Source organism: Peromyscus maniculatus, chromosome 8 (assembly GCF_049852395.1).
Source record: "Peromyscus maniculatus bairdii isolate BWxNUB_F1_BW_parent chromosome 8, HU_Pman_BW_mat_3.1, whole genome shotgun sequence".
Taxonomy (NCBI): domain Eukaryota; kingdom Metazoa; phylum Chordata; class Mammalia; order Rodentia; family Cricetidae; genus Peromyscus; species Peromyscus maniculatus.
In genome coordinates this window covers 77,278,200-77,422,378 of record NC_134859.1, presented here as the reverse complement: position 1 = coordinate 77,422,378, position 144,179 = coordinate 77,278,200, and the positions used below count along the sequence as shown (strand labels likewise).

The following is a 144,179-nucleotide window of genomic DNA, read 5'->3' as shown; positions in this document are numbered from 1 at the left end:
ACATCTTACATCATGCCAATTAAATCTGTGTCCCACCCCAAATTATTCTGTATGGCATTTGCAACTATCTGAAATTGTATTACTGTTTGTGGATGTGGATGTATGAAGATGTGTGTGTGTGTGTGTAGGTGTGTGTTTGAATGTGCATGCATGTGCATTCATATACTTATGGAATAGATATCATTCCTCAAATAGCATATACTGTTTTTTCTTTGTTTGTTTGCTTTTTGATATGGCCTCTCTCCAAGTAGGCTAGGCTGGCTGACCAGTTTAGCCCAGAGATTGCTCTGTCTCTGTCTCTGTAGCACTGGGACTATATAAGTGTGTGTGTGCACGCATGCATGCACACACACACCATGTCCAACAGGGGACTGTGAGTGTGCACACACACACACCATGTTCAGCAGGGGACTGTAAATGTGCATACATACACAATGTCCAACAGGGGACTCTAAGTGTACATACACACCATGTCCAACAGGGGACTCTAAGTGTGCACACACACACACACACCATGTCCAGCAAGGGTTCAGGGACCAAACTGAGGTCCTTATGCTTGCAAGGGGAGCACTTTACCGACTGAGCTCCCTCCACAACCCTGACATGTTATTTTGACCTGTCTTCCCGTTTGTAAGATTGTTCTCACTGATGGAAGCTCTGGGAGATGTAGGACTTCATGTGTTTGCCACTGTACTTCAGCAGCCTGAGCACTGCCAGTCGACAAGCAGAATCTCAAGGAACACTATTTTCTCAAAATGTGCTGATAATTTTTTTTTTAAGGAGTCTATGATTTCTATGCATTGGTTTTCCTGGACTTTGGATTCTCAGAGATTAACCCAAGAATTCCTAGGAGGACAAACCTAAGTGACAATTCTGAGCCAAGTTTAGTGGAAAAGTCCAGTGCTTAGGTAGCCAGACAGCTGGAATCTGTAGGCAGTGTGACTGCATGGCCGTAAGAAATATTTGGAAATGAACAGAAATTTGCAAATCAAAGTCTGGACACGTATATGGAGATGGATTTAGCTTATTGCCACATATTGCAATTCATTATCCTTGTTGCTGGAGTCAGGAAAAAACCCTCAGAGCCCTTGGGATTACCTTACAGAGGAGAAAACACCAAGGTGAGATATCATCCACTAAGAAATAAGTCTTGTCAAATTCACCTCACGTTTTAGGGGTTAGGGTTATTAAATGAGGCTTGTGAAATTCACCTCATGCTGGGTCAAGGTTATTAACTGATGGAGCCCAGGACTGATCTATACTAAAGGGTTTTCTTACAAACAAGAAAGAAAAAGGTGTTTAAACTGACATAGGATTGAAGAACCATTATGGAAGATACAGCAGGGGTCTTTGGTGATGGACCTCAGCAGATTATATGAATGCCTGGAATACACACTGATCAAATTTGGGCCATAGAGATAGGAACAAGAACACATGGGTGACAGAATCATGTGCCCAATAAATGTCATTTGAGCTGTGACAATGGTCTGAATATAGCAAGACTGAATTTAATGCAGATAAATATCAAGGCACGTACTTGGGGTTCACAGATCAATCACATATGTGATCCAGCTGAATTCTTCTAAATTAACCAAACCATTTCCATGCCACATAAGCAATGATACAGAAAATTCAGTCCCCCGGCACTTTTCTTAGCCAAATCTTGAGCCTTAGTGGCCAGTGCCACCAGATAACTTGTGCTTTGCACAGTTCTGTGTCTCAGTGTCTGCCAAAAGAGTGTCTGCTGCCCCTGGCTATGAGAGGTACCCCTCCACCAATGTGACTCTCTCGATGCTATTTTGACCTCTCTGGCTTTATGCACCCTCATGCCTGAGCCTAGTCTCCGGGAGCCACAGCCATGCACGCTCTGACTATAGATAACTCAAGGACATAAGACTTGATAAATTGGTCAATCTTTTCAAATAAGAAAATGCAGGTTCTCACTTTACTAGAAGTAAGCATAAACTGGATCTAAGCATAAAAACACACACCAGGGCAGCCTGCACTGTGTACAGATCCAAACCATCTTGTGATGGTTTAGAACTGAAATGCTTTCCAGAGGCCCTTATGCTAAAGGCTTTGTTGTCGGTGGGGCACCGTTTGGGATGGTGGAACTTTCAGGAGGCAGGCCTTCATTATTCTCCTGCCTCCACAAGCAGCTGTTGATGCTGTTGACTTTCTCCACCTATTCTGTGAGGACCAGACCTCATCTCCAGCTAGGACTTGCTTCTGTGCAAGTAACCCACAAGTGTACCCCAAAAAACGAAGATAAGAAGACCTTATAGTCTACCCTATGAGTGAGTATTCCTTCTGATTACCAGGGGAATGGAAGAAAGCAATCTTCTTACTTCTTTAATATAACACACACACACACACACACACACACACACACACACACACACACACATTTACAAAAGCATGCTTGATACTTAAAATTTGGAGAAGACAGGTAAGTTCAAATGGACATGTATATTCATCCCACATACACATATATATTTACAGAATAAATGTTGACTCCTACTTGTTATCACTGCCATCCTCCTGCAAAGGCCCTTATGCTAAAGGCCAGTTTGCTAAAGCATGGCAATGTTTGAAAATATTGGGACCTTTCACAGATAGGGCCCAGTGGGAGGAAATTAGGTGTCCTTGGAGGGGGAGTTGGGATTTCCAGTCCCACCCCACAATCACCTAGGCTCCTGCCACACATGTGCTTCCTGACCACTATGAGACAGGCAAGTTCCTCTGCCATGTACTTCCGGCCATAATTTTCTGTCTGTAGGCCCAAAGGCAACAGAGTCATATAACCAGGGACTGAAATCCACAAAACCACAAAGCAACATATAACTTTCCTTTTTTGAGACCAAATGTCATTCTATAGCCCAGGCTGGCCCCAAACTCAGGATGATTCTCCCGCCTGCTGAGCTTTGGATTCCAGGCATGCACACCCACAGCCAGCCCTTTTATTTAATGTTGTTTATCTCAAGTGCTCTGTCACAGTGATGGAAAATGCAATACTTTGTTGCTACGTTTTGTGCTTTATAATACATTAAGATGTTGCATCCATGAAAGTATAGTTCTACTTCTAGACCATTGAAGAATGCACAGTAGAACTTTTTAAAAATAATTTGAACTGTTATAAAGAACCTGTAAAAAAAAAAAATCACACAGCAAAATTAGCCAGATCCAATGTCTACACATCTCAGTGAATGCTGATGCACTTAGAACTGTATTTTGCCAAGGTGAGTGGTCTGGAGAATAAGGTCTCACTACCTCCAAGTTTTCTCTAATTATGAGGTGATTTTCTAAGTACTGATTGTATCAGAATCCAGCCACCATATCAGTCGAGGACAGCTCAAAATCCTCCTTCCCACTACTGCACCTCTTCACCGTCTCTCCAGAGGGGTGTGGGGGGGTGCTTGGAGTTGACAATGCTTCATCTTCTCACCACTTTTTGAGTGATGTCATGTGACTAACTTGGAGAAGGGCCAAAAGGATAATAAATAGCATCTTTAGTCAGGCCTGGAAGGACGGTAGTTCCATAGGATGTCCGGCTGTTTTCCAAGCAAATCCAGAGAAGAAAGAAGTCCCAGTGAATGCCATCTACGTAGCATCCACCCAGGCATACAGTGATCCCTTCCCTTATCATTATCCTGAGCTTATCATTATCCTGAGCTTCTTCTGCTGGGAGGGAGAGGAAGAGGTGAGGAAGCCTTCCACTGTCTCTCTCTGTGAGTGATTTCTTTTCCTCAGACAGCAAACCCAAGTCCTTGGGAGCCACTGTCTTAGTTACTGTTCTATTGCTGTGAAGAGACACCATGACCAAGGCCACCTATAGAACAAAACGTTTCATTGGGAGCTTGCTTACGGCTTCAGCTGGTTTGTCCATTATCATCATGGCAGGGAGCGTGGCAGCAGCAGGCATGCTGCTGGAGAAAGAGCTGAGAGCTGCATCAGATTCACAGGCACCAGTCAGAGAGAGTGAGACTGGAGCTGACAAGAGCCTTTTAACCTCAAAGCCCGCACCCATGGATTTACCTCCTCTATCCAGGCCACACCCCCTAATCCTTCCCAAACAGTTCAGTTCCCTGGTGACTAAGCATTCAAATGCCAGAGTGTAGGGGTCATTTTCATTCAAATCTCACAGCTATCTGGAAGCTATGGTGCTATGGCCCGTTTTGTTTTCAAAGTACAGGAATGCCATAAAGACTCCACCTCACCTTCCAGAAGGAATGGGATTTAGTGTATATTTGAAAGCTATACCTAAGTATTCTCACCTCACCCCCACCCCTACCTTTCAGAGCTAATGAGGATCTCCCTGTCCCATCTCCCACTGATCCCCCTTGTCAGGTTTTGTCTGGCCTCAGGTGGCCACTCAGAGCCTCCTGTGGAGGAAGCACCAGGGTATGCCTCTTCACAAGAGTCTGTGGCATGGTCCCTGCCCTCTTAATTCTCATTGCTCTCTCCATATCACAGTTATAAGCATGCACCTCACACTGCTCGAGGTTTCTTTAGGTCACAGCGTCTGGTTCCTCTGTTTCTCCCTCCTAGAATTTGGAAATGAGTCCTTATCAGAAAAGCTACATGAGTTCGTGGTGCCAAAGAAGAAACCGCTTGTTTCTATTCCTTCTAGGATACTTCCCAAGCTTCCTATTTTACCACCTTCCAGTTCTTGCTTGGGCTTCCCGGTGCTCTGGAGTGAGGCAAGATTCTTACGAGCACACACCCTTGCTCTTCATGCCGCCCAGCACCATCTTGACCTGCAGGCAAGGAGTGGTTCTAAGCAGAATCCATAAACAATGGCTCCTCCCAGCTCTTCCTTTCCCTGCTCAGTGAACCCATGACATGACCCTGATCCCTCGGCTTCAAGGGGAAGCCAGAGCTCCTCTAACAGGTACCGCTGCAATGAGGTGGCTGGGCATAGCAAGCAATTAAGTGGCCACAGGTACAAAACCCAGGCTGTCTTAACTTTTTGAGTGTGATATCCTCAGAAACAACTTCTCACCTGGAATTCTTCCCTACAAAGACAGAGATTCTGTTTTGCTCATCTTTGAATTCTCACTTTTCAGCACTGTGTCTAGATCAAAGTTACGGGGCATTTACCCACCAACCCCACAGCTCCCCAGAGTTTTCTTGAGTTCGAGCAGCAGGAAATATTAGATAGAAGGACTTAGATTAGATTATGGAGATAAACAAATAGAAAATAAAGGACAGCCTCGAGAGGGCCTGGAACCTATTCCAATGGGCCCTGACTGTCTCTGCCCCAGGGTATTTATAGAGACACCAAGGGGTGGAGCAAAAGACCTCCCCCTAGCACAGCCAAGTGCAGACCATCTCAGACACCTGCACCTCAGGCCTGTGGCCCTAATCATCCTCTATGCAGACCTGCTGGGTAAAGCCACACGGAACCTGAAAACAGGCTCCCACACAAAATTAGCATTTCTCCTGTGTAGTTGATGGCGCTCAGGAGGGATGAGCTGCTCCCCATGCCTCCTCTAACAAAAGGCTTAAATTCCATCTGACTTCACACCTAAACTAGTGGTCCATGTGTCTGCATCACTGTTCAGTCAGACAGCAGGAGTACAGTAACTCTTCCTTCTCTGCATCTCAGACAGCTGATGTGGTGATGTGGTCCATCGTGAGCACTCAGTGAATGTGAGCGAATGAGTGATTGAAGATGTACAGATTCTTGATGCTGCTGTCTTGGCCTTGAAGCTTGTGTCTTTCTGATGACTTCACTGGCACTCTCCTACTTTGCCCCCCATGGCAGCTGGACTTTGTTGAGACACTGGGAAGAGCCACTCAAGCCACCCAAGTGTCTGTTCTTCACTGACCCTGCTCTGTCCCTTCTTTTGGATAGAAGGAGTCCTTTGGCTTTTCTTTTCTCTTTTCTTTTCCTTTATCACAGATTCAAGCTATCACCATTTCCTCTTCCTTCCAACTCTTTAAAAATAACACATCATGAGTCAGGAGCATCAGCTCAGTGGTTAAGAGCCATGCTGCTCTTGCAGAGGACCAGGGTTTGGCTCCCCATACCCAACTGCGTGGCTCACAATCATCTGTCACTCCAGTTCCAGGGGATTTAACTCCCTTTTCTGACCTCCATAGGCACCAGACACACCTGTGGTGCATACACATGCAGGCAAAACACACTCATGTACTTAAATAAAATTCAAAAACTAAAATAACATGTAATGTAACATAGACTAGCATAATATACTGTAACATCATAACATAATAATACAACAGTAACATAACCTGTCCAGTCCTGAGCTCTCCCTGTTCCTCTTAGGGCTGCTTACCTGGCGGTAAGGATCTCAGGTTGGCATTTCAGCAGCCCTTAAAGTTGTGTAAAGGGTTTCTGTGGGGATTCAGGATGGGGATCCTGTTCCGGTCCCACTCTAAGACAACATATACAACAGAAAAGTGGCTGGGGTCAGGAAGGGGACTAAGTCAGAAGGGGAGAAGAGAGCCCAGGGACCGCGATGGGGCTGTGTGAGCAAAGAACAGTGATACACAGGTTTGCAAAGGTCGGAATGAAACCCATTAAGTAAAGGCACTAATATGACCAACAAGCAAGGCAGCAGAGCTGCAGGAGGTGCAGACAATGCAACACAGAGTTAACTATAAACAATGAGGCGTGGGCTTCCTGCTTTGGATTAGCTATGCATTTTTTTTTTCACTAGCAATGTGGGAGGAGACCCCTAAGGAGTGGGGCAAAACCCTGATGAGGTTTAACAGGACCAAAGCTGAGTTCCTGGCTTCACTCCCATGATCTGCTCCTCCCCATCTCAGAAACCTCACTCTTACTGCTCCTGTGACAAACTGACAGCCACCCTTGGCCCCTTTCTGCTCCTCACAGCCCATCTGCAATCTATTGAGAGATCCCACTGGTCCTACCTTTAAAACAGATTCAGAAACTGGTCATCCCTCCCTATTACTGCCAGTTACCACTCTATACCAGTTTCTCTGCCCCAGCTCTAGTGACATTCGAACCGGATAATTCTATGTAAAGAGGAGGTAGGGGTACACTCTGAGGTGGCATCTCTCATATCTATCTGCCCACTAGGAACACATACCAATCTCCCTTTCCCCTAAGGTGTGAAAAAAAGCAAGCCATCCCTAGACATTGCCAGATGTTTCACAAGGGGGGAGACTTGTGTAGTTGATAACCATGCTCTAGACTAAGCATTGTTGGCTTTCCCGTGCATGGCTGCAACAGTCAATTGTGTGACCTCCCTTTAACAGCCCTGACCTCCCCTCTACAGTCGACTGTCAACCCAGCCACGAGCAGAGCTTATCCAATCTGGACACCGCATCACGCTGCTCTTCTGTTCAGCACCCCGCCAACACCCCTCTTCATGAAAACCTTATCCTTCAGCCGATTAAAGAACTGACCTGATGGGCACCAGCCCCGCCCACCACAATCACCTTCTTCACTGTCTCTCCTCTTTGTTCTGTGGGCAGCAGCCACCATGACCCTCTTGTTGCTTCTTGAATGCCCAGCACAGTCCTGCTTCAGGACCTTATCCTTGCTGCTGCTGGGGTTCTGTTGAGGATGGACGAACATAATGTATGCAGAATAGCTAACATGGAGTTTGTCACACAGCACACTCAGAAAGGTGAGCTAATGTTGTTTCACGATTGTTATGTTCAATGCATGAAACATTTTCCCAAATCACCAACAGTTGCGCAAAATACTTGGTAAGTGATTTCTGGCATAGGCTGTGAAAACGGCCCTAGAAGAGAGGTTCTCAAATGAGTTCTAGGTAAGGTATAAAGACATCAAGAGAAAAACACAGAGCCCGCCCCCCCTCTCTCTCTCCCCCTCTTCCCGCCCCCCACACCTTTTCCATCTGTCGCTTTGAAGGAATTCTACACAGCACATCACCCTCCAGTATTGTTCCCTGAGGATCAAACCTGAGTCAATGTGGATGCAGGAGACATCATTGATGTTTCCCTTGAGAGTTTGTGGCTGCTCGGGATGAAGAAAGCCTGAGATAACATGCTGTGCATGAATTGTCAGAGTAACTAATATCACTGTGGACAGCACAGGACAGAAAACAAGGTCCTACAAATGTCTTAGTATCCTTGAATGTACACCTCCATTGTCTCCTTATATACCAAACCCAGTCTTTAGACAGTGAACATGGATATATATCTAAAATCAATTCATACCAATTCTTTTTTTTTTTTCCTGGAACTCACTCTGTAGCCCAGGCTGGCCTCAAACTCACAAAGATCTACCTGGCTTTGCCTCCCAAGTACTGGGATTAAAGGCGCGCGTGCCACCACTGCCCGGCAATACATACCAATTCTTAAACCTGGTTTATAAAATAAGTTAATTTTCTGCTAATAATAAAATCTACTTGGCTCCAAGTCTGCACTCCAATCTACCCTACAGCAACCTTTTCTGTTATTCGCTCTGTCTCCGAGGTCACAGGAAAAGTGCTTAGACAAGTGTCTAGCTCCATTCTGATAAGTTGTGTCCAGTGAATACAATATATTATTATTCCTACCGTCAATATCATTTCTAGTATTTCAGCTTGCCCATGGAAGTCGGACTTTGTTGAGCCACCTTGAGGCAACAGACACACAGTTAAAGATGCTCACCAGAATTCCAGGTCCTTCTTCCTCCTGGCATCACAAGAGCACTTACCCACTCTGGTTGAGTGAGGCCACATGATCAGTTCTAGCCCAAGAATTGAAGAGTCACCTCCAAGCTGGAGTGTTTCATGCAGTTGTGGTTCCTATGAGCTCGATTTTCATTCTGCCAAAGAAACCAGATAAAGGCTGTGCCTTCTATCTCAGTCCCCAATGAAGAACAAAGACGAGATGGAGCACCAACCTGTAATGAACAAGAGATAAATCTTTACTCTTTCAAACCACTAGGATTTGAGTTTCTTTGTTACTGTGACTTACCCTGATCCATCCTGATTGACACACATCAGTAACTTTGTATCTGAGAACAAGCTATGGCATGGCTGGTGTGTTATCAAAGCAGGGAGCCATCCCTTACAGGAAATGCAAAAAGAATTTTCCCAGTGGGCTGAGGAAACGGCTCAGTGGACAAGAGCTTTTGCTACACATGCCTAACCGTAGTACCTGAGTTTGGATCCCTATCATCCATATAAAAAGTCAAGTGTAAGAAGCTGGAACGATGGCTCATTGGTGAAGAGCATGGACTGCTCTTGCAGAGGACCTAGCTTCGATGTCCAGCACCCATATGGCAGCTAACAATCATCTACACTTCCAGTTCCAGGGAGGTCTGATGCCCTCTTCTTGCCCTGGCAGGCACTGGCACACAGACAGACAAACATGCAGGCAAAAATACCCAGACACAAAAAACAAAGATAAATCAATCTCAAAAGAAGTTTTCAGTTTTACATCTCTGTAAGCCCTACAAACCTCAGAGATGGTGGGATGGGGACAGGGGGATCTCTGGGGCTTGCTGCCTGCTGGCCTAGCTCCAGGTTCAGTGAGAGACCCTGCCGCAAGGGGATAAGGCTGAGAGCATGACAGGGCAGGACACCTGATGCCCTCCTCTGACCACTGTGTGGGAGTGCACACACACACACACACACACACACACACACACACACACACACACGGGGGGGGGGGGGGAGATGTGGGTATGAACTATTCCAGAATCAATGTATCTGAGGGTAAGGGTTTGGTTTGGCTTTTCTTTGTCTCACAGGAAGTGTAGAGAAAGGAAAACTGGACTCCTACTTAAGCATTGTGTAAAGCTCCTAACACTATGGCCATTCCTCAGCAATACATCTTAGAGATACCCTGTCCTACCCAGGAAGACATGCTTCATTCTCACTTTGATCCCTCATGTCCTGTTGACAGCCAGAGCTGTGCCATCACCTGGACACTCTAGTGCCCTCTCATGGCAATCTACCAGTCATCAGGTGTTTTCAAATACCATTGAATATCAAGAGGGAAAAAGAGAACCTCCCGTCGTAATACTTGCCGCCTTCTACCAATGTGGTCAACCCCACCCAGTACCTTTTAATCTCCAGGCCTTATGGAATTTGTAGCTTTGCAATGCCTGAAACGGAGCTCCCATTTCCCAAAACAGGGATCTTGCCTGTCCTTCTACCCCTTGGTGAAAGGGAGTTCAATCCTTAGGTGGTCATCTCTTAGGATTTGGGCAATTTTCTGCTTGCAAGCCTGCCCCCTAACAGCCTCTGAGGGTTTTTTTTTCTTTTTTCTTTTGTATCCAGGACTTAAATATCATTTCTTTCTTTACCCCAGCTGTTTAACACAAGGTCTCGTAAAATTGTGTGTGTGTGTGTGGGGGGGGGGTCCTCACCTCTGAAGACCTAACTCAGGTACCACATGTTGCTTGACTGTAGGATGTTGACTGTGGCAGAAACACCCATGCATTCTTCAAAGAAAAGCATCCTCTCGGAAAAGAATTTACAGTTCCTTATTGTTCTTATTTGTCTAGACACCTGTGACCCAGAGGGTACAGTATTAGCTTCCTTCTCTCTCTGCTGTGACACCTCACTTCATCAAGGCAAATTAAAGAGAGAATGGTTGGTTTATTTGGGCTCGAAGGGACACAGCCCATCATGAGAGGAAAAGACTAGTGCCAGGAGCATGAGGTGGCCCATCACAGTGTCCCCAGCCAGGAATCAAAGATGGATGATGATGCTCAAGTCTCCATTTCCCTTCCCCTCTTCTTCTCCCTCTTCTTCCCACTCTTTTCCTTCTTCCCTCCCTTTCTCCATTTCTATCCAGTCTGGAATCCCAGTCTCTAGGGCATTGCAGAACACACAGTGTGTGGGGGTGGAGGGTGGTCTCCTCTCCTCAGTTAAACTTCTGTGGAAACACCCTCACAGACACACCCATATGTGTGTCTCCTAGGTGATTCCAAATCCAGTCAGGAGGACAATAAAGATGAACTCTCATAACCACTTTCTCTGCAAGACTTGATCTTGGCTAGTGGCCAACAATGGGCAAACCCTGACCTAGCCTCACACAACTTTATGCATGTGTGCTTAATTATCAGATGAGTATACAGATTTCCAGATTGTCCACATAAATCCACACATCCACACATCCATTGACAACTCAGCCTAAAGCAAGGCTTGCACCACAGGATAAAACAATGGATAAGAAAGACTTCTGAGCCGGGCGGTGGTGGCGCACGCCTTTAATCCCAGCACTCAGGAGGCAGAGCCAGGCGGATCTCTGTGAGTTCGAGGCCAGCCTGGTCTACAGAGAGAGAGATCCAGGAAAGGCCCAAAGCTACACAGAGAAACCCTGTCTCGAAAAAACCAAAAAAAAAAAAAAAAAAAAAAAAAAAAAAAAAAAAAAAAAGAAAGAAAGAAAGACTTCTGAAAGACAGAGAAAACATATGAAGAAAAGCGTCTGTGTCTCCTGCCATCTGGTCGCTCCTAGGATGCCCTCAGTGCACTGTGGTCTTGGAGTTTCTAAGAGACATTTTCAGGTTACTATTACTGGTCTTTGTGGTCCACAAGACAACGACAGCAGCATGGCCTTTCTGTGTAACTCTTGTGACCTCAGGATGAATGCCAATCCAGTTTTGCACCTTAGCTGCATCGCTTCCCTCTCCTTGGTGCTGGTCCTGCTCTGCACACACCTTGGACTTGAGTTGATAGTTGTTAAATGCTTACATGTTGGAATGTACTTCAGTGAGGACCTGATGGCTGTGGGGGTGCTGGGTATGTGTGCAGCTATGGCTCAGCACACAGCAAACACTCTTGGGTCTTTCCTCTCCTTCCCAAACAGCTAGCTAAGTGGTAGTGAGGTCTGTTTCGTCATGTTTTGTGTAAGCTAGGACAGGGACCAGATCTGGGAAAGGACAAGCATGACAGATACTCTTGGGGGTAATTTGTGGGCACATAGGAAAGCGCCTGCCGGTTCTGTGGTGTAACTGCATGAGCAGTTGGGAAGACGGAAGCTAGTGTCTTTAAGTGCTTACGATGCAGCTACATCCACAGGAGAGTAGGACCTGGGTATCCTGGCTCCTCACCTTTCTTCTCATCACCTCTCACTCCTCTGACACAATCTCCCCATGTCATGAACTCTGGCCTCTTTAACAGTCTACAATGCTCACAGTGTCCAGCCATATACACAGCCATTTTCTCTCCTGTTTGTTTGACTGGATCCGAGCAATCGAGCAATCCTTCATGACCGTCTCCCACTGGCTCTCTTCTTCAACCTCTCTCTGCCTTTGCAACTGAACACCGACCACACGGCATTAGCCTCTACAGAGACTCTTAGCTGCTTCGTGTCCAAGACTGCTTTAATAGTTGTCAATCACCGTCTGCTTCATTATATTCCCTTTGGCTTCTGGGATTTAGTCATGGATGTCTTTTGGGCTTTTTTGTTTGTTTCTTTGTTTGTTTTGTTCCGATCTTTTGTTTTCCAAAAGCGCTGGTGCCTCTACATATAGTAGGCACTGACTGCTTACTGTACGGGTAGATAAAGAAACAGCGTCTCCACCGTGGTGTCTGCAGACTTCCTTTTATAGAATTCTGCCAAATCAGCAATGCTGATTTCTCCTTTCCCGGGTGCTGTTTTCAGTAGCAGAGAAGTTCTTCTGTTCTTATGCTAAACTGGAAAAGTGTGCAGCTCAGGGGAGAGTGCTGGGTGCAAATAAATGTGCAGGAAGATGGGGCTGTCACTCAGTCCACCCCACCTCGCCTGGAACAGCAGTGGTGCTGTGAGGGACACAGTGGCTGTCTGCCCGGCACTCCTACCTGGGGTCTGTTTTCTCTTGCTCCCCCAAAGTTCAGAGGCCAGTACCTTAACCCCAATGAGTCAGCACAGTCCCTAAGCCTGAGTTCTAGGAAGGGTTCAAATGTGTGTGCACCCCGGCCCTAGCGCAGGGCCAATGAGTATGAGGAAGATGTTCACTCGTTGTCTCTGGGAAGAAACGTGGTAGAAAATGAGGTGTCATGGCTGAAGCCACAGAAAGCTCCAGCAGGTGGAAAAAAAAAAAAAAAGCAAAAAAATACCCTTAAGTACTATGCATTGTTTAGCTGGTAACTCAAAATACCCGGGAAGGCGGTATTTTGTTAGACAGCTGTCTCATGAGAGCTCTGGCTTTGGTTATCTTCTGTTCCTTGCAGCCAATCCCAGACAGTATGGGAGTCTCTGTTAGCTACCCACAGAATAACTACAAAAATAATAACATCCTCACTAACAGCTCAGAGCAACCAGAAGAGTGAAAGCCAATGGCAGGTGTAAACCTGCTTTATTATGCAAATATTTACCTCTGGGAATCCCTGGGCAATACCCCTTTCCTCAACGGGCAGGACTTGACTTATGTGGTTCATCTGACGAGCTCAAAACTTTCCATGCAAATTATCAGAATACTTTAGACATTCAGAGGCAGGCCGAGTAGAGCTGGCAATGTAACAGAAAAGGAAATGATTTACATGCCCCAAATCAGGCACCCCACACAATATTAAATTGTTCTGGTTTTTTATTTATTTGTTTTTAACTCTAAAAACAAGTTAGTCCTATAAAGTACAAAATTAAAGTTACTCCAGCACTGGTAGAGTTAGTAAGCTAGTAAGCCTGTGTCCCCAGCCTCTCAAATCTTTGTCTACCTTTCTAGCTAGTGCCTTAGTGGAGGGGTGGGGGTGGGTGGGTATGCATGTAATCTTTCACTCAAATGCTAACATATTACACACTGTTTATAGGTGTATTTTTAAAGCCAAGTCACATAATAGAGCAAGGAGTCTGTAATCCTAGCTCTCAGAAGGTTGAGGCAGGAGGATTGCCGCTAATTTGAGGCCAGTCTGTCCTCCGTTACAGTGTTAACTAACTGCTGCCAGCCTACTCCTTAAAAAAGATTAAAAGCACATAATGTATCTTCAAGATTTCTCTGCCTGAATGTCTACAGAGCTATTTCACAGTCACTGCTCTTTTCAAGCGTGGTCCAGCCCTATCTTTCTGGTTTCCACAAACGGAGCCCATGATGCTGTCGGGCACTGAAGTTATTTCACCCTCTTGCCTTGGCCGAGGTGCTATGATCCTTCTTCTAGGGACCTCAATGCACAGGATCAACTCCGAATTACGGATTTCAAAGGGCAAATGAAACTCCTAAAAGTCCTTTCCGAACTTCAGGTCCACGGTGATCACAGCAGCGCCCGCGCACCGCTCCGCCTGCAGTTGCTACCCCAGGACAGTGCAGCCCTGGCCTGGATGCCCCGGGCACGTGCGATTCCACGTGAGCCGCCCGCCCGGAGCGCAGAAGCCCAGGACGCATGCGCCTCCCGCCACTGAAAGTAGGTCAGGCTCCTCCTCTCACGTGACCCGCTCCCCTTAGCTACCCTCGGCGCCTCCCCGCCAAGGCGCAGCCGGGTGCGCTCGGCAGCCAACGTGATGGGGCCGGGCGCGGGCGGGCGCGGGCAGGGGCGGGCCGGCCGCGCGAAGATTTGTGGGTTCTCCTTCTTTCAGAGCGCTTGGTCGGGAGTCGGGCGGGCAGAAGCCCGATGCTGCGCGAGGTGGATAGAAGCAGAGCTGCAATTGAATGGGGGAGGAAACTGGCCTAGGAGCCCAGACTGAGGCCACTGTTCTCCATCTTCAAGACATTCTGCAAGGAAAGAGGGAACCTGGGTCACCTTGAAGTAGAAATAATCTCAAGGATCCCTTGCAGCGTCAGTGTGTACCTGGGGCAACTCCAACATTCAGGCAAACAAACTTCGAAAGAAAATGCAAAGGAAGTTAATGGTTCCTGGAGTTTTGCAGGAATAACTCACAGTCCCCATTTCTAATGTCTCACCCACCAACCCCAGAAAACACTCATTTCAATGCACTGTTCCCCTTTTCTATACGAGGTCACAGGGAAGGGGGTGACAGGCAGAAGGGGTTGTGAACAGGGCTGGGGTGGAGGGCAGAGGGGTGATCGCAACTCCTAGATAGCTGAAGCCAAGCTTGTATGTATTAGGAATAATTGATTCCTGCACCCTCTCCATGATTTTGAACTTGTTGCATGATACCTCTGTCTCAATGAGTGCAATCCAGAGAGAAGATTGGCAAGCCAAATCAATGGGTTACCATGCAGCAGGTTATAAATCTCTTGACAAGAGGTGTACCCACGAGTTACATAAGCAGGGGAAGAGGGGCGTCCAAATGCAGGGGTGGGTACCCTGAGTTTTGAAGGCTAAGTGGGAGTGAGCTGGCAGAGACGCTAGGCAGAGGGGGTGGGAAAGTGTTCCAAACAAAAGGAACTACTAATAGTTACATAATATTTCCCTGGGGAGTTTTTACGAGAATTGTCTTAGCCATGCTGAGATGTATATTATTTATGTGTATGTGATTCTAAGCTGGTCCATGAGAGAATGTCCGTGGCCATGATGTTTCTCTCCTGGTTTTTGAATAACACCTATGGACTCAGATTGCTATGAAAAATGCAAATATCTTTTAACCCTTTCTTTTCGGTGCGGAGGATGGAGCCCGGGGTTTGCACATGCTAGGCAAGCAGTATATCACTAAGCAACCTCCTCAGCCCTAATTTTTAATTTTTGATAAACACTGTCAAATATTTTCTTAAGTAGTACCAAGATAGCAAACATTGAGTACTACTGTTAAATATTAAAAATCAGCATTGAGTTATTGTAAGATATTTAGCATTCAACTGGTAAATTGCCAGTTATTTCAAATCCACGAGAGCCAGTGAGATTAACACCTGATCTCTAAGAATGGCATAAATCCCAATGTATGCATTTCTGAGTTCTGTGAGCCGTCATAAGTCTAATTGGAGTGAAGTTTGGGAATTGGAAAATGTCCAGTCAGTTCATTTAATCCATACAGGGAATCACAACTGGGGGGGGGGTTGAAAAGGGGTGCCCGTGGAATGCAGCCCTTGCTGTTGAATCAAGGGTAACAGAGATGAGAGACACCCCCCACCCCCGCCCCTGCAGCCAGAGCAAGTGACATGTTAGTGTTCCGTTGCTGTGACAATCAGCTGAAAAGGAGACGTTTTTTCTTTTGGCTTGCCATCTCAGAAGTTTCAGTCCGTGGTCACTTGGCCCTGCTGGCGTGTGTTGAGAGAGTACCTCCTGGTTAGGGGTGCCTGAGGGGAATACTGCTTACCTCACACTGTTAGGGTTAGGACTTAAGTCTGGAAAGCAGAAGTAAGAAGGAGGTTTCCAAGAGTCCTTAAAGGACACACACCCAACGACAATGACATACCTGCTTTCCAGTACTTGCTACCAGTACCTCGGGCTGTCAACCAAGCCGTTAGCACAGGATACTCTGAGGACAATCCACAGTTGTTTTAACCCCTTCTTGAGGAAGTTACAGTACGCCCAAAGGCATCTGGGTAATTTGACCCAAGACATGACTGTTATGTACAGGAGGAAGGCAGGGGAAGCATCCGGTAATTTCCCACAGCAGGTGTCCCTCCCAGGTTCATTTGCATTGATATCTGTACAAAGAGATAATGTGACATTCAACTTTTGCAGCTGGGAATGGTGGTGCACACCTTTAATCTCAGCAGAGGAGGAAGAGGCAGGCAGATCTCTATGAGTTCAAGGACAGCCTGGTCTACATAGTGAGTTCCAAGACAGCCAGGGGTACATAGAGAGAGACCTTTGGGACAGAGATAACAATGGCGTTGAAAGAAGAGCATGCCTTGGATGGTGTGATTTTGCCTGCATCACACCACATCATCAAGAAAAACTGGAGCAGCTTCAGGCTGTGGTCCACACAACAGCTGTTTTCCTAATATCCATTCTGCTTCTTGTATATCCATCCATCATATACATTCAGAAGGGATGGGGAGATCTACCTCCCCTTCAGAGTCAGGGATTGGCCTGGACTAAATTAGTATATCAGTGTAGTGCTATTGCTCCTTGGTTTTTGCTAGTTTTTTTTTTCTTTTATTGCTTTTAATTTTTACTGTGACAACCCTTGATATAAAATTCACTATTACTGTTTTTTTTTATTTTACGGTGCATTATCATTGCTTAGTATTATAAGATAGCTCTCTAGAGATTATTTCTCTCACTTGACTAAAACTTCATGTTCATTCATTTGCAACGCCTCTTGCTCCTCTTTTAGCCCCAAGCCACCTCCATCCCTTGCCAGATTCTACGGTTTTAGATACGTCATGGATGTGCAGCCATGTAGTATTTGTCTTTCTGTGTGTAGCTTATTTGTCTACCTTGTCTCATATGGAAAAATTTCCTTCTGCTCGAGGTCACAGAGTTATTCCACTGGATGTTCATACCACATCTTTCTTATCCTTTCATCTGTCAGTGGATCATTGAGTGGTTTGCATAATTCCTGTCTCTCCTCACATACCATCACTCTTCATATGAGGACTGGGAATGAAGGCAGCCAGCTATGGTGATATTTTATTTGTATTAAAATGTTATTTGTATGTTAATAAATAAAGTTGCCCGGGGGTCAGAGCTATTAGCAAGCCATAGGAAAGCAGGGTGGTGGTGGCGAATGCTTGTAATCCCAGCACTTGGTAGGCAGAGCTAGGTAAGTCTCTGTGTGTTCAGGGATACAGCCAGCATTGGAGACACACGCCTTTAATCTCAATATCAACCATAGAAGACCTGGAGGTCTGTATAGATGGGCCGTGACGAGGAGGTCATGTGGTTGGTTTTACAACCAATGAGAAGGCAGAACAGAAAGTCTATAAGAAGACAGATACACAGGAAGTAGCACTCTTGCTGAGAGGAAGGACAGCAACGGCAGCAAAGGGTAAGCTCAGCTCTCAGCTACTGCTCTGACCTCTTGGGCTTTTAACTCTGCAATTGGCTCTGTGTTTCTTATTTAATAAGACTGTTCATCTACAGCTCCTGGACTTCCTTTGGTGCCATTCTTTCTCCCGGAGTGAGGGTGAAGAAGCATGGATGGTTTTTTTACGTCATCTTCCCACTTTAGGGGAAGGATAATCTAGCCACTGACCCAATAAACAGAGGGATGGAGAAGGCCATCCCTTGATCAGACTACACTTGCGGACATTTCTGTTGGTTGAGCCAAACACATGCTGTCTATTGTTCCCATCTGTAGGATTTGTTTTGTGTTACTTGCCCACAAAAATCACGTTGATGCCATGTACTGGTCTACATGTAACCGAGGCACTAAATAATGATACTGGCTTTGTTCTTTCTGAGCATAAACATGATAGAGTGAATGGAATCTCATCTCCATGCAGATGAATGCACTGTCCAGTGTACCCATTTCCTGGAGACTGGTAGCACAAAGTGCCAGGAAGTCACTGAAACTCAGCAGATTTACTAGGCCCCTCCTTCCTCAACCAGAGATGAGCAGTGAGGACTGCTGAGAGACACTTGCAGACCAGCCACGCTGTCTGGGAGAGCTACCTAACAGTAGTAGATATCACCAAGTTGACTGGCAAAGGCTCACACCAACGGAGTTACCTGGAAAGACGCTCTTCAACCTGTTGAGTTGACTGAAGGTTGTCCAGTGTGCTCCGGTTTCCAACTTTCATGAGCTGTCACCCATGCCGAGGTGGGCTTTGGTGGGGCAGCCATCTTTGAGTCATTTCTGTAAGTAACCCCTCACTCATACTCCTGTATGTAACCCCACTAAAACTGGCTGGCTCACCAAGATGGACTTTTATAGTATCCTTACGTTGGTCTGTCACTAGTTCCCTTTCTGGGGTGAATAGACATTTGTTCATGTCTCCCTGGGAATAGTGTCACACAATGTGGCAAAGCCTTGAACATCTGCATTTAATGACACAGTTTAGCCTATAAAATCCAGCAAGATATTAAGATATATATGTATATACATATATACATATATGTATATATATACATACATATATATGTGTATATGATGTGTTGTTTGGTATCAAACATATGCCTGTATCTTAACTATCCCTTCCAAGTTTTGTTTAGAGTTTGGAGACTGGGATTGGGCTTAGAAAGGTCTCCTCTGAGACTAGATCCAGAATGAAAAGCAAACAAATAAACAAAGAGCATGTGAAGTTTTGGCCAGCCTACCACCACTAAATGTTTCCCAAGAGAGCAATTCATGTTGATGTCAAATGGGCAGCAAATGGAAAAGGCACTCTGGATGTCTTAACTCCTTGTCTGTTGCTGTGATGCTACAGGACTTGTCTCAGGATGATTTCTTTTTCCCTTTCTCCCTTAACATTGCTTGGCCAGACTGCTGGTGCTGTATTGAGCAGTGGGACCTCAGCTCTAGACATGGTTAAACAACTGCCTGTGTGCACTTTCCAAATGCAGTAAGGCAGCATTCCCCAAAGGAATAAGAGCTTGGTTTGCTTTCTGAGATTAGCCATTGAATTGGGTGGGTTGTACTATGAGGACAAACTGTGGGACACAAATCACATTCCACTTCAGTCTCAGTTTCTCTCAAAGTGAAACAAAGCTGTTGGAATCCATGGTTTCTAGTTGACCTATTCATCAAATTAGTGAATGAAAAGAGGGTATTAATAAATGTCTCAGGTATTATTCCCCAAAAGCTTTCCCAGCATGCAAGTGTCCATGAAGCCTTGCCTATGTCCCATATTCATGATAGACTGTGAATGTTTGACCCTGAGAATGAGATGGTCCAGATCGCTCATCTTTGTGCATCTTATGATCTTTATTTCATTGTATAATTCTCTATTTTTCTGGAATGAGAGAAGGAAGACCAAATACTTGTAATAGAAGACAGACAGCCAAGGAAAGTAATTTATTATTGCTAACCAGTGTACTGTGGATACATCCCAGGAAAGCTCAGTCTCACAGTATCTTAACCAAAGATGGACATTGAAATCACTTGGGAGATTTGCTAGATACATTTCCTGTGACTCTACTCTTAAAAAATTTTGACTCAGTATGCTTAATATATTATGCACCCCAATAAACTTATCTGGGGGTCAGAGAACTCTACTTTTTAAAAGACAACTACTAATTTTTTTTGTTTTTTTTGTTTTTTGTTTTTCGAGACAGGGTTTCTCTATGTAGCTTGTGCCTTTCCTGGATCTCGCTCTGTAGACTAGGCTGGCCTCAAACTCACAGAGATCTGCCTGCCTCTGCCTCCCAAGTGCTGGGATTTAAATACTTTACATTGGATTGGATTTTTGTATATTGTATACAAATTATATATGTATATGTGTGTGTATATAGTTAGAAAATGCTGTTCATATATTTCTAATTTTGTTCAGGATATTGTACCTATACAGTTCACTTAACAATATAATGCAATTTGCTAATCTTTGAATGTTATTATTACCAACTGATATGAAGAAATGAAAGTTAGTAGTTAGACATTACAATTGAACTTGTAGTCATATTAGGTATGTTTCAAGGCCAAGCAGAGATATATTTTAGATAGACAGGTCATCTTCAAACCCTTTAGAGATCTACAGAATATGGCATTTAAAATGTTTTAGTAGCATAGATTTTTTTTTCTTTTTTTTATGACTATGAGACACGTCTGCTCCTGGCAGCACCAATCTACTTCAGAGAAGATATGGGCATTGAAGGAAATGCATATGGAGTTAACTTTCATTGTGGCAAAAGTTAGCCACTGGGCAACAAAGTGCCCTCGAATCAACTGCTGATAGTATGTTATCCAAAGTGGACAGATAGGACATAAAACAAAGGACTACTGATCCTTGCCAAGACAAGTGTGGTTGCAGCTTTGGCAATAGGCATCGTTTGAGGCCAGGACAATATAGCACCATCACTGAATTGGCCTTTGCAATTTGGAAAAGGTACAGTGCCCCTTTCTTCGAAGGCAGTTGAACGGCAGTGGGCCAATGGCTTCTGGTGTGTAGTGGAACAGTAGCTGAAACAGTTATTCTTGAAAGAGTAACTAGGCTGACAAAGTCTAACCTCTCAGTGGTAGACTGGCATTTAATAAAAGAGATGAAGCTACCCACAAGCTGAGAAGAATGGTCAACCGAATTCCAAAAAAAACAGCAATTTCCAGAATTTCAAATCCTAAATCATGATGGGACACTGGTGGAATTCAAGTTTATCTGATACATGGACTACTCGCACTGAATGTAAGGTTGAGCTGTAGGCCTTGCGTACATCCTACTTCCCAAATAAGTCTGTCAGGTATGCTAAGCCTGTAGGCTGAAGATGATGCTCTAACATTTCAGAGAAACCTTGGGTAACTGTCCGGGAAGCTGGCTATTTCTGTCAATTCACATTTTTTTGGAAGTCGCTTATTTCCACTTCCTGTTTTAGTAGGTAATATTATTTCCTTCTCGGGTCTCCGAGGGAGTTGAAGATTAGATAGTTGTACAGTTTTTCTTGTTAAGAAATTCAGAAAAGAAACTCACTAAGAGGTGTGAAGCATATAGATTTCAAAGACGTCATAAGATAATTTTCTGTTGATAATACAAAACAGGTTAAAAAGTGATTAGGTACATTTTGGACTCACCAAAATATGATAGACAATGTAATATTTTCTTTGAATTTGTGAAATGCAAGTGGACTAGACATTGTTAATGTATTTATTGCTTATATATCATATATAGTTATTGTACTTATTGTATGTAGTTTTCCTTATATTAGTTATAACTTTTTTATTTTTTTATTTTCATTAGACAAAAAAGGGGAAATGTGGTGATATTTTATTTGTGCTGAAATGCAGTGATATTTTATTTGTGCTTTAATAAAGTTTCCCTGGAGATCAGAGAAAAGAGCAAGCCATTTTAAATAAACAAAGAAGTCAGGCAGTGGTAGCACATGCCCTTAATCCTACCACTTATCTGGCAGGCTCTCTGTGTGTTTAAGGCCACACTAGGGAACAGAGCCAAGCATGGTGACACATGCCTTTAATCTCAGTATCAACCATAGAGACCTGGAGGTCTGTACAGAAAGGTATAGACAGAAAGTGACAGAGCTGTGTAGGAAGAGGAAATGAAGTAGCTTGGCTAAGATAGCCAATGAGAGGGCAGAATAGCAAGGCAATAAAGGCATGAGTAGACAGGAAGTACTTACATTTGGAAGCTGCAGAGTTGGTGAGGTAAGGTTGGCTGGTGGCTTTCCCTATTTCTCTGATCTTTCAACATTCACCCCAATACCTGGCTCCAGGTTTGTTTTTATTAACAAGACCTTTTATGATTCATGCTACATCTGGTATCCAACTTGTCCAGTATGAATTTTCAAAAAACCTATTTGCATGTGGCCTTGCAGTCCACACCTCAAGCCTGAGCTGCATTCGGCTGGTTGTGGTGGTGCATGCCAGTAGGAATTGCTGAAGGAGGCAGAGGCAGGAGGATCAACCTGGAAGGCTTGCTAAAGAGAAGCTGCAGCCGGGCTGAGGCACAAACAGTGGTGGTGGGACCATGGAGGCAGCAGCCGCTGCTCCTAGTTGCTGGCTGCTCATCACGTTGGTAACTGAGGTGATGCTGCTACTGAAACGAAGTGTTTACTGCTGCTTGTTCAGAGAACAATTGCTAGGACCATCGTGTTACAAGAAAGCATCAGCAAAGGACAGTTTGGAGAAGTTTGACAAGGCAAGTGGTGGGGAGGAGAAATTGCTGTGAAGATACTATCTTCTAGGGAAAAATGTTCATAGTTCCAAGAGACAGACATTTATCAGATTGTGATTGTTCCAAAATCAAAGAGGGGGCACATATACAAATTTTTTTTTTTTTTTTTTTTTTTTTTTTTTTTTTTGCAGGGAGACATGACCATGCCTAACAGCAACTTTGAAGTCTTCAAAAGGATGACAGGATCCCACAATGGTGATTCTACATGGACTATGATAAAGCCATTAAGCTGATTAATATCACTGAAAGATCTGCTTTGGACTACAAATTGCTCAGAACAATTTTGCGATGGCTAGTTGAGATGATCCAGCCTCACAGACTACTCAAACAAGGACTTGAGATAAACCCTGCACTTTTGCATTATGCAGAGACTGGACAACAAATGATATAGCTACCTTTCCTGGAATTTTACAATTAAACCCAAAATTTTCTTTTCAGGATCCCCTAAAGATGCCTTTGCCCCCAGACAGCAAGAAGTAATTTTAAGAAAATGATGCCCACATTCCCAAGAGGTGGAGTGAGTAGTTTTTGGTCATTTGAGTTATGGATATTGATATTGTTTATGATGGTTGGTTACAAGTTGTTAATTGTTAATGGTCAGGAAAAAAGGGCTAAACAAAGGAGATTAGATTTAGCATTCTTGTTTTAAAAAGAAAAAGAAAAAGAAAAAAGGATATAGATAAGAGGTAGAGTATTGAATCTATCTGAAAAAAAGATAGAAATAATAGAATGAAAGGGTAGATTATTGAATCTACTCTGAAAAGAAAAAAGGGAAGATATAGAAATAACAAGATGAAAGGTGGATTTTTTATAAAAAGGGAAGATATAAAAATGATAAGATAATAAGTAGACTTTTGAATCTACTCAGAAAAGAAAAAAGAGAAAATGAATATGATAAACTAAAAGGTAGATTATCTACTTTTTAAAAGGAACTACTTGTTTTACATAGGATAAGTAATGAAATTTTTTGTCTGAATTTGTCAAATGTTAATGGACTGCACATTGTTAATGTAATTCTTGACTATATATATTGTATATACTTATTGTATATACTTTTTCTTATTAGTTATAACTTTTTATTTTAAACAAAAAAGGGGAAATGTGGTTGATATATTATGCACCCTAATAAACTTATCTGGGGGTCAGAGAACAGAACAGCCACTATATTAACCATAGAAGTTAGGCAGTGGTAGCCCATGCCTTTAATCCTTGCTTTCTGGAGGCAGAGATCCATCCGAATCTCTGTGAGTTCAAGGCCACACTGGAAACAGCCAGGCATGGTGACACACACCTTTAATCCTAGCACTTGAGATCTCACGTCTTGGGAAAGACACATGCCTTTAATCCCAGGAAGTAATGGCAGGAAGCAGAAAAGTATATAAAGCATGAGGACCAGAAACTTCAGCTTTTTAAACTTTTAGGCTTTTGAGCAGCAGTTCAGCTGAGATCCATTCAGATGAGGACTCAGAGGCTTCCAGTTTGAGGAAGCAAGATCAGCTGAGAAGTTGGCAAGGTGAGGTTGGATGTGACTTGTTCTGTCTCTCTGATTTTTCAGTGTTCACCCCAATACCTGGCTCTGGGTTTGTTTTTTATTAATAAGACCTTTTAAGATTCGTGCTACAACTCAGTAAATCTGGGGGAAGGGCTGCATTTGTGGATAGTTCCACAGTGCTACCTACCACCAGTTCAGAGCTGCGCATGTGTGTCTAAACCATCATTTCCTCATTTACATTAGATCATGTCAATGTTCTTTCACTTAGTGATTCTAAAACATCATGTCTTACCCAGTACAGTTCACATTAATGGAAATACACAACTGTAATCAAGAGGGACAAACAGCTCGGGCCTGGGGCTGTCGCTCAGCAATAGAGCACTCACTTCGTGTATGTGAGGGCCTAGGTTCAAGCCCCGGTGCCACCAACAATAGATGGACAACACATCTATTGTCCAAAGACACATAGTAGGAGCTTTAGTTGGTTGTAAGACATAAAATGAAGCAATTCAGAAAACGTTATTCTGTCGTTGCAAATGCAGTCAACATCTCTGAAATTATGTGTAATATTCTGCTGCAGAACTTACACATTCTAAGCAACAGCCAAAGTTTGTCCTTCACAATAGATGGGGAGCAATATTTGAAATCAATGCTCTTTGTTAAGTCACTAAGGAACATTCTGGAATTACAGCACTGAAATAACAAGAGGCTTGATCCCATCAACCCTCCTGGAGAGTTTACTTAAGGAAATCGTATTTGTTTGCTGAACTGTAAATCAAACAGGTTCTGGCTTTCCATTCCTTCACACTCACATTTCTGTTGCTATATTAAGGAATCCAAAAACTAACACTTAAGGAGAGAAAAGGAGGAAACACCCTTTAAAACGCTGAGGAACAATTACTTGTTTTCTCCAAAGACCCAACTACTGGAGCAGCAGAGGAAGCAGCAGTTTTGGTGTCAAATGCAATAGAGTTGACCTCCAGTTCTCTGGACATATTTGTCCACACCCACCATTCCTCTTCTGTTTTGATGTCTGAGCTTCATTGAACTTACCTGCAGATTGGCCATCACCAGACTCCATAATAGGGCTGTTATGAGACTCATAGGAAGAACGTTGTAGATAAAATGCCCAACACATACTAGGCATTCTCAAATGATTCAAAGCATCATCATTATTTTCTTACAAAAAAATTAGGCAGGTGCAAAGAAGCCCTGTTTACTTTTGCTTCATAGCTTCATCTCAGTGAGATGAATTTAGAAGGAATCAGACTAAATCTGGAAAATTCTTAATTGACTTTTTGTAAATAGAGCACCAACTCTGATATGTAGGCTTCTCTGTAGACTGAGTACAAAATGTTAGTGTGTATATGACATTTGCACAGGAGTCAAACTAAAGACTTTAAAATGCCTTTAGATTACACAGTAGCTGTAAATTTGGTTTCATTTGCCATCTGCTGAAGACTCGGGTTTGGAGAGCATGGTGGTGCATGCCTATCATCCCAGCACGGGGAAGGCAGAGACCGGAGAAGCCTGAGGTTGAGGAGAGTTTAGGCTACATAGAATGACAACAAACTTGTGGAGATGAGTCACTGGTTTGATTTGGTTAAGTCCTCTTCCTTATGGGAGAAAGGCCTCCCAATAAGAAACACACTTAAATGATTGCAGGTTCTTGCAGAACCTAATAATAAATTTAAGGTGTGTGGCTCTGAGGGGTGCTTAGTTGTTGTAAGGGAAGGTGAAAAGAAAATTCAGACCTTTAAAGAATGAACATACTCGGGTCTTGAATTTGCTTGAGAGTGAGTTTATGTATCATTCTTAATGTGTCCAGACAAGAGGGAGCCAAAAGGAATAATTGAGATCATAACATCAGACAGTTGGAATAGAGGGGGGACATTTGAAGTGTTTCATGAGTGGGCCTTTGCACCAAATAACATAGTAAAATGTACAAAACATGGCTAATTGGTTGAAATCATGCAGCTACATAAAGTTTAAGTTGAAAATAAATCTTTTTAAAGTATTGATATATTTTAAAGAGCTACTACATCTTATATTTAAGGAAGAACTTTATAAATGATCAACTGTGGTCACAGAGTTTGGGGTACTTGACTCTTAAGATGGTTTTCCAAGCCGTCTTTTTTTTGGGGGGGAAAGGGGGTCTTCTATACCATTGGATCACCTTATAGTCAACATTTATCATGTCTCTAAAGTTGTTTTCATTCAAAAAGAATATCTAATAATTACTGAAGACCCACATGGCACCTGGATATGAGTGGGAGAGACAGTATGTACAGCGTCTCCCTTTCCACCTTGTAATCTTTCTCATGTTTAGAATATGGATCTATGGACTGGAGAAATGTATCAGAGGGGAGATACATGCTGTGTAAGCATGAAGACTGGAGTTCAGACCCCCAGCATCCATGTCAATGCTGGGTGGGCTTGGTAACCTGCCTGTAATCCCAGCGCCTGTAGTTCCCAGAGCAAGTTGCCTATCTAGACCAGCCAAGTCAATGAGTTCAAGTGTCAAATAAGAAACCCTGCCTCAACATATAAGGTGAAAGAAGAGTGATCAAGGAAGACATCAGTGTCAACTGCTGGCCTCCACATGCGCCTGCACACACATGCACCCACATGCAAACCCGTAAACACATACACTCATCCATGTGCAAGTACAAGCACTCATGATTGCACATTGCACACGCATATAGATTTTAAGAAGAACGTGGATCCAGGGGACATGGTGATGAGCCATATCCAACCAAGCTGAAGAAGGCCATCCACTTGGAAATGAGTAACAACAGAGCTTCATCAGTGAAACATCCACTCCAGTAAGAGTGATAACCCACAAAAGCTGCATCACTCGAGTGCCTGGCGCAGTTTTCAGGCAATTCTACCCAAGAGTTTTCCCTCCCCCATCAACTGCTCACTGTTTTTATATGCCCTTGGGGGCTTGAAGGGTTCATAATTATTGTAAGTTTCTTGTGAGTGTCACAAGCCTTCTGAACCTCTCTCCTCCTACCAGGGGGGAATGTTTCAACACAGTAGTCATAGTGCTCCAACAAATGATTGCATCCAGACTATCATGAGAGAAGGGATAAACCTCTGTCTTGTTCACATTACTATGAATTGGACACCTGCATGTATCAGTCAACCTCTCATCACTGTAACAAAACACCCTAAAGAAACTATTTCAAGCCGGGCAGTGGTGGCACACGCCTTTAATCCCAGCACTCGGGAGGCAGAGCCAGGCGGATCTCTGTGAGTTCGAGGCCAGCCTGGTCTACCAAGTGAGCTCCAGGAAAGGCGCAAAGCTACACAGAGAAACCCTGTCTCGAAAAACAAAAAAAAAACAAAAAAAGAAAAGAAACTATTTCAAATGCTCATGGTTTGGTTACATGTCAGAGGTTTCAGCCCATAGTCCTTGGCCTCATCAGTGTGCTGCTGAAGGAAGGCTTGATATCATGGTCAGGAATACATGGTGTGGCAAAGCTGCTCCCCTGACAACAAGGAAGGGGGAGGGCAGAGCTGGGGACAAGATACCTCTTTCATGGTGTGCCTCCAAATGTCACCTTCATTTGTCCATGTAATTATGACTCTGTTAGAGGATTCATCCACTCACGAGATGAGATTCAGTGTCTCTGTTTCTTTTCCCATTGCTATGATAATGTACTCTGAACAAAAAGAAGCTTAAAAGAGAAAGGGTTTATTTTAAACAGTTCAATATACAGTCCACCATGGCAGGAAAATTGAGATAGCAGGAGCTTGAAAGAGCTGGTCACATCAAATCCACACTCAGAAAGCAGCGAGACGAATCCTCTGCCCAGAGAATAGTCTTGCCCACAGTTCAGTTGGGTCTTCCCACTTCAATTCAGTAATCAAGGGGAAAAAAACCCCAAAGCATCCCCAGAGGCCTATCTCCCAGGTGAAGACACTGACAACACAGCCATCATGAGCCAAGTGTTTCCCCAAAGCCCGGCTTCTGAACATGGTTGCATTGAAGATGGAGCCTTTAGCACAGGAGTCCTGGGAAAACATGTTGTAGCCAAACCACAGCACAGTGAGAGCTGCCAACTTTATATTCTGTTATTGCTTTGCATTGTGTAACTTCCCTTCTAAGAATGACAGCATTTACGTTACATTTTATGAGCACCATTAGTTAAAATGTTCAGATTTTATTTTGGGTGTAATACATTTTAGTGCTCACTGGTAACACTGATATACATTTCAGCATCACACACTCCAACCACGTACAGAGACCCTAGGAATAAAGGAGTGAGGAACTTCCCGAATTCCTTTATGTGGTTGAATGATAATTTTACTGACTCTGGGCTCACATTTGTTTTCCCTTAAATCTCTAGAGACAGTCACTGGTCTTTTCAACTCATCTACTAGATCTTTAGAAGAACAGTGTCACAAATATATGTGACAATATTAGTCAATATTTAACCATCTTTAAAGAATATTATAAACCCTGCAGTGTGCAGAACCCTGATGATCCCATTTTCTTACTCTGTTATTTAATTTTTATTTTTATTCTGTTATCATCTTTAGAAACATTAACTATCTTTTTGTTTGTTTGTTTGTTTGCTTGCTTGCTTGTTCATTCATATAGCCCCAGCTGGCCTCAAACTCCCTGTGTAGCAGAGACTGGACTTGTACTCTTGATCCTCCTGCCTCCACCTTTAAAATGCTAGGATTACAGGCATGCACCACCATGTCTGGTAGCTCAACTCTCTCAACGCATCCATCCATCCAACAAATATTAAATAAAGTTGGCTTCTGCTCCCCGTATCCCCAGATGTCAAGCACTGCTCAACAGGCCAAGACTAGAATAACGAACAAGATTGGACGTTTCCACTCCATGGAGCATGCCTTTGAGTGAAAGAGGCAGAAAAGAATTAAGCAAACAGAAACTAAACAGGGTCACGTTAGACAGAGATCCATTCCAGGAAGAGAATCCAGGGCGATACAATGGTGTGACTCCCGCAGAGCAGTGGATTACAAGGATGTCCCACAGTTTCAGTGGAGCCACGAGAGACTGGAAGAAGCTATTCACCCAGATGGTCTCCTTGGTCACATTCTGGGGCCGGCCCCCCTCAAAGTCCCGCTGAGGAATTTTGAAAAGTGATTTCAAAATGCATCTTGAATCGGACCACTTCCCCTATGTTAGCTGTCCCACGGGCAACCAAGCTACCATTACCTCACTTCCTCTTGCTTTCACGATTGAGCCTACCCTCTGGAGTGCCCTTCCCACCCCGTATCAACAGGGACTTTGGAAAGACAGGTCAATTATGTCTCTACCTTGCACATAGCCTAGTCATGGCTTTCTATGACAGAGAGTTATTTTTCCATATTTCTTTTTACTTCAGGAATGGAATCATCCAGTTTGGGCTGGACACACTTCTCATCTATCTATCTTTAGAGCCAGTTTTGGCCAAGCCGCTAAAGTCTGGCCGATGAATGGGTCTTGAGCAGAAGTGATGTGGACGGTTTTGAGGTTTTGTTCGCAAGAAGAAAAGGACTGTCCCCTCTTTTCCCTCTGTTGGTGGCTGCAATGAGGACCCACATGAGAAGAAGGTACTGCTGTCTGCCATGCATTCCTGAGGATGATGAACTGAAGAGAAATATGGTACCCGGCACTGTGGAGATGTCAAGCCATTGATGATTACACAGAGAGAGAAAATATTTCTATGTTTTTCAAATCCCTGCCGTTAGGAATGTGAGTGGTGGTTATGTACGGCATTTCTGGGTTGGGTCCTTAAAAGACCACCTTGCCCTTCCCTGCCTCTGCATAATAATAACAGAGATGGCAGCCGTGTTGGACTCAGAAATGGAAGCAGCGCTTTGAGGATCTTAGAGACATCATAGCATCCTGGCTGCCTCTCTCTGGAAAGTTATGTGAGCAAGAAGCAAAGTTGGAAGGCATTGGAACTTGGGGACATCCAGAATCTCATGGCCACAGACTCTTAGAGCCTGTGTAACTGACATATTTCTTGTTGTACTTCAGTGAAACCTGAGGTCCTTAATTAGGAGAAGATTGTGTGTCTCTCACAGGAAGACAATACAGAGCCTGGAACAAGATTAAAAATAGATTAGTCTCCTTCTCCTCCTCCTCCTGTTCACCCAGCACATGATTCTAATGCCTGGGACTCTGAGATCAGTGTAGCTGAGTTTTAATGGGGCCCTAAATAATACCTACCATTGGAAAAAAACTGCTCAATAAAAGGATAGCCTCACTAGACACGTGTGTCAGGAGGTATCGGGTTATAATCTGGCTTTTAAAAGATTCTACTTCTCTGGGAAAGTGGGAGTTATTGACTATATGCATTACAACTGCCATAGAGACATTCTGCCCAACATGCAGCTAACTTTTCCTCTCTTCTCGAAGTGCCTACAGGAATGAGTACACTAGACACTCAGCAAGCAGCAGAAGCTTGATGTGTTAGCAAAGCACAGTGCCGGTGCTTTGTTTAGATAGTTAGAGCCTGTAAATGTCAAGCCCACTGCTAGCATGTCAGTTAAACTGTGCGACGATCAGCGTCTCGCTTGGGATATTCATGAGATCCTGAGGAGAGGTTTTACCTTCCCCGCTTCCCATGAACTGCTCAAGCTGCAGGTGAGAAAGGAAACCCATGCTTTCTGCTAGGTCCCAAAAATGAGGTAGGAGTGTTGCATGCATTATTTCTATTACTCTCTCACAAGACTCCCGGAAGGGCTGTTATGCTCCTGGTTTTATTGGTGGGAAAACTGACATTGGGAACCATTAACTATTTGATTAAGAATGGTGAACAAGATGATAGCAAGGCTAGCTTTACTTCCCTGCCTGGATCTAGCCAATGTCCATGCTCCGTCCTCCACCCCAGCTCCGGCTCTGTCCCCTCTCAGCAGAACTGGTGCCTCTGACGATGGGAGACAGAAGTAACAGCTGTGTATTGGAGTCTGGAGATGGGCGTTTCTGTTACCTCTGCTCATCACTTTGTGCCCTCTGGGCTTCAATTTTCTGAATACATGGGGTGCTAGAGTTGAGGCAGATGGTCTACATTCAGCCACTGTAGGGGAGAAGGGATGTGGACCCTGTGTCTGGTTCAGGAGTGACAGAAAGAGTCCCATGTTAAGCACTCCAGGCCAACTTCTCCTTCCTTCCCTTAGCATGCCCCACTTCCTTCCTTAAGTCCACACATACCTCCAGGCACACCTTTCCTGTGTCGTTCAAGAAAACCAAGAGTCAAGCGCTTCAATCACTAGATACGGATTGAGCAATTCCTAGATAGCAAGCGTTACGCCTGGGCCACACTGACGGACATAATTCATCTGTTTTCTACCCTCATGGAGCTTCAGGACACTTTGGTCCTGGGCACAGGTCAGACCAAAACCATTAAGAATTTTTTAAGTATGAAAAAATTAGCCAGGCAGTGGTGGCGTACGCCTTTAATCCCAGCACTCAGGAGGCAGAGGCAGGCGGATCTCTGTGAGTTCAAAGCCAGCCTGGTCTACAGAGTGAGTTCCAGGACAGGCACCAAAACAACACAAAGAAACCCTGTCTCAAAAAACCAAAAGAAAAAAAAAGAAAAAAGAAAAAACAGAAAAAGAAAAACAAAAAGAAAAAATGAGTAAATACAGATATAAGATGGAGAGAAAGGGAGGGAGAGAGAAAAGAGAGGAAGGGTAGGTGGTTCACTGGGTAAAATGAGGCAAGCTGATTTCTGTCCTCAGAATCTTCATTCAAAAGGAGATGGGATAGTGCCTGCATGTAGTCCCAGCACTGGGGGAAAAGGAGGTAGGCAGATCTCTAGAGCTTGCTGTCCAGCGAGCCTAACAAAACAGCAGGTCGGTGAGAGACCATCTCAAAGAATGAGGTGGACAGCTCCTGAGAAACAGCATCCAAGGTTGACTTCTGGCCTCTACATACCCACACATATATGTATATATCTTCATGCACATACATGAACACAACACCCCCACACACACACACACACACATACACGCACTCCCCCAAGTCACGAGTCTTATGAATCCTCTCCCAGGATCTACTCCATTCACTTGCATGCCCTAACTGCCAGCTTGATGCTTCTGAGAACTAATGCTCACGTTTTTAGTTTTGGAGCTGATAATTACATACAGTCCTGTTAAAAATGACTTCATATAGACTTGCAGTTAAATAAAGCATGCTAAATGCAGAGGTAAGAAATATACGGAAAATGAAAATTAATATATAGTAACAGAAAGTAGATAGATCTGTGTGGCCTGAGGCAGGAGGAGAGAGGGAGGGACCAGAAAGGGCCATTAAAATCTTTGGGGGAGGGGTTGGGCACTTTTGTATTTTGATTGTAATGATGGCTTCATGGGTGTATACAGATGTCAAAACTAATCAAGTTGCATGTATCGTGTTATATGCCAATTAAACTTCAGTAAAACTGTCAAGAAAGAAAAAAGTACCCAAACTTTGTTATTTGTATTTGTTAAACAGCAGAGTAAGTGTGTTTTAAACTCGGGGTAGATGAGAAAGGTGGTAATCAAAGGTGTGGTGGGGAATGAAAGCCAGCTTAATCCTGTCATCTCAGGTGACATGAGCTATTGAAGCATTGGCCTCAGAGTGAAAGGGAGTTGCTGGGAAGATCTTGCACCGTCTGGACGTGGGTAAAATCACTTCAAATGAGCTGCTTCAGGGTTAGTGTAGAAAGGTCCACTGTGGCTCATGCTGTTCAGGTTGTTTTCCTCGTGAAACGGTCGGGAAGAAAGGCCTCATACTTCTGGGAGACAGCCTCCTTTTCCCAACTCCACGTCAAGTGTGTGGCATTAGTAATTGAAATCAGCCATGGTAAGAGCTTTGACACTGTGGGAACCAGCCAATACCGAAAAATCATGGTTGACTCGCCCAAAGAGTCAGCTGTTGGGCAGACATGGATGTGACAAGAGTATGGTGACTTTTAAATTCCTACAGACTGTTTATTGTTCAGGGCTGGGGAGGTGGCTCAGCGGGTAAAGGGCTTGCCGCGAAGGCCTAAGGACCTGAGTTCAGATCCCCAGCTCCCAGGTAAAATCCTAAGCATGGCGCAAGAGAGCGATTGACATCCCCCAGCATCAATGTCTGGTCTCCACCCACAAGTGGTGCATGTGGGCACACATGCACACAACACACACACACACACACACACACACACACACACACACACACACACACACACACGCGCACGCACGATGGCAGGGCATGCTGTTTAAAGTACATACTCTTGGGCTTTCATTTCTCTGTCTCCATCCACATCACGTGAGGTTCATCCCTGGTGTTAACATGGCATGAAGTCACTAGGAGGCGAATGGTTCCCTGCAGGGAGGCAAGGGCGGGAGAGAGGAACAGCGTGAAGATGTAGTTTGGGCTGGAGTTTTGCTACCAAGAGCAGGTCTGAGTACAAAGCTAGCTGAGGGAAGGGAGCTTTGGGCTAGGATGCCTGACGTGAGGGTCATCTGGGGGTCATCCAAGGACCCGGACTTGCCTTCAAAGAGGAAGTGGAAGATTTACAGAAAGTAAATTGTGTCTTGTCCCAAGAGAGACACCAAGGAAAGGATTTGTAGCTGATAGCTGGAGGATTAGGGACACAGGAAATGAATACCGGACAACAGAGAAGGGACTCTGTGGACAAGGCAGATAGCAGAGCTAGACTGAGTTTCCACTCTTGCAGAAAGAGCCAGCGTAGTGCAGTTCCTAGGTCAAAACCTTTGGTTTGGATCAGCATGGAAAGGAGACTAAGGCAGTGGAAGGGAAAGGAGAAATCTTATCTCGTTGGTAAATATATACTGATAAGACATTGGGGTGATGGTGTGTGTGTGTGTGTGTGTGTGTGTGTGTGTGTGTGTGTGTGTGTGTGTGTGTGTGTGTGATAGAGTGGGAAGGGGAATCTTTCTTCACCTTTCAATACACAAAATCCTGAACGAATGAAGAGAACTTTGCCCCCATGCCTTTGTGTTTGCGTATTCAATTATAGATGTGGTATTTCTATTTCAAATCACAGGCCTGATGCCTTTGACTGGAAGACAATATCTCCCTCAAAAACTCTGCTGAAGATGGTGGCTGGGAAGGCAAGTCCCAACTGCTCGGGATCCAGAAGAACGAAAACAAGATTCCCCCTCACACGGAGCCAGTCCTTGCTGGCATGTTCAGTTTAGACTTTTGACTTCCAATACTGTAAGAGAACGCTTTCTGTGGTTTTCAGACATCGAATTTGTGGTGCTGTGCTAGGCAGCTCTAGGGGAAAAAGACATGTCTCCAAGAGGCAGGCACCAGGCTAGAGAGATGGCTCAGAGATGAAGACAATGTGTTCTTATAGAGTAGTGGTTCTCAATCTTCCCAATGCTGTGACCCTTTAGTACAGTTCATGTTGTGGTGGCTCCCAACCATAAAATTATTTTCATTGCTACTTCATAACTGTAATTTTGCTACTGTTATGTATAATAATGTAAATATCTGATATGCAGGCTATCTGATTTGCAACCCCCAAAGAGGTCAGTACCCACAGGTTGAGAATTGCTGCTGCAGGTTGGGTTCTCAGCACCCACTTGGCAGCTCACAACCAGTTCTAGGGAATCTGATGCCCTCTTCTGACCAAGCATGGGCATGGTGCACAGACATACAGGCACATGAAACACTCCTTCACACAAATCTTGAATAACTATATATTTTTAAAAAGCACATACACATCCTAATTCAAACAGAACAGACTCTTGCAGCAGACAGACCCACGGATCTGCACTCTGAATCATCCTTCTGAACTTTGAAACAATCTCATTTGACTGCTACTGGAAAAGAGCAACTGAGTATGGCATTGGTCTCTCTGGACTCAAATAGCTCAGTACTGAAAGACATTTCAGAACTAAACATGGAAATCTCATAGGCTGCTTGCCATTTTCTTAACAAAATGCCCAAGACAATTAGGCAGTGGTATGAGATACCCAGATTATTAGCTACTGGACCTCTGTAACTACGTAAGCGTGGACTAGCTGGCAACTGGAGGCACACCCGAGGCGACACATTCAACAGTAGGTCTCATTTGGATGGGAACCCATTGTGCTTGGGCGTGTTCCGAAAGGAATAAGGAAGGAGAGCTGAATGGTCAGGACTAAGCCCCAGCAGGTAAACAGAAACCCAAGCCAGGGAGGTAACGGAGACTATGGGAGGCACTGATAACAAACACGGCTAACCTTCAGGGCTGGGTAAGAACTGACAAGGGAAGGAGGAAGGAACAAGCTGCTCACTCTAGAGCGATAGTTTTCACTCCTTCAGAGGTGGGCGAGGAAGAACAGTTGAAACTGGAGAGCGAGAGAAAACAACCCTTCTACAAACAGATCCGCCCAAGCATATGGCCCAGGCAGATGACCCCGGACTTCGGCACTGCCCTCACCCCCTCCACCCCCGCCCTAGTAGAATCTGTATACACCTTCAAGCCATGAAGCCATGGCTTCCATGTGATTCCCAATAACAGTAACACCGCTCGGTAGATAGAGTGCTTGCCTTGCCAGCGCAAGGACCTGTGTTCAATACCAAGAATCCATATGAAAACCTGCATGTGGTGGCATGGGCTTCAAACCTCAGCACTGGTGGCAATGAGAGGGATATCTCTGGGGCTGCCTACTTAGTGAGGCTCAGGACAGTGAAAGACCCTGCCTCCAAACAAGCATGATGGATGGTGCCTGAGGACAGATGTCCAGTGTTGCCCTGTGGCCAGTACACACAGAGACACACACATACAGAGATGCATACACCACACACACACACACACACACACACACACACACACCCCAACTAAAAGCAAAGGAGAGAATTTTCCTGTCAGTGGAGGAAATCCAGATAAAACAAACTCTTGAACTCCTGGGTGTGGCGTGCCCCCGTGTGCGCCTCAGGTGAGTCTGTAGAGAGGGAATGAAGCATCAGGATGAGAGGTAACAAGGCAGAAGCTTTTGATACTCGCCCTGTGCTGCCCCAGCCAGTTTGACTTTGGCCTGTGATGCAGCTCAGAGTTATGTTTCATAAGGAATGTTAGCAGCTGATTCATGGGGTTGTTTTAAAGATGGATGACCACGTGGCATGCAAACCCTCTAGCCAAGTGCCTCGCCGAGGCAGAGTATAGTAAACAATGGTTGTGCCTCTTACAGCCATCCTGTAAACCTCACATTGCAGAAAACTGAAAAGCTTGTACTTGCAACTGTCCCATTCCCACATGTCTGTCCTGACTGGACCTCCTCCCCCATTCCCGGCCTCCTTAGTCCACTCCTATCTTCAAAGCCTTCCCCACAGCTGCCCTATGAAGACTTCTCTTCGTCTTCAGAGCTAATCGCCCTTTGTGACTCCCCCTCCCCACCCCACCATTGATGGTAGATTGCCAGAGTGCAGGGGCCTTGGAGCTAAATCTGTACCCTTTGCTCCAATCTTCAGGGCCCAGCCCAGCACCTGGTCCAGAAGAGCCCTGCACTGGTGGTGTGTGTGCATCCAGAAGACCATGATGCTGCCATCTCAGGAGAGCCGTCCTGTTGAGAGCCCATCAATCTTAATGTTCTCTGCCTGGCATTAACAGATGGGGAATAGTGTGCTTGGAGTCTAGTAAAGCAGAGGCTAAAAACTCAGGAATGCTGCCTCTCTGAGACCAGCAGATGCCCGAGAGGCATAACAAACAGGAGGAAAGTAACCTGAGAATTCATCCCATCGCATGTCAAAAGATCTAAATCACTTCAGGCCACACACAGTCTCTCCTCCCACGTCTCTCCCCCCAGTCCAGGTCCCTGTGATGAATGCCCACATCCACACAGCTGCTCCACTAGAGAAACCAGCAAGGCTCTGCACACCTGGTTGGCACTAGCTCTTATCATTAAGGTGATGCTAGTCACTTCCGGTGCTCCGATTCCATGTTTAGCAAAAAGGCCCCCCGCAAAGAGTAGCCCCACAGGGCAGAGAACATACTGTCCAGGTGACAGGGATTTTTTTTTAAGTACTGCTTGAAGTTCCACATAACTGGCATGCTCCTTAGAAAGAATTCTTGTCTAAAAAAAAGCCGTGCCAGGCTAAGCTGGCTGCACATGGGACACCCATGTGTCTGAGTTGTACTGGCTGGCTTGTCATGGCCTGTAAAAAGGGAACCGATTACTAACGTGATCCAACAGAGATACCACATATAAACATAAAATTGGCCAACCACTCATGACATGGCTCACACGAAAGCCCAGGAACTTTATAGGATGGTGGCAATGTTGATGAATCAAAACCTGCACTTGATTTTTAAGGCTCAACTAATAGAGGGGAGTTGGCCCTGAGCCTCTGCATGATTGTTGGCTGTGGTGGTTTGAAAGAAAATGGCCCCCAAAGGGGGTGGCACTATAAGGAGGTGTGGCTTTGTTGGAGTAGGTGTGGTCTTGTTGGAGGAAGTGTGTCACTGCAGAGGCGGGCTTTGAGGTCTCATATATGCTCAAGATGCCACCCATTGTCTGAGACCACTTCCTGTTGCCTACAAGCCAAGATGTAGGACAGTCAACTACTTCTCTAGTACCATGTCTGCCTGCACACTAACATGTCATACCATGATGATAATGGACTGTACCGGCTGGTTTTGTGTGTCAACTTGACACGCGGTAGAGTCATTGGAGAGGACGGAGCCTTAGTGGAGGAAATGCCACTGTGAAATCCAGCTGTAAGGCATTTTCTCAGTCAGTGATCAGTCTGGGAGGGCCCAACCCATGGTGAGCAGTACCATCCCTGGGTTCATGGTCCAGAGTTCTATAAAAAGAAGGCAGGCTGAGCAAGGTGGGGAAGGCTCTCCTCCATAGCCTCTGCATCAGCTCCTGCCTCCAGGTTCCAGCCCTGTTCTGACTCCTTCCAATGATGGACTATGATCTGGAAGTGTAAGCTAAATAAACTCTTTCCTCCCCTACTTGCTTTTTGGTCATGGTGTTTCACCGTAGTGGTAGAAACCATTACTAAGATGGTTGGCATGGCTTCAGGTCTCCTCTACCGGAAGCACTGTCTGCCTCAGTACTTGGTCTACGAAGCTTGTTTGGCAGTCTCCTCCTTGGCTTAAAAGTGAACTCTGGTCATCTGAAGTTTAGAAGTGATATTTTAGAATGCAGTTGATGAATGTTAACTTTGGTAAACTGTTCCCCTGACCTATCAATTGATAAAATTACACATTTGATTCTGAATCATGGTAAACCCCTGTGTCCTTACCTTCAGTCTCTTTCTTCAGCTATATTTACTCATTTTAAGCTGTTACCTAATCGACACAATTCTTTTCCATCACCCCTTACTATGAACCAAGATAAGGGCAACTCTACCCAGAATCTGCTGGATTTTATTATTATTATTATTATTATTATTATTATTATTATTATTAAATTTTAGGTTGCATTTTTTTGAGGTTAGGATAAATGTGACATGGCTACCTGGTGAGAGAGAAAGAAGGTGAAAAAAAGTTTTCATATTTAGATGCAAAATAGTCATTAGCAATGTAGACTTAAGGAAATGGGTACGCAGGTTAATCTGTGAGTATACCTCAAAGGAAAGAGAAAATGAAGTCTCCAATAGCCAGGCCTCGCCTTAGTCTATCCTTCAAAGTTTGCTAAGCACTTGCCTATGCATTGCAGCATTTCAGTCTCCTAGTAACTGCCAGCTGAGAAACACAGGCATCTGTTTATATTTCCCCCAAAGAGCATGGAGATCAGATGGATTATCCAAGGTTACAGGACAGGAGTTGAGCCTGTTGGAAATTCAATGGGTTTACTAAAGGGATGTGTATCATTTATTCTCTAGATAGAGAAAAAGAACACAGGTGCTAGAGTCCAGCAGAGCTGTTTTTGACTCAGAACTTGTGTGTGTGCTAGCTAATCACAGGAAAATACCAAGTCTCTCATTTCTGAACCTCATTGGTTTGTCTGTAAAATGGGGTGATAATGCCATATACCCTATACTGTGTGACAAGTCATAGATGAGATGACGAGTTACCAAGATTAATACTTTGTATCACAGTTAAAGAACACCGCTAAGCACATTATAAACATGCTGCTGCCATGGCCTCTTCCTCCTTTTCCTCCTCCATGCTGTTGTTGATGATATGCAGACTAGTGGCAGCAGGTACCCAGGAACCAATGTACATTTGGCCCCAAATTGTGCTCTCACTCTGTGTAATACTCTACACTGTTTTCCTTTCTCCTTGCTATATATTTTTTCTTTCTTTCTCTCCTAAACAATGTCTTTGGTCTTCTACCACACCTGCATGAGTCCTGCCATCTGTACCTGGTGTTATTCTTTTTACACCTCTCTTGATATTTGCCATCGATGTTTGCCAGAGCAGTACAGTGCTTAGGGAAAGAGTAGGGCAGTCTCGCCATGATTCTTTCACTAGTCATTCTTGAAGAAGAGCCTAGCATTCCCAGTAATGTCTTAATTTTGTTTTCCATTTTCCTGAGGCCAGAGAATCCATTCTTCAGTAGTTAGGCTAATTAATTATAATTGTCCTTTTCAATGTTTTGGGTGAGTTGGAGGCCTCTAGAAGAGTGGAAGGGACAACCCTTGGCTTGGCAATTCAGTGCTTTTCACTGTGAAATTAATTCCCCAGATAAACTGGCGACAGGACAAACAGGTTCACCTAGAGCTTTGGCTTGGCCATACAATGCACTTCATAATCGCTGGGCAGTCCTACCAATGCACAGGTTCCCAGGCCCTGGGAGGGCACAGGAACAGGGGAAGGCACTGTGTGAAGAGCTAGATTTCACAGCCACCAGGAGTCTGAAACACAGACACTATTCACATAGCAAAGACCCCCTCCACAGAGCTTCAGGGTCAGGGCCAAGATGGCTCACTCCCACCTGCCCTATCCACCCCATTCTCCTGCACAGCCCCAAGGTGTCCCTACTTAACCTTATTGTTAAGTCTCTTGGAATGACAACAGGTAGAAACCACTGGCCAAAACCAGAGCAGAGGGCCTTACAGCTATCATAGAATCGTTCTTTCTTCCTATGGTCTATCCTATCCTCCTCTCTGAACAGCACACTGATGGATCTAAAGAAAATCAGCAAAGTTCTTAGGATGCTAAGGATGCTCAGTCATTGTCCACTGGAATTCAGAGATGGAGCCAAGAAGGAAGGGCATCCCAGAAATGAACAGCATGAATTAAATGTAAGAAACCAGTTGGCATGTACTGTGGCTGTTCCTGGCATAGCCTACTTAGACTGAGCTCCCGACCCTGGCTCAGTTTGGTTTATCTTTGCATTTCATAGATAGCTGTACAAGTCATTGCTTAGAATGGATATGGAATGAATGGCTCATGGGCCATACATTCAACTAATGACTCACTGAGCTGATAGCCAAAGTATCTAGTGCTTACTAACTTCCCTGATGAACTATAATGCTTAAATCCAATGCCCTATGTACTCCCCTCCCTTGTTGACTCAGGCCTAGCCACACACCTGATTTTTGAATGATGGGCATCAGCAAGTAAAGCTTCTGGAACACAGCACATGGGGGCTTATCTACTTTGCTGAGAAAAGACATGGAAAAAAACATCCAAGGAGGCCATGTGGGAAGAGAGAGAGACCTTGATATTACGGGGGGGGGGGGGGGGGGGGGAGGCCAACCATGCAAGCATCGCCGCTGAGCTTTACCCACAATGTAAAGTGATGAGAAACAATACATTGTTAGGTGTATATGAACCACCAGCTTTGGAGGCTATTGTCCAACAATAGAAGATTGGGATGATTAATTTTTAATCATTGATTTTTTTAATGGAATTGTCAGGATGAAACGATAGCATGGTGTGGAAAGAACTTGAAAATGGACACGTGCTACCTGTAACTCAGCGCGTGGGTTCAGGTCAACCTTTACGATGATTTGCACGTCTGCATAGACTGAAGAATCGGCCTGAGGGTGAGAACCACCTTTTCCTGGCAAATGGAGAACATCACAGAAAACCACAGCTGGACACAATGCGGAGGTAAATGGATCGTGGGGAGCACGAGCCCGCAATCACGGTGCTTACATGTATATGGCAGGGAACATTTCAGAAGAGGAGGCCGAAAGACTGTAAGAGACAGAATGCCAGGAAGTCTGCTCTGAAGCAGTGTCTCCTGTAATTAAAATTCCGTAACACTAGCTTATACACTTGAAGTGAAGAGGCAGAGCTGGACAGAAGAGAGAGTCACTATGCTCTAAGGCAGTGGTTCTCAACCTTCCTAATGCTGTGACCCTTCAATGCAGTCCCTCATGTTGTGGTGCACCCATACATTTTTTTTTCATTGCTAGTTCATAACTGTAATTTTGCAACTGCTATGAACCATATTGTAAATACTTTTGAAGACAGAGAATGGCCAAAGGGGTCGTGACCCACAGTCTGAGAACTGCCTAAGGGGATGGAGTTCCAGGGTGCCTATATCTGGAGGTGACCAGGCCTAGTGAAAGCCAATTAGATGAACCAACGTCTCAGTAAACTGAGTGATCAGTCACCACGCCAGTTAAATGAGAACTATTTCAAAAGCCATGGTGTTAGGCTCTCTCTGGAGAGAAGGAAAAGGTTGCTCGGGCAGACAAATTCCTTGACTCAATAAGGGTTCCATATGCAGAAACACGGGGAAGTGAGGAAGGGCAGAGAACAGGTGCGCACCGAGGAATGCTGGCCGGCTGTCACACAGGGCATGGCCTTCTTTCTTCGGCTTGGAGTCTTCGCTTGCTTCTAGTCAGAATGCTTGCACCTCTCCTGGTCTATTGGCTCACAGGGGTGTAGGTTGGGGAGATACCTCTCTCTCTGAAAAGATCATGGGAAGGGAAGCCCGTGTGTGTGTGTGTGTGTGTGTGTGTGTGTGTGTGTGTGTGTGTGTGTGTGTGTGTGTAGTTTGCTTCTATGGCAGTCTTTACATGGCTCACTCTTGACAGATTTGTGTCTTACCCATCTTCTTCAGACCAGACCAGGCACAGTCATTAGCATGCAGTAGTGCTCAGTAGATGTACACAGCACTCACCACGGAGGCTTGTGTTTCTAGAATCCAGCATTCCAAGAGCATCTTGGTTAGCATGTTACTTTAACGTTCTGTCCAGGGTTTAGCCTGAGGGAATGAGGGCCACAAAACCAACCATCCTTTTACCAGGAAACTTCTGCTCAGGGAAAGAGCTACAGCCGGCCAAAGGCACTTGTTATGAGCTTCCTGTGCCCCTGGCCAACGGCCCTTCAGGGTTTCCTGAGTTTTAGGTTTCTTCTCTCCCCTTTCTTACCCTTTACTCTTGGCAGTGAGGCTTGGGGGTGGGCATTAATGTTTGCACCCAGGGACCCAGTCTATGGCCACAAAGGTCTTTATGTCTCATTGAACAGATTCTTGCAGACCCTTCCCCACAGGTCTGAGAACACAGCTCACTGTGGCAAGAGCACTAGCCAGACATAGATAAGGACCGAGTTCAATCATCACTACTGCAAAAACCACCACACAGGTTCCTTTATGGGGCAGGGGGACTTAGTATTGGCTAGAAAATGTGTAACAGAGGGGGCATAAAGGTGAAAGAGGGCCGTGAGGATACAGTTTGTGGGTCTCTCTGCTCTCCTGGCATGCGATGTTGAATGGCCACATTCCACTTCATCCACTCCACACCTCAGCGCCAATGTCAAAAGACTGGCCGCTCTACCAGCTTTCAGAGGGCCAGACAGAAGTGCAGCGGTCACAGATGACAAGATCCCCTTTACCTTTTAGCAAATAGTTTGTAAACTTATGTTCATTAGAATTCAGACCAATTGCAGCTGTGCCCAGTTACTGTTGCGCTAGGTCTTGTAAACACTCATCAAATCTCATTCAGTGTGTAAGTCTCTCATGCCATCCCTTCCTTTGCAAGCAAACGTCTGTCTCATTAATTCCCTCTGACAGCGTGGGAGATAGTTCACTTCAGCTCAGTCTGCCACTCCCGTCTCCATTCTACTTTTGCACCCTCTTTAGAATTCAGGAAAGTAGTTATTTTAGGTTGGATATGGAGTGGGGCTAGAAAGAAGGTACAAAGCTCGCCAGGGCCCAGGAGAAATACTTAGAAGTCTTATGCTTTAGGTCTATCCAAACAGGAGTTTCCTAAACTTGCCCTCTGGTTGAAGCCACCCCAGGAGCTTTAAAAACCCACGATTGCCAGGACATCACCCCCGTCGGGGGTGGGGGGGTGTCTAATTTAAATCTGGGATGCCAGTGGCCATCTTTCGTTTTTTTTTCTTTAAAAAGAACCAATGTCCACGCTGAAAACCACTGATACGAATTCCTCATGGCTCTACTCACTCTGGAAAAAAACAAAACAAAAAACAAAAAACAAAGAACGAGCGCGCAAAAGGAGACGAGGTGGGGGGTGAGTGAGGTTCCTCAGAGCCCAAGGCAGTCAGTGAACCAGGAAATCTGGCACCTGCGCTTTTAGCAGCCCACCGTCGCGGCAAGAAGGTCCAGAAAATCAGAGCGTGCGGCGATGCTACACACGCAGCCCGGGAAGGGCGGGGATGGTGGGCGGGGATGGCCCGTGCTCCGCCCCTGCACGCCTATCGGCGCGCGGTGCGGGCCCTGACGTCACTCTTGTCAGTGCAGCGGCACATGGACTGCCTGATGCGCTGAGCCCGGCGCTGCGGGGCCGCGGAGCGCGGGGAGCAGCGGCCGCGGCGGGGAGGGGGGTGGGGCGGGACGGCACCGCCTCGGGTGCTCGTGCGAGGGTCCGCGGCCCGCGCCTTGCCTTCTGCTCATCTGCTGCCGTCTACGTTTTTTTTTTCTTTTCTTTTTTTCCCCCTTTCTTCTTTTCTTTTTCCCCTTGCAATTTTGAACATTTTGCAAGTCTGAGTGACTGGAGGCAGGTGAGAGCATCCTGCACAGGGCCGGAGGATCCCGCGGCGCTGAGTGAGTGCGCTTGCCCGGGACTGTCAGCACCGAGAACCCGAAAGTTTTTTTTTATTATTATTATTTTGATATTTGTATGCTGGTGTATTTACAAAGACAGAAGTAATTTTTTTTTTCTTCCTTGTCTGCAACTGTTTTGAAAGCGAGTACTTTTGGTTGGCAAAGGACGGAGGAAAAAGCTCATCAACATTTCGGGGCGGCGATTGGCCTTCTTTTTAAAAGACAATTGAGTGCACCACGATGGAGAAAATGTCCCGACAGCTCCCCCTGAACCCCACCTTTATCCCGCCTCCCTACGGCGTGCTCAGGTCCCTGCTGGAGAACCCGCTGAAGCTCCCCCTTCATCCTGAAGACGGTGAGCGTTGCCTCGACAGCAGGGTTCAGGGAAGGGACAACACTTCCAGGGACCCCCTGCTCTGCCGGGCATCCGAATCTTTCTTCCCCTCGCCTGGCTTTAGTGAAATTGGGGGCTCACTCATCACTCTTTCTCCTCAATGCAAAGGGGATCCCGCCGGGACAACATTTGAAATAGCGCTGGGGACCTGGCCAGGACTGTCTAGGTCTGTCCTGCAACGCAGGTGACAGGTGAACTTGACAGGTCTGGATCGCTGCCTAGAGTGACAGGGCATGGGAGTCTGCGGGAGAGTCTTGTCCCTGTGACTGAGGAGGGGAAATGGGGGGAAGAGGGCTGGTTAGAGCCTGGGGTCCGAGTGAAGAGCTGGGGCGGCGGGGGGGGGGGGGCGCTCACTCGGCAGCCTGGATATTTGGATTGTGTTACTGTTTCCGTTACTGTTTTGTATTGTGAACTCACGCGGCAGGCAGGAGCGGAGAGGCTTGTTCTCCCGCAGCAGGGCAGTTCACAAAGCGGGGTGGGGGTGGTGGGGGGGAGTGGTCTGTCGGCGGGAAGCGGTGCACGCCTCCAGCGCTGACACTTTCCCGGTGCACTCTTCCCGGTGGGAGGGGAGAGCTGAGCAGGCTCACGTGTAACCGCGTGCAGGAGCCGCCTCTGGCTTGAGCCCTTTCTTGGTAAGTCTCAAACCTTCCCTAGGCAACCATGGCTGGAGCTGGGGAGACAAGGATAGGGTGGGGTAGTGGGGGGGCATGCATGTGAGACCGGGCGGGGAAACCAGCTGATGCCCCACGGATTTGTGTTTTGTTTGGGGCGGGTGCAGTTTCTTGCCTTTGGTGGTATCAGAGTGACAAAAGCGAATCATGCGGCTCCAGAATAAAGTCCTGAAAGATTATTTGGCTGCAAATAGCTTCGGGGTGTTTGCATCATTTTCTCGGGGAGAGAACGCCTGTTGCGTTGCAAGAGTTGCTGGTGCTTGATTGCGCTTAGAGACCTCTCCACCCCCACCCCCACCCCCACCCCCACCCCGCCACCTCCCCAAACCCGTACCCTTCCTGCGCCTGAAGCAGTAGCATTTGGGAGAAAGCGGATGCGGTGGGCTTTTTGCGGTGGATGTTTTAAGTCTAACTCTCTAATGAGACTGTGGAGGATTTGGAGATTAGAATGAGTGGCAGTGGAGCTTTCATATCTCTAAGGAAGAAAAACTCAGAAGCAAATTCTGTAATCCTAGATTCCACCCACACCTGAATATTGGCAAAATGCAGAGAGCTCTTGGTAAAGACCAAATCCGGGGGAGCTGTATTTCCAGGCAGGAAATAGCTACATTCTTCCATCCTAGTGTAGAATACAGCACCTGTGCAATATAATAGTGCCGCTTCAGATGGGATGCATCAATGTATACTTTTTTTTTTTTTTTTTTTTTTGTAAATTAGGTAATACTTAAATCTTTGGGGAAAAGAAAGAAGAAACCACTGTTTAAAACCGTCTTTCTCTTTTTGTCCCGTGGCTTTTCAAGCAAATGGATGAGTTTGAAGGTTCTTGCCGTCAGCCCCCCAACCCCCACCTACTACCCCTCCCACACAGGCCCCTGGCTCCTTCTAAGACAGGAGCCGCCTTATCTTCCTTGTAAATGGGGATAGTTGTAGTCTCTTGCAAGTTTATTGAGATAATATACAGAAAGGGAGAGTGTAAGAACTAGATACATAATATTAAGGAGGGGAGGGCTGTTTTACTAAGACTCAGCATGAACACCCTGGCTTATAAATCTGAGTGACCTCAGGTTTTTGCTGTCATCAATTTGTGGAAGATAAAAATCATGTCAGGTTAATGGCGGTTTCCTTTTAAAAAAATCACATCAGTTGTACATAATCTTGGGTGTTATTTTCCCAGCATAGATTTCAGTGACTTATCCCTTCAAATAACACACTGAGGACGACTGTTCTCTTGATTGTATTCCAAATCACCCTGTAGCCCAGCGCTACAGACTGGTGCTTTCTTTCCAAAGTAAATAGGAAGATGCTGAAACTCTAGATCCACAAAAGACAGCATCCAGAGGGCCTCTGGTGCCCCTGAGAAGTAGTTTGGTAACAGATGGCAGGAAAGCTGGTGACCCCTTTTCTCTTCTGTTTTTAAAACAAAGCTCACCTTTGCCTTCTCCTTCAGCATTTAGCAAAGATAAAGACAAAGGAAAGAAGCTGGATGATGAGAGCAACAGCCCGACCATCCCCCAGTCGGCCTTCTTGGGACCCACCTTATGGGACAAGACCCTTCCCTATGACGGAGATACTTTCCAGTTGGAATACATGGACCTGGAGGAATTTCTGTCAGAAAATGGCATCCCCCCCAGCCCATCGCAGCACGACCACAGCCCTCACCCTCCTGGGTTGCAACCGGCGTCCTCCACGGCTCCCTCGGTCATGGACCTCAGCAGCCGGGCCTCTGCACCTCTCCACCCTGGCATCCCATCTCCGAACTGTATGCAGAGCCCTATCAGACCAGGTAAATTCTGGAAAGTTCACCCATTAGATGTGGAGGTCGGGGGGTGGGGGGTGGGGGGGAGAGGTTGGCATGAGTAGGAGACTTTAGCACACCTTCCTGGAGAGGAGGCCTCTCCTCTTTCTGTTCTGAACATCCTTCCTCCTTCACTGAGCATGCCCAGCTCTCACCTGCAGAGTCAGTTAAATTGGGACTCTATGGACCTGCCCTCAGAAAGCTGGTGTTTTCAGATCTGGGGTGCGAACCCGGAGTGTTCATTTTAACCAGCTCCAAGGAGAATTCTGAGTAGTTGGTTCAGAGGCTACAGTTTAAGATACTCCAGCCTAGAGTTAATGACTGGGCTAATGGGTTAGTGTAAACATCCATCCTATCTCCTGGCCCCTCCTCCTGGGTCCCCAAACACAAACATAATAGGATCTTGCTGGATAATTTGAGTAGACCCCAGAAGGCTGGGTTAACCCATATCCGTTCTTCTCTGGCCCAAAGAGGTCAACGCTAGGAAAGGGGTGGGACAATTTTTTTTTTCATTCATCTCCTCTTGTCCTTGACTAAGACCCAGAATCTAAACAAAAGCAGGCCCTCCCATTAGCTGAGGCTAAGCCTCTTTCTTCTTAGCACTCTGTGTTCCTGGGGGCCAATCTGCCTTTCTGTTCTAGTTCTTCACTGTCATCTGCTCATCACATTTATTCCACCTTTATCAAGGCCTGTGACAGGGCTGGGGAGAGAAGCGTCAGTCAATACGTGCTTGTGTGAGGACCAGAATTTGACCCCTAGTGCCCTCATAATAAACCAGGCATAGTGGCACACTGGTAACCCTAGTGCTGAGGAGGTGGATAGCCGAGGATCGCTGAGGTTAGTGGGCAGTTAGCTAAATCAAATCAAACACATACACACACACACACACACACACACACACACACACACACACACCCTGTGTTGAAACAGGCTCACACATATATGCAAATGAACAATGAAAGACGTTTTTAAGTGACACAAAAACATTACCTGGAAAGAACTAGCCTTTAAAACCCATTGCCAAATGGGCAGGGATAAGCACAGACTGAGGCAGCCCTGGATCCACACCTTTACTGCTCCACAGCACAACCAAGAAGGAAGAAAGATCACTGTATGTGCCGGTTCCAGGAACAAAGATTCAAACTGATAAATTGACAGGAAGGTCACCGAATGGAAGGTCTTAGCTGCAGGGAAAGGCAGAAAACAGGACAAGGAGAGACTTGTGTTAGCATTTGCAGCTGAACTCTGTGTCCTCGACTCAGGCAGAAATTTCTGTCACACATAGAGCGGGGCTTAAATGGAAGGGAAAGAGGGGGAGGAGAGGGCTCACCTACCTTTCTGGGTTAGTTCTGGAGTTCAGATTCACTCTTTTGTACATCTCTGGGCTTTCAAATCTATTTTACCCCATCTCCCAAGTCCACTTTGGTTGATAACTCTAGGCCATGGGTTCTATTGGAATGAAGTCTTAACCTGCTGCTACCCCTGGAGACAGCATCACCCTCTTGGTGTGAATTAGATGGCTTGCTATGAAGAATGCATAGATCCACTGTCCTCAGTTTCTTCACTGGGAAATGTAGCTAGCAAAATACTATGCTGGATATAACGATGTGCCACAGGGAGAGAGAGCAGAGTCCCAGAGAGTGGACACTGGCACTTCCCACATTCTGCTGCATATCTGAGTGACCATAGCAATGGAAGAGCCTCTTGGAGCCTCAGTTTCCCCTTTAATAGAAAGGTATAATTTCAATTTGATGGAGGTGATTTTGGAAGTTATAGACAATGCACCAAGGTCAGGTGGCTAGCTTCGGGTGTTTTGTTAATTCAAGTGGTTGTGATTGTTGCTAACTTTCCCTGTTATGACAGTGTGACCTGAAATACCTTCCTAAAGTCACTAGAGACAGTACACAGCCTCCCTCTGGAGGGAAGAATCGGGAGAGTTTGCTCAGTGTCTAGGGTGTTCCTACTGAGAGTGAGAAATTGGGACCTTAGAATTTGAGGCTCAAGTCATTTCTCAGAGCTCCTTAGAGACCACGATGGTCCATGACTCAGGTGATGGGGATGACCCACTCAGAGTTGCTGTCCATAGCAAGGAACTCCCAAGTGTCTGTGAGTACCACTTCACTAAGTTACGGAAGAAACATGCCGAGGGATCTGGAGAACAACCCCTCCATTTAAATATCCTTTAAAAAGTTAGTCGAATTACATTTGAAAAGGATTTTATTCTTCGAATTGAAAATGCAGTGGTAGTTATAACAAGAAAAAAATCAAAACTCTTTTTCAAATGAGAATAGATAAAAAAAAATCACATTCTGCAATTCATACAATGGTGCTCATGATAAAGATTATACTGAGAAATGAAATGCTACGGGACACGGGCTTGATGGATGTGTTATGTCAAGCCAACCAGAAAAAAAAAAAAAAAAAAAAAAAGACAACGTTCTTGACTGTTCTGCATAGCTCACAGGGCTGACCAGAATAGAAATACCGAGTGAATCTTGAGGAAAGAAAGTCCTCAGAACGGAAGAGCGCAGATGTAGCCATGAGCATTCTGAGAACTGTGTGATTTCAGCCCCAACTGAGATTTCTCAACCTTGGCACTCTCCCTGGAGGACAAGTCTTATGGTGTACAGCCCTGTGGATTACAGGTTGTTAAAGGATATCCCTACTCTCCCCGTTAGATGCCAGTGGCACCCCACCCTCCAGCCGTGGCAGGTAAAAGTGTCTTCAGTCACCTCCAAATGCCCCTCCCCCCCCACCCCCCGGAATAAAATCTTTCCCAGCTGAGAATTAATGACATGGACCTTCAATGTGGGCAGCAAAATCTAGACTTAATTTAAGTTGCTTTCATACAAATGAGTACTTTTTTATCCCCTATAATACTCTATGGCAAAACTTTGGGGAAGGTCCAGAGACAAAAAAATATATGGATATTAATAAGAGTGTTCTGCACTTTTAGGGGATAGAATGAAGTCGTCAGGGTAGCCAGGAGATGGTGCAGCACAGTTCAAACATTTGCCTTCAACTGCTTGCTCAGTGTGCAGCTTTTGAGTTATGCTCAAACAGCATCGTGTCAATAGCATTGCGTCACCTGTCTGGGTGAAAGGTAGGGAAGCTAGATGGACAGATTATGCAGGATGAGGTGGAGCTTGAGAATCTTGGAATAACAAGGTGAGCCTAGTTGAAAACTGTCCATCATGACTGCTCCCCAGACCCTTTCCGTATGTTACGCATCCTGAGCCAGTTCCTCCATGTTGTACTCTAGAGACACATTGGAAGCTGTGGTGGTGGTGGTGGTGGTGGTGGTGGTGATGATAATGCCATGGGTTGTCCTGTCCATGAAGGGGAGAGTGGTGGGTCTTGGATGTAGGGCCCTCAGGGTGTCTGAGTGCAGCGTGCTGGCTGTTCCCAGCCCAGCAGGATGGCAGAAAGTCATTCTGTATGCTTTGCTCTTTGTACATCAGATTATATCAGAGGTTGTGGGGAAAGCATGCTCCTGGCGGTTATGTGCTGGGTACTTAGAAAAATAAATATCTGTTTGTCCTGAGAATTGAGTGACTGCTTTAAGGAAAGCTGTTCCTTTAGGGACAGTCATCTATTATATATATCTTTGGGGTGTCCTGCCTCTTTTTTTTTTTTTTGAGACAGGGTTTCTCTGTGTAGCTTTGGGCCTTTCCTGGATCTCTCTCTCTGTAGACCAGGCTGGCCTCGAACTCACAAAGATCCGCCTGTTTCTGCCCCCTGAGTGCTGGGATTAAAGGCGTGGTGGTGTCCTGCCTCTTTAAGACCCAGATTCAGTTGAGAATTAAGAAGGTTTCTTTTCAGTTCTGAGCCCAGGGACTCACAGAAATGTGAAAATTCTTCTGTGTGGTCACATGTGGGAAGAGATGGACTTTGAGTGAATGGTACCCATAGAAGGGGATGGGCACACTTGCTGTGGCTTTGCAGCCTGCAGTTTGTGTCTTCTTTCTGCTTCGTGTCCTTGGTGGTAGGACTCTTGACATGGGAGGGAAATTCCAGCTTTGGAGTTTGTGTAATTATGTGGGGAGCTCTGGGCAGGTGGTTTCAGGATTATGGGAAATCCCACAGAGGAAAATGGGTGAAGCTTGCTTTAAAGGACCTGCAGATCATATCTTTTCCTACCCAGCGTATGTCCATTCGCTGGCTGGGAGCCGTATGAGTGATGGTGTCATGTACAGCACTTTGAGACTCTTGGGAGTTTCTACTTCACTTAGATCAAGAAAATTCTGAAAGGGAGACAAAAAGTCCAGTTTGTTCTGAATGCAGTCTCTTAGAATTGCTTACCTTGTCCACCATGCCCTGAAAGGGGACAGACTTAGCCTGTTCTCCTGTCCATGTTGCTGACCTATACAGAATAGCAATCCCTTGCCTGGGGCAAGAGATATTCAGGGAGGGAAATGGAAAGCAGGACCGCTTGGCGGTGGGAATGAAGGCTTTGGTACCGGAGGATGAGCTTCGCATCCTAGACCCACCCTTGGCCTGCCAGGTCATTTTGTGTCTGCTTCTCAACCTCTCTAAGCCCCAGTTTTACGGAGAAATAGAGTGTAGGCTATAAATAATCTTTTCCCCAGGGAGTTTCATCAGGCTTAAACACGATGAAGCATGGCAAAATGCGATGAATTGTGGGGCACAGGAAAGCTCGGTGGAAAGTGTCCTTAGGAGAGCAGTGTCGGGGTAAAGGAATGACGGGGTTCCCTGTCCCCATTCTCCATTTCGGGATTTGTTCATCTAGTCCTCTTCCCTCTGCCCAAAAATAGGGCATGCTTTTTTTTTCTTTTTTCTTTCTTTTTTCCCTCAGCATGCCCAACAATCATTCTTGCAGCTGGTGTGACCTGTCTCTCCCTCCTGGGTTAGAACAAATTACTTCCCTGATGTTAACCTAGCACTGCCATCTCTAGGTTAGCAGCTCCTCTTCTGCTTGTGAGAAACAACCCAGCATCCATCCATCCCCCACCCCTAGGTCTCATGGGAGCCCTGGACACCCTGGCTGCCCGCCTGCAGGACCGTGTGCTCCAGGCACGTGGCCATGCCCTGTGGAGCTTGCCCAACTCTGGGTGGTGTACCGGCTTGTCTTTTTTTCCTTCTTCCCTCCTCCCTCTCGCTTCTCTTCCCAGGAGAACTATTCCAAGTGCCAGTGAGCCATTGTAATCCTGACCCTAGCATGAGAAAGCTGAGCTCCAAAGGGAGGGCCATTGACAGGCCAGGGAAACCTGTTCTGTCTAGCATCCAAGCCAGCCCCTAAGCCTGGCCCTCTGGCCTGCCTCTCAGAGGCCCTGTCTCCTCTGTCTTTCCTGCACCGTGGCTGTGGGCAGGATTCCTGGAGGCCGGCTGCTGCCAAGGGTCTTGGCAGAGCGTTTTCAGTTCAGTGCTGTGCCTACCAGACTAGAAAAATAGCACTCGAAAGACAGAATTAGGTGGAGAAAGGGGAGAGATGGTGAGGGAGTTGGGAGGGAGCCCTGATGACATCCTAATGCACAACGCCGGAGGGTGAGGCGACAGCCGTGATTTATTATGTGACTCTGACACCTCTCTTCCAACTAGCACTAATCACTTTTACCCAGGAATCATTTTTTATGTCTTAGCAGTGAAAGTGAAGGGGAGACGGAAGACAGAGGAAGTAATAAGATGGGGAAACGCATTAACAGCAACCAGAAGGCGGAGAGGGACGGGTGGTACAGTGTTTGGTTCTGTAATGTCAGGAACATTGATACTGACCCTTTGTCATCCCTTGTGTTTCACACACGTGCCCCCCTGCAAACATCTTCACCTCAACCACGGAACCATTATTTTGCCGTAAACTTAAATTTTCTTAAGACCTAATGGCCTGGTGGCTCACCACAGATCATGTGTCTCAGAGTCTTCTGGGTCTGAAACATGGATGTCCACATACATGGTAGCATGGGCTCCGGTAAACACAGCCAAGGATGAATCCTGACGCAGCCCCTTCCGGGCTCCCAGGTGATGTCGGGTAAGTCGTTTAAGTGATGTGAGCTTCTGGGTTCCCGTGTGGAGTTCTGGAATAATCACAGGGTTGTGAAGGTCCTCTGAGGCAAGGCATGGTAGGCCAGAAGCACGGAGCCTGGAACACAGCCACTGTGAGGAGCACCCCCAATCTCCGGGGAGTGTCATTCTCTTAGGGGACTGAGCCTGAGACTCAGAGAGTCTTCACGCTGCCCTCCTGACCAGAGTTCAGGTCAAGGACTCAGGATTTCTCTTCTGCCTCTCTAGTTTGTCTTACCTGGCCCTCACTTAGCCTCTGGCTTTTATTCAGGTGATCGGTCATGGCTAATGGTGACCTTTACTCATGTATCCTCACTTACAGGATTAAAAACTGAAGCAAGTGAATGAAATGCAGCTTGAAGAAGTGCTTGCTTAGATTTATCTCATGAGTTATTGGCTAGTATATCTTCCAATGCCACAGCCTAATTTTTTATAGGAAGTTTTCATAACTGCACTTGACCCCAGGAGAAAGGAAAAGCAAGACTTCTTGGAAAAGGAGAGTTCAGTCGATAGTCCTGGCGACCCGCAAAACCGTTTATTAATCACCCCACCCCCATGTTTTCCTTTAGTGTGTACATCCTCAAACTCTTTTAACTTCTTTATGCAAGAAGGGCCCAGCAGACGCCATGTTTCCCACAAGTCAGCTCTGCTGCCTTTCTCTGGTGATACAGGGATTAGACTGGACCGGAGAAGGCTGCAAGATGCCAGGGGCAGGATGGACAGGCCCAGAAATAGCATCAGGTTTTGTTTTGTTACCATTGTGCTCCTGGGGGAAGACCGAGAAGCTAGGATCTGGTTGCTTGTCTCCAGAGGGTGGTCATTTCAGAGGGAAGTTCAAACTTAACGGCACACAGATCAGTACCAGGACAAACTATGCTCTCAGTGCCAAGTGATGAGTTTATTGAGGCCTCAGGTGTCTACTGAAAAGAGGAGGACGAAATAGACACGTATAACATTTAAAACTACGGAAGGGACTAGTGCCAGCCCTAGCTGACAGACCCCACAGGAAGTACCCCTGGCCTGGCTTCCTAGAAGAGCTGGACCCAGTGCTCAGGGCCCCAGAAGAAATGGGAGAGCTAGGCTGGGGAGTGGGAAGTGGGAAAGGGGCACAGAGCTGTAGAGGAATGAAGTCCTCAGTGTGCTTGGGCAACAAGGTACAGGTGGGGTGCGGCTGGTACAGAAGGTTCGTCTCTGCAGGTGACAGTGGAGAGTTCTGTGGGAGAGGTCTGTGGTGGTCGGTCGCCTGGGCAGCGCCATGCGTAGCGGGCTTCAGAGCCTGACCCGTGTTCCGGAGGCAGTGGCTCCCCACTGGAGGTTTAGGAACAGGGAAACAGCATGTGAACGTTTCTATTTGGGTTCAAGGTTAGATTTGAAACATTTTTAGAAACCTGACAATGGTTTCCTCTGGCAAACTAGGATTTCCTTATTTTTTTTTTTTTTTTTATTATTTTGAAAATAAACATTCTCCTTCCAACATCAAACAGCTTTTTAAAACCCGGTGTTCTAATTGATCTAGATGAAGTAATTTCAAAACACAGGGTTTAAGTTTCACTTGTGAAACCCATAATTTTGGTGATTGGGGGAAGCACTGTCTGGCACGAAGATAGTTGGAGGGATTTGAATGGTTTAGAATTTAAATGTCCAAAAGCAGAGCCGGCCTCAAAGGAGTAAAAAATAGATTTTAATAAACTCGGCCCATTAGTGTTCATTGCTTTTAAATGCCTCTATTTTATACGGATTACTAAGGTTTGTAAACAAGCATATTGAACCAATTTTTATGAGCGCATTTGTGTGTGTGTGTGTGTGTGTGTGTGTGTGTGTGTGTGTGTGTGTAGGTGTGTATGTGATTACATGCAAGTGTGGGAGGAGTGAATGCCTCAGTGGTACAAGCAGTCCTTGATCATAAGGGTTAACTGCAGCAGTAATAGCAAGCTAAAAATAATTACCCAAGTTTCTGGTCAGGGTATTAGTTTTACTTGAGAACTGAAGGGATCATCATTGCACTGGTGCATGCTTGTTATCTGACCTTGTATCTGTGGCTCCCATCTTCCCTGAAACCAGAATAAACTGTGCCTCCTGTTTATAGCATCCATATGTATTGGGGGGGGGGTTCTTCCTAGAGAAGACTTGGTGGGAGGCGTTGGGATGGCGGGTAGGTGCTGCATGAGACAAGCATGAAATGACATCTTTGGGTCCCCCTAGATGGTGCACATATCATGCTAGCATTACAGGAGACTGGACGATTTACTACAACCCAAACCAGTGACCTTAAGTAAAAATAAATAAGTTAGAGGCTATTGTGCAGTTTCACTTCCGGCTGCATGCAGTGGACAATCCCCGGGATGAGTCTACTAAAGAAGAAATTATACACTGCATGCTTCTGTTCCTCTGTGACTGTATATACGAAAATTTCTAAAATGTTTGTGTTCCTTCTTTTCTGACACTAACCAATGTCATTGCCATCTGAAATCACCATCTACCCAGACACATGTCCCGTCCTGAAAAAAATGACTGGGCACACCAAGTTCCGAAAAGTTTTACTTTTAAAAGTTTAATCTGGCATGTTTATTATTGTTATGATCGATGCATGAATGCTTTGGAATCTGCCGGTCTTATAATGAGGTATGGTTGGTGGCTAATGGAAACCCCTTGGCACTCGAGTCTTTCCCCATAGACCCTGAATTCCTAAAAAACAATGAGTGCGTGCTACAGAAAGATGCTCGTGGGACCCACAGCACTAAATCATCTGTGACAGAATGTTCTTGCAAAGAGTGGAATTGCATAAATGGATCGGCAGAAATAAGTGCTTTGGCAGGAGTCCTTGAGTGCGGAAGAGCGCTGTTTGCTCTTCTAATTAGCTCTGGGTAGCAATCTTCCCTGATGTCTTTGCTGAGGAACCCAGGCTGAGGTCTCCTTAGTGGTCTGGTAGAGCTGCCATATATTTTTTTTTAATTTGTGTGTGTGTGTGTGTGTGTGTGTGTGTGTGTGTGTGTGTGTGTGTGTGCATGTGCATGCACATGTGTGCATGTGTGAGTCAGAAGAAAACTCAGATGTCAACCTCATGAATACAGTCCACTTCCTATGAGACATAGTCTCTTGTTGGCCTGAGCTCACCAATTATGCAAGACTGGTTGGCCAGGGACCCCAGCAATCCCCCTGTTTTTGCTTCCCGGGATTACAACCACACACCACTGGCTTTTTATGTGAGTTCTGGGGATCCAACCCAGATCCTCATGTCTGTGAGATAAGCACTTTACCAGCTGAACTAGCACCCCAGCCCGAGGGCTACTGCTGTCATTGGAAAGGGTTAAGAAGCCGCTGTCCATCCATGCACACGGAATGCCTCTTGAGTTGAACTGAGTGAATGAGAAAGAGGAGAGTTTGCCAGTGAGGGAAAGGATGCCACAGGGCCCTGACCCATGGGATTTAGTGCTGGAAACCAGCTGGGCAAGATCACCCAGGTAGGCAGCAGTCAGCTTAGCCAGGACAGAGATCACCCTACCCCTAGGTATTATACAAGCTCTGTTAAGGATGTGGGCAAAGAAAGCCCCATACTTGGCACAGACAACTTAATTCATCTTAGTCATTATGAACACACCTTGCATTTTGCTCAAGAGAACTATGAAACAAAGGGAGAAGCACTCTCGAATTCAGTCACAATAGCATTGCGTTACTTTCATTGTATTTTAAAAATTGCATTTACATATTTAATTTAGTGGTGTGTGTGTGTGTGTGTGTGTGTGTGTGTGTGTGTGTGTGTGTGTGTGCACGCATGTGAGTGCTTACTGTGTGACACAGTTCATACGTGGAGGTCTGAGGACAGCTTCCACAAGTTCCTTCTTTCCTTTTACCATGTATGCCCTGAGATCAAGTTCATGTTGTCAGACTCAACAAGTGCCGTTACCCAGGGAGCCATCCTGCTGCCCTCGTATCACTTTTAAAAATCCCAAAGCCTTGGAAAGACCCAGGGGGAAAGGTAGAAAAGTAAGAAAGAAGAGAATGTGGAGAGAAACAAAGTCATCCCCATAGACATGCTGGGGATGACAGCCCTGCAGGGCCAGCTTTATAAGAACTGCATAGGTTTTGTTTCATTACAATTGAGGTGGGTTGTTTTTTTTTAAAGATTTATTTATTTATTATGTATACAGTGTTCTGCCTACATGTATGCCTGCATGCCAGAAGAGGGCACAATGTCCCATTATAGATGGTTGTGAGCCACCATGTGGTTGCTGGGAATTGAACTCAGGACCTCTGGAAGAACAGCCAGTGATCTTGACCTCTGAGCCATCTCTCCAGCCCACAATTGAGTTCTTTAATACTGACCTACATTTTCAGGGAAGCCGACAGTTATATTTCTTCATAGAATCTGCAGTAGGCTTAAATGGCCAGCAATATGCATAGAAATGAACCAAATTTTAAAGGTTTTGATCTGTATTAAAAAAAATTCATTTTTAGCTTATGAGTTAAACTTGCCCAAATAGTGAAGGCCAGTTAAAAGTATCCAGTTATTAGATTCCTTAGATGTTTGAAGGTGTACTGTATATAGTAGTGTGGGTATTTTATCAACTAGACATAAAGAAACATTTGAGCCTGCTTGCGTCTGTTTCTCTTTTTTTTTGACTTTCAGCTTGTCTGGTGGTAGCATTGCATTGACTTAGATTTTACAATCATTTGACCTTAGAGTCAATGATACTGAAATTTGCATTCTTTGCTTTTGAATGTGTATAGTATGTGCATGTGTCCATTGTGTGTGATTGTAGAGGCCGGAGACTATATCAGATGTCTTCCTCTATGGCTCTCTCCCTCATTTTTTGAGACAGTGTCTCTCACCGAATGTGGAGCTCACTGATTCTGCCAGAGTAGCTGGCCACGGAGTGCCAGGGTCCTCCTGCCTCTCCCCCATCAGTGATAGGAGTATGCATGTCCGTTATCATACCTGACTTTGATGTGGGTGCTGGGATTACAAACTCGGGTCCTTCAGCTTGCGTAGCAAACGTTTTGCCGACGGAGCCATCGCCTGTGTCTCTTTATAAAGAAAGATATTATGAAAACATGATTTTGGGAGCACTTGGACTTACCCGAGCAGGAAAAAGTCTTTAAGGACCTTAACCATGAGCATCTGCATTGACCTTCTTAACCACGAGTATGTATCAGTGAAGCCAAAGGACCTGTGACATGGAGACGTTTCTGTGTCACATTTGCGTCCCCTCCACATTGCTGCTCTTTGTCTCCAGCTGCCCCCTCCAGTGCTATTTAATGTAGAAGTGTTTTATGCTCCTATACAAAAGTTCCATACAAGGACCTAAAAACCAAATAGCTTTTTTTTTCCATTGATTTGTTGTTAGAGAGGATGTCATAGACAATTTCCGAAGATAATTTTTTTTCTTGAATTTTACTAATAAAAACTCACCTGTCAGAGCCACTTCTCAGTCAAATTTTTTTTTTTTTTTGGTTTTTCAAGACAGGGTTTCTCTATGTAGTTTTTGTGCCTGTCCTGGAGCTCACTCTGTAGACCAGGCTGGCATCCAACTCACAGAGATCTACCTGGCTCTGCCTCCCGAGTGCTGGGATTAAAGGCCTGCGCCACCACTGCCCGGCTCAGTCCTCCCTTTTTATTGAGAAGCGATTGCTAAACTTCGGCCCTGGACTTCTGCCTTGACTCCACTGTTTACCAGCAGCCTACAGCCTCTGCCTTTATTTCCTGCATTGTAAGAGAATGGAAACAGCTGCTTCCAGGACCCCGGGAGGAGCCAGTGAGGCAGCAGATAGGAAGGCACGTCTTATCTATGTGACAAATGGTGGCTTCCAGCACTCTTGTTTGTGTCATACAGTCATTGTTTCTCCTCCTCTTCCTCTTCTCACCTGTGGACACACCCGTGTGAGTGAGGTGATGGATGGACACTGTTCCACACCTCTTGGGCCAACGTAGGAAAGAAAGGGCTATGAAGAGGCGGCGGAGAGGCCACCCTGTGTGCATCTGCGCCTGTGGGAAGATGCACACGTTTGCAGTTCCATGACTGATCCTGTTGCCGTTAGCCCTTCAGGACATCACGTGCTTTCCTGGGCGGCTCCTCCAGTCCACCTCTTTGAAGGCGGAACTTGCATTCATCTGTATCCTCCACCCTGCCATCCTCCAACACGGCTGCAGTACGTAGAGGGAAAGAGAGCAGAGATACGTGCCTCTTCACTCTTGAGCCTTTCACCATGACGGGACATTTGCGATGCTCCCTTCTGTCTTCTTTTGGGGGGACACCTCTGAATCACAAACAAGAGATATGGCTGCTCTCCATTTGGGGGGTGACACTCTTGTTAATGGGAATAAACAGGACAGTGAGTTTCCAAAGCCAGCATCCCCACAGGCCCATGTTCCCCTTCATAGGAATCTCTTCAGTGCTATTTGGGGAGCACCAGGCCAGACAGGAAGGTGACTAGAAAAGCTTACACAGGAAATGCTGCCCTTTTCCTGACATGAGATGGAAACATAAAGGGATTGCTAGAAACAGTTATTAAGAAAAGTGATGAACCTGGTACATCTTTGCTTTCATACCACGTTAGAGGTGCGAGGTTCTCGGCGTATTTATTGGCACCCTGTCATGTGCTGCATGCACATGTGGATGAGGCAGGGTAAAGCTAACGGAGGTACAGCAACCCAAAGGGATTACACAGCATTACAGCACCAGACCTAACACAATGTTCCCCTCTTAGGAAGGATGTTGCTTTCATCCCAGCTAAAGCGCCCTCATCAGATCTTCTCATCCTCTCAAGCGTCTCTGGCCACTCCTTTTATAAAAGATTAGATCTAATCCTCCTAAATTTAAACTAGCAAAATGCAATATGGAATCATTGCCATATGCACAAGGGCTTTTTTTCCTTTGTGTGTGTGTGTGTGTGTGTGTGTGTGTGTGTGTGTGTGTGTGTGCGTGCAGATGCATAAGGAGGCCAGAGGTTGCCCTAAGTAGCTCCCTCAATCACTCTTCACTTTACTTACTGAGGCAGGGTAGTCACCTTGCCCAGTGAGTCTCAACTCTGCTTCTGGAGCCTGAACTCTGGTCCTTATGCTTGGAGAACTAGTACTTTACCTGTCAAACCATATACCTCTGAGCTGCCATGATGTGGGTAAGCCAGGGGCGTGCTAAGGATTTCATATAAGAGGGGGAGAGATTTACTCATACTAAGCATGAGAGTGCTTCTTGGAATTTAGCCTCTTCCTAGGAGGGTTGAATGTTGGAAATGCTTTGCCAAAATACTTCTTCTTTTGTTCTCTATCAGCCCTTCCATCTTGACTACAGGCAGCTTAAAAATAAGTTGGGCATATCTTAGTGGCCAGAAACCATGGCAATCAGGATGAAATCATTGTCAAGGCAGAAATAACAAGCTCTGATAGAGCTAGCCGGAGAAATGGTCCTGAGAGCATCCTCACACTTGTATGGACCCTTATGTCACCAAATTAGACTGGGTTTGAAACCCCAGCTCTTATAGGAAGCCATGAAAAGTTGAGCCAGTTCTGAGCTCTGCCCTTCTCCTCTAGAAATGGTGGCCTGTTTCACGAAGTTGCCATGGGGGTTAAGTTACATGAAACATGATACCCGTGAAACAGCCTGGGGCTGGGCCTCCTTAAGAGTTGTGACTGTCATTTTAATTCAGAGTCACATTCTGTTGTTTAAAGAAAACTTTCTAAGATGAGTGTGTAGTTCCTAGCTTTGGAGTATCAGTTTCAGGTTGCTAGACTGAGTCTTTACAAGTTCCCCGATGCTTGCTTGGGGACAGGAAGAGATCTTGTGTGTAATTCTGTGGGACTAGTTATAAGAATCGTCTTACGCTAGCTACCTCTCTGGGTTTTACTTCTTTGTTTATCAAGGGACAACAGCGCGTGTCTTCTATGTGTCATCTAGAAGCCAGTTAGAAAGCGGACCAAACAAAGCTCAGCGTGAAGTTCAAACTGGGTTGGCTGTATTATTTCCATTGGATTTGAAATGGCCAAGGGGGGAACATGTAGCAAAACCACTTCAAAGGTAGCATAGCCCTGAAGAACGAAGAACTTGGAGTCAGCCGATCCAGGCTTGGCAGCCACTTTGGCAGGATGACGGTGTGTGTTTTTGAGAGCAAGTGACCACTGCTCTCAAGGCCCCAGAGTTCTTGTCTGTGAAATGCAGGTGTGGGTTTTAGCTTTGTGATTCTGTGTGCTTAGACTCCTCTGAGCGGTGACACTAATAGTCATATTTGGAGGACAGAAAAACAACAACAACAAAAAAACAATTTCTTAAAAGCCTCTTGGAGTCATGGTGCCAGGGAAATGGGTTGAGAACCTGACAGCCCGCCACTCCTCAGAGTCGATGGTGTTTAAAAACTGAAGCTTTAGTGCCGGGCATTTGACACCATTTGAGGTGGGGAGACAATTAACGTGGGTTAAAAAACAACCTCGATTCTGGATGAAAACCACTGGTTTCTTACACATTCCGGAGCTACTCCGAACCTCAGTTATCTGTCTGGAATCGTTGCTCCAAGGGTTGACTGCGTCAGCCGTGGTTCATCAGCCAGACAGCTTACAAGGCAGAGGGGGAGAGGGAGCGCCCTCCAGGTCCTCAGCTACCTCTTTTGATGGCAATTTTCCCACCTGGGCTTCAGCTGCTCCTTGGTGTGTCTGGAGGCAGGTTTCTAGGCCTGCTCATGGTGGTAAGTTTCATTTCACAGCCTGGAATGTTACCTTGAAAAATTCAGAGGCTCAGCCTGGATCAGTGGAAAGAAAGAGTTCTGGGATTAATTAACAAGGTCTGCCATGCTTAGGTGTGGCAGTACTAGTGCCAGATATTTGCGGTCCGCCCCCCCCCCCCCCAGCAGGTTGGGAAGATCCTCTAGGTCGTGTCCCCTCCACTGGGCAGCAGATCAAGGACTTGGGCCAGTGTTGTTTCCGGTGTCCTGGAAAAAAAAAATGTTTTCCAAGCCTCCAGCAGGTTCTGTTTTATTCTCTAGGGGAGGTTTATTCTAGTTAAGTGAGCAGAGAGAATGGAAGAAAGGAAGTCGGTTGATTCGGCTCCACAGTCACAGGGCAGGAGCTGCAAGGTCAAGAAAGTTGGAAGCTCCACCGTGTAACTCTGTGGAAACTCCAGTGAAGACCAGGCAAGGTGCCCCTGGCCCAGCAAAGGCCGCCACAGACCACAGATCTTGCCTGCCTCTGGCCAGAAGGCCAAGGCTACAACTTCCCTGGACACTAGGCCTTTGGTAGGCAATCAATCAAATCCTCCACATCCAATGGCCCAGGAGAATTTGCCAGTTCATTTAAAATTGAGGATACCTTTCAGTTATTCATGCTGATGGAACAGAGCATCTGAGGTCTGTTTCTCTCCAGTTTTGGAATGTGATTTATAGTTTTATACTGTTGATCTGCTTTCCCGGTGATGTTTGAGCATTTCAGATTTCTTTTTTTTTTTTTTAAAGAACAGTGGAGGGGGTGAGAAGTGCTTTTTTGCAGCTCTCGATGTGTTTCTCATAGCCAGCCAAATGTCTCCGAGCCTCCTTACTTTAAGCCCATGAATGGTACCATTGGAATCCTAACACCTACCTTGTATTGCATTCTTACTATGTGATCCCTGGGATCCTGGTAACTGTGCGGAAAGAGGGTATGTATATTCAGGAGGATGTTGGGCAGTATTGGGAGAAGGGACTAAAAGCTAAACATTGTCTGTGAAGAATCCACTGAAGACCTCACCGAGTGGAGAGTGGCCCTGACTTCCTTTGTTCCTGCTGCTTCCTGTTATTTTCCAATGACTGCACTTGAGCTCTGCATACAATTAACTTTCAATTATCCTGAGCCTGATTAGTCAGTTTGCAGATTAACTAAGGTGAGGGCTCACCTGGGTCTGCGAGGTGTTCTTCAACTCAGTTGCTCTTGCTGATTAATTAGTTGGTTATGGCTGATTGCCTGCTCTAGGATTCTGAGACTCTGGGACTGGGCTACTTACAGCAGAGGAGGGCGGTCAAGGGGCAACTTTGTCCCCGACCTTTTTCTTTCTTCAGCCGGAGATTTTCACTGGTCATCGAAAGCTCTGGATTCTCCAGCCCAGTGCCCCAGAGGTTCAGACATTCCCTGGGATCCTGCCCTTGGGCCCTCACCCCACCTTGTGTTTGAAGCAACACACTTTCCAGATTGGGAAATCTAAGTTGACCATGGGGTGCAGTGAATGTGAAAGTCATTGTGATTAGACATCTAATATGCTGAAAGTAGACCCAGGACTCAGCAATGGGACTGCCAGCCCCCGTCTTCCTCCTCACGCTGTAAACCTCCCCTCTCCACACAGGTAGACTGACAGCCCCCCCCTCCCCCATCACTAAGCATTGGATCCCAGCAGAGCTCTGTGGAAGTTAAGGCCATGGTGACAGTGGGGGCAGGAGCTGCTTGCAAACGCAGGCTCCTCAAGGTCCCCATCTACCCACGGTGATTGTTTAGGATGCTCGTGATTGGATATCATTGTTGTCCTAGGTGACCACCGTGGCCTGAGTCCCTGTGGGGTGAGAGGGCAGACGTACGTACGTAAGCTGGCCACACCTTACGCAAGATCAGAATAGACCCCGGAACCTGGCGTCAAGCTCTCACCACATCTGGGTTTGGGCAACAGATACCTTGAGTCTTAGGTCGATTCCAAACCTTGAGAAAGTGTCCACTAAGGATTTAGGTCTGTGGATCACAAAGAAAGAGGGGGCCTATACACATCATATTTGATGGGGTTCCGTGAACTGCCCTTACTGCTCAAGCAAGCAGCACTCGCCCGAGCACCTGACTCTGTCTTCCTCTCTGGGTTCCCATCTCCCAGACCTTGGCACCCACCTTGGGTCCAGCATCTGCCGCCTCTTTCTAGCCAGGCCCGTCGATTTCTCTGGCCCTTCGTGTTTTCCCGGGGCTGTCAGTGTGTATGTACAGTCTAGAGATCACATTTTATTAACACAAAGAAATCTGCTTGGGCTGCCTGGTTTTGCAGTCACGTGGAGAGAAATGTGTTTCCTTGGTCCGCCAGCCTGCAGCGCTCTGTGCAAAATACAGCAGAGAGCCGGGCACCGGGCCAAGCTTACATTTCACTTCGGAACACACTTTCGAATCACTCCTTGGCAGAACATCCCTGGCGGTGTCTATTTGGGGAGTAAGTTAGAGAAGTGTTGTTTTTCTCTTAGGAGTGTGTCAGGAGATAGGACCTTTAGAATGTGTTTTACTTTTCCCATCCTCGCATCTTCAGGGTGCCCAGATATCTATATGATCCAGCAAAAGGCAGGAACAGCAGGAGAAGGAGAAGCCCCCTTTTTGTCCCTGGCTGCCCTGCAAAATCAGTAAACACAGCCAACACTGCCTGGGTTGGAGAAACTTAGGCCAGGGTAACAACATCAAAAGCTAAGTTCTGCAGCTCCGGGGGCAAAGGGGCTCCTCTCCCAGATAAAACAACATTGTTGTCCAATTCTTTCATTCCAAAAGATCTGAGACTTCCCTACGGTTGGACCTCAGCCAGCCAGCGAAGGAAGGAACTCCAGCAAGCCTTTGGAATGGTAAATGCTATGAAAATAAACAAACAGACCTCTTCCATTCCCTTCTCCCTCCCTTGTCTATTTTTATTTCATTCCCCCCGTTGTTCTCCAGCACGCTGCAGTACCCCGCCTGCCCTATACTGCTCCTCTCCCCACCTCCATATTCTCCGGGACCGCGTTCACTAGTCTGCCTCCAGTAAAACAAAATGCCTAACTCCGAAACTGAGGAATCAGAAGAAAGGAAGTCTAATTTGAGTAATCTTCCTCGGTTGCTCCTTGTAAAGTGACAACCTGAAGCCAAACTTGAGTCTGTGTGATGAAGTTGGCTTGGGAATTTGAAATCTCCTTTAAGAAAGATCAGAATGGCTAAAAGGCATTTGCTGGCATAGTATGGACCTCTTTATTCCCTAATGAGCTAGACCCCTCTCTGTGAAAAGAAACTCTGTCTTCGCCCTCACCCCCACCCAGAAGCTACATAAAGATTTCTCAAGGGCCAAGCCTTGCTCTCGTTCTAACATTTGAAACTTGGGAAGGTTGCACTTTCTGTCAGTACTGTGTGGCCAAGCAGCAACTAATAGGGACCTAGAGAACCTTCCTTGGCAGATGCATGTGTCTGGCTGTTGTTTCCTAGGCCAGGTAGCCCCTGGGAGCCGCCGCCCGCCCCCCTCCTCTCATAGAGGATGCCTAGACTCTCAGAGCCAGGCTGCAGCTTCTTGCTGGCCAGCTCCTGGTGAAGCCTTTGCTTGCTTTGCAGAAGGCAGGTGCCAGAGACCCATCCACCCGCCTGGAAACCTGTTGGTAATTAGCTTTAAAAATAATGCCAGGGTTCGCACATGGCTGCTGGGTGCATTAAGTCAGTGAGTAGGAAAGAGAGTGCTGCTTCACAGAATAAACGCTGTGGGCATCGCTCTAGTCATTCCCGGTAGGGTTAAATCAGGTTATCCGGGAGATGACGTCACCTTGTGCCTTCCAAGAGATCTGCAAGTGTTGAGGAATAGTGGAAGGTCAGAAATCTATTCAGAGCCACGCCCCCTTCCCTTCATATGTGAGACTGGGGCATTTTTAAGTCTTACTTTCTTTTTGAGGAGACCGGAGATTGAACCACGGTTCCATATGTCCTGAGCATACACTTGACCACTGAGAGGCACCCTCAAACCTGTCACATTGTTGGTGGGGGCAGGTGGGGGGCTACTTGACAAAATCTCTGAGAGAGGATGGAGAGTCAGTCACTTGTCAACATCAAGCGCCAATTCTCCACTGTGAATGTGTGGATTATCTTCTCAGTGTACTTGGCCTGGTAAATGAATACCTGGCTAGTTACTATTTGCCACTTAGGGAAAGACCATTGACCTCTATCCCACTTAGGGAGTGTTTGGGGAATGTAATTTCATTTCACAAGTAACAATGTATATCTTTGGAACATTATAGCAATAGGACAATTATTATTCAGACGGTGCCTGGACTAAGAATCAGTCATTAAGGTTGTAGGACTGGGATTGTGTCCTGCCTTTTACCAGTGTTAAACTTGAAGCTTGCAGGATTTTTGCCTTTTCATAAGAAAAGATTTGTGGAAACTGATCTCCTAGGCTCCCCGAGGCTCTCCATGTTTCATAATGAGACCTTGCCAATCCTTTGACTAGGTTTTTGTTGATAACTCCTCGGCACATGTTTTCCACCAGAATTGGTAGCCAGGAATCAGTAGGTGAATGAGTGAGGGATACATCAAAGACCCCTGCTTTGGTTAGAAATGGTTTTAAGTGGATGCTTGTGCCAGTAGAATTTTTTTTTCAACACGGTAGGTGTTTACAAAAGGTCCTGAAGGTGCAGCGAGCCACTGGGTGCTCCTTAGCCGGTGGGTCTCGGAGGAGGTCAAGTATAGTCTCCCACCGCTGATGCAATGACAGGCCCTGGGATCCTCCATGCATGACACTTTCATGATCTGCTTTTGTTACATGTCATTATCTTCTGATTTACTGTATAAACAGGCAAGAAAGAAGAAACCTCTGAGAGCAGAGAATTTCTATGCTTGCAAATCCAGGTGGATATCCAACTCCAATTCTCCACCTTTTCATCACAGAGGCATGTCTGGAAGTCAGCTGCTCCACCTGCATGTACCCAGATCCCCAGTTAAGAGTTCTTAGAACCCACCCAACAAGTTCTTAGCTGGGATTTAACTGGGCAAGTAGACAGAGTGGGCTAAGAGAAGAGGATGTGCTTTTCTTTTCTTTTTCATTTTTTTAGTAACTATCTACCAAGGGTTAAGAAAATGCCTTAATTGGTAAAGTGCTTGCTTTACAAGCTTTAGGACCTGAGTTCAAATCTCCTACCACCCACATAAAAACCTGATATAGTCACACACACACACACACACACACACACCATCAAGTTACACTTCTTTGATTAATAGATAAAGGCAAGCACTTCTCTATAGACATGCCAGTTGCAGCTTCTTTGTGTGTAGGGTCTGACTGGCTTACAAAATGGTGAGTCTCTCCACACCATCCAACGGTTGACATGGGAACAGATGTGCCCAGTGCTGAAGAGAACCATTTCACAATTTAACAGCGGCCACTACTGCAGTGTCCCCCTAGGTGGAAGGGTCAGCTGCTTCTTTCGGATGTCCGCAGTCCTCCCTGTATCCATCCTGAGCCTGCCATCCCATCCCACGGGGCCATGCCAGGGAGTGGAATGGGAGTCTCCGGCAGCAGCCGGAGTCGTTCATCCTTCCCATGTGCACCGTGCCTCGGTTCACCCATATGTTAAGGAGAGGAAGGGACCTCTCATCCTTGGTCCCTTGATGGGGGACAGAGCTTTCCTGTTCCCTTCTGCCTGGGAAACCCTTACTCCGGCAAGACACCGTGTACCCTCTACTCCAAATTTCAACCTTCTATCCGGCAGGAGGTAGAAAAGGAACAGCTCCCTAGTTACTTAGCCTCTTCTTTTGTGCTTAGGATAGTTCGGGCGCCAGGCTACACAGTTTTATATGTGTTAGCTCATTAAACTCCAAAGCCACCCCTGGGTATTGCTAGCGTTAGCATTAGATTGGTACTGCTGTTGCTGTCCTCTTACAGATGAGACCCAGAGAAAGTGAGCAGAATAGGAGAGAGAGAGCAGTCAGCTGGCAGGGCTGGGACAGGATGTCGTGCCCCCATCTGGCGCCGGGGCTCTATGTTAGGTCGCTGTGGCCTCCTCCACTGTTCAGGAGAGGGCTCTCTGCCCGCAGGAGAGAGCAGAATGTCGGGCGCTATCGGCGCACCTGTGTCCATGGTATGGCATGGTGGCTGGCTAGGTTCTAGGATCCTGAATGTGGAGGGACAGAGGGGAAAAGGATGTTTGGATCTGGCAGCATCTCTCGAGTCCTAGGCTCTCTTCAACCAGCAACCAGAGAATCTAATTTTAAAGGACAGCCAGACCAGCTTGCAAAGCACAAGGTTTATGTTTAAATCATGAAGGTTTAGTTTAAAAGTGAATTCTGTGCTTTTGTACAATTTGCAAAACCTCAGTTCCTTCTGACATAATAGCAGCAGAGATGTACCCGGGATGAAGAACTTGACTTGGCAATCAAGCAATATGTAGGAATGGCCGAGGGGGAGTTAGGAATGTGGAATGATGTTGCGCCTCTGAGGCCACGGGTGCCCAGCTCCCAGCATAGTCAAACAAGTCACAACCCACACTGCCCAGTGCCACAGATGATATGTGGATATAGTCAAGAGAGCCTCCTTCTTTCATGAATAGGTTTCTCTTGTATGGACACATGCATGTAGGTCCTTAGTGAGACACATGCATCAATACCTGGCTTTGTTGGACATCAGCTGTGGGTTTAGCCCTCAGGGAGATATGGGAGGGAGAGAGAGGCACTTTTTCAATGTCCCTATCCATCTATTTCCCTGTGATATACCTGGTGAGGGTTCCTTCCAGATGCACGCCAAGGAAGTAGCTTCTTCAGAGATGCTGACGGGAGGCAGCACAGGACATGCAGCCTCGCTTGGTAAATATTAGTTTCCTTCCTCTTCCTGTGTGTAAGGCAAGTTGTACGAGCGAGTGAGGCTTCGACAACTCAGAATGCAAAAATAGCTCTGCCTGTGAGGATGTGGCCTCTTTTCCCCGAGTGTGGACCAGATGTCAGGCTGCCTGGTGAGGACTCGGGGAATGTGACAGCTTTCCTGTGCAGGCCCTCAGTGCTTCTCTCCAGATGGAAGCCTCTCTTCCCATGTGATTTGTGGATCTGAAAAAAAAAAAAAACAAGAGCTCAAAAGACAGTCTGGGAGTCTTGCTCTTTATCAAACGCGTGTGTGGATATATGGATTTCAGGTATCGCCTTCAAGTTAAAGGCGTGGCCATCACATCATTTCCCCGGTTGCTTAGTGACAGCAAAAATGAGGGGAAGCCTAGAGACTGTGGATATTCATTTAGAGCTGCTTCCATTCGGTTCTGACCTCACGTTTATTCAGAGCCAACTGTTTACGGTGCGCTGAGCTGGGCGTCTACAGTTGAGATAGAAGGAAGATGCCATCCTTTGAGCTGCTAAAGCCTGTGGGGTGCAAAGGAGAAAAATCATCGTGACTGGAGTGTGATAAGAGGGGGGAGGGAGACATGAATGATAATCTCTGCACAGGTAAAAGAGGGAATAGCAGAGATGATCCTCAGTTCTGTCCTCAACGTGGTGAAGAATAAGCAAAAACAGAATCCATCAGTCGACAGGAAGGATTTCCGACTGAATGGGTTTTACGAGACTTAATGAGTTTTTCCTAACAGGCATTAACAGTGTACCAGTCATGTGTAGGGGAAAATAGCCAATCCGCACCAGTGAATCACAGGCAAGAACCATTCAGAGGGTTATAGGACAGAGGACGTGGGTCAGAGAGGAAAAGAGGGGAAAAAATATGAAAGTGGTGGTTAATACACTCCACCTGACTGGCTCTCTTTCCCCGGATGAAGGAAGAGTTCGTGGCATAGTGTGGGGCCCGTGTCAGCACTCCCAGGGCGCCAAAGCATGTGTCTCAAACATGGTGTGTTTAAAGAAGCTGTTGGGAGGTTAGAGGCGGCATAATTGATACGATTTAGAAGTCGCTGTGGCAACACGCCCACTTCTAGAGAGTCAGTGTCTGTGGGAGGGCAGGGTAGCTTGTGGCTTTTGCCCTGTACTCTCCTGTGCCCGCCTATCTCCTGCTCTGGGCCAAAGGTCTGGACAAATTCAAAAGGACAAATGCCCCACGTGGCTCACTGCAGCCGGTCTTTGTGAAATTGACCCTGGAATAAGATAAGGACACGGTTAGCAAACCAGCTAGGAGGCTACAGGGAAACGGTGAGGGAGAGGGAACCCGAGCCGGCTTGCCAACTCTTCAGGATGCATCTCCCCATACTGGAAAGCGTGGAGTAGCCTGTGGATTTCCATGAAAAACATAAATGCATATGGCCTCCATGAGTGTACACCGCCTTTGTTATAAGCAGTAGCACGGAATGCTTCGGGGACATAAGTAAAATAGACTTTCGAGTGGCAGAAAGATTTGGGTTAATGGAAAATTGGCTGGGATGAGTTTCAAAGACCTCGGTGCTTGCCTCTGATGCGCCACCTTCCGACGAATCCTTGTATAACGTGGTTGGAGGCATGGTTGGAGGCAAGCTTTGGTTTGCAAGCCGAGGCCTCTTTGGCTACTTTAGTAGTTCGTAAAGTTGGCCTCACAGGAGAATAATTAACTAGTGGCGATTCTTGACATTTTTAAAAATATTCCATTAAAAAAGTACTGCAGGGTCGTTCTTAAAGTCAGACTATACAGCAATATAGCTTAAGTTCTTACAGCCTATTTCCAGATTGGCTTCCTACCATCTCTTGCATGCTTTTCCAGAGAGTTTCTTTGCCTTTGTAAGCATATACATATATACATATATATGTGTGTGGGGTGGGTGGGTGTGTGTATATCGTGTGTTTGGGGACATGAAAATATATGTATATATACTTATATGCATCTGGCACGTGGTGTTGCACAACTTGCCTTTTTAATATCTGTTGGAGAACTACCCTTATTAGCACATAGAGATCTGCCAGCTGCATGGAGTCCCGTTGTCTGGGTGTTCAGTGGTTCGTCGTTGCTTCTAGGCATTTAGATCGGTTTCTTACACAGATGCCATCGTTCACGTTTGTGGTAGACCTAAAATTTAATTCCTAGATGTGGAAATGCTGGATGGAAATGTGTAGGCTCCAGAGGAAGAGAACCAATTCACACTCCCACTGGAAGCATGTAAGAAATCTCTTTCCTCTTTCATTGAAAAGAGAAATCAGAGAGCCCAGGCCACATTTTCAGATCTTCTGATTGAGCTGGGAGGGGTGCTGGACGTCAGTGTTACCTCAGTGTTCCTCAGAGCCTCATAGGTGGATCTCGAACAAGATGGAGAATATGAGCCATGAGTAGAGAGTAAGGGTAATTACGTGGTCATCCTTTGGGATCCAAAAAGCAAGAGCTCGTGCGCTGTTGTGAGTTGGGAGAAACAGAATGATGTATTTCTTCTGAAATTCCCACTACGCGGGACATCCCCATTTAGACAGACATGGCATTAAATGAATCTCTATCCATAAACATGGTATATTGAAACAACAAGGACCAGAGAAATGCTGCCTAGGTTCTGTTGGATACTTTCCTCTCTGTTGTAAATGTTTAGTAACAATGCATTTTTTTTCTTTGTACGGTCTCTTAAGGAAAAGTCATGGCCTCAGATTCCTTAGAAGTAGCTAGTTTGCAGATGTTAAAGGTTAACACTCTTTGCTTTTATTGCAATATGAAGTGCCCCAGGTTGATGCAAAGCTTGCCACCTTCAGAACTTCAAAGTCTCTTCTTTCTCTTGCTTAGGTAACTCAAAACATTGAGAGACACAGAAAATGTCATCCACCCGAAGACTCACACTAGTCACTGTCTTCTGTGCAGCCCGTTTCACACAAACATCACTAGCCTTCAGTTCTTTGATCCTGTCCTTTGAGGCTGTACCACCTCATTCTCTCCGGGGAGTCTCTGTCCTCCGAGCTGCTCTGAAGCCTCTATCTGCTCACTCTCTCCCTCACAGTGCACACTTAAAACACACACACACACACACACACACACACACACACACACACACACACAGAGAGAGAGAGACAGACAGACAGACAGACACACAGAGACACAGACACAGAAACACAGACAGACAGAGACAGAGAAAGAGACCATTCATCTTCACCTAATAGCATTTCTTTCTTTTTGTCCTTTCCTATTTCAGTACTGGGGATTAAACCAGAGCATCACACATGACAGACAAACCCTCTCCTTTGTCACTGAGCTGTGTCACCTGCACAATTTTATTACTTTTTTGGAGACAGATCCTCACCACATTGCCCAGGCTGGCCTTAAGCTTGTTATGTAGCTCAACCTGGCCTTGAGCTTCTGATCTTCCTGCTTCAGACTTCTGAATAAAAGAATGGCTGGTGTTCTAGGCATGAGGATGGCTGGTGTTATAAGCATGAGATGGTGTTATAAGCATGAGATGGTGTTATAAGTTGGTATTATAGGCATGAGCCCCCATACCGGGCTTCTTTCTTTTTCCTTCTGAGAGAACTTCCTCCTGCCCCCTCCTACCTAGGGTTTTCCTAGTGTTCTTCTTTCTTTAATGTTGTTGTAAGAAAACTGTCCAAAAGCAACTTCATGGAAGAAAGGGTTTATTTAGCTTACAATTCCAAGTTTTAGACCATCACTGCAGGGAAGTCAGGGCCGGAACTTCAGGCATCATATCCACAGCCAGGAGAAGAGAGAAAATAAACATGTGGATCCTTGCTTGCTGGCCTGCTTCATCTAGCATTCTCCTGCCTTGTATAGTGCAGGACCCCCTGCCTAGGGAAGTGTGCTGCACACATTCATGGCAGACCTTCCTTCACCAGTTAACGATCAAGACAACCCCCTACAGACATACACACAGGCCAACCTGGTCTAGACAATTCCTCAGTAAGACTGTGGTCCCGTGTGATTCTCCGTCATGTCAAGTTGGTAGTCAAATAACCATGAAGCTCAGCATAGCCTTAAAAAAATGGTTTTCTCTTCATTCAACTCATTCCCACGGTTAGGTAAAGATTGATTTTGATAGGGGCTTTTCTGTAGGAAGCATACACCAAATAGAGTGTTACCTGTCAACACCCTGGCCTGACAAATGGGATTTGGAAGCTCTGGGATGCTCTTGGTCCATGGAAATGTAGAGACTAAGATGGGGCTTCTTTTTGGTGCACAGTCCTGATGGGCATGAGCAAGAGGAGCTGAAAGGGAGCCACAGCATGGATGATCCAACTGCCTGGTGATGACTCAATGCTGGTTTCTGTTTACCAAGATGCACACAGACCTCACCTTGTGTCTGTGAAAGAGAAAAGCAGCGTTTGTCCCATGAAGGTTTCTGCACAGACTACATTATGCAGAAGCCAGATGGGTTCAGTTTGGCTAATCTTAGTGCAAGCTGGGAAATTTCAACTGAAATAACACATTTCTAAGAAATTGTCTGGTGTGGAAAATTGTTCTCATGTATGTATGAGAGAGCGGCATGGCCATAGGGCAAAGCTGAACTACTGTATGCTTAGATATATGTGTGAGGATTTGCCTGTACCCCTCGTTCCTATTTACATGTTAAGAAGAGATTTAAGAAGCCCCCTCATTTTTCTTGCTTGCTGTATCCATGGCTGTTAAACAGTTTTCCTCTCATGAAAGACTTGAATGTATTTGGAAAGTCCAAGTAGGCCTTTCTCCGAATCTTGGCTTGCATCTGAATGTAAAAATCAGCTATGTCCTCCATGACTGTTGATTCAGATAATAGGTATTTGTAATAGACATGTGGCTCTATAATATTCCCTTTCCTACTGCCCCAGGGACTGACGATGGAGCTGTAGATTTCCATGATGTCCCCCATGCAATGAAGAATACACACATCCAAATACATACCATTTAGCACAAGAAGACTTGGGCATTGAATACATGCATGAGACTAACCTGTCTGTCACCGAGTGCAAAAGCATTGGAGAGATAGTTCACCTTGAGATCTTGGAAACATGAAATCCATTTTGTTTAGGCACCAGGTGCCCCTGTGGAATTAACTCAGCTTGTCCTCTGAGATCCATATTCCTGACTAAGCATATCACCAACTTCTACCCCTGAAACTCCCTCCGCCTAACTACACAGGTTCCATAATCTTTCAGAATTATCAATGACAAATATATAGTGAGGGAATGACCATTATTCTGTGGTATTTTCGCAACCTAGGGGGCAGATGGCCCTGATAGCAGACCACAGAGGATGTCTCTACAGACATTTCACTTGCCGTTCTTTCTTCTTCCATAACATCATTCTCCAGACCTAGATATAAAAACACATAAAAAGATGGAGTAGCAACGTGAGACCTTAGGTTTACTATGCAGTAAAAAGAGGCACCTTTATCAAACTAGGTTTTTCAGCCTATTAAGATGCTCTTAGGAGCATCTCTCTGGGTTTCCCTGCAGAGATGCAGACACCCGACATCCCAAGACACATGCGAGAGCCCCAGCATCCCTGCCTCATGCAGGAGCCATGTGAGTGTTGCTTGAAGGAAATTGTCTGGCATTAGCTGTTTGTGTTAGTGATATCTTTGATGGGCTTGGGTGTGTGGGAGTGGAGGTGTAGGAAGAAAGGACTTTGGAGTTAGCCTTAACTTTGAATATAGCCTCTTTCAACACACCATTTAAGCTTCAGCAAAGGACTTAATTCGTTCAGTTACATTGTTTGTCTAGTTGGCTTAGTTTTTTTTTTAAAAAACAGAATCTGGCTACCAGCCCAGACTGGCCTTGAACTGGCCACCTTCTACTCCACTTACCAGTGCTGGGTTATATAGGTGTGTCCCTCCACACTCAGCTTGAACTGTTTCTTTCTTGTTTAATGGAGGTGATATGGTCGCGGCTTACTCATGAGGACTGGTGGTAACTGCTCCTGAGTGATTGAAAGTGTAGTCAGGAGCATCTCTCTTTGGTCCGTCCCGTTTCTGTTTTGTGAAAGAGCTGGTAGCCTTTTCTAAGTGTGCTGCTCTGAGTCCCCTCTTCTGCCTGTCCCTGAAGAGTCAGTGTCCCTTCCCCAGGATCTTTTCTTTGACTTTCTTGCTGCTGTGTGTTCTCTCCTGGAGAGGCCTCAAGATCAGTACATCTGTAACCGGTTAACACAGCTCTTCAGACACCTAAATCGACCCATAAACCTGCGGTGCATGGCCTCGAGGCTGCTCCATCAGGCATCTGCAGGCAGATGGGGCCACGAGACTCTGCCTCTTCCTCTGAATGTTTTCACTCTGCCTATTCCCTCACCAGTGAATGATAACACCTCCTTCCTGTCCAGGTAGCCACGTTACCATCACCCTCTCCTTCTCCTCTTCCTATGCAGTTGGCTGAAACTCATCCTTATCCCACATCAGTAATGAGGTTTCTGCCCCTGGTGTGTGTGGACCCTCACCCATTCTGGTTCTCTCCTAACCCCGCCCCCATGCAATAGCCACATCCATCTTCCAGAAAAGAGCCATGCCGGTGATGTTCTTGTTCCAGTCTCTCCAGCTGGCCCCCATTTCCTGGATGGTAAAATCTGACCATCTCTAACTATTCTTGGCTCTCAGTCCCCACTTCTTGCCCCTGAACTCCAGCTGGTGTGTGACTTCTCCTGTGTCTGGAATCTTCATGTGTTCGGTTCCTTTCCCCTTGCTCTTCATCTGTTTACTTTCTGGCCCGTTTCCAGAGCTTGGCCTAGCATAGATGCCAGCTCCCTTTGAAAAGCGTTTCCTAATGTCCTGTACTCCCTCCAAAGAGAGATGAATAAGCAACCTTTCAACTGTAACCTTTGGCTCTTTGGACAGAGTTCTTTCAATCACTTAACACCCTGTACTCTAATCATCCGTGTACTAGCAGTCTCCACAGCCAGACTGCATGTTCGTAGAGTTTGGATTTCCTTTTTATGTTCTCAGAACCCAGTCCACAATAGGCACCCAATAAAAGTATTTAAAACAAACACATTTTTTTAAATCAATAAGCATTTATTACTTTCTTGTATAAGTCATGGATACGGTCTTGCCTGAAAAGATTTACAATCAAGTTTGAGAACTGGTAATTACTTAAACGTCAAGAGACAGTTAATATGATAGAAACTCCAGGTTGGCGTGTGTGTTAAGTGCAAAATGGCATAGATAGTATCCCGAGAGAGATCGGTTTGCCCTAACCTCAGCTAACTTTGTCGTAGTTCAGGGGAGGTGGAGGGCTGGGATCAGGACTTGTTAGGTGACAGGACAAAGAAAACTGGAGAGAGATGAACACAAGTGTTCGAAGGCAAGACAACGGTTTGCCTTGGGCAGATTGTACAAGGCAGGGGCGATACGCCTCACCATGGAAGTCATCCACCAAAGGGCTGGGACGAAGAGGCACTGGAACATTATGGGCTGCCTTGGATCATGAAGATGTTCTGTTGGAATAGCAGATGGCAGAAAGATCAGGTACAAATATAGCTTGGTCGTCCAAGTCCTATATAAACAGGCCTGCATCCAGCCCACGACAGGGCTCCAAAACACAAGCAAGAGACTGTACTGGACTATATTTATGACTGCACCCAGGGGGAGCTTGGACTAGCCTCTTGGCTTCTGTCTCATTATCTCATGGGAGTGCAAACTGACGTTCAGGGCGTTACTCCCAAGGTTCCCATACTGAGAAGAGGGTCCTTGGAATCCAAGCCATGGCTCATTTCTCCTTTCTGCCTGAGAGTAGATGGTTAAAGTTTAAGGCCGGACAGCGTTGAGAAACAGCCAGTTTCCAGGCACGAGGAGCCCTGCAGGAAGGGTGAAGGTCAGTGGGAGCGGGAGGTGATCTGGGCTTGAACGCATCCAGGCTGATGACGGTGAGGCTGGAGACACTGACTGGCGGGCAGCAGTTCATTTAGCACTCTGTGTGAACTTCAGTGCAGGGGAGTTGCAGAGAGCACTTGGACAAAAGCCAAGACAAGGCGGTTTAGGCGGGAAAGCACGTTTACCGGGAGGGGGGGGGGGCAAACTTCGTGCCTCGTGGCGGGGGGTGGGGGGGATTTGTAGCGCTCCTTGAGATGCCAGGGACACACCTGAGTGCTATTCATGTTATCCAGAAGTGGATGTCTCAAACAATCCTATTTTCCTTCCTGTCTTGTTTAATTTGGCTGGGGTGGGGGTGAGGTGGGGAGAGAGCAAGGGTGTCAGGGTGGAGCTCATGGGCCCTTTGTCTGCGGTTCGAGTCTAGGTTCGGAATGGACAAAAAGCCAACACCGGTCTCTCCCTCGGCTCTCCGGCCTCGCGGCCCCCTTCTAGATCCAAACCAAAATTTGCACGTAGCCCAAAGGAAAGCCGTCCGTGTAATAACTAACCCTGGCAGCACTTTTGTAAACGGCAGGTTTTAAATGGCTAGGCCTGCACATTTCCACCAACTCCAGCGATTAAAGAGTCTCCGGGGACCTAGGCAGCGTGGATGCTAGCGGTGGGGACTGCCGTTGAAAACGGGAAGAGCCGCTTTCCGAAAATAGACTGCAGGTATGGGCCAGCTCATTTCCCCTGCGCGATAAGGAGGTCGCCCGGCCTAGGGGGAGTCAGGTAGATTGCTTACTGGCTCGATTTCTCTACCAGTAAAATGTACCCATTTAGTCCTACCCATTTCACAGGGTTGGCAGAGGGGCAGAATGAGGTCAGAGACGGGCAGCAGATATCCAAGAAGGTCTAGGTGTTCATGCTGAGAGCAGAATCCCCACCCCCTCCCTCTGCGGAGATACGGTGGCATTGATGGCCATTGTCACCTTGCATACCACAAGGGGCTCTGTAGTGGGTTGACTGTGGTCTAGCTCCATTTTTCCCACTCCACTGGACCCTTTGACTTGTCCTTTATTATGTGGGGTTGTTGAAAGGCAGCTTGGAATGGCGGTTCTTTTCTACACCTCTGCCCCCACAGCAGCGGTGGGAAGAGGGATCTGGCTGCTCCCTTTTAAGAGGGGCCACTGTTATGCCAAACAGTTTACAGAGTTTGAGCCAGCCAGCAACTGGCTACCTGATTTCATCTTTCATTCCCCAGGACTTAGCCCTACCCCCCCCCCCCCCCCCCCCGCACCGTTCCCCACAAGTATGGCAGGAACTAGGATATTGCCCCATTTTTATGTAGTTCGGAACATTGGGATGCAGTGTGGGACAGAGAATAGGTATGGGATGGGGGTGGGCATTGTTTTCCACCCTATCCATAGCCTCTGTATCCACCTTTCTAGAATTTCCCCCATTCTAGGGCTTCAGAGCTGCAAGATCCCAAATGGAACTCACGCTGGTACTCAGTACTGCTGGCACTGTGAGTTCCTTAGCGGCCTCCTGGAGTGCAGGCTATAGAGAACCCACAGAGCCCTATATGCTGACTTCTCTGTGACGCCCCCACCCAGGTCTGGGAGAGGTCCTCAGCCTAGGGAAGAGCAGACAGAGGGTGCCCTCCTCTTCTTGATGATAAAAATGGGAAGGCCCAGGGCCACACACACTCTGACCTCTAGTTGAAACATCTGTTCCCTCCCCACCCGACTGGCTTCTTTCTGCCAGGCTGTGGTTGTGAGCTCTGGTCCCACCGACCGCTCGCTCAGCGGGTTCAAGAAAGCAGATTTTGCTGACAGCTCTGGCAAGAGGCCTGGTGACAAACACCCTTGGAATGAGAGGCCTCGCTAATCCTCCGGGCCAAGCTCCTGCCAAGCTAGAAGCTGCCGAGTCAAGTCAGGGCCACTCCGAGTGCTGATACACAGCCCCAGGACAAAGTGCTTGTCCTGAGCACAGGGTCACACTTGGTGGTATCTAACAGGCTTAGCAAGGCTAGGGCTGGAGGAAATGGGTGCCAGGGGCATGGCAGGAGAGAGGTTCAGGCTCCAGACGTACTCAGGGCCTTTCTTCTTTCTGTATGTCCCAGGGTTCCAGGAGAGGGGAGCAGTGTTGTCTCAACCCAATTCACAGGTAGGGGGTGGGTAGGACTCTTCAGGGTAGCGTGACTAGCCCCAAGCTCTGTGGGTGAAAAGCCCTGATTTGTCTGCATTTCTGATGAGTGATGCTCCCTCCTCTAGGATAGGGGACAAGGTCCCCTAGGCATGAGTGAGAGCCTCCCAATAGCATTCTACCCACACCAAACATTAATCGTCATGCTAACCCTAAAGAGTGTAGATATGAAACACTTCTTCCCCATGAAGTGACCTGTAAGCCAACTTTTTGTTTATGTACAGAAGGTATATGTGATGCCCTTCAGGAATCCTGTCTCCTCAGGAGGAGGAGCGTCTGGCTACGTAGAGGTTCCTTACATATGCCGGTGTGAGGGACCACAGTGGCAGGTGTGCTAGCCCGGTGGGTCCGTGGTTGTCTTGGCAAATGTGGTCCCACTTTCTGCAGAAGCTCACTATTCTGGAACCAGAGCAGGGAGGAGATGGATGGATGACATGGAGGGAGGGAGGGAGGGAGGGAGGATGGGAGGGAGGGAGGGAGGGAGGGAGGGAGGGAGGGAGGGAGGGAGGGAGGGACAAGGGTGGAGAGTGGACTTTCCTGGGGCTCGTGTGCATGACAGGAGGCTGTACTTGTCTCTTTGGATTACCAGCTCTTGTCGAGGCACCCATTGGACTGGAGATGTTGGGATCTGAAGATACCCCGCTTTCTTCCTCTGCTTCCTGTGAGGGAGAGGGTGAAGTAGAGGTGAAATATGCATTTAGGGTCTGGCTGGCTGGTGGCTGAGTCCAGCTGACTTGAGTGACTGACTCAGTGTGAGTGGTCTCATCGCTATGACCTCTTTCTTTTCCTTCTGTAAGACATGAGACAGTGTCCCCTGAGCAGGGCAGGCTGATGAGTCAATGTGGTTCTGTTCAGAGACTCCCTAGCCCAGTCAGGATGCAGGGCTGCCCCTAGCTTGCCCTAGAGGCTGGGCTAGGCTTCATGCCCTGCCCCCCCCCACACACAGGTGGTACATTTGTCTGTTGCAGGGTGAAGAAGGAAAGTCAGAAGAATCTGATTTTGTTACTGGGTATGCCTGGCAAATGATGGGGCATTTCAGAGCTGATTTTTTTGTTCTGATCTCCGTTCCTTTATTTCCCTAGCTAGAGAATGAGGAGCCTAGTGATTCCACCCTCAGAGCGCTAATGTGAGGATTAAACTTGAGCTTTCTGAAAAGCTGGTGGAAGTAAGGGTTCCACCTGGTTACCCCTCGGTTAGTAACAATGATACTCACGGGAGGGAGCCCACCTGCTTGCCCCCAGGACACATTGCATCCATCTTCACACTGGATGGAAGAGAGCAGCTCCCTCCTGCTGTTTACACACCAGGGCTCAGATGGCTCTGCAGATTTACTGCTTACCCTTGTTTCTGCTGACAGCCTGTTACTCAGTGAATAGAGGTGTTGGATAAGAGCCTGGAGATCAAAGGCATCTTTACAGTGGGACTTCCTTTGTATTTATTCTGCAGTCTTGAAAATGAAGACTTCCTGGCACCATGTCCAAGGACGGCTTAAAGTGTGTGTGTGTGTGTGTGTGTGTGTGTGTGTGTGTGTGTGTAAAGGCAGGGAGACTACACATACACACACATATATATTTATATAGAAAGACATATATTATGTATATATATGTGTGTGTGTGTGTGTTGTGGTGTGTGTGTGTGTGTGTGTGTGTGTGTGTGTGTGTGTGTAGACAGACAGGCAGAATGAGTGCCCAGGATCCCAGGCTCAGGACACTTAAAAACATTCAAGTCTTAGCAAGCTCTTAGTTCCTGGGGGAACAGAGGACCCATTTCAGTATGATCTTAGGCTAAACCTTTCCTATGGCACATGTGTGAGCACACACACACACACACACACACACACACACACACACACACACACACACAGTATGGTGCATATATATAGGAAGGCCAGAGAAGGATGAATGGCTTACTGTATTATTCTCTGCTCATTCCCCTGAGCTAGGCTGCAGGGCAGCAAGCCCCCTTCCCAGCCCCTCAGTGCTGTGGTTATAGCAGCCACAGGAGCATGCCCAGCTTTGCTGTCCTTGTGCCATAGATGCTGTGATCTGAAATCATCTCCATGCTGCGCAGCAGGTGTTCTTACCCAGAGAGCCATCTCTCCAGTCCCAGGGTAAACCTTCTCTATCTCTGTCTCTTTCTTTTCTCCCCGCCCCCACCTTTTAACTCCTTTTCCCCTCCCACAGTCTTTCTTTTTATTTAACCTGCATTTCTTCTTTCATTTACTCTTGTGCCCCTTCTTTGGGTTCTTCCTCTATCCCATCTTTTGACGTCTCCTTGGCTCCCCCTTTTCTTCTTCTTCTTCTAACTTTCTAGCTCCTTGGGTGGTCTTCCCTCGGCAACATGTGGAACAACTCCCTACAACATAGGTATCCAAGAAAACATGCCCGCTTAAAAATGCTTTTCTTCTTCAGAGTTTGAAACGCAAAGATGCCCCTGAGAAGCAATCCAAAAACAAAAATGAGAAAAATCAGTCCCTGTTCCAGTGCTATTAAAAAATAATAATAATAATAATGTGCATGGAGATGAATACTATGAGGAAACCCAAAGGGGTTGGATGGGAGGTGGGTGGGGCAGAAGCACATGCGAGGATGGGAGGAGACGGTATTGGAGCCGGAACTAAAATAATGCAGAGGAGCAGGCAGGCAATGGAGGGGAAGAATGGAGGTGGGGAGGATACCAAGTACCCAGGCCTGAGGCAGTGGGCACTTGCCTGTGTGAATGCAGAGGGAGGGCTAGTGTGGGGCAGGGGTCTTCAGTGTTGTCACATGTGACAGTGGATGATTCTGGAAGCTTTGGTAGTATAGGTGACCTGCCTGGGTGTCTGTCTGCTTGCAGAATGTCTTCTGGCAGCTGGATTACATGGTTGGGGCATGGGTGGAAGGACAGAGACTGGCTAGGAGGACAGAGGTTCCAGAGGTTCAGGAGAGGGATGGCGCTGATCTAGAAACAGGGATGAATCTATGTGTGAGTCAGTCTCTGTGATCATAATATCTACAGTTCTGCATTTGTGGTTATATATAGATCACTCACCAAGTTCTTTCCAGGCACTATGTATTATGCTGAACATTTTACCTGTGTACATTGTCTCATTCCTTTTCACATATTTCTCTCCCTGGCTGTGTGGCCAACACTCTCAGCTCCTTTTGTAGTCAAGGAAATCAAAACTCAGAAAGAGGCCAATAAAACTTCTCTGTCTCTCTCCAACTCTCTTTCGCGCTCTCTCTCTCTTACTTGCTAACTCTCTCTCTCCCCATCTCTCTCTGTCTCTTTCTCCAGTTCTGTCCTTCTCTTTTTCCAACTCTCTCTCCCCATCTCTCTCTCTCTCTCTCTCCAACTCTGTGTCTCTTCATCACTGTATGTCTCTGCCTGTCTGTGTCTCTGTCTCTGTGTCTATCTCTGTCTCTCTGTGTGTCTCTCTCTCTTTGTATGTGTCTGTGTGTGTGAGAGAGAGAGAACAAGAGAGTGAATGAGAGAGAGAGAGAGAGAGAGAGAGAGAGAGAGCAATTATTCTTTTTCCCAAACAGACTTTGATGGGGTGTGGCAGAGCAATTCATTTTGTCCTTCTATTCACAAGTGTCCTGATGTATATTAGCCAGGTGGCAGAACTGGAATTCGAAAGAACCTAAGCATGTCTCACTTCCCAGTTGAACGTTACCTCCTTAACCTCTGGCTTAATGAGAAGGAGACCGCAAACATCCCCCATGCACAGTAGCTCAGTTCCTGGGTCAGTCGTGTGCTGTCATGAGAATGCTAACCAGTTGCAAAAACTCAGGAACATACGCAAGTAAGGATTTATTGTTCACTCATGTGCATTTGCTGTGAGTCAGTCAGTGGCTGCTCTGACCTTAGCTGGACCCACACATCTAGGAAGGAGGTGATTGAGCTGATCCCTGGCCTTTCCAGCACCCTTCATCTTCCAGCAGGCTGGCCCAGACATGTTTGTGGTGATGGCACACATGCTACTGATAAAGAAATGGAAACCTGCATGGTGCTTTTAGGCCTAGCTGCAGAAACACCAAAGCATTCTTCCCATATTCTTTTGGCCAGTGCAAGGCAGGAGACCAGCCTGGATTAGAGAGGCTGGGAAATAGATTGTGCCTGGAATTGCAAAGCTATGTGGAAAAGTTATGGGCAGGGGAGGGATGGGACCTTGACCACTGGCACATATCTGCACTTGTTAAAGGAAATTACATCCCCTGCCATCAGAAACCAACTGGCCTGGACTGAGTCTGGGGAGGCCCATACTTTTAGGATATGCTCAGGAAGTTTTTATTTAATCTCTGTACATACTGCAAACTCTCCTTATTGATCCTGAAATATCATTATAGTCTCCCAAGGCAATGGGCTTCTTACATTCTAAAGGGATTTCCAGGAACAGGGGTGTGTTATATTGAAGCCGGCAGGCTATGAACCCCCAATGTTGTTTTCTCCTGAAATCTGGGGGTTGCCAAGAGAATAAAAGATCTTATTATGACCATCTGGGATCGGGAAGATCATAACAAGCAAAAGGATCCAAGCTAATGATGGAGAGAAGAGAAGGAGGCAGGAGAGAAAGAGCCAAGACTTGGATCACAAGGCTTTTCACCCACCGGAAATGGAAAGGGATCCATTTGGCCAAGGTAAAAACTACCTTTGCCTTTCTCTGTCTTTCTTGATAGAGGATGACTGCCCTCAGCTTGCTCATGCTCTTGAGGAACAAACACCGAGCAACATGTCTCTGTCTCTTTTGACACGGCTGCTTTAAATCTAATGCCTGTCTGTCTACCTAGCTACCTGAATGTGGAGCACACCAGAGGGGTTGTGGTTGCTGCAACTAATCTTGAGGACTAAGCAATAAATAACATGATTATTTATTACTTTGATGCAGCCATAAATTAAGAACATAAACCAATGCCCTGAGCAGAAAGGACACAGATTGCGGCTGTCCCCACTTGACGATGCCTGCCAGCTAATCAATTCATTGGACAGGGGCTGCTAAATTCTTCTTCTTTTTTTTTTTTTTTTTTTTTTTTTTTTTTTTTTTTTTGGTTTTTCGAGACAGGGTTTCTCTGTGTAGCTTTGCGCCTTTCCTGGAACTCACTTGGTAGCCCAGGCTGGCCTTGAACTCACAAAGATCAGCCTGCCTCTGCCTCCCCAAAGCTGGGATTAAAGGCGTGCGCCACCACCGCCCGGCTGGGGGCTGCTAAATTCTTACTAAAGAGGAGGAATGAGAAGGTTTCAGCAGGCCTGTGTGGTGGCCAAAGCAGAGACCAACTCTGGGTTTCAGGGTGACTTTGAATCTCTTCCCAGATTTCTTTAGGACCTCTCTTCTACCTTTTCCTCCAGAATCTTCCTTGGCTCCTCTGGAAATGTCATCATGAGGCCTGTAAAAGAGGAAACCCATGCGCAGCAGACTGTAGAATCTACATAGTGGGGTTGAACCTGCATTATTTAAATCAAACCTTAGAGAAGCATCAAGTTTGAACATAGAAAATACAGGGGGGAAACACAAACAATAACACACAATTATCTTAACATTTTTTTAAAGAGGGTGACACATTTGAGGAAATTTAACATTCTTATTTCTGATTTAAAAAAAAAAAAAAAACTGCCAATACAATAAGGGTGGAACTCCCTAACCGTGAGACTGACCTTTTGGGCTTAATGGTTTGAGGAGTCAACAGCATTTTCCATTGATGTCTGTACAGTGGGATCACCCATCTCACCTCATTCCACCTCATGTTGCAGGTGCAGCTGATGCAGGCAGATTAAACCTCTCCCAAAGAGAGAAGTGGGAATTAGAAGCGTTCAAAACAAGCTGTAGCCGGCCCTAGAGGCGGATGATAAAATTATTCACCAAAAAGTTAAGAAAAGTCAGACTTGCTAAAATTGTTAGAAGCAGGATGGGGAAAGTGGCTAGATGTGAGCCTGGCACCTTAAGACCAACTCCTTCCTACATCCCAGCCATAGCCAGTGAAGAAATAAGGGAATGAGGAACAACCACCATAGAGCATTTAAAATTAAAAAACACAGCAAAAAAATTGAAAAGTTAAGACTACTGTAAGAACTGAACTAATACATGTATTTTAAGACTCCTAAAATAAAATTGAGATGTTAAGGATAACTGTTCCTGCAGGGCTCACTGGTGATCTTCACAAAGCTCCTAATGAAGATTTTAAATACAACTCAACAAATGCATTCCGAAACTCACCTAAAAGGATGCAAGTGTAGGAGCAACCAGAGACATTTTTTACAAAGGACAGTAATGGAGATGGATGCTCTCCTGTCAAATATTAAGCCTTACCAATATCATTCATTAAAGCCAGGCATTGGAAAGCATTAGCGAACATCCTTTTTATGTTGTACATGAAAAGAAATTTTGGGTCATTCAGAATAAACCAGCTACAGTTGTAATAAAGGAAAGTACGGGGTTATATGCAGATATGTGGGCATACTGCGTACATATGTAAGATATACCGTGACAATGGAAAAATCTCTTAGTGGTGAAAAACTATAAGATCATAAACATAGGGGGACACTGTTATTTGTAACCCAGATGAGAAGAGTGTATCGACAGCTTATAAAGTTTAATTTTAAAATTGAATAAACACTGAGCTCACAAGATGGCTCAGTGGGTTAAAGTGCTTGCCACTGAGCCTGATGGCCTGAGTTTGATTCCCAAGACTCACATGGGAGAAAGAAAGGACCAACTCCCACAAGTTGCCCTCTGACCTCCACTCTGTTGCACACATGAGCCCACACAGATATTCACACAGGCTCACAAAATAATTAAAATATAATAAATGTATTTTAAAATGCATAAAATCTACTTTATCATTTTAAGTCTTTTTGAGAATTTCACATATGTATATTGTGTTTACACTATCATTTCCACTCTTCCCTCTCCCCCTCCGCTCTATCTGTGCCCTCAGATTCAAGACCTCTTACTTAATTTCATATTTATAATATATATATATATATATATATATATATATATATATATATATAATTAAGTCAAGACTGAGCACTTGGGATTGGATTGGATAAACTGCTGGGGGCTTGTCCCTGGAGAACACCAATTCTCCCTCTCTCAGCAGCCACTAATTATCCATAGTTCTTCATCTAGAGGTAAGGTCTTGTAAGATTTCCCCATCCACATTGGCATTTTAACTGGTGGTGTCATTGTGTTGGTCTTCTTTAGGCCACTGTTCTGTTGGAATTTTATGAGTGCAGCTTCCCTGTCGTATACAGAAGACACAGTCTTGGAGTAGACTTTCTGGTCCTCTCTTTCTTACGATCTTTCAGCCCCCTCTTCCTCCATGTTCTCAGAGTTATAGGTGTAGGCGCTGTCTTGTAGATGTACCCATTTAGGTAGGATAAAACTATGAGGGGTACAGAGAAGAAGCTGGTACCCAATAAATGTGTAGGATGATGAGCATTACTAGTAACCAGAGAAACAAAAACTTGTGCCTATCCAACTGGCATCATTTTAAAATGAATGTTTAGTTATATGAAATGTGGACCCTCATTTATGCCTGTGTAAGTATGAATAGGATGACATTTTAGGGCAAAATTTGGAAGTACATTCATCACAATATAAAAAAAAATGTACTTGGCTTCATGTGAGCAGCCCAATTTCTAGAGATCTCCTGTATTTAAAAAAACCCACTGAAAAAGCTCATTAGCTGGGGAATTATTGGATAATTATTATATTCAACACTGATTCTTTAACAACAAAGTAGAGACTTGGGATGGAGCTGGAGGTGGGGTGATAACACCTCATTAGCACGCAAGAGTCCCTGAGCTTGATGCTTACATAGCAATGCATCATACATTTACTATTTGTATTAATATTTTTATGCCTTAAATATTTTAAAAAAGCAATATAAGATACATATTCCCACTTGGCTTATACTGTTTATGTGTAAAAGCCAAGGCATAATGGGGGAAGGGTGCAGCCCAATGGTAGGGTGTTTGTCTAGCATGATGGAAGTCCTGGGTTTGATCCCCAATACCAATCCATAAAGTTTTGAAATGATAACTATTCAAGGTTTTGCATCAAGATATTCATCCCTGGGGTGGGGGTGGAGGTGTTGAGAGGGGCTAGAGAGAGAAGAGCCTTGGGAACTGCACATTCCCTTTCTTGACATATTTCTGCATTTGAGGTTTTGCTGTGAATGTTTTTTGGTAATTTAAAAGTAAAATGTAATGCTTCGCTCTAAATCAATAATTCTTACATTAGAAATCTGAAAATTCATAAAAGGTAGAAAAATGTAACAAAAGCCTTTCTCGCCATGACCCAGTGACTCCTGGGAGTTTTCAATAAAGGGTAAAACAACTTCAGCGGGAGGTAATGTAGCAGACAAGATGGATAAATAAGACGACAGGAGGGACCTGGCTTTGTCTCCTTGCATCCCTAGCCACTTTCTGCTTGACCCTGGGGCGGCCATTTACTCGTGCTGAGGTCCACTTACATTTTCCCATTCTGTGGGAAATGCTGACCTGTGCCTCTGGAGAAGAGGGCTACAGAGATAGAATGCTAGAATGTTCTGCCTAAATGGGAAAGTGCCACTGTTAGAGTGACCATGGATGCATGTCAGGAGTTCCGTGTCTCGGGGCTGGAGAGATGGCTCAGTGGTTAAGAGCACTAACTGTTCTTCTAGAGGACCCAGGTTCAATTCCCAGCACCCATTTAAAAAAAAAAAAAAAAAAGAGTTCAGTGTCTCAGAGGACCAACTCAAAAATAAAAAAAAATTAAAAAAATTAAAAAAAAAAAGAATTGCTCTTTGCCAGAGCTGAGGAAGTAGATACCATAACAAGGAGTTGGATGGTCATGAAATAGTTAAAATGTGAAGATCTAAGCCCTCTGATAGAAAGTAAGTGTGTGTGTGTGTGTGTGTGTGTGTGTGTGTGTGTGTGTCTGCTCACTCATGCATGCTCATGTGTATAAAGCTTAAAACCATTTAAGATAGCATAATAAACAGAACACTGAAGTCTGAAGGAGGAACTTGAAATAATGGAGAAATTCTGTTTGGGAAGCAGTAGGAGATGAATCAAAGCCGGCCATGGTGGCTCAGGCCTTTAGTCTCAGCACTCTAGAGGCAGAGGCAGAGGATCTCTGTGGGTTCAAAGCCAGCCTGGGCTACAGGGTGAGTTCCAGGACAGTCAGGGCTACACAGAGAAACCTCGTCTTGAAAAAACAGGAGCGAAGTGGGGAAGAGGTAGGGAAAGAAGTGGGTAAGATCCTGAGTGGATAAAGGCACCAAGGCTGGTAATAATAACCTCAGTTCAGGGACAACATAAATGAATCCCCAGGACTCACATGATGGAAAAAGACTCCTGCAAATTGTCCTCTGACCTCCACATGCGTGCCAACACACACACACACACACACACACACACACACACACACACACACACACACACACACACACACACAGAGAGAGAGAGAGAGAGAGAGAGACAGAGAGACAGAGAGAGAGAGAGAGAGAGAGAGAGAGAGAGAGAGAGAGAGAGAGAGAGAGAGAGATATGAATATAATAACAAGAAGCTAGAAGAAGAGAGAACATTGGGATTATTGTTATTAAGTTCAAAGAGATTTCCTTCATGAAAAATAACATCTCTATTTGATGGAGATGAGGTTCCTTTTTAAGGCAAGGTCAAGAGGCACAAGATGAAACTGCATGATCACCATCCAGTACGGAGCCCTGCAGTCCCTAGAAGCTGGAGCTGTGAGGCAGCTTGGCTAATGAGAAAACCCCATCAGCTGCCAACGCCTCAGGGGCTGTCTCTTCCTTTCTGGCAAGCAGTACACAGAGCTCAAAGCAGAGAAGGAACCTAGAAGGTCATTTGGGTCATTTCTTTTTCAAGCTCCCTTCTAGGCCTTTTCTGAAACAGGCACACGGGGGTTCGTTTTCACTACAATATAAGCAATGGACTTCACGCTTTACCCTCGGGTAGGTTTTTAACGAAACGTAAAGATTTCTTCATACACAGGGCCCACCTTTGGCAGTGAAGGAGAGGAGGAGCTGGGCCAAACACAGCCAAGCTGCATCCTCCTATTTATTCCTCCAGCATGAAAGGCACAATTGTAAAACTGAGATGAAACCAGAAGTTAAGCTTCAGGACTCCCAGCATAAACATTTGGTCTATTATTAAGTTCACTTTCACCAGCTCGACAAAGAAACACAATCCACTCATTGTTCCACGGATGTTGGTGTAGTTCAGTGGCCTTGTCTGCAGAGGGCTCAAGTTGAAGTTAGGTTGACTCCATTATGCCCTTTCTGATCTTTTTTTTTTTTTTTTTTAAGGTACCCCTTTTCAGCGTCTGTAAAGCCACTGTTAAAGTGTGCCTGGTCTATCACAACAGCCTTGGATCTGACCTGTATCCACCTGTGCCCCCTTCAGTCCATTCTACTGCAAGTCTTTTTCTAAGCTAGCTATTCATTACTTTTCTCCTCAAAGTCTTCCTGTGACATTCCGAGTCATTTGTTGTATTCCCCACAGCTCACCTTGCCTGTGGCCACATCTCTTGTGGCTTTACCTAAACTCAGTCTGTCTTCTGGTTCTGAGTTCCAACCACTGAGGACGATTTGTAGCTTCTTAAAAAAAAAAAATGCAAACCAGAGGGCTGGAGATTATAGCACAGTGGCCCAGCCCTTGCCTACAATGCTCAAGGCCCCGGGTTTGATCCCCAGTATAAAAAGGAACGAAGTAAGGAATGGAGGGTGGGAAGGAGGGAGGGAGAGAGAGAGAAAAGAGAGAAAACGAAGGGTTGGGGAGATGGCTGTTGGTAAATTGCCTGCCACCAAAGCATGAGGGCCTGAGTTGAGATCCCTAGACCCCATTTGAACACCCAAAAGGGAGAAGGTATGGAGACAAGTGGAGACCCCTGAAGCTTATCGGCCAGCCAACTTAACTAAATTTATGAGTTTTAAGTTCAATGAGAGGCACCATCTTGAAAAATAAAGGTGGAGAATGACTGAGAAATGACACCCATCGCCTGCTTCTTGCCTCGCAGGCATATGTGCAAACCTACACTGTCAAGTACACATACAACACAACACACACACATACACTGAGACGCTTGAAAATTTCTATCTTAACTTTGTGGCTAGAGTACCTCTTTGCTGCTTACTATCTGTTCCAAGACACAGCTGGACCAGGTGTCATTCTGGCTGTACATGGGATTTCCTTCCATCCTTCTACCACGACCCCTTACCCGAACTGGCTAAGTACAGGCCCTGTCTCTGTGACTCACCTGGGAAACACCTGGAGTTTCCTACAACTGTATTCCTAAAATCCTATAATTCTATCCATCACACCATCCAGCATGCCTGGCATGTATTGATGCTCCATGTGTGTCTTAGAGTTATTATTGCTGTGATGAAACACCATGGTGGTTTTCCTATGGTTCTGACCTCTCCATAATCCTGGGGTCAACTCAGTTGCACCTTCACAGATAGCCTCTCCTAGGCTCTCTTTGAGGACTCTGATCTATCCACATAGTAGCAAGTCTCAACTTCTCTCCATGAACTCTTCAGTCTTGGGACTTATACTTCAACTGAAGCTGCACATTCACTAGTGGCCTTACTTAGCTTCCCATGAGGCCAACCTTCAGCTGCACTTGACGTCATGCCTTCAAAACCAGTACCACCTGGGAGACTCTTACACATGTACAAGTTTGGCTGCCAGCATGAGGTCCAACCTTGGCCACCTCTGGAACACAGCTTCTCTGTGCTGACTCCAAGGAAACATTTCTCAGAAGATTTCACCTCAGTGATGCTGGTCTCTTTTTAATCACCACAAATTTCTTGACCCAGGTACCCACCATCAGTTAGTTGTCCTAGTAAAGCAAAGGTTTCACTTCCATGGTATTGATCTCTTGTTAATCACAGCTGATTCTACAACCCCAGTTGACCAGAACCGCACTCAAAATATCAAATGGCCCTAATAAAGTCTTTAAGGAACTCAAACTTTCCTCTGAAACTTCACATGCCAGGCCTCCATTAATTTATGCTGCACAACATTATCTTCAAAGCTCCCATAGAACAACCCACTGATCTCTGAGTTTTTCCAGTCCAAAGTACCAAAGTCCTTCCACAATCCTCCCCAAAACAGAATGGTCGGATCAGTCGCAGGAACATTCCACTCTCTGCTATCAATTTCTGTCTTAGTTAGGATTACTATTTTTGTGCTAAAACACTACAGCCAAAAACAACTTGGAGAGGAAAGGGTTTATTTAGCGTACCCTTCAACATCACAGTCCATCCTGGAAAGATGCCAGGACAGGAACTCAAACAGAACAGGACCCTAGAGGCAGGAGTTGATACAGAGACCATGGAGGGGTGCTGCTTATTGGCTTGCCCCTTAAGGCTTACTCATCCTGCTTTCTTATAGCACCCAGGACCACGAGCTTGGGAGTGGCACCATCCACAATGAGCTGGGTCCTTCTACATCAATCGTCAATTAAGAAAATGCGCCACAGTCTTGCCCCGGGCCAATATGGTGGAGGCATTTTCTCAGTTGATGTTCCCTCTCCCCAAAGGACTCTAGCTTCTGTCAAGTTGACATAAAACTAACAGACACAATGATTGTAATAGGAAAAAAAGAATGTGTATTTTTTTTAAATCTTCTTCATCCTGTTTGTGAACAAGTATGTATGTGTCTTTGTTTTGCCTGAGAAGACATGAGTCAATCATGTTCTGCCTGCTGTGTCCTCAGAAACACAGTGAAGATAAGTAAGGACAGATGGCAGTCGGGCCAGACATAGGTTGGTTAAAGACTCTCAACAAGCCTAGAGAATCACTAAGTGGCTGTGTCCTGGATAGACTGAGAGGCGATATAAATGAAAACTCCTGTGTTTGTTCCAGGCCAGCTGTTACCGGCAAACCGAAATACACCGAGTCCCATTGACCCTGACGCCATCCAGGTCCCTGTCGGGTATGAACCAGACCCAGCAGACCTTGCCCTCTCCAGTATCCCAGGGCAGGAAATGTTTGACCCTCGCAAACGCAAGTTCTCCGAGGAAGAACTGAAGCCACAGCCCATGATTAAGAAAGCTCGCAAAGTCTTCATCCCAGATGATTTGAAGGTAAATTGGAACTGGTAATCAGGCTGTGGGTAGATGGAAAGCCAGATTAGGAGAAATTAAAGGGGTGATTCCAGGAAGGCTGCACACACTTGGAAAAGAAGGGCCTATGAGTTCTGATTATGTTTGTTGGCATGTGACTTCTTGGCACGGTACTTCCTCTCTAGGAGTTTTCTGAAATATGCTTTCATGTCTTGATACTGATCAGAAATAAGGAGAAGCAGTAAAAGGCTGGAGAGATGTTAAGTCCCCACAGGAAGCAAACTGGATCCTCTTTACAAGGGATCCCACGAGCCCATGTATCAAGCCCAGATCTTTCAAGATTGCAAAGGAAAAGAAAAAGAAAAAAAAAAAGAGGATTTGAGAAGGGAACCTGGGTCTCAGCTTTCTGAGGCGTACCTCCTTTGTTCATTGTTTGTTGATAGTGAGCACTACCATTTCCTTGAGTGCCTTGGAGACTAAACAAGTCTGAACTCCCCCCTCCATATTGCCGATTCGGGGCCACCAGGATGGCATCTTGTGGGGCAGAGATGGGGGATCCACTGCTATCATTTGTCTGCCATGTAAGGTTCTCTTGATGTTAATTCAACAGCTAGTTCTGAGTGGATTTTCTCAACAGTGTTGAAAGGCATGTAGCACTTATCCAGGGAAACAGTTTTGCCTGTTTATTCTGATACATTTTCCTTAGGATAAGAGATATCCCTGAAATTATGCCAGCACAGAACTATGTGTGATTAGCCGTTGCATAGGACTTTTTCTGTTCATGCTTCTTCCCAATCATGAGAACAATAAATTATTATATATATGCAAGGCATTAAGACCAAGCATAATTAGCCCTTTTTGATACCAAATCCTCATTGCCCAACCATAAATATGCTTCATAGGTAGAGACACTCCCTAGGAAAATGAGAGTCTGGGACACTGTGTGAACTGATGAAGGCCAATCTTTCTACCTGTTTGTATCTAGAAAGAACACAGGAGGCAGATGTGCCCAGAAGATCTAAAGACAGCTGTTATCCTCACATATATCTCACATCTGAGAACTCCTTAATTGCTGCAGAATGGGCAAGTGTCAGGGCTGAAGTCCGAAGTTATCACTTTACAGTGGAGGATATAGAGAATCAGAAAGGGGAACTGAGGTGAACTCTACTTTTAGAGTAAGACAGATTCTGGGAAAGGTCACTGTAGCATGTTAACCCAGACAAGAGACTCTTGTATAACAAACCAAGAACTGTCACCCTAAGAATCAAAACCAAGACTGTCTATAGGAAAAAATCCCAGAAAATCTAAACTTCTCAGGGCTTTGGTGGTTAGATTGTAAGGGGCCACAGGATTAGGTCCAAGTCGAGTTAAACACCTTATTACAGTTGGATGCCTTCAGGGGTTTTGATTTCTTAGTCATCTAATTCTCTGTATTTCAGAGTTTTAGCCCTTCACCTAAACCAGGAAGCCTATTCAGCTGGGGCTACTTCTTGACTGGAAGGTGGTTTGACAGGATGCTACTGAGCAGTAGATTGAACTTCTAGCCAAACCTTCACAGAGTCTCCAAGTTTGCATGTTGGAAGAGTGAGCCTACTTAATGGCCCGTGTGCTCTTGGCAGCAAAGAGGCCATACTAAACCATCTGTGCTGGAATGATGCGTATTGCTTCTGTCATGGCTGAGCCCGCCCTTTCCACATGGTGGGTAGGGAACTGGCAGGAACCTTCTCTTTCAATGTGCCCTTAGGGGTTTTTTTACAATTGCAGGTGAAGCCACGAGGCACAAATCTGGAGCTGCTGAGAAGCAGGAAGAAGTGTTCTTTCACAGAGAGGACAGGGGTGGGGTGGGTGGGAGACAAGGTGCATGTGGCCTTCAGCACTGGATGACAGAGCAATAGAGTTGAGTGGGACCTACCAAGAATGGTTTTCCCCACCAGTGCTTGGCTTTCTTCTTTGAAGTTGGCCTGTTGGGCTGGCACAAATACTGAGGGAGAGCTAACCAGGGACATATGGGGGCTCCTAACTGATCACACACAATCACATCTATTTCTTACCACTCTTAAGGGGCATTCATTCCCTTGACAGACATCTTTCAGAGATGTAGGCTAAAGTAAGCCAACACCAACACTGTATTTGGGCTCATGGAAATTCTAGTCTGTAGAGAAGAGGGGAGTGTCTGTAGAAGTGGGTGGGATGAGTAGGTCCCTGCTGTGTGAAGCTACCTGGGTAGCCAGAGAGCATCAGCTCCTGGCAGGGACAGGATGGAACAGAGGACCCTGTGCCAAGACTATCATTCCTATGTAGAGATCCTGCCTCCCTGTCTCCAGTCAGAACGACGAAAGGAGCAAGATGGCTTTTCTAGGCCAGGGCATTCCTTCTTCCATCATTCCCATCTCCTCCATCCTTTCTTACAGCTCTGTTCTCTGCTTCCCTCCCACTCAAGAGCTTTCTTCTCCACTCCACACTTCTGCTAGCTCATCAGCACGTGTGGGCAGATGAGGCTGGAAAAAAAAAAAAGCACCTTACATGTGATAAGACGTCTGAACAAAAACCGAGTTAAGTCTGAAGAGAATTGAGGAAGAAGAGTTGGTTGTTACACTAAGGTCATTCGGTGACTCCGTGGTCCTTAAAGGCATGGTCAGAATTGTCACAGAGTGCCAAATCCATTCTACCACTTCCCAAGGGCTTGCTCTCATGTACAGCCTCACCTTGTGCCCTCATGTTACCCTGTGTGTAGGTTTTGATCCATTCTGACTCAGCCCTCCATCGGAATGTTCTTGGAAACCATACTCCTGGGCACACTGACAAGTGTGGTAGTTTTCCTGATACTATAAAGGGGTGGCATGGAGGATGACAACGAGTGAGCGAAATGGCCTCCATCAAAGCTGGGTGCTTGAATGTTAGGAAGATACCTTTGGTTCCCCTAGCCTATGTGATGTCACGGGGTTTCCCAGGACCTCCCAGCCAGTCTCCTTTTTTGCCATTCCCACTAGCTTTGAGAAGCACAAACATCAAATTCTATCAACAGCCACCACATACCTGTCCACACTTGCTCATGGAGGTATTCCCCAAAGGGCTGCCTCCTCCCTAAGAAGAATTCTCATACCAGCTATTATGAAGATCACTTTTTCCTCCTGTGACACATTATGAAATATATAGAAAATATATAGAAATATATAGAAAAATATATAGAAGTCCAGAGAAACTTTATGAACAAAGGACAATCTTGTGACCAGCAGACAGGAAGTACCTTCATGCATTTTCCATCTCACACACTGTCTTCGCAAAAGGTACATGTCTGCTGAGGATAATGGACAAGTGTAGGGGCAGACCACTGATCCGGACTTCTCTTGCAGCCTTGAGCCCCACCTCTGTGAGTGACTTCTTCCGATACCAACTGTCTCTTGGCATCCTGAGAGAGGGGAGGGATTGGCCTCACCCATTTATTCTAGGTGGCATAAAGTATCAGCTTTGCTAAGACAGAGGTATTTGCTGTAGCACGTTGGTGATACAAAAGGAGTTAGAAACTTCCTTTTGGCACCATCTCATCAATGGATTAAGAAGGTCAAAAAGATCCCCCTCAGTCCTCCTAGGGGCTGTCCTTTCTCTTGGTAGAGAGAGAGCAATGATGGAGTTAGATATGGGAATTCCAGATAGGGTAACTGAAGCCCAGTAAGCATTTACATAGGAAATTAGAATACATTATTTAAATGTTAGTCATTGGTAGGAGTCCACTGAGTAATGAAAGCTAATACATTTTTTCATTTCTGTTTTCATTTACCAAAGTGTACATGCCCCTTGTGTGACATTCTGATAGCTCAGGATATATAAACTAAAAGGGCGGGAGATCTTCCTTTTGTCTGTTGCCTCACTGGTTTGGCCATTCTTATTAGAGGCACCTATATTGGCCACTATAAAGCCATCTGGGCCTCCCACTATTAGTAAAGAATAGTTTTAATCGAACTGTGGTAAACATGCATGTTCTCCAGCAGGTCGCTGTAATTTCTACCCACATCATAGTGTATCACACACATCTGTGCAGTATCCCCCCCACAACAGGTCGTCATTGTTAACAACTGTAGAGTATCCCTTTGTGTGACTCTGTGATAATGTAGTTATCCACTCTACTAGAGATGACTAGTTATTCTCCTTTTTAGCTTTTACAAACAATCCTATGATCAACAATTGCACCTGTGTCTACATACATGGAGAATGTGAGATGAAATCATAGAGGTGGCGTTGCTACATCGACAGTGTATTCCTGAAGACAGGTTTTAGAGATTTTAGTGTGATGGTGCTAAGGGAGCAATGGTAGGAGGATGAGGAGTTCAAGGCCACCCTTAGCTACATAGTGAGTTCAAGACTAGCCTGGGCTATGTAAGACCTGATCATAAGGGGGAGGCTAATTAGTTAGTTAAAAAACAAAAATTAAGCTGGACGGTGGTGGCGCACACCTTTAATCCCAGCACTCAGGAGGCAGAGCCAGGCCGATCTCTGTGAGTTTGAGACCAGCCTGGGCTACCAAGTGAGTTCCAGGAAAGGCGCAAAGCTACACAGAGAAACCCTGTCTCCAAAAACAAAACAAAAAAAAAATTATGTCTGCATACTACTGAGAAATATAACCATATTGCCTTCCAGGAACAGGGTCCCAACTTATAGAAAAGCCTACATGTGTATTCACGGAAGAAAAAAAAATAAGTAAAAAAAAAAACCAAAAACCTTTCCACCAAGCGAGTGAAGAAAATTGGAATGGAATTTAGGGTGTGTGGTGAGCTTCCAGCTTTCAGTGGAGCCCCGATCTCTGCTTTCCTGGGCACACTTTGCGCTGGGCAAAGCCTGTTGTGACAGGTCGGTCCTTTCTCTAGGAAGGAAGCCATGGCTGGCAAGACCATGCCCTCAGCCGTGTAGCAGCTGTAAAGGAAGGAGACAGGAATTAAGAAACCCAGGCTGGTGTCCCAGCACACCCCTGGCTGACACCCAGTGTGTGCGGCTGAAACCTAATATCTTGTTTCTTTTTTCCTTCTGTAACTAATGAGCAGGATGACAAGTACTGGGCGAGGCGCAGAAAGAACAATATGGCGGCCAAGCGCTCCCGCGACGCCCGGCGGCTGAAGGAGAACCAGATTGCCATCCGGGCCTCGTTCCTGGAGAAGGAGAACTCAGCCCTCCGCCAGGAGGTGGCTGATTTAAGGAAGGAGCTGGGCAAATGCAAGAACATACTTGCCAAGTACGAGGCCAGGCACGGGCCCCTGTAGGATGGCATTTCCTTGTGGGCTGGCTTTTGAATAGATGGACAGCTTGTTTCCTGTCTGGTAGCACCACACCCAAAACCAACCTTTCCGACATCAGCACTTTACCAGAGGCATAAACGCAAACTGACTCATACTTCGGTGTGCATCTGTGTGTGTGTGTGTGTGTGTGTGTGTGTGTGTGTGTGTGTACACGTGCGTGCGTGTCCACGTGCTTATGGTCCCATGTGTGCTCAGCGGTGTGCATGTGTGCGTGTGTGTACGTGTGTGTGTGTGTACTCCTTCACATTTGCCATTTAAAGGTAGTCCTCTTGTTGTCTTTTAGTTCCGAACAAGAAAGGTGCCACGTTTTTATTAGACTCTGGAGACTCCTGTGGGGTTTCCTCCCCTCCCTTCTCCACTCCTGGCCCTTTCCACCTTGCTTCGTGTTCCAGCGAGCTCACTTTTCCAGGGGCTGCGTGGCTACCGGAAGCGGGGGCCCCTGGCAAAGATCTCGGTTATCTAGAACATAAGCTCTTGTTTCTGTTTCAGCCGCGAGTTACCGTGCTAAAAAGGTGCACAGCATACCCTAGCACTACGCTGCCGCTGAATTCCTTCATAGGTTGTCCCCCTCCCGTCCCCCCCCCCCACCTCTTCCTCTCCTACCCTTTCTTGTTTTCCTTTCAGTTCTGGTGATAATTGTCTTCAAATTTAAAGTGCTGTTTAGATTTAGTAGATCCCATATTTACTTACTGCTACCTACTAAGTTTCCTTTTAATTCTACCAACCCCAGATAAGTAAGTACCATTATAGAACACAGAGTGTGTTTTGCACTGTCTGTACCTAAAGCAATAATCCTAGTGTACGCTAGAGCATGCTGCCTGAGTATTACTAGTGGACGTAGGAAATTTTCCCTACCTAGGAATTTCACTGTCTTTAAAAAAAAAAAAAATCAAAATTAAAGTAATGCATTTGCGCATGACCAGAATATTCTCAGGACAGGGAAGCAGAGGGCAATGGGAGGCCTAAGAATGAGGAGTTGATTTATCAGTATGTAAGCCAAAAATAATAATAAGAATAATTAATCATGCATCTTGGAGAAACCTTTGCCATGGATGTGCTTCGTTTTGCTATCTCCCTTCTCCCACACCCAGCTCATTCCCACTTTTCTAGTTAACATGTCCCTCTTGATATTCAAAACGATTGAATTACTTAAGATTCAGTTCACCGACTTTTTTTGTAATATATATTTTGGGGAGGATATTTTGCTGTTTTTAGAAGTCAGTTAATTAAGTTAAAGGGTTGATGTTTTGTAAAGCCCCTTCCCCCCGTGGTGTCCTTTTTGAATGCCTCACAGATCAATGATTCTGGAGCCTGTGTTCTTTACCCTCTGTTTGCTTTTGAACATATGTGCGCCTATCAAGTGGACTTCTGAAAAAAATGAATGTAAAAGACACTGGTGTATCTCAGAAGGGGATGGTGTTGTCACAAACTGTGGTTTATCCAATCAATTTAAATGTTTACTATAGACCAAAAGGAGAGATTATTAAATTGTTTAATGTTTATACAGAGTAATTATAGGAAGTTCTTTTTTTGTACAGTATTTTTCAGATATAAATACTGACAATGTATTTTGGAAGACATATATTATATATAGAAAAGAGAAAAAAAGGAAAACTATTCCATGTTTTAAAATTATATAGCAAAGATATATATTCACCAATGCTGTTCAGAGGAGTGCTTGGGGGTTTTTGAAGTCTTTAATATTTTAAACCTATTACTGACACATCAGCATGTTTTCTGCTTAAAATTAAAATTTTATGACAATATTGAGGCTTGCTGTGACGAATCCTGCTCCAACGCTTTCTTGTTTCTTATTAGGTCTCAGAAGGAAGTCAGTTAACGTCACCCAAAAGCACAAAATGGGTTTTAGTCAAATATTTATTGGATGATACAGTGTTTTTTAGGAAAAGCATCTGCCACATAAATGTTCACTTCAGAATTCTGGGTTGCTGGATTGGAGTGTTGTTGCCAGAGCCCCAAATGCTTTGGTTCTCTTTTGGCCTGTGTATCTCAGGCAATGCAAGGTTGACCTCGGTGCTATGTGTATGGCTTATGATTTGATAGATGTTTTGACTATAAAGATGGTTGTTCTTTTGTTTCACTGAGTTGTATAATGTCAAGAGAGTCTGCTGCTGCTTCAAAGGCACATTTTGTGCTTGATTAAAATCCCCTTTCATCCATGGATGTTTTCCAGTTTCCTGCCTCCACAGTATCTGAATTCTCTGCAGATCCAGTGATGCCCTTCTCTTTCTATCAGCCACTCTTCTGTCTAGTGTCAGAGTTCTGGAACATGAGACCTTTAGGATTTAGTCCCAGGTACCTGTTTTGTTCCAAGCCACAGATAATGGCAGGAGATGAGAGAATACGAGACTTGCAATACGTTTTCCAAGTAAATTACTAATAAAAAAAAATACTTCGACAGCCTCACATAGAACTGAATAAGAGATGATTCAGTAATAGCCATGAGATGACAAAGAGTTGGTCTTTTTGAAGATAAAGGGGCTGATTGCAGAAATGCTCAATGACAGTATTAATCTTACAAAGATGAATATATTTAAACTTAAGTAGAGAAGTGTTGAAGTGTTGTACTGTAGACCATCCAGATTCAAATGGAACTGGTAAGTGGTAACTGACAGAAGGGCATACCTGCTCTTTCTTGGAATTGTTTGTACCAAATGAACCTTACAAATGTTTTCTGCAGAAGACATAAAAAGATCACAATAAAACTTATTCTTTTGTATGCCAGGGAAAGTTTTAGGAACTTACCTCATTCAAAACAAAACAAAACACCACCACTTTGGAGTCTCCACAGGTGCCTTATATATAGGTCATTATCACCCCCTCCTTCCCCTGGCAGACTTCTGTCTGTCTGGGGACATTAAAACAATGATGCTCAGTGTCCCAAGAAGCTAGGGCCCGGGGTCAGATGATTACAGCAGATCACGGCCATTAGGAAAGTCCTGTTTTCAACAGTCACCATTTCAACCTAGGCATCTTTCAATGATTATTTGGCCATTAAAAATGCATCCAAGCTGTAGCATGCTATGTGATCTAGACATAAATTGGAATGAACAGTATAGCACTTCCTTACCAGGTCATGTCATCTCATTTTTCAACTATTTTCAAAGAAAGTAAAAAGCAAAAACAAAAATGAATCAGTGTGTCTCTCTGCTCATGCTACCTTGAAGGAATGGGAGGGCTATAAATAAAAGTCTCTTGACTCTAGAGGAAGTGGTACTTTGGACCAATCACAAACCACATCAGGCATGGCTGAGCTAGGCCTTTGTCTGTAAATATAACAGGCCTTTAAGGAACCATCCCTTGAAGCATAAGGACCCTGTGTCTGAGAAAGTCAGAATGGAATTCAGTCACTGGCTGAGTGGGAACTAGATTAGAGAATCCAGAGGTTCCTTATAACCCATTAGCTTACTGTGGGAACTTACATTAATTCTAAATATACCTTTGAAAGGGCCGTAGCCTTGTTTTGGGGAGAGCTGTGGAGGGGGGCGGGGGGGGGGGGGCAAAGTTGTAGATGGCAACTTCTCTCCTGCCCAAGGGTGAAGCGATTAACATTGTACAACATACAAGTTAGACGCTGATGTTTCTAAGAGTTCATCTGTTTGTCCCTGTTGTTCCTTTGAGGAAAAACTGAAACTTTGTCAGAGTTAAATATGAGGTCCGCAAGCAGGTGGCCTACTGGACTGTGTGTGGCCTGTCTCCATGGGCCAGGATTTAACTTGGAGGTCGGTCCCCGGCAGGTGACTGAGCTGAGGTGTGATGCCTTCCCTGTGGTAGATACCTTCCACTCTGGCTCTGAAGGTGCCTGTTTCCTGCTGAGGGCTCCTCAGGACATCCCTCTGGTGAAGCCAAATTCAACTCCAGATGTTTGGTAAAATCAGTGTCATTAACAAATGAACAAAACCATAGGTCTTGACGGATTAAAGTTTTAGTAACTACAGCCAATGCATTTTGCCAAAATGTATGTAAGGCAATGTGTGTTTGTGTGTGGATATTTAAGTGGAGACATAAAATCTGTAAATTTTTTAGCACCTCACCAGATGTAACAATTAGCTATTATCCTTCCGGCAACACCACAAAGATCGCATCTGTTAAACAGGTTCAAGTTAGCTGGAGGTTAGTGTAATTGTACACCATGACATAGGTGGTATTTATGCTGTCAAGTCCAAAACTTTATTTGTTCTTCTAAATGTTTAATAAACTGATTTTTTTCCTTTTTTCATGTATTTTTTTGAACAGCCGACTAGCAGTTGTCTGTTTCAGTCAACATAACCGATAGTTCATTTGCAGAGATTTGCAGAGATGTTAATTGTACTATATAATTAGTAATAAAGTATCATTTATGGATGACTTATGTACCAAATACTGCACTATACACATGGAAGATGTAAGTTCCAAACTAACCAATGAAGTAACAATTGTTACAGAAGAGGACATGACAGTGTAGGCAAGTTAAGAAACTCACATAAGGAGATAGAGAGCTGGTTCAGTGCATAAGAGCTATGGCTGCTTTTCCAGAGGACCCAGGTTCAGTTTCCTACACCCACATGGCAGCTCACAACCACCTATAACTCCAGTTCCAGGAGATCTGATACCCTCTTCTGGCCTTTGTGGGTGTAGACATTTATACAGGCAAAACTTACCCATACACATAGAATAAAAATTTAAAAACAAAACATTCTCAAAGTGATAAGCATAATAGCTACAGAAATGAGTACTGATCTGCTGACTAGGTACCATATACAGGGAGATCACAAAAACTAGTCTGGCCTGTGTTCTTGTTGGGTAAACAGAATCACACAGGGACATATAGCCACACAGACCAAGCAATTATGAAGCTAGTTTGAGTTGGGGCCCAGAAATGGGAATTTCTTTAGTGCCCCCAACAAATTGACACATATGATCAAGCATAGTTGACCTTCCAGATCTGAAGGGATTGGTTCAGGACCCTCGACGGTGACTGAAATCTGTGATGCGCAAGTCCTCTATATAATACGGTGCGGTGTTTGCATGTAGCCTGTATTTATATCCTCCAACTGATGCTGTAATTCACATCTGTGGTACCTATACCTACTACAATGTAAATGTTATATAGGAGGATGTATGTATAGGGAATGATGAAGAGGGGAAAAGTCTGTGCATGTGCAGTGTAGACACAACCATCCCAAGCCCACTACACAGCATAGAAGAGCAGCATCCAGGTTGAGCCTTGTTCAAGTACTCTCTCAGACAGATCAGTTTTCAGGAAAGGAAAACATACATACAGGTGGCGGGAACGCCTGTAAACTTGGCCTGTGCGCATGTGTTTCTTGGGAATACTTTGTCTTCCACCAGGTGCGGCAGTTTGACAGTTAGCTAATCCCTGTGCACACTCAAAGTTTGCAAAGTCCTCCTGGGAATGATGGAGAGGTGCTAAAGAGACCAGCGCTGTAGTGAAAGACAGGCTTATAAAGGCCTTTGTGTTCCTACGACATCCTCAGACTTCCCAGGTCTTGACCTTCCCAGTGCCTCATTGTTCAAATTCCCTTAAAACCAATAGCCCTAAGAATTACCCTCTCCAACTCGACCCTTTAAAGGGCTAATTTGAGAGGAGTTCAGTTTCTTACAATCAGTTCTTCCCAGCTGGTAACTTTATAAGTTAATATTTCTGAATTGGCGTATTGATGTTATTTTAATATCATTTACATTACACCACCAGATTTTATACATATACATTCACACACACACACACACACACACACACACACACACACACACACACACATCACTTGTCAAATATATAATACCCAGCAAATATGAGTTGCTCCCCCATACTGTCCAGTCCCCACTCCTTTTCTTTGGACAGTCCAAATGATAGATAAGAAGTCTCTAGAATTAACTGGCTCAGGATTAGTGTCCTCTGTCTGGCCTTTGAAAATCAGATGAGTACCAGGAGGGGCGTAAAGAAACAAAGAGCCCATTCAGCCATTTCTCCCTCAGGCTAGAGTCACACGCAAGGGTTCTCTTAAATAAATTAGAGGACAGGAAGTGGATTAATGGTCTGGCCATCTCTGTATATCCGCTATGATCCCTATATCTGTCATGTCCACCCATCACACACTCATGGATTGATGTGTGGCCACCAGCTGCTGAAGCTATGCTTGGAGGTTTCAAAATCTCTGGGTGCTGGGACCTAGAGGGAAGAGGTAAGTCACTGGGATGGATGCTTAGGGGTACTGTTTCCCGCCTTCCTACACCAACCCCTGTCCTTCCTGTCTGAGGTGAACGCCTCTCTCTGCTGCACGTTTCTGCAGCCATATTGTTTTGCCAAGCACAAGGACCAAGTGACCACGGGGCCAAATGCTCTGCAACCATCAAGCAAAATAATTTTTTTACCTTCTTTATGTCCGCTATCTATCCGGTCATCTCAGTGAGAAAAGGAATACACCTCTGTGATGGTCAATGTCAACTGTCAACCTCATGACACGTAGAATTATCTGGGAGATGAGTCTCTGGGCACACCTTTGAGGGAGTACCTTAGTTAGGTTAATGGAGGTGGGAAGACCCACCCGCCCACCATAGTGGCACCATTCCTTGGGATGGATTCCTGGACGATGAGCCGAGCAGGCATTCACCACTCTCCATTTTTGACTACGGATGTAACGTGGCCAGTGGCTTCAAGTTCCTGTGACCGTCCTGCTAGGATAGACTGACCCCTGGTGATAATAATAAACTCTTCCTGCCTAAGTTGCTACTGTCTGAATATTTTATCACAATAACTCGCAAAGGAACAAAGACAGCCTCCTAACAGTCATCACCCTCCACCCCCAAGATAAAGAAGTAATGTAAGTACTGTGGGCTTCTCTCCCAAAGGCACCCCAATTTTGTATATGCACAAGCAGAGTGCTTTTTTTTTTTTTTGGCTAACATAGTCTTGTTTCAGCTCTGTAACCTCTCCACTCAGAGTGCAGCCCCTAAGCCTCTTCTAGGAAGAATCCCCAAACCACTACTGAAAACGAGTTCCCAGATACAAAAGAGGTCTGTGCCCTAGAGTTGAACCTGCAGTCACTAGACAATTAGAAACTGTGCAGTTTTCCTTGGAAGTAGGCTGGGTGGATGTCTAGCGTGAGTCACAAGGCACGGATGCAATCCAGTTTCATTCCCCAGAAATCAGTTGTCTTTTTGTCAGGATCTCACTCGCATCTTGGAAAGGGGCAAGAGGGAAGAGGGGAAGGGGGTCTGCCCATGAACTTCTGTGAGGAAGCTGCAGTGGAGAAGGGAGCAGGGAGGCGGCCTGCTCCCTTCCCTGTGATGAGGATCTCGCCATGTCTGAATAGCACTGCGTAAGATGAGCAACATTCTCTCACCTGGTTTTCATCACAGCCCTTTCAGGAACTCTGGGAGGTATTTGGGGCCGAACAAACAAAGAAACAGATTTCACGATGGCAAGCCTCACCCAAAGGTCTGGGAAGTCGGACAGCCCTCTGTGGCAAGGCCAGCTGACATCTCTTTATTCCTAAGGGGGTACATCCTGACCCAGCCTCCTTCCCTGTGGGTCTGGGCGGGGGCGGGGCGGGGGAGAAGGGGGAAGGTCACGTGTCATTCTCAGTCCTTAGCACACACACTCAAATGTCCTCAGCCATAACTAGATAATCTCGAATAAATTTAAGAAAATGAATACCGGACGCAGTTTGTTGAGTCCCTAGCCTGCACCCCAGTGCTTTTCCACCCGCTACCCCTGAACTGGAAGATTCTGATTTGCAAAGGAGATGGCAGTTGGGGGCTGACTCCATCTGAGACAGGGCTGCCTTCTCCAGAAGGAACCTCCTTCACCTGGAATCTAGTTCTCCCTAATTTTTCTGTTCAGAACTTGGCCGTTAAAAATGGGTGTTCTTTGACAACGCTTCCTGGCAATGCCTCGCCCTGTCTGCAGCTGCCTCTGCCCACCTCTTAACTGGGCAGCACTGTAGAACCCTGTGATCCTTCTTTCAGGTCGCCTCCTCCCACAGCTACAGACAGGAGTGGAGACACAGAAGAGACTCATGAAAGAACTCTTAGAAGACCAAAGGCTTTTCGTTCTTTTGAATGAAGATGACACTTAGAAGCAGGGGGACACGGTGTGAAAGAGGAGACAGGTGGGTGTACAGAAAGAAGATGAGCCATTCCTTGGTCCCCCAGCTCCCGCTAGGAGCCTTGGATCTGAGATATTTGTGTGCTGAGGGCCCTTCTCCCTCTCAATCGTACTGTCTTTCATCTCCCCTGTCCCTTTCTTCTCTGCTCCCTGGCTTTCACTCTTCTCTCTCCCCGTGTGCAGGGGGATAACTGTCCATGGACAAGAGGTGGGAAAGTGAGGATGAGATTCATGTCTCCATGCAGAGGATGGCCAAGAGGAAAGGCTAGAGGGCAGCCAAGACCTCCTGGCCCTCTGACAGTGACCTTATATACATGCTATGGTTTTGAGACCCATTCACCAAAAAGTCAATATAATTTCCCATCTTCAAATACTGACCTCCTAGCATCACAACATAATGTTGGAATCAGAAGGTGCACTTTCTAGATTCCATTTATCAAATCCCTTTACTCTCTGGATGAGAAGTGGTCTTGCGGTCTTGAGAAGAAAGGTGAGTTGCAGAACACTGCGCACAGTTACACACCATTGTATTCCAGCAGCCCCTGCTTTCCAGCCCAGTGTTTAATGCGGAACCCTTCTTTCTTCTTTGGTTATTTCCCCATACTAGACCCAAAGCGTGAAACTGGCACGGATTCTTGTTTGGCAGATGAAGAAATGAGCACAGGAAGACCTTCATCCCTTCTGTCCATTCTCTCCTAGGATGGAGTATTCACTCTAAATATCTAAATCCTTCCCACTCTTCATTATAAATTGAAATCACTTTCTCTGAAATGTTCTGTAGTCTCCCATGTTGCCAGTGGTTGCTCCCTCCTTAGAATTTCACCCATTTCCACTAGAGGCTGCTTATGTCCTTCTCTTGTGATGACTAACTGCCTATTATGTGGATTAAGTACATTGGTCCATAGTATAGTACGGGCCTAAAAGATGCCAGCATCTCTGAGGATGGAGACTCGACGCCTGAGACTGGGATTAAATCTAACTCTAACTACTTCATCGTGTGAGCTTTTTAAAAATGTGTTTCTGTTTTCACAGATTTGGTTTGCAAAGTTTTTTGTTTTGTTTTGTGGGGTTTTTTTTGTTTGTTTGTTTTGTTTTTAAGGAAACACAACAAACCCTTCTTGGCTGTTGATGAAGATTAAGTGAGAAATACAATGAAGGATTGGGAGGATGGTTTAGTCAGTAAAATATTTGTCTTGCAAGAACCAGGACCTGATTTTGATCCCTCAGAAAGTACTAAAAAAAAAAATAAAATAAATGATATTTTATTTTATTTTCAATTTCAAATAGAAATTGAAAAAGCTGGGTGTGGTGTTGTACACTTGCAACCCCAGTTGGCCAGACAGCCTAGCTTACCTGACAAGTCCCAGACCAAAAAAAAAAAAACAACAAAACAAACAAAAAAAAGCAAAAACAAAAATCCTAAGGTGGATTACACTTAAGAAACAACAACAGAAGTTGGCCTCTGGCCTCTGATCTCTAAATCCATGCACACATATATGCGTGTACACATGTATACACATGAACACACACACACACACACACACAAAAAAAAAAAAAAAAAAAAAAACACCACAAAGTTAGGAAAGACTCTAACCTTGGAGCACCATTGTTTATTGAAGTCTGCTTGCCATGTGTAACCCAATCCTAGTGAAGCAACCTCTCAAGGGATCACCCTCAATAGGTGCACACCAAAGTCTGGTGGTAGGCTGGGTCAGCCCCAGGTACAGGTAGTAAGAAGCTAATTGTTCAGAAGTGATTTTTATTTTGTTCTTTCTTGTTGAAATAGGACTTCATGCATCCCAGACTGGCTCTTAACTAGTTATGTAGCTCAGGATGACACTGAACCCTCATGTGGGCCACAAGAATATATTATAGAGACTCGGCTGTACTTAGAAATTTCAAGGCATTTTTTTGTAGAGTAAGCCATTTTTTTGTAGAGTAAGCCATCTATCATGGAATATTTGGTGTTATTCAGTTTTTAATATTTCAGCTGTCTTCTGCTATGAAATTCTTATGGGCCCATATACTACTAGACTATATTGGCAAACTGTATAAGCTTCCCAGATGCTGATCCACTAGGTAACACTCCTCCACAGAGCCTAGGAGACAGGCAGACTGTAGATGCATAGCTTTGTTTCTTGTGCACATGAAGCTCAGACCATCCCTTGCCTTCAGGCCTAGTGGCATTGCAGAGTGATTGACTGAGAGCAATAGGACTTTCTGCATAACCAGGTGCAGTAAGGACTGGAGCAGAATTCCAGAGGCAGGCAGAGAGCCGCAGGGCCAGGAAAGGAAGAACAAGGAGAGTTTCTGTAGACGGTAAGGCAGAATGACGCAGGCTGAGGAGTGAGGAGCAAGGCAAAGTTTCTTGTAGATTGTAGGTGAATCAGATCAGGAGAGGAGAAGAGGAAGGAAAGATGGAAGACAAAGGAACAGGGAATGAAGATGAGATCGAAAGCATAAGGGCTTAGTTATTACTAGGGCTATGAGGGGACAGAAAAAGTAGATACGGAGAGGAACAGAGGCTCAGGATGGAACTGAAGCTGTACAGATGGAATTTTGTCATGGAGGAATAAAGTAAATGGCCAAAGAACATGGTGTACGTAGATTCGTTTCCCTCAGATAACCCCATGCCGGATGCAGTGTCTTCCCCAGGACTCTGGGAGGAATCTTCTCAGGGCAGGGACTTGGAAAAATTCCATTAGAACCCTTCATATTCCTGTGTCCACATTGTAAGTGCCACATTACATTACAGGAGTGTGCCATTATGCCTAGCTTGAAGTGATCTGAAATGAGATGATGTTAATCGTCTTTGTTATCTGACCATTTTATCTTTTCTCATAACTTATCTAAACATTTACCAAATACAATCAGAATTGTGAAATTTCTGCTGAAGGTATTTTAGTGGAAAATTTTAGTTGTAGAAACTTGGAACACTGGTAGACTAGACCCCAGAGGAAAACAAAGACATTGGGAGTGTTGTAATTTGGGAGAATCTATTGGGAAATGGGATTTTTTTTTTTTTAATGAATCACTGCTGATTTTGGGCACACATGAATATTCAAATTCTTTTTGGGAAATTCCTATTTGTAAACCTGTTGCTTTATGTGAAAGAAAATCTTAGAAATTAGATTGTTGAGCATTCTCCAATTGCCCACACATGAAAAAAGCTTCATGTGAAAAAAGCTACCCTGTCCATTAACTGAATATGCTAAAAAGTGCAATTTTGACAGTCAGTCAGTCAAAAAATATATACCTATGTTAAGACATAAACAAAAAACCTACAATAAAAATAATTTTGAAACAGGCCAATACTCAAGTGTGAGTTTTTCCCTTTAAAAATATACTAATGAAGAGAGACTGGGGAGAAAGCTGAGTCAGTAATGTACATGCCATATAAGCGTTAGGACCCAAGTTCTTCCCCAGGACCCATATAAAACCAAGTGTGGAGGCACACATTTGTAATCTCAGCACTGGGAAAGCAGACAGAAGCATCCCTAGGCTCAATGGCCAACCAGCCTAATCATCAAGTCCCAGGTACCAGGGAGAGGCTGTCTCAGAAATCAAGATGGATGACTCCTGAAGAACTGGAGGTGGGCCTTTAACCTCTGCACACACGTATATGGATGTGCACCACACATATACAAACATATTAACACACATACATACACTGCATACATACAAAATACACTAATAGAAAGATTTGGTAGAACGGATTTATAATCTCTGCTCCCTGACAGTCTGAAGCAGGGGGATCATGACGAGTTCCAACCAGCCTCTGCTAGATAGGGAAATACTGCCTTAAAAACAATAAACAAACAAACAAAAATTAGTGAAAAATTAAAAACATTATTATAATTACTCTTTTTTCCTATTTATTATATTTATTTTACTGCCATGATTTTTTTTAATAACTCAGTCAGTAGAACCAAATTATGGCTTTCTAGCCAATATTATTACTTCTTACAAGTTGCAACATTACTAAAAACAATTACACTGGACAGAGGAGAGGAGGTTATAAGCTAGCTGCTTTCCAAACAAAAGCTGGGTACTCCCCTGCTGTGGAGATCCATTCTTTGGCAAGACCTCCAACATCCCCACAGAATTTTAGAAACAGAGCTCAAATAAGGTGATGTCTCTGGCAAGGAGGTGTATTACTTGGAGCTTTTTATTAAATTTCTGGTCCTTGTCCATTTTTGTAAGTGTGAAAGGAGAAAGACGTTTTCCATCCTCAGAACCTCCTGTCAGAGGGTGGAAGATTTCTCCATACTGACACTATTGACAGGCCAGACAATTCATTAGGGGGAACTGCCTTGAGCATCCTAAAATGTTCAGCTACATCCCTGTTTACCTTCTAAATACCAGAAGTACTTCCTCCTTGACTGTGACAACAGAATCGCCCGCCAGAAATCACTCAGTTGAAACCCATGGTAAGAGACAGAGTTCCGGCATTGCTTTGCTGAAACAGTTCCCTTTTACGTTGTTGAACTTGGCCAATGTTGTTGAGCTCTCCCTCTTGTTCCTCTCCCCTGACCCCACACCTAGAAATTAAAAATAATACCATCTATTCTGATTTGATATAAAGTTCACAAGAGAGAACACATACAGGGAAATGACTTGTACAGCTTCATAAAGTCATTATGATAGACAGGTCAAGAATCAGATATAACAACTCAATGGGGGGGGGCAATTGAATCTCTTCAAAAGGTCTAGAACTCGATTTCATCTTTATTTCAGTCCCTCAAACCTTAATTGTCCAATTAAAGGTAGTTTCCTCTTTTCTAAATTAAAAGAGGCTCTTCCACTCAACACAATCCCTTTGAAGATCAATTCAAAGGACAGATGCTCATGATTTTTCTCTCCTCAGCATCTCTCTCAAGGTTGTATATTGGGGTCGGGTGTAACTTATCAGTCCTAAGATAGTGAGTGGTAGAGTTTCAATCCACAGGTTGGCCTCAGGTCTGTGCTAATCTCTGGGATATCTGAGACTGAGTTCATAGTGTTCATCTTGTTCTTCAGAGATTAATGTGTCTTCCCAGACCTGGCCTCTAGGAGTGGGGTCTCTGCATCCTGAAGTCACCTTATTGATCACCTGGTCTGTTCTTGTCCTTCATGTTTTTTATCAACCAGAATCTGTGCATATTAGCATATAGGACTTCAAGCCAATTTACCTGGACACCTTCCCACCCCTCATCCTGCTGCCTTGGAGCTATCTTGGAGGATGAGTTGTGTGGACCAAGGACTCTCTTTAGGTCAGGTGTAAGTGATTTTTCTATTTCCTTATCTGTGTGATCCTGCTCATCACCCTTTCTTCCTTCCCACTTGAAACAATCCAAGTTTTTCTGAACCTCCTCAGAACTACAATGACCACCACCACCCCTCCCCCTGTGGAGTGGGGAATTCTTTTATCTTTTCATTTTGAGACAAGTTCTCACTAGGCAGCCTTGGATAGCCTTGAACTCATGATGCTCCTGCCTCCACCTCTCAAATGCGCAAGATACAGGCATGCCCCACCATGTTTTTTTCTCACTGCTCTAGTTCCTTTCTGTTGTGGTGATAAAATTCTAACCAAAAGCAACTTAGGGGAGGAGATGGTTTATTTGGCTTGTACTTCCAGGTCCCAGTCCACCATGGAGGGAAGTCAGAGCAGAACTCAAGTGGGAACTTGAAGCAGAAACCATGGGGATTCACTAGCCAGCTCACTTTTCGCTTAGCTTTTCTTATACAGTCCAGGACAACATGCCTAGAGAGTGTTGCCGCCCTCAGTGGGCTGGGCTCTCCTACACCAATTAACAGTGAACGCAATCCTCTACAGGCCAGTGTGATCTGGATAGTCCCTCAGCTGAGACTCCTTTCTTAGGTGACTCTAGGCTATGTCAAATTGACACCTGTAATTAAGTAGGACACTCCTCCCTTAACAATTTATCTACTCGAACCTATGAAACATTTTTTTTTTTTTTTTTTGCTCCTTCCAAGGGATAGCAGATTTATCGAAACATTGATGTCCATTTCAAAAACACTCACAGAGTTATGGTGAGGGTTCATGGCCAGGTGATGGGAAGAATTCTGTGAAAATGAAAAAGCATGTTCCAAATTATCTTCAGACTTCTGCCAGCTGTCCTCCCACACGGAAATAATCTGTTGCCCTTGAAGATCCATACCCACCCTCAGAGAGACTGTGGTGTAAGCTTTGAAAACCCCCTTGCTTTTCCGAGTTGTCCTTTCTCTACCCTCCTTCCACTGTCATCTGCCTTCGCTCTGGGCTGGTTTCCTGTGTGGACTGTCCCTGGAAAGAAGCCCTTGGGTGAGCAGAGGGCTTGCTGACTGCCTGCCTTCTTTTCTGGGGGAAGCGAGACCGATACAGCTGCGCTGGCAACCAGTGTTTCCAAGGAGGGTCGCCAAGCATGTGGGGCCTCTCCTGAGAGAGCTCAGACAACATTCCCTCATGGAAAAACCATTCAAGTATGTTTCTTCAGAACCACGAGAGAAGTCCAGAGCGGACTCCAGGACTCTTTACTAGCCACAGGAACCTCAAAAGTAACTCCCCATAGCTCTGTCAGCAGTTGTCTCTGGAAATTCAGATCCTTCAGCCTGTTCAGGGCCAACTCTGCATTCCTGGTAGCGCCCCCAAACTTATGCTACATGCGTGTGACACACACATGCATGGGCACACCTCCCCTTGGACTTGATTTAGAAGTCTGGATTTGTATAATGGAACTTCCTCTGCTACACAGACTAAAATAACTCTGGAATTCCTTTTGGGGTGGATTTTAATTAGGAAAGACATTGCACTTAAATTATGCTTATTGCTTTCAGTTGCTCGTACAGATTGTGGATTAAGAAAAGACCACAAGAGTCATGTGAACTATATTTTTTTAATGGGATGGATCTGGTAGGGGAAAAAATTCTACTCCATGCCAGAATGCTGGGTAATGGGCATCATGGTCATTATCTTACTTGGTCAAGAGGTGAGAGTTTGAGCAACTGATCTAACTGGGAACCAAATGCTTTAGGAGCTATCAGGGAGCGTGCCCTGAGCATTACTCAGTGACGCCTCCCTGCAGCCACTGTTCACCCTGTTAGGGTGTCTGGCTGTCAACAATAGAGATAGGATGGGGCCTATGTGTAACTAAATGAATTGTGAGTGTGATGGAGATATTCAGAGTGAATCGCATGAATAAGAAGTGTGTGTGTGTGTGTGTGTGTGTGTGTGAACAAGGTCTGAGCCACAGACTTCGCTTTTGCTCCACTTGTAGTGTACAGTTCCACTTGCCAATGAATGGCTATCATTTTGCTGAGACTTAAAATTTGGAATATATTTTTAAAGGTTCCTTGCTCCTGCCTTTCTTTCCTAAATCTTGATGAAAATTAATTTTCAGCCTACAACTATGATTTTACTCAAAAGCCTCAAGCCACCTGACTTTGTATTTCTTTGTGTGTATGTATGTGTGCATGTGTGCACACGCATATGTGGAGGCCAGAGGGCAACGCTGGCCATCTTCCTCAATTGCTCTCCACTTTATTTTTTGAAATAGGGTCTCCCACTGACCACGTGGGGCTTGCTGAAGTAGCTAGATGGACTGGCCAGCAGGTCCAAGGAATCTTCCAGTCTCAGCCTACTAGGGCTGGAATTACAGGTGTGCATCCCACACCCAGCTTTTAAATGGGTGCCTTTAAATTCAAATCTGTTCCTCACATTTGTGTTTCAAGCGCTTTGCCTGCTGGGCCTTCTCCCCAGCCCCTGACTTTACAGTTCTTTAACAGTCCCATGACTCTAATTGCGGCGGCTGCCTAGTTTTTCTAAGGGTCCTAGATGATTACTAAGCAGCCATTTTTCCATTTTCTGTTTTTCTGCTAAAGAACTGTGGGGCCTCAGATGTATCACGTGTCTTTTACCATAACCATTGAACAAGTATTTATTCCTCATCTCTAGCCTGTATTCTAGATGGCAGGGATGGAGCAGTGAATGGTAGAGAACATGGCAGGGAGGACAGGTAAGGGAATGAACAGGGTAGTTTCAGATTATAATGAGAACTGAGAAGAGACTGAGAGAGGGTGGCACTAAAGGGCTGTGATGGTGGGGAGGGGGTAGACCGTCAGAAGAGATGCTCAAAAAAAATCCAAAAGCCTTTAAAACTGATGAGGGGAAGAAACCATGCCTCCATCTGAAGAGAGAAAAGAGAGGTGCAGCAGCAAGTGCAAAGGCCTTGATGCAGGGATGGACACATCAGTGGGCCTGGTGGGATGTAGAGTGGGATGTGGAGGGGTCCAGCACGGGCACATAGAAGAAGACAGATGCCGATGCACGTGGAAGAGCTTACAGGCCATGGTATGAAGCTCGGGTTTTATTCTAAAAGCGGTGAAAATATTTGGAAAGTTTTAACAGAGGGGAGGCTTGCTCTGGTTTACATTTGAAAATGATCCCTCTGGCTGCCATATGGTGAATGAATTAGAAAGAGGCTTGCACACAAATTGAGTGGAAAAGTCCACAGTGGAAGAGATGGTAGCCTGGACTCCAGGTAGGGACATTATGGAAAGGCCTGGATATGGTGGTATTTTATTTGTACTGAAATGTGATTTTCATTATATGTTAATAAATAAAGTTGCCCGGGGGTCAGAGCTATTAGAGCCATAGCAAGAGCGTGGTGGTGGTGGTGGTGGTGGTGGTGGTGTTGGTGGTGGTGGTGGTGGTGGTGGTGGTGGTGGTGGTGGTGGTGGCACACGCCTTTAATTCCAGCACTTGGTAGAAGAGCTAGGTAGATCTCTGTGTGTTCAGGGATACAGTCAGCATTGGAGACATACGCCTTTAAGACCTGAAGGGTGGTACTTACAGGCAGTGACGAGGCAGTCATGTGTTTGGGTTTATAACCAATGAGAAGGCAGAACAGAAAGACTATTTAAAGACAGACACACAGGAAGCAGCTCTCTTTTGGGAAGCTAGGAGCACTGCAGGAGGTAATATTTTAGCTCTGAGCTCTGACCTCTCGGCTTTCTCTTTTACATTGGTTCTGTGTTTCTTATTTTAATAAGATGGTTGGTTACATCTACACCTGGATCCAACGGATAAGTAAGAGAACAGGAACTAGTGCTTAAGTCCCCTGAACCATCTGCCCCAGGCCTACTATATGGCAGTGTAAATATGCTTGAATCTGGGGCTGGAGAGATGGCTCAGAGGTTAAGAACACTGGCTGTTCTTCCAGAGGTCTTGAGTTCAATTCCCAGCAACCACATGGTGGCTCACAACCATCTACAATGAAATATGGTGCTCTCTTCTGGCTTGCAGACAGAACACTCACTGTATACATAAAAATAAATAAATCTTTAGAAAAAAATGCTTGAATCCTCCCCTCCCCCAACAGTGCTTTCTGCTGGGTGACCTGGGTGACCTGGTCAATGGGGACTGCTAATGTCTCCACAGGAACTAGAGTAACATGGTCTGAGCCATGATCATGTACCAACATATCTGACATCCATCTTCCTGGAATTCTGGTCACAGAATAGGCCATTGGAGGCCACCAGGAAAGGGCAGGGGGAAAAAAAAAAAGAGCTGAGAGACCCTGAACTCCTTGTGGAGCATCTGACCCTGAAGAAGTCTGAGGAAGACTCAGACAGACAGAAAAGAAGAGGCCCATGTCCATTCAAGATCGCCAATGTGGATGGCAGAAAGACACAGAAAGACATAAAGATACAGAAAGACATAAAGATGCTGGGCATGAGAAAGCCAGTGACCTGCACTTTCAGATGAACTTGAGGGTGTGTGCTTCCTGAAGTGAGGCCCTGCTGCAAAAGCCTCCCAGCCTCCTCTTTTTCTAACACTTCACAACTCCTCTGGAAGTAAGGAGAGAATTTCCGAACATTTCCAAGAGTTCTATGTTCCCCAGTCATCCTGTGAGCATCATTGCTGCTCTACCCAGGGTATCACTATTGCATCACAGTATCTTAGATGTTACATCCTACTGTAAGCCTTTCGCTGTAGCTGTGCCTTCTCCATAGGAGAATGGCCTCCTTGAAAGGGGTCTTATTTGCTTTTGCAGCCGTGGGCCATGCCCGAGGACCTTGTATGCAGTCGGCAATCTACAAAAAGCTGCTCAACAGTTAGATGCCTGACATTCCCAATTATTCTTAGTTATTAATCTCTGTTGGCTACAGATGCTTTCGAGAAAAATGATGATAGTCATGGATCCTTTCCTCCAAAAGAACCCATACATAAGAGACTATTTCCTTGCAGGCATGGTGGTGCATACCTGTGATCCCATCACTCAAGAGGCTGAGGCAGGGGGGTGTCGAATTTGAGGCAAGCTTGGGCTATATAGGAAGAACCTTTCTCACAGTAGATGGCAATTAACACAGAAACCCTCTACTGATGAAGGTATAAAGAATGAGACTGTGGAGTGCCTACCCTAAATGGGACATCTACACACACATCCCCAAGGCTTAGGGACCATCTCAGAAGAAGGGGCAGAAAGGATTAAGAACCAGAGGCGGTAGGTGACTGCCTACCTCAGGGCAGAAAAAAACCCTGTACACAAGACCAGTGCAACCTCAGGGCAGAAAAAAAAAAAAAACACCACAGAAGGAGGAGGCAGTCACTAAGTTCCACCCCTAGCTGAGGAGTTTTTGGCATTTGATAGTTTCTGGAAGAAGGAGAGATTGTTTTCTTTAAAGGATGTTGTAGCATGAATCTTCAAAGTTCTTATTAATAAAATCAAACCTGAGGCGAGTTATTGGGGTCCATGCTGGTAGATCAGAGAGACACAACAAGCCACAGCTATCTCACCTCGCCGGATCCTCAGCTGGTCTTGTCTCCTCAGACTGGAGGCCTCTGAGTCCTCATCCGGAATGGGCCTCAGCTGAATTACTGCTCAAAAGCCTGAATGCTTAACCAGCCAAAATACTTAACCAGCCAAATGCCTCTAGTTTCTGGTCCTCACGCCTTATATATCTTTTTGCTTTCTACCACCACTCCCTGGGATTAAAGGCTGGCTTTCTGGGATTAAAGGTGTGTCACCATGCTTGGCTATTTCCAATGTGGCCTTGAACTCACAGAGATCCAGAGGGATTTCTGTCTCTGGAATGCTAGGATTAAAGGCGTGTACTATCACTGACTAACTAGTGGCTTGTCTGTTCTCTGACCCCAGGTAAGTTTATTAAGGTACACAATATTTTGGGGAACACAATACCCCCACAGGATGTGACCCCTGGTAGGTCAGCCATGCCTTAGGGCAGGCCCCATGTCCAAGAGTATCTGGGCAATACAAATTGTACTTGATAAATTTTAAAGAAAGATGGCAGGAGAGAGGAAGAGAGGAGAAGAGAGCAGAGGAGAGGGGAGGGGAGGAGAGGAGAGGAGAGGGGAGGGGAGGGGAGGGGAGGGGAGGGGAGGAGAGGGGAGGAGAGGGGAGGGGAGGGGAGGAGAGGAGAGGAGAGGAGAGGAGAAGAGAGCAGAGGAGACAAAAAGTCAAGCTAGTATGGAGATGTGGAATCTGGGAGGATTGGGGGGTGAATATGATCAAAACACATTATATGAAAGTCTCAAAGAGTTAGTAAAAGTATTATTTAAAGATAATTTCATCTTGTATCTAAAGCCTCCATATCCCCATAAATTGGCTGTTTATTTAGTTATTGTCTCAACATCATTGAGTTGAATTGCTTTCTTGGGTCATGCTCTTTCTAAATTGTTGCTATCATGAGTGAGTCACATAACTGAAATCATCTTGGAACAGAAATTGACAAGGTTCTTTCAGGAACAATATGACACTTAAGCTATTTCTCTTCACTATCAAGTCAAATTATTACAATATGTAATGCCAAAAAATTAAACACAAGATTTCCATGTGTGTACATGTTCCTGTGTGTGGAAGTGCAGATATACATGTGTCCATGTGGAGGGCAGAGGAGAACCTTGGGTGCTGTTCCTCAAGTGCCATCCACCTCTCACTGGCCTTGAACTCACCATGTTGGTTAGGCTGGCTGGCCATGGCGCCCTGAGTCCACCTGCCTCCTCCTCGCCAGCCCTGGATTCTACCACAGCCAGACTTTCTTGCATGAGTTCTGGGGGTCAAACTCAAGTCGCCATGCTTGCAAGCAAGATTTTACCAACAGAAACATCTTCTCAGCCCAATACATTATATTTTTATTTTTTTATAGTTGGTAAAATTGAATACCAAAATTTAAAAGTGACTTATTCAAAGCCACCATATCTCTTTTTTTCGTACCCAGAACTCAGATATCTGGACCGTCAAATCCTTTCTCCTGTGATTCCTGGCCAGACTGCACGGGTCACACTTGCTGAGGATTTGAAAATAAAAGTCCGAATGATACAGAGAACTGGTCCTAGAGCCAGTTCTTAGGAAACAGATGACAGCTAAGGTATGAGGCTCCTACCCTGGGCTGTTGTAACCAGATTATGTCTGTCCTGGGCAGAAGAGCACTGTGAGGGCTTTTACAGCCTGAAGGGTGCTGAAGTCCTGGAAATGGGTGACTACTCACTCCACTGCCCCTGAGAGCAAGGCAATAATTCCAAGTGTTGTATTCAGGAATTCAACCTAATTGAGATTACTAATTAGCCCATTTCAACCTCCTGGGCACGAACACATCCAAGCAGCAGCTCTATGTCCTTGTAATCCAGTTGGCTTAGGACAAAGTCCCAAGGGGATGGGACACTTGAATGGTCCCTCACCCCTACCTTCCCTTGTCTATAGTAGAAAAAAGCAGATTCTGTGATGCTTACCCTACATTCCTTCTGCTTCTAAAAGAGAGAGGAAGGGGAAGGAAAAAGAAGAAGGGTAAAGGATGGATGGATAGATAGATAGATAGATAGATAGATAGATAGATAGATAGATAGATAGATAGATAGATAGATAGATGGATAGATGGATAGATAATGTGTTCAAAGAACGGAAACTTGGAAATGAAAAAGGAAGTTCTGAGAAAGAAGCCATGATGCTGGTGTGAGTGGCAATAAGAATATCTTTCCCTACAATTGTGAGGGCTTTTACAGCCTGAAAAACATACTCTCAGTTGCTTATACTCAACCCTTTGTCCTCCAGCAGCCTTGAAGAGGGGCTGTCAAATGATTTGCGCCCCATTTCACAGATGAGAGACCCTGAGAGGGGCAGAGGGACAACTCCCAGCCATTTTCTGCTTCCTGGCTCCACCTGTGCTGACCGGGCACATTTGGCAAAGGGTTCTAGGGGCTTTGGACAACCACCTGCTAGGGAGTGTTAGCAGCCCTGGCTCAGATTGGCTTTGGGGTTAAGAACTGGGTGACAATGTGTTAGTTTAAATGAACAATGATTCCTGTCCCTCTCCCAAATCAAAAATGCATCTAGGCAATGATCCAAGATTTTTGCATTGGGGGACCTTTATGGAAGAAAAGTTAATAAAAACTATGGATTTTCTCTTTGGAATCTACCCAGAAGCTTGGAATTCAATCTTATGTAGAAATAAGGTCCTTGAAGATGTAATTTTAAAAGAAAAGGTCAAACTGAATTGGAGTGGGTCCTGAATCCAATGACTGCTGTTCTTGTAGGAAGAGGAGAGGATTACAAAGCACCTAGAGTTCAGGGTTGAGAATCCGTGGGATGATGGAGACAGAGGCTAGTGACAGAGTGACAGCCTATAGATGCCAAGGCTTGTTTGTGGGATGATGGAGACAGGGGCTAGTGACAGAGTGACAGCCCATGGAATGTCAAGGCTTGTTCATGGGATGATGGAGACAGGGGCTAGTGACAGCCCATGAAATGTAAGGATTATTCGTGGAATGATGGAGACAGGGGCTTGTGACAACCCATGGAATGTCAAGGATTGTTCGTGGGATGATGGAGACAGGGGCTAGTGACAACCCATGGAATGTCAAGGATTGTTCGTGGGATGATGGAGACAGGGGCTAGTGACAGCCCATGGAATGTCAAGGATTGTTCGTGGGATGATGGAGACAGGGGCTAGTGACATAGGGACAGCCCATGGATGCCAAGACTTGCTCGAAGCCACCAGAAGCTAAAAGAGACCAGGAAGGCCCCTCTCCTACCTAAAGCCTTCAGAGAGTAAAGAAACCCGCACTGGAGCTTTGATCTTGCATTTCTGGTCCCCTGAACTATAAGAGAATGAACTTGAGTTATTTTCAGGTGCCAGTCGAAGCATTTCATTACATCAGTCCTAGGAACTTGGTACTTAGTGTCTCCTCTGCAGACTAGTCACTCCGGGAAACAAACCGTTTTCATTTTTCTGAACATGTCCTTTGGTTCCATGCACCACACCTTTATCCACCACCTCTGCCTCCTGTGCTCCAGTCCTTCTCCCGTTCAGTGCCTACTCCACCCTTGGGCTTTTGGGTAGCGTTTCTTTGCCAGAACTTTGATGACCCCTTCTCTCTCCCAGGCTGGTTAAAATACTCCCCCCGCCCCCCATGATCCCATACAGTGTTTTCCTGTATTGTGATTGTTACAGTTACCCTTGCCTATTTACTAGACCAGGAGGCTTGTGAGAAGGTATCTTGCCTGAGGCCCAGATGTTGACAGAACACCTGGCATCTATTGGATAGTTGAAATGAGACTGTGCATTTACTTGTAGACAGCTGGGCTACTTAAGACAAGGCAGATCTCCTGTGGCAGGGCAGGAGTTGGAGCTCCATTGACTTCCCAGCTGGTGGGTTGGAGTCAAAGCGGCACCAGGAGGCAGACACATGGCCATTAGGCTGTGCAAAGGCCCCTGGCTGTTTCCCTACAGCTAGTTCTTATGGGCTTTATTGCCCTGGGGAATGAGACCAAAAATTCTTCCTCAGAACTCTTCTCCTGCTCCTAACCCATGCCCTGGGACAACGTGTTCTTCCCAAGCCTGGGAGTGCAGAGGCATTGGCCCTTGCTCTGACAGAGGCTACCTGTGTGGCCTACATGACTTGAACATTGCAACACTCATGATCTTGGTCTTCATCTATAAACTGAGGAGCTAAAAGTTGTCATCCCAGCTCTGAGAGTCCCCCGCTCAGAGATGCCACAAAGCAAAGAACGAAATGCTGCTGGTGTCCTGTTAAGATGATGTGCCTCCCCCAAACCCGTTTGAGTACCAGAATCCCCACTTCTTCACCCCTGCTTCCAAGCTTCCTTTTGCCATGTGCCTGTGTGTCTTCTGGCTGTAATGAATTAAAAGATGTAGAAGGAAAGATAACATCCTTTATAACTCTTCTCCTCATTTTCTTCATTCAAGAGGTACTGTCCTCAGTCCTTGGGAAAACAGAACCAAAGAAAACACACTTTATGAAACAATAAAAGAACAGCTAACTTCCTGCTAAGGATTGTCATGAAGTACCAGATGTCCAGGAGGGAAATCCTATAAAACAAAGCAGCTGTGTGGACATGGCTTCTCAGGTCCCCTTGCCCTCCAGGCCCTCATACCACAGGTTCCTGTGCCTTTCAGCTGAAAGGGAATCTCTCCACTGCATGGGCCCTGTACTTTAAAATTACCATGCTTGGTGTGTGAGGACCATCCAGATGCTGCAGCCTTGGGCCTCATGGAAAGGCTCTTCCCTTTGCTGGCTCTCCAGGCTCCTAGGAACCTCATACTCAGCCTGATCCAGCTCCAAAGTTACCTCTTGATTGCCTCTATTCTTAGGCTGACTCTTTTCTCTGTGCTCAAAGATGAGGACAGCTACCGTATAGACAACCACTGTGCATCCTCCATGTGCTACTGTGTCTTCAGTATCGGGCCTCGGAATAGCTAGAGTTCTTCTCCAGAACTCCTCTGCATTTATCTTGGCACTGTGAGTCATCTAACCAACCATATTTCCTTTCCTTTCTTGCCTTGGATGCTCAGATGCTCCAGGCCAAAAAAATAAAATAAAATAAAATCTGTGACCCATCCCTAGTACATCTACCAAATCCTGTGATGCGATAGAAAAGGCTAACCTTACCTTTATTCTTTTCCTGTTTTGTCTCTGCCTTTCTTTCCTCTTGATGCTGACAATGAAATGAAATGAATATTTGGAAAGATTTCCCCTCCCCCTTTGGACAACTAAGCTCAAATTCTGGATCAAGGGGAAGACTATTAAACAGCGAATAAAATATAATGTATATAGACCTCTCTGTAGTTTTCCCAATATTCCGCAACTGACCAGGGACGTGGGGCTCAGAGGGTCTGCTGGTTGGTTTTCGCCAGCTCAACACAAACCTAGACATAGCTGAGAGGAGGGACCCAACTGAGAAAAATGTCTTCCTGTGATTGGCCTGGGGACAAGTCTGCAGAGCTTTGTCTTAGCCAATGATTGGTGTGGGAGGTCCCAGCCCACTGTGGGTGGGGCCACCCCTTGAGCAGGTGATCCTAGGGCGTACGTGAAAGCAGGCCGAGTAAACAACAGGGAGTAAGCCAGTCAGCACCCCCCCACCAACCCCCACCCCGGCTTCTCCATCGTCCCTGCCTCCTGGATCCCGCCCTGCTTGACTTCCTGTCCTGACGTCCCTTCGTGATGGGATGTGATGTGGAACTGTAAACCAAAACAAACCTGGGGTTACCTAACAACTTCAAGATCATACATACAGTTTCCAAGTGAAAGCGCTAAGATGTCAAGACGATATCCATCTGACCCCAAAGCTCACACTCCAGGAGGCATCATCCCATGTACCTAGTGAACACTGCCTAAGTACCCGACATTGGGCTGAGGATCACGTGTGCATTATCTCATTTGTCATCACCAGTATCACATTCCAACAAAGCTGCAAAACTGAGGTTTAGAGAGACCAAATCATCGTCCAAGCTAATGCTGTCACTGACGCAAAAACCCACGCAGCCTGGACTTGAGTTTCTGAACTTTTTGCAGCCTTCGCAATGTATAATAGAGGTAAGCTTGCAGACACAGATGACTAATTAAGTGTTGTCTGGCTTCTTTTGAATGCCCAGCTGCACGGTTAGCTATCACCAAGTTCTATCATCTAAAAACTCCTATGGATGTCTAGCTAGGAATAGGTATTTCTGAGTTTCACAGTTCTCCATAGAGCAGATGGATCAAAAAACACAAAGTCTGTGTGCAGCACTGGATTTTTAAATGCCAGCCTGAGCACTGGCAGAGAGGAAGGATTACCTAGCGTCTAGGGTGAAAAATAAAGCCTTTGGGAACAGCAACTCCGCTCGTTGGCGCCACCTAGCAGTAAATGTTGGCAATTGCTCACAGAAAGAAAATGAAATTCCCTAAGTACTATTTATTGGATCTCTGGGGTGTCAAGTGTCACCTACACATCTTTTTCTCTCCTATAAATCCTAATCGGAGATGTGCTTTTATTTTAAGAATTAGAAACCTAGAGATACCAAGCAACTTGCCAAAGAATTTGATCCTTATCTGTGCTCGTGGAGCCTTTATTTCTTCTATATTGTATCAGTTCTCAAAAGCAGTGTTTCTTGGTACCCTGAGACTTCTCCATCCTCTTGCATTTGGGAATCACAGATGCTCCATACTCTATTGGAACTGTGATGACACTTTCAGGAAGCATATAAGCTGTGGGTGTCCGTAGGCTGGGGCTCTCCACATCCAGTGTTGTCCAACTCATGGTATAGTATGCCTGACTTGGGAAGCAGGCCAGCAGCTCTCATAGAGGGAGAAATGGCAGATCCTCATTATCATGAGGATCAATCACTACTTACTGACTAGGTGCTATAGGGATTAAGAATATTGGCCAGGCTCAGAGCACGCCAGAATGTGGTTAATAGCTCTGCAGAACTCTGTGGCATGCTAACTTATTGTAATGGCTAGTATTATCAGTCAGTTTGACAGGATCCAGAATCACCTGGGAGATGGATCTTGTCTTGGTTTGAATAAAAATGGTCCCCACAGGCTCATAGGGAGTGGTACTATTAGGAGGTGTGGCCTTGTTGGAGTAGGTGTGTTTTTGTAAGAGGAAGTGTGTCATTAGTGACTAGTAGGTGGGCTTTGAGGTCTCAGAAGCTCAAGCCAGGTCTAGCGGTATTCACTTCCTACTGCCTGCAAATCCAGATGTAGTCACTATGCTTCCCACCATGATGATAATGGATTAAACCTCTGAACTGCAAGTCAGAACCAATTAAATGTTTTCCTTTGCAAGAATTACTGTGGTCATAGTGTCTCTTCATAGCAATAGAAACCCTAACTAAGATAGGCTTCTAGGCATTTGTGTTGGGGATTATCTTGGCTGAGTTAATTAAGGTAGAAAGACCTACTCACTCTAGGTGGCATGGTTTCCTGCCTGGGATCCTGGATTGTGTAAGCAGAGAAATGGGGTTGTGTTGTTGAATAGAATATTTGTTTAGCTATATAAAGATGTGTTGCATCTGTTTGTGTTACGGAGTAATTGTTTTTAACTATGTAAAGATCTGTTACTTTTGTTAATGCTGCATTTATTTAACTAGGTAAACATGTGTTGCTGTTTTACCTTGTCTGCCTAAGGCACCTGATTAGTTTAATAAAATGCTGAACGGCCGATAGCTTGTCAGAGGAAGGACAGGCAGGGCTGGCAGGCAGAGAGAAAAGGGGAGCCAGCTAGCCAGCCAGCCAGCCAGTCAGGGGCCAGCCAGCTGAGGGCCAACCAGCCAGACATGGAAGAAGCAGGAAAGCAGGATGGACAGTATGTAGATGACATAAACGAGCCTCCTCAGGGCAGCACATAGATGAATAGAAATGGGTTAATTTAAGTTTAAAAAAAAAAAAACAGCAAAAGCTAGCTAGAAACAAGCCTAAGTGAAGGCCAAGCATTCATAATTAATAATAAGTTTCCGTGTCATGATTTGTGGATTGGCAGTCTAAGAAAACCTGCTACAGGGCTGAGCATCAGGAAGCATGCATCCATTGCTCTCTGCCTCTTGACTGTGGGGTGTGATGATGTGATGTGACCAGCTGCCTCAAGCTCCGGGTGCTGTGGGTTTTCCACCATGACAGGTTAAATCCTTAAACTGAGAGCCAGAATAAACCCTGTATGTCTTAAGCAGATTCTGTCAGGGTATTTAATCAAAGCAACAGGAAAAGCAATTAGGGTATCTACCTCACCCCATTTCCCTTTTCCCAGCATCACTATAGCCATAAAACCTCATAGCCTCACCATCTTGGTGGCTTTGAAAAATCAGCATCCTAGCAGCCCAGGGAGAGCAAAGCATGTTTGGAGCACCACCTAAAACCTAACACAGAGAGCTGTTGCTATTTGGCCTGTCTGAGAACCCCTGAAGATCTCTGCTTACAGAGCTTGTCTTTCAAATAAAAACTAGGACTAATTTTAATATCTAAAGTGGATTTCATGATGATATTTTCATCAGCACACCTATCATTGTACTTTGCTTGTGTTCACCCTTCCATGACCTTATCCTGTCCCTCCTCCTCACTCCCATTGGTCCTCTTCTTTTCCCTAACTAGCAGCATCCCTACTGTTTCTATGTTGGATATATAGTTACATCTAGATTCCACACTCTTTTTCCCATTATTCTCTCTTGTTCCCATGCCCTCCCCCCTCTTAGTCCCTCTCTCCTCCCTCATAGTTTTCTTTAATTTTTATGTCCTATGTGGGTATGTGTGTGTATTGTCATGTCATATGTATTTAAGTCTACTTCACACATGAGAGAAAATAGACAATATTTGTTTGAGTCTGGATTATTTTACCTAATACCATGGCCTCCAAATCCTCCCCCTCCTTTTTTTTTTTAAACAAATGGTGTAATGTCATCTTCTTCATGGCTTAATGAAACCCTACTGTGTATATATAGGCCACATTTTCTTTATCCACTCATCCATTGGTGGACATCTAGGCTGGTGCCATATCTCGGCTATTGTGAATAGTGCAGCAGCAAACATGACTGTGCAAGCATCTCTGGAGGAGGTGACTGGGGTATTTACACAGGGCTGGTTCAGATGGTAATCCTATTTTTAGTTTTTAGATGAACCTGTATTCTGAGTTCCATAATGGCTGCATCCGTTTGTATTTCCACTGACAATGCATTAGGGTTCCCCTTTCCACACATCCTCTCCAATATTTGTTATTACTTGTTTTGGTTTTTTGTTTGTTTTTTGGGGGGTTGTTTTGTTGTTGTTGTCTTGGGTTTTTCGAGACAGAGTTTTTCTATGTAGCCCTGACTGTCCCAGAACTCCCTTTGTAGACCAGGCTGACCTCGAACTCACAGAGATCTGCCTGCCTCTGACTCCCAAGTGATGGGATTAAAGACATGCGCCACCACAGCCCAGCTGCTTGTTTCTTGACATCGCTGACTAGAATGAGACAGAATTTTCAATGTAGTTTTGTGGGGTTTTATTTTTTATAAACATTTTTATTTTTAGTTTTGAAATTAAGATATATCATTCCTTCCCTTTCCTTCCTTACTCAACCCTTTCTATTCCCCCCTTGTTCCATCTAAAATTCATGGGCTTATTTTCTTTAATTGTTATTGATTTTATATGTGTATATATATATATTATGATATATGTATATGTGTATGTATACATTTATAAATATGTAAATGAAACCTAGTGAGTCCCTTTAGTGTTGCTTGTATGTATATGATTTCAGGGCTGACCGTCTGGAAGTGGATAGCCATTCAAGAGGATCACCCCTGGGGGTGACTCAGTCTTTAGTTGCTTGCAGTTTTTTGTCTAGAGATGGGACTCTGTAAGACTCTCCCTTTGCATGTTAGCATGTCTTCTGGTATGGCCATCACTCAGGTCTTTTTTAGGAAGTTGCATCGTTGAGATATCATGGCTGTAGCTTCTCTCTCCTTTTTAGGAGACACAGTCTCACAGTAGACTCTCTGTTCCTCTGGCTCTTACAATCTTTCTGCCCCCTCTTCCTCTGTGTTCCCAGATCCTAAGATGACGGGAATTGGGAATTGTGTTATGGATGTGTGTTATCTCCACTGGGCCTGGCACCCCCTGATCTGCTATCTTTACAATATGATCAGTTGTGGTTTTCTTAATGGTCTCTGGTCACTGCAAAGAGAATCTCCTTTGATGAGGATGAGGGCTGCACTTCTCTGTAAGTATAAGGTTATGTGTTAGAATCTAGTTAGGAGTTAGGCTAGTCTAGTAAAGTGGTGGTAGTATGTTCTCCTCGAAGATCTGTGACCTCTCTGTGTATAGTTTTACTTTGCATTTCCCTTCCAGCAATGGTTGTTGAACATTTTTTTCAAATATTTACTAGTAATTTCCATTCGTTTTTCCACTTATTGATAGGATGAGTCATTTGGAGTCTTTATAGACTATATGTACTAGCCCCCGTCAAATGAGTAGTTGGCAAATGTTTCATCCCATTCCATAGGCTGTCTCTTCACCCTGCTGATGTTTCCTTTGCATGCAGAAGTCTTTTTGGGTTTTTGATGCTTGCTATTACTTTATGAGCTATCAGGGAATCCTTTCCAAAAAGCCCTTGCCCGTGCCTGTGTTTCAAGGAGCTCAAATTTAACTTTACTGAATCTTTTCAGAGCTCTGTTGCTCTGATAGGTCAAGTTGGGGGCATCTGCTGAAAACAATCATGAGCAATGTTTAACACTGGGGTCACTTAAAGCAGAGGTCACAGTTGGGACAAAGATGAAGCCTTAAAAGGAAACACTCAAGACAGAGATGTCCCTTGGAAAGCCGCAGCATCTTTAAAGAGATCGAGAAGGTCACACATGTATGCAGGGCTGTGCCCTCAAAAAGACCTAAGAGTACTCAAACATCTTACCTTCCGCTGACAACGAGGCTTCACATTAGCAGGAAGTGAAGGCCAAGGAGGCAGAGCTGTAAATGCTTTGCCCAAGTAGAGAAGGCTCATGATAAAGCTCACAGAGAGGGCCTTGGCAAAATAGTATAATGCATTTAAGATCATCTCTATTCAGTTGTTAGCTGATCACCAACTGATTGAGTGGAGAATTCTCAGAATCTGTTCAGAAACATTGCTATATAAGCAAACAACAATGTAGTCATAGCAAATTCTTAAGAGGAGATCATGTCTGATTTCCATGGGTGCCACATTTTACCATTTAAAGTATCCAGTTTTCAACAACAACAACACTTGGAGATAAAAATAGAGTACAGTGCCGGGCAGTGGTGGCACATGCCTTTAATCTCAGCACTTGGGAGGCAGAGCCAGGCCGATCTCTGAGTTTGAGGCCAGCCTGGTCTACAGAGCGAGTTCCAGGACAGGCACCAAAACTACACAGAGAAACCCTGTCTTGAGAAACCGAGAGAGAGAGAGAGAGAGAGAGAGAGAGAGAGAGAGAGAGAGAGAGAGAGAAGAGAGAAGAGAGAAGAGAGAAGAGAGAAGAGAGAAGAGAGAAGAGAGAAGAGAGTACAGCCTGTGTTCTGTGTTCAGAGAATGAAGTGTTTCATGGAAATTGCCTGGGAGGAAGCTCAGACTTCAAAGCAGCAATTATCACTATGCTCAAAGATCTAAAACCATATGCGAGGAATGCAGGGAAATCGTGAGACCAATCCTAGCTGCATGGAGATCATCGATACAGAGCCGGAAGTTATAAGGAAGAACCAGATAGAAGTTGTAGATTTGAGAAGTCTACAATAACCATGATGGCTAGAGGAGCTTCCTGCAGGGCGAGCGTGAGAGTGGTCAATTGTGCCTGTGACGTCTGCGGAAAAGAGAAAAACCTCATCAACGAGGATCACCAGAGACCTGTGAGCAAACATCGAGCACACAACATGCTAATATATATGAATAATGACGTACCAAAGGGGAGAGAGGAGAACAAAGGTGACAAAAAAATTGAAGACTTAGTAACGGAGGACTAAGGGTGTGGCTCAGTGGCAGAGCATGTGGAGACAAACATCTGGAATTGAATGACACATTTAAAAAGACATACCCCAAGCCCGATGGAGAGATAGATACATGCCTGTAATCACAGCACATAGGAGGCTGAGACAGGAAAATGACATGTTTTAGGTCAGCCTGAGCTACTATATTAGGTACTTTTCTTACTGTTGTAACGAAATACCTAGAAGTAATAATTTAATGATGTCCTTTCTTTGGCATCCTGGGGATTGAATTTAGGACCCTGTCTATGCCAGATAAGTCCTCCTCACCTACTGAGTCATATGCCCATCCTACCTCATTAAATGATTTAAAAGGAAGAATGATGTCGTTTGGCTGATGTTTGTATATGTATCAGTGGCTCTGCTCACGGTTTACCCGCTTCCTCAGCATCCACTCCCGGATCTTTGCCTTCATCCTCACATCCTCTTACCTTGCCCGCTCTGGGGCTGCCTGCAGGGATCTCAGCCTGCAGGGATCTCATCCCTGTCCCACTCTGTCTGACCTGTGTCTGTAAGTCAGAGGAAAACCTGTCAGTTCTCGCCATCTAAAATGTGTATTTCTGAGTACTCAGTAGATTATTAATGGTGGGGAAAATTTAGGGATTGGCTTTCTGTTTATGTTTGTAAAAAACAAAAACAAAACAACCATCAACAACAAAACCCCACTGTTCATAAAATCACTATTTCTGTCTGGTCCAGGAAAACTGTGGATGGTACTGACAGAAACCACCCAGGTGCTGACGACTGTACAGCCAGAGGCCAGCAGTAATTTCTTTAGAGACAACTTAGGTCATGAGATCAGCTTCATTGGACCAGGATGAATTGGTAAGGTTTGTTTAACTTGAGGCAGTGAAACTATAGTTTCTTCATCTCCAGGAAAGAGACAACCATGCTGTCACGTCTGCTGTATGAGACTCTATGCAGCTGTAATGAGATGGGTTATAAAGCTGATTTGTAATAGTCAGTGTCTATCTACTTTCCCTTTATTTAGTCTCTGATGGACCGTACTATCACTCAGTGAGTGTTTATTGAACTTCACTAAGTAAAGTGGAATCTGCAACCTGAGATATTGTGCTGAGAATCCATAGTAATGCTATGGTACATACAAGAGCCGTCCTGTGTTCATGTTAGTGGATGCCTTCTGACTAGCTGTGGGAAGTAGGGTAGGGTTTTTTGGAGTGGGATTAAATATGGATGGATGGCCAAGTAGACAAAGAAGTTTAGAATCTACAGAATACCAAAGTGTAAGAGGTTTAAAGTCCAATGTGAATTTGAGTCTTACTCTACTACTCCCAAGTTAGATATTTGTTGTTAGGCGTGTGTGTGTGTGTGTGTGTGTGTGTGTGTGTGTGTGTGTGTGCACGCTCATGCGTACATGCACTTAGCAATGTATCCAACCAATAAAACATCATTTAATATTAGCTTTTCAATAACGTTCCCACCTTTCACTGACTCCTCCCTTCGTTGTGACTCTCCGCATAGGCAGTAGCTAGGAGCTGTTCATCCGCTTCTCTTCACTGTCACAGAAGCTGGAATATTCTTGCAGAGTGATTAGCCCTCTGGGCCCATGCTGGCTAGTGATCTCTCACGTATGGAGCAGGATCAGGCAAGATTGCCTTTGGAGAGTGAGACGCAGCCGTGAATTAGAATTAATGACAAGAAGCAAGATTAATGCCACAGATCGGGCTCCAATGCTGAGGCCACGCTACCACCAGGAAGTGGACAGAATACAAAAGAAGTCAGAATAACAGTGCCAAAGAGGAGGTGGAGGGTGTAGGATGTGGCTCTGCCTGAACAAAGGCACCTGCGGGGTCCAGGTATTCCGTCACAATCTGCTCCATTTTCTCCTTCCCCACAGCCATCCTTTACCCAGGTCTTCCCCATCCATTTGACGGTTTGGGTCCTTGGATTGTTCTTTAAAATCCAAGATTTTTCCAACATTCGATTCAGTTTTTCAAAGCCATAACCTTCTAGAATATTAGAAGGTAAGAGAGAGGGCTGGAGAGATGGCTCAGAAATTAAGAACACTGACTGTTCTTCCAGAGGTCCTGAGTTCAATTCCCAGCACCCACATGGTGGCTCACAACCGTCTGTAATGAGATCTAGTGCCCTCTTCTGTGTACATAATAAATAAATAAATCTTTAAAAAAAAAAAAAAGAAGAAGAAGGTAAGAGGGAGGTGTGTAGGTGGAGACTTGGGTTTTCTACTATTGTCCCAGCTCGAACAAAAGCTCCATTTTCATTCCTCTTGACTACTATGGGTTTTAAAAATTCAGATATATGTTGAGTGTCTGATTTAACAGTGTTTGCACCGCTGTACAGCAACCTTTCTAGAGGCACCCCTCAGCTTGGCCAGCCTTCTTTCCTGTGTCCCGCGCTACGGAACTCACGCAGAATGCTCCTTCATTAAGTTTACCTCTCTCTGCTCCAGAATGTCTTGTTGTCTTTCTTTAATCATCTTTTGGCCACAGGTCAAAGCCTTACCCAATCTTCTGGGGACCCGCTTCAGTCAGAACGAAAAAAATAGGCCAAGGGGTTAGGCTATTTAGAACGTTAGTACACAGCCTGCTCCCAGTGAGTGAACACCAATGCGGTATGTTTTATTGTTCCTTAAGGGAATTGTTGCCTCTCTCCAGTTCAGGGAACAGTACCTTTGTACTTGGGAACAGTGCCTCACAAACTGAAAAGATATTCCCCCCTTGCAACACAGTCCCTTCCTTCACATGCTAACTCTCCAGTTTGAGAACATTGCCCAGTGAATTTGGGAAGGATCATGATCTTCAAATTTTTTTCGTATAAAATGGGATGTTGACAGTTAGGAAATGATTTCAATGTCCACCTTTTGTTGTCTGGAAAGACGCTTCCCTCTGATTAGTCTACTAATGTGGCTGTTGGGATGACTTAGAAACCCTTGTGTCCTTCAACATTACGCACGGGGCCGGGTGCCCCCTGGTGGTGATCTGAAGCCATGCAGATGTTTCTAAGATGGCCATCCCAGAGGTACCTAATTCTACACTCCAGGCTAGACAGTTTTTGTAGGTTAGCTCATCCATCCTCAAAGCAATCCAATAACAAGTACGGTAGCTACTGTTTGCTTAGTAACCCATACCAAAGAGCATAGGTAGTGAGTGGCAGAAGAGGGGCTTGAGTCCAGGCAGGTTAGACTGGCCTCTGCCTCTGCCTCCTATGTTATGGGAAAAGATGCTATGGTCTGTATATAAAGATGAATTTAGAGGCCGTACCTTTGGAATGACCTCACAAGAATGTTAGTAGAGATTTTCCTAAGAAAAAGAACAACTGAACTAGATACAATTATTTAAAATTTGCATTACTTAAAGTATCCAGAAAGTGTACAAGCTGTGTTTCTCAAACTGTGAGTCATCTCTTTGGGGGGTTGCATATTAGATATTAGTATCATGATTCATAACAGTAGCAAAAATACAGTTATAAAGTAGCAACAAAATAATATTATGGTTGGGGGTCACCACAACATGGGGAACTGTATTAAAGGGTTGCAGCATTAGGAAGGTTGAGGACCTCTACTATGTGCCATATAGCAAAGGTGGAGCATTCATTCTAGAAAGTATATAACATCTTAATAAGAACATAAGAGTCTGTGGCATTTGGGGCATGTTATGCTGTATTATAACACTGCTGATGTGTGGCCTCTCCCAAGTCTAAAGCTACGGTTTCTCCCCTGGAGAAGCAGAGCGCATTTCTCACCAAATCCAGAGCCTCAGTCTGCAGAAATCCTAGTCTATATAGGGAGGTCAGGGGCTTCCTCAACAGCCACGGACAACAGTAAAAGCTTATGAGCTCTACCCTGAGGGGGGTCAGAATCATTGTTAAGTTTTCCTCACTAGGAGCAGCCAGTGTGGGACATGAGACAGGTTGAAAATGTTCCTCATAGCACCCACAGATTCAGCGACAGAGAGTGGAAATCTGATGGCACAAAGGGCTTAACCACAGCTTCTTATCAAGAGCTGCCTGAACAACAACCAACTGAGACAAGAATACTAGAAAGCCAGGCTGAGAAGTAAAGTCAGCCATCCCTCACAGCTTGGAAAACCACGTGCATGTCCAAAGTTGCACCCTCACAGGGGGAGTGAATCAGAGGGACCCAGCAAATAATGGTTTCTTGGTTGCATGTGGAGGAAAAGTAGTAAGGCTCTCTGGATTGTGATAACAGCCTCCGTATCATGTGGCCAAGTGTGATTGAACATACGGTATTGGACTAGTTAGTTTCATGTGGCTAAAAGGCAAAATGAAGGAGAAAAAAATCCAAGCAATGATGTTAAAGGCTTCACGCTGAAGATAAAATCGCCTGCAGAATTGCTTCAGCGTAGCTGCTAGACAGACCAACAGCCAAGGAAACAACCACTCCTGGGAGACCAAGGCCCAGAGCTGCTACAGTGGATTATCAAATGTGTCCACTTTCCAAGAAATGACTGTGAGACATTCAACGAAGCAAAGAAATGTGACCTACACATAAGAAAGACAATGAGAAGCAGGCACCCTAAACCTGCTTAGGGTAGGGCCTAGATGCTGCACTTAATGGACAAAAATTTCTAAGTAGCTGCTTTGATGCTCAAAGCCTGAAGGGTAATTTGCTCACAGAAAAGGTGAAGGTGCGAAAATCCCGCCCAGTACATAATGTCAGTAAAGGGACAAATTATTTTCCAAAGAAACAAGGAGAAGATCTGTAGCTGAAAACAGTTATAACCTAAATGAATACCTCCAGAGAGAGGCCCCATAGCAGATATGAGCTGGTAGAAGAAAGAATTAATGAATCAATAGACTGATTGAGAGAGATTAATTAGGCAGTGAGATAAAAAGAAAAAGTAACTAGAACCCAGTAGTATGTGGGACCACTCAACACACCAACGTCCATGAAATGAGAACAACAGAAGGTATGGAGAGGACGGGACAGGAGACACTGGAAACAAGAATGGATAAAATGCCCAAAATTTGATGCAAAGCATTGATCTGCACATCCAGATCAGTGAACACCAAGACATGTGAACACACGTCTATTCAAATGTCGAAGAAATGAGAGAACCCTGAAAATAGGGTTCTCCGAACACTGAAAGTCAAGTTCTCATAGGAAACAGCGGAGGCTAGAAAGCAGGAAGAAATCACATTCAAAGTACCACAAAGACAAATCACCAAGAATACAAAATGATACAGTTATTTTGGAACACCACCTGGCATGTACTTAAAAACATAAACACAGTATTGCTCCATCACCTGGTAAGTCCACTCTTAGAAAAACTAAAATTGAAGCGTACACAAAAACACACACCTACCGATGTCCACAGCAGGATTGTTTATGTAGCTGAGGAAGCAGAAACACTGCAAATGTCCATCGGCAGATGAACAAATAAACCACACACACACGGAATAGTATTTGGCAATAAAAAGGAATGAAGCACAGTCATATTTGGATTGCCAGTGGGGATGTGTTCTGAGAACTGCATTGCTGGGTGATCTCATCACTATATAAACAGCATAAAGTGCACTTAGCAAACCTCTCTGGTACAGGCGACACTGTTGTTATGGCCTCTTTATGTAATCAAGAGATTCAGCAACCGTGAGATGGATAAGGCTTATGTGCTGGTGTAGCAGGGCATATTATTTTACACCAAACATTTCGAAAATGCACAGGACTACACTCTGGAACAATGACAAAAGCATAGCACAAGAAGTTCATAAATAGGAGCGTGGGCACTTATCACTACCAAATATTACCGTATGGTAGTTAATTGCATGTGCTGTACTTACATACAATTGGTGGCACAGTAGCTCTATGTACACCAGTACTGTCACAAACACACCAGTAACATGTTGTACTGCTACAACTACACCATAGTTGGTAGGGGTCTTTCAATCCCATTGTGATCATCTGGGACCACTGATTTACATGTGCTGTTTTGACTGAAATGTCCTTATACACCGTTCAGCTTTGCTGAAGAGATGTGATAATACCACATGGATGAAAAAAACTAAAAACAACTACTCTGGGTGGTGAAATAGTTCAATGGGAACAGGCCCTGTTGCTGAGCCTGAAGACCCGAGTTTGATCCACAAAACCCACTTGGTAGAAGGAGAGAACCAACTCTGGCCCACTGTCCTTTTACCCTGACAGTGCTCTGTGGCATGTGTGCCGCGGGGCCCCCCCCCCCCGCCCCCGGCCACACACACACACACCCACACGCCCCCCAACACACACACACACACACACCAAAATAAGTGTTGTTGTTTTTTTAAAGTATGCTAAGTGAAAGGAAGAATCCATTCACAAGAAGTCACAAAGTGCTCAAATCTATTTCAAAAAATGTCCAGAATAACTAACTCAATAGAGACAGAAAGTAGATTAATGGTTGCCTAGGGATGGAGTGGTAGGATGGGGTAATGGTTTGCTGAAGGGCATAAGGTTTGTTAGAAGAAGGGAGATAAAAATGCCTTAGAGTTATGCTGTGGCAAGTGAGTTGTACGGTACTTGAGTCCTATCTCCATGAAGCTGAATTTTTAGGATTAATAAGACAGGCTCTTGGCCCTTGGGAAGTTTCCAAGAACAGTGTGCCTTCAGCAGTCTTTGTGAATTAGACTAGAAATCAAGGCAGAAGCCAGCATGATTTCTCTGGGGGAAGTATTAAGCATTAGGAATTCCAAGCTCCTGATAAACTCTCAGAGCGCAGTCCTCTCTTAATTGAGAGTGCATTGTACTTTGAATTGAAAAACATCCTTAGGGTCTGCATTGAGACCAGTTTGGAGAAAGAGGCATTGGGGTAAATGGGGGACTGTTCAGTTTGTGGTGAAAGTGAGAAGGACAGAAGAGAGGCAGCGGCCAGGGGGAGGCTGGGCCTGCTAGGTCCTGACCGATCAGCATAAAATAGAGATAACTTCATGAGACCAAAGATAAACAGGTAGTTCAACTAACAGATTGAAAGCTTCTTTGAAGGTGAGGAATTGCTGGTAAAGAAGGGTTTAAAAATGAGAACCACACCGGGCAGTGGTGGCACACACCTTTAATCCCAGCACTCGGGAGGCAGAGCCAGGCGGATCTCTATGAGTTCAAGGCCAGCTTGGTCTACAGAGTGAGATCCAGGACAGGCTCCAAAACCACACAGAGAAACCCTGTCGAGAGAGAGAGAGACAGAGAGAGAGAGAGAGAGAGAGAGAGAGAGAGAGAGAGAGAGAGAGAGAGAGAGAGAGAGCTGCAAAACCATGGTTTGGAAAGGCACACAAATCTGTGAGGAGGGTGACACCTGACACCTGGGTATGTTTGTGAGTGCATGAGCTGGGGTAGGAGTGAGGCGGTCAGTGAGTTCATACTGCCTGGGTATTGGGTAAGCAACTGGCCTGCTTCAAAGCTAATGAATGGGCTGTGTGCTTGCGGGGGACAAAGATCATGCAGCAGGTCCTAAATTCTTCACTCAAACAGGGGAAGTGACCGGTAACAGAGAGAGAGGGGTGACAAAAACCAACCCAGCTTGAGAGAAGTTGTGTTTATAATGGCTATATGGTGCTGTTTCAGTCTGGTTTTAACAGGAATAATAGTCTGGAAATAGCAGTGGGGAACGAAGGAGACACCTATCCCACCATCTAATCTTGAACTGTGGGAGAGCAGGGCAGTGTCGGAACACTTGGACTGCCGTTACAAAATACCATAAACCAGGTGCCTTATAAACAACAGAAATGTCATCTTCAAAGTTCTAGAAGTTGGGAAATGGCAGCTCACGGTGCTGGTAGACTTTGGTGTCAGCTGAAGGTCCATTCCTCAGAGATGGTGCCTTCCCTCTGTGGCTGTGCTCATCGGCAAGGGCAATCTCCTTCCGCTTTCTTCCTGTCGGTGTCTCAGTCCCATTCACAAGGACTCTGCTCTTCTGATTTAAGTGGTCCCTTCCTCTCGATACTACCATCATCGAGGCTAGGGTTTCAGCACATGAATGGCAGGCCACAGATATTCAGGTCATAGCAGATGACACAGTTATCTTGAGTGTCACCAAAGGAATGAAGTACAGCAGATGCTCAAAGAATGTCTGGGAACGTAGGTGAGTCTCTTAATCACTTAGTAGGTTCTTGGTGACAAAGTGGTAGGGGTTGGAAGGAGGCAAAGATAAGGACTATTTAGATGGGGGGATATTATATATATATATGTGTGTGTGTGTGTGTATGTGTATAGTGTGTGTGTTTATGTATGTATGTGTTTGTGATTATATATATACATACATACATGTGAGCATGCACATGGGTGCTTGTTCTGTGTGGAGACTAGAGATCAATGTTAGGTGACTTGCTCTCAGTTTCTACCTTACCTTTTGAGACAGGGTTTTCATCAACCTAGAACTCATAGATTGGACTAAATTAGCTGGCCAGTGAGCTCTAGGGATCCACTGGCTTCTGTCCCCTGTAACTGGGGTTATGTGGCTGCTTTTACTTGTGTGCCAAACTCATGCTGTACAGCAGGCGCTCTACCAAAGGAGCCATCCCCTCAGTCCTTAGCATATACCTTCTCAATAGCACCAGAATAGCTGGTTGTCTGGTACACAACTTGGTACAAGAAACTTGGTTGAGGCTATACGTTTATATGCATATAAAACAATCTCCCCATCCTTTAATAAAACAACTGCAGAGAATCCCAGTGGTATCTGATCTGGTTTTATTTTTAGCTCTTTTTAAATGGCTTCCTTTGTTCTTTCAGATATCTTGGGTCCTCCTTGGTGGTTTGTGGCTTTGATTCTGTTCAGCTCAGCTGGAAAATAAACATTAGGAAATGTGTTTGGGCTTCTCTGTGTGCCCAGCAGCAACCCAAAAAGAAGCTGTATTTCATTAGCGCACCAGGATGTGGGAAGAAGTGAGAAATCTCTGCAAATGAAAACGCAAATAACTAGGAGAGATGTCAGGCAAGCTTCCCAAATTCAGTTCTGATTTTTTTCCCCCAGACCTCATAGGAAATCAAGCTGCTGGACTAGATAAGGCAGGTAGGCTGCTTAGGAGTGTATTCAGATTATGGCAGCAGGAGAGGGATCTTCTTCCTCAGGCGGGAAAGGGTTTTGTTTGGTGCAGAATAGTATGTGGATCAAAGGAAGCACTGTGGCTCCCGAAGAAGATGAGAACAGGAGAAGGCCATAGGAAAAAGAGGATGTGCAGAAGCTGTGATTGTCCACCTGGTCGGGCCGACCATCAGTGGAGTCAGGACCAGCTCCAGCCATCTGCTGATCTGAATCCAAGACTGCAGGCCATGTGTGATAGCCCAGCTTAGCTTTTACGTGTGTTTGTACATGTTTGTGGATGTTCACATAGGGGATACGTGTATACATGTACACATGTGTGCAAGTCCATGGGAGGCCAGAATAGACATCCAGTAGCTCCTTCAATTTCTTCAATCACTTTCTACTTTATTTGTGTAAAGGATGTGTGTGTGATGTGTGTGTATGTGTCTCTGTGTGTGTGTGTGTGTATGTTGTGTGATGTGTGTGTATGTGTGTGTGTATGCGTTGTGTGATGTGTGTATATGTCTGTGTGTGCGCGTGTGTGTGTGTGCGCGCGTGTGCGTGTGCATGTGTGTGTGCATGTGCGTGTGCGTGTGCGTGTGCGTGTGTGTGTGTCTGGTAAATGAGAATGACAGTATGGCATCCATGTGAAGAGCAGAGCATGACTTTGAGTGTCCTCTTCCATCACACCCCGCCTTATTATTTTGAGACAGACTCCCTTGCTAAACCAGAAGTTCACCTTTTCAGGTAGGTCAGCAAGCTCTTGGGATCTACCTGTCTCCAGGCCCCAATGCTGCGGCTATAGGCACACATGGTCTGGGTCTTGAGTATTTTGGGCCAGGCCTCATGCTTGAAAAGCAAGTATTCTTGCCTACTGGCCCAGCTCCTCAATGACTCTCTATCATATATTTTGACACAAAGTCACCCCCTGAAAACATAGTTGACCCATTTGGCTAGACTAGCTGCCCGTGAGCCCCGAGGACCCTCCTGTCTCTGCTTCCTTAGCACGGGGACTGCGTACGTACACTGCCCTGCCTAGATTTTCCTATGGGTTCTGAGGATGAAACTCCAGTCCTTGTCCTTGTGAAGCGAGCACTTTGCCAACTGAGCCAGCTCTCCAGCCCTGGGCCCAGCTTCTGAGGAGCTTGGAAAAAGTATTTGATAATCTCAGAGGGACCCAGTGCATCCTAAGAAACACCTTTCGGGTCATTCACTGGAGCCTTATTTAAAGGCGTTACATTGGTAACTTCAAGGAGATAATATATCTATTCTAGCAAGAAGGCAAGATGTTTTCTTTCCAATTCAGTTATGATAAAAAAAAAACACCACAATGAAACAGTGGACTGGATGACATTCATTGCTCTGGCAAACAATTATTTTCTCTCTCTGAATTATAACATTGTGGCCCTTTAAAACTGAAATTGCCACTGATCACTCTTCAGTAAAGAAGCAGCTTCATCAACACACTTATATCATAGCAGTGATCACACTGTCTTTCATGAGATGATTCTGTTGGCCAGTCCGATACCATGCATACATATGTCATCCCCACTTCCCCCATAACCCTGTGCAGCAGTTATAGACCCTCAATTTATAGACAAAGTGCTTGCAACATCAATCTTCTGTTACTCAGCCAAGACTCTTTTATTAGTGATCAATATCACAAAGAAAAGCTTTGCTTAACTCACTCTGTGTCATTGACAAAACATAGGTAACCATTGGTTAGATTCCTAACAAGGATTTTGAATCCCAGCAAAATGGTTAGCTAATTTCGGGTCACTGTGATCAAACATGAGTAGCATTCCATTAAAAATAGCAAGTAGAAATTCATACCCATTTTATTTTTCTTGAACGTTGAAGATCTTTATGAAAATTGAGATGTAATTTTATTTATGTGTGTGTGTGTGTGTGTATGTGTGTGTATTGTGTATAAGTATGTAGCATGTGTGTAGGGTGTATGCATGTGAGTGTACAGGTCCATATGACCATGAGGGTTTATGTGGAAAATGATGGAAGACTCTGGATGTCCTCCTCTATTCATCTCTGCCTTATTCTCTTGAGACATTGAACCCAAAGCTTGTCATTTGGCAAGGCTGGCTGACCAGCAAGCTCCCAGGATCCACCTGTCTCTGTGCTCCAACACCGAGGTTACGGGCATGTGTGGCTGTGCCCAGGCCTTCTGTAGATGCAGGGGACCGACCTCAGATCTTCCATCCTTATCCTGCATGCTAAGCTCTTTTACCCACTGAGCCATTTTCCCAGGCACAAAGGAAGCTGCTTTAACTGTGGGAACCCATCCTTTGATTCATTCTCTTCCTGTTTCCCACTGTGTCTCTGGGCAATTTCACTTGCATTAAAGTTGGCTGTGATGACCAATGACATCCTGGTGACCTTAGAATTGTTAATTTTACTTCAGTCTCTCTTTAGAATTTAAAAATCATAGATATCCAATTTTGCCCAAAAGATATATTCTCCCGGGGCTCCTAAAGGAAATCTAAGCTACAGATATCCTGAACTCATTTCATTACCTTTTGTCCCAAACAAACTTCTACTCTGCCTTTATCTTCCTAGGTAGCAAGAGCAGGGCCTGAAAATCTTCATAGACGTTCCCCTCTGTTCCTCTTGATGTATTCTATTGGTCACCAAGTCCTGCAAAGGAGAGTCCCCAGCGTCTCCTGATGGCCACTCTCAGTAACCTAAGGAAAGTCATCAGACATAAAAGTATTTGAGCCCCATGCTGGTTCTCTTGAATTAAAATCCCTGGGTACAGGACCCCGAGATTTATATTTTAATAAGTATTTCAGATGATTCTGGGGCATGCTCTAAATTCATCTTTCTTTACACTTCTCCATGTATCCCATCCCAGGAGCTGCTGTTAAGACATACATTCAAGACTGTTCCCAAATTTGGTGGTTTGAAAGAAAATGGCCTCCAAAAGGAGTGGCACTATTAGGAGGTGTGGCCTTGTTGGAGTAGGTGTGGCCTTGTTGGAGGAAGTGTGTCACTCTGGGGGTGGGCTTTGAGGTCTCCTATGCTCAAGCTACTCCCAGCATGGGCCACACAGTTGCTTCTGCTGTCTGTGGATCAAGATGTAGAGCTCTCAGCTCCTTTTCTAGCATCATGTCCACCTGCACACCACCATGAAGATACCGAACTAAACCTCTGAAACTGTAAGCCAGCCTGCATTAAATACTTGCCTTTGTAAGAGTTGCATGGTCATGGTGTCTCTTCACAGCAATAGAAACCCTAACTAAGACACCAAGAAATATAATATGGTTAAGACATATAATCTTAGGTGACTACTGGGACATTTCAAAAGTAATGAGAAACAACTGAAATGGTTGCTGGTAGGTGAAGGCTGGAGGGGTCTCAACAGCAGTGACAGAGACCTGATGGAGACCTCGACTCACTTTTTCCAGTTTTTGCCACCATCAGTGAAAGAATTTAGAGATGACACAAAGCAAGCCAGAGGAAGTTTACTTCAGAGTGAAAACAGACACCAGGAGAAAGCGTGGACTTCTCAAGAAACTTTGGCAACCTAGAACTTTGGATAGCATTAGACGATCCAATTGATTATTCATGAATTGAGGTGTTGAACCGCTAGTCAGTACATGGAGTGTAGAACTCAGACACAGTCCTGCAAAAGAAGGGCTCAAGAGAGGCAAGGACCTAAAAGAAGAAAACATGAGAGCCCCGGCCTGGGATAGGCATGACTAAGTGTTCAGTCAGGTGGAAGGAGCAGGTCAAGCCATGCTTCCTGTGGAGGCACATTTTCGTTGCCCATGAACTGGATCACACCATGAGAACAGTTGCTTTCCCTCATCAGCTGTAAACCCCTGGATGGCATATTTTGCATCTTATGCTTTCCCGCTTCCTCCAAGGCCAAGGTTTGCACATCGGAAGCCTGGATTAGTTTGTGATGCTGCTGTTGGAAATGAACTGAGTTGGAGGCAGTGTGTTCTGATGTGTCTGTCCATTGATATGTCTTCCCCCACCCCCTTTAATTCCCACCTGCCAGGGCTCAGGAAGTGAGGCTGTATTCGTCTCTTCCCTAATTCATTCACAAGCTCAGTCTGAGAGAGAATATGAAAATACTCACTTACTTATTAAGTTTGAACTGTGAGGCTCTAGCAATGTGTGTGAGGGGAGCCGAAGCGGTTTTAAAGGATGCTTAGGATTCGTCTGTGTGTGTCTCACTTTCTGGGGTCCTCTCTTGCTGAGACCGTCATGGCAGCATCACAACCACAGCAGAAGTGAAGATAAGTAGATGGTGTCCACGTGCGTGCACAGGGAAAGGACAAGAGAGATAGGCTGGAATATGACCAAAGTGACAGGAAAATATGCGGAAGAGTTCGAGGTGACAATAATCTTCACTCACTTCTTCACACAGAGACATCTGAACATCTGTGTGGGTTAAAGGTTCAGCCAGCCAAAGGAAAGAGCCCCTGGGGGCCAAAGCCAGAGAACTTTGCACAGCCAAACAAATCAAGCAGCATATTTCAGAAAATAAAACAAAATTCTATACAGATGGAAATAAATGATGGAAGAAGCAAGTCCATGAAGGAGAATAACCAACTGCCTGGAGAAGAATTCCAAGTAATTTTATGTTCCTACTCTGTGTTCAAGGATGCAGAATGTGATTCCCTATTCCTTAACTGTGGGCTGAGCCCTGTGATGTCCTTCCTCAGGGCTTACTGAGGAAAAGGGGAGAAGATGACTTAGAGAGAAGCCATCTGATAAACACTTCCTCGGCCAGGGATGAAGGTCAACAGCATCCATGATGAGTCATGGTGGAAGAATGTACCCTTGAAAATGCAGAATGCAAATATCACTGGAACTTTCTAGTCTTCACCAAAAACCCAAAACCAGTAGCTGATTGTGAGAAAAATGTCAGACAAATCCAAATGAATGCACCTTAAACAACACAGCCAACCAGCATTCTTCAAAACAGACAGACACAGTCTCTCTCTCTCTCTCTCTCTCTCTCTCTCTCTCTCTCTCTCTCTCTCTCTCTCTCTCTCCTATCACCACTAGCAACAAAACTGAAAAACTGTTACAGCCGAGAAGCGTCATGATATGATACCTAAATGTAACATGGTATCCTGTATGGGACCCTGGAACACACAAAGGGAATCACGTAAAAGATAACGAAATGTGAACAAGGTCTAATTTATTTTGGTACATTAACCATGACTAATACATCCTGAGGTCTAAGATATCAGTAAGGGAGCAAACTGGGCACAGGGGTATATGGGAACTCCGTATTATCATCACAGCTTTTCTATAAATCTAAAATAAAAAGCATACAAAAAATAAAATTTAAAAACAAGGGTGAATTGCAAAATGGAAAACAAAACCCTCATAATTTGCTACCATTAGAAGGCAGGGGGGTCTTTTTAAAAAATCGTGTGTGTGTGTGTGTGTGTGTGTGTGTGTGTGTGTGTGTGTGTGGTATGTTTGTGTATATGTATTACTATGGTCCGTTTTAATGTCCACTTGTCACAAATTAGAAGTGTCCTGATCGCCCTGTTTGATGTGAGCCAATCCACCCGGAAGTGGGTGTGGGCAGAAGGAAGAGTAGCCTGCCTTTTTTTTTTTTTGGTTTTTTTTTTTTTTTCGAGACAGGGTTTCTCTGTGTAGCTTTGCGCCTTTCCTGGAGCTCACTTGGTAGCCCAGGCTGGCCTCGAACTCACAGAGATCCGCCTGGCTCTGCCTCCCGAGTGCTGGGATTAAAGGCGTGCGCCACCACCGCCCGGCAAGTAGCCTGCCTTTTCCTCTCATGGTTTTCCCTCTTGCTCTGGAGTTAATCTGCCCTCTTGCTTGCTGCTACTGATGTCTTTGCTGACAGAACCAGAATTCCCAAGCTTCCTTTCCAGACTAGGGACCAACAGGCTTCCAGAAACTTCCTGGCTTCTGGCACCATGTTGGGACGGCTAAGCCCCCCCCCCCCCACCAGCCTTAGGAACTGAGCAGCGACCAGGTTCCCAGCTCTCGATTCTATTGTTACATATATATTTCATCCCACTGGTTTCGTACCTCTAGAAAACCCTGACTAATACATGCATATTTGTGCACGTTCATGTGTGTGAGTATGGACATATGCATGCCAATGTGGCAGTCAGAGGACAGCCTGGTGGAGTGTTGGTCCTCACCTTCCATTTCATGTGAGAAAGAGTCTATTGTTGTTTGTGGTTGAGATTGCCAGGATAGTGACCCCCAAACTTGCTGGATTCTCTTGTCTCCTTCCATCTCTCTTTAGGAGAATTGATATTAGAAACATAAGCTCTGCGTCCAGCTTTGCAAAGCTTCTATGGCTCTGAATTCAGAGTCTCTTGCTTGCAGGACTAGTACTGGGTCATGTCCCCAGGCTGCTATACAAGCCTTTAACCTTCTGTCCCTTGAGTCTGTTGGGCTCGCAATCAGCGTTAGTGGTGCTAGAGTGGAAACAGACGGTGTGTCTGGAAACAAATATGTGGTGTCACCAGGGCTCAGTGGATTCCGGATGCATTTCCAGTCACTTCAACTTTGTTCCCCTAGGTCAGTAAGCACATAGGTCATTTTTAAAGGCATGTCTAGAGCCTGACTCTGGGCTGCATCGTCACATCTATTTACAGAGTCCAGAAAAGTGCGGGAGGGAGGCAGACTATCTTTAAGCATGGCTTAAGTGCCTGCATGCCGACTTAACCTTGCCAACTTAACCTTCTCATTCCATTTCTTCATCCATAAAGTGAAGATAATGATGCTCCCCGGAGTAGTGCAAGGTTAAGGTTAAATTATACAAGATATGCGAAAGCTTTCTGTGACCTAGAAAGGATTTTGAGATCTATTTTGGAATGTCTGGAGGGAAATGAGGACCTCCTTCAGTTTTTCACCTTTTAAGCAGCCCTGTGACTTGTTCACTCGGTTCAGTCTGTCAGGCATCTGTCAGGTGTCATTGATATGCTAGGTACATTAAGACGTGCCTCAGACTGTTAATGTCATCCCTGGAAATGTAAGAAGACACACTTGGTCTTTATAGATTCTCAGGGCAAGAACAGTAAGTGGCTGGATGGGTAAACTGCCTGGGCAGGGAACAATAACCCACGCGAGGCATAACAACAGTGTCTGTGGTTGCTGGGGACTGAAAACCCCCGTCAAAATGGCCTGAAGAAGGTGTTCACTCGGCCAATGGGAAGATCTCAATGTGGGCAGTCTTCAAGATTTAATAAGTCATAGTCTTAATCATAGCTTCAAGGACCCAACTCAAAAGTGTTTTGTTATCTACACTGATGTCTTGCTTTACCTCTAACTTCCTTAGTATTGGGAGGGCTGCCAGCAGCAAGCAGGGCTTCCTTAGACCCAGTGGATATGGTGGGATAGGTGCCTAAAAAACTCAAGCCACAACCCTTGACCTTAACCATCTGAGTTAACTACCCTCTAGTCAAAGTCTTCTGTCTGTCCCTAACCCTTGATTGCTTCCATCTGCACTATTTATCATTTATTTTATTATCAGTTTTATCTTTTCTTGTTCCTAATCATCTCCCCTTCTAGACTGTATCATTCCGTGAGGTCTTGTGTTTCATCTGGTCATTGCTGGTCCCTAAACTCCCTCATAAAGAGACCATGTCTCTCCGGAGTCCACAAGAGAGAGCTTGCCTCTGCCTTGAGGGCTCATGCTTCTCTGTTCTCCTTCACATGCCTACACTGCTTCTTTCTTGGGTTCTCAGTGCTG

At 45.3% G+C, this 144,179-nt stretch overlaps 1 protein-coding gene and 2 long non-coding RNA genes across 6 annotated transcripts; 1 reads left to right on the top strand and 2 right to left on the bottom strand.

Annotated features, from left to right (window-relative positions):
* The first annotated feature begins 43,624 nt into the window (after window positions 1-43,624).
* On the top strand, window positions 43,625-100,842 carry Hlf (HLF transcription factor, PAR bZIP family member). Of its 4 annotated transcripts, none has more exons than XM_006972013.4 (4): window positions 43,625-44,208; window positions 46,366-46,701; window positions 91,119-91,339; window positions 96,352-100,842. In XM_006972013.4, exons 1-4 carry the CDS (start codon window positions 44,094-44,096, stop codon window positions 96,568-96,570), a joined length of 891 nt encoding a protein of 296 aa, XP_006972075.1. In that variant the 5' UTR covers window positions 43,625-44,093; the 3' UTR covers window positions 96,571-100,842. The 4 variants fall into 4 exon arrangements, with proteins under 4 accessions (XP_006972075.1, XP_006972076.1, XP_076399243.1 ...); XM_006972014.4 differs by having other exon boundaries at window positions 43,627-44,208; window positions 96,355-100,842; XM_076543128.1 differs by lacking the exon at window positions 43,625-44,208 and adding an exon at window positions 44,743-44,879.
* Window positions 53,284-63,697, bottom strand: LOC143266990 (uncharacterized). The gene is made up of 4 exons (XR_013041848.1): window positions 63,554-63,697; window positions 58,142-61,458; window positions 57,668-57,756; window positions 53,284-54,039 (listed from the first exon to the last, which is right to left on the bottom strand). It is a non-coding gene; the product is annotated as an uncharacterized LOC143266990 (long non-coding RNA).
* LOC121831421 (uncharacterized) lies at window positions 64,814-69,371 on the bottom strand. The gene is made up of 3 exons (XR_006074844.2): window positions 69,150-69,371; window positions 68,676-68,770; window positions 64,814-68,464 (listed from the first exon to the last, which is right to left on the bottom strand). It is a non-coding gene; the product is annotated as an uncharacterized LOC121831421 (long non-coding RNA).
* Window positions 100,843-144,179: the final 43,337 nt, after the last annotated feature.

Coding starts and splice junctions, on each gene's coding strand:
- Hlf (XM_006972013.4), top strand. CDS start 44,094: ATGGAGAAAATGTCCCGACAGCTCCCCCTGAACCCCACCTTTATCCCG. Junction 44,209..46,365: donor CCCCCTTCATCCTGAAGACG/GTGAGCGTTGCC, acceptor CTTCTCCTTCAG/CATTTAGCAAAGATAAAGAC. Junction 91,340..96,351: donor TCATCCCAGATGATTTGAAG/GTAAATTGGAAC, acceptor GTAACTAATGAG/CAGGATGACAAGTACTGGGC.